General features: G+C 36.4%; 4 protein-coding genes and 1 long non-coding RNA gene across 7 annotated transcripts in view; 3 read left to right on the plus strand and 2 right to left on the minus strand.

Annotated features, from left to right (window-relative positions):
• The window catches only part of LOC142351866 (guanine nucleotide-binding protein subunit beta-1-like), a 63,051-nt gene extending 39,813 nt beyond the window's left edge, over window positions 1-23,238 (minus strand). Inside the window, exon 1 of the mRNA XM_075404105.1 lies at window positions 23,202-23,238. The gene's annotated coding sequence lies outside the window, so the exon portion shown is untranslated. The remainder of the gene's footprint in view (window positions 1-23,201) is intronic.
• Window positions 23,239-32,786: 9,548 nt separating this feature from the next.
• LOC142351587 (uncharacterized) lies at window positions 32,787-41,781 on the minus strand. Its single transcript, XR_012760967.1, has 3 exons — window positions 41,347-41,781; window positions 38,688-38,931; window positions 32,787-33,575 (listed from the first exon to the last, which is right to left on the minus strand). It is a non-coding gene; the product is annotated as an uncharacterized LOC142351587 (long non-coding RNA).
• A 2,401-nt stretch (window positions 41,782-44,182) lies between these two features.
• LOC142352255 (uncharacterized) lies at window positions 44,183-49,910 on the plus strand. The gene is made up of 3 exons (XM_075404731.1): window positions 44,183-44,666; window positions 46,490-46,672; window positions 48,967-49,910. The coding sequence occupies exons 1-3, from the start codon at window positions 44,218-44,220 to the stop codon at window positions 49,208-49,210; spliced, it is 876 nt and encodes a 291-aa protein (XP_075260846.1). The 5' UTR covers window positions 44,183-44,217; the 3' UTR covers window positions 49,211-49,910.
• Window positions 49,911-59,840: 9,930 nt separating this feature from the next.
• Window positions 59,841-106,566, plus strand: LOC142351463 (cyclin-dependent kinase 18-like). 3 transcript variants are annotated; one of them, XM_075403490.1, is made up of 12 exons: window positions 59,841-61,833; window positions 76,686-77,377; window positions 82,253-82,294; window positions 89,656-89,844; window positions 94,801-94,915; window positions 95,593-95,687; window positions 96,009-96,071; window positions 96,512-96,756; window positions 99,698-100,000; window positions 100,240-100,454; window positions 105,105-105,121; window positions 105,877-106,566. In XM_075403490.1, the coding sequence occupies exons 1-12, from the start codon at window positions 61,572-61,574 to the stop codon at window positions 105,904-105,906; spliced, it is 2,268 nt and encodes a 755-aa protein (XP_075259605.1). In that variant the 5' UTR covers window positions 59,841-61,571; the 3' UTR covers window positions 105,907-106,566. The 3 variants fall into 3 exon arrangements, with proteins under 3 accessions (XP_075259605.1, XP_075259604.1, XP_075259606.1); XM_075403489.1 differs by lacking the exon at window positions 105,105-105,121; XM_075403491.1 differs by lacking the exons at window positions 82,253-82,294; window positions 105,105-105,121.
• A 2,474-nt stretch (window positions 106,567-109,040) lies between these two features.
• LOC142351513 (dynein regulatory complex protein 8-like) lies at window positions 109,041-114,481 on the plus strand. Its single transcript, XM_075403574.1, has 5 exons — window positions 109,041-109,118; window positions 109,185-109,269; window positions 109,791-109,863; window positions 113,358-113,547; window positions 114,114-114,481. Exons 1-5 carry the CDS (start codon window positions 109,079-109,081, stop codon window positions 114,233-114,235), a joined length of 510 nt encoding a protein of 169 aa, XP_075259689.1. The 5' UTR covers window positions 109,041-109,078; the 3' UTR covers window positions 114,236-114,481.
• Window positions 114,482-121,042: the final 6,561 nt, after the last annotated feature.

Genomic DNA, 121,042 nt, shown 5'->3' on the forward strand with positions numbered 1-121,042 from the left:
AACCAGATTCGATGAATTTTGATATCTTCATACCAATTCAGAGAATGCGAGGCAACGTATAAAATATCCTGAACCCCATCCTCACTGTATTCAGAGAATCTTACGACATAAAGATCTACAACCAATCAGAGATGCAATTTTGACAAGTACGGCAGAATAAATCGAGCTTGAAAAACTATCAAAAATTAGTTGAAACTCGTTTATTTTGGCTTATTAAACTGAAGCACTTGCTGAGCAGCGAATTACTTGTTATCGTGTCTTGTTTCTGTAGAACATATTAGTGACTGCACAGTTTTAATTTACTTTAACTTGTTGAAAAATGAATTAACCTTGCTATTCTCAAAATTTTCTTGCTGATGAACAAAGTTCCAAAGTAGGATAAATTTTGTGCAAAGCACATAGTCAGTTGCTCTTACTGGTTTTTTTTTAACGAAGCCTAGAATAGTTTGAAATTGGTGTTATTGAGGCCAATTGAGAAACAGAAATTGTTCATTAAATTCGCTCAGAGTCTTCAAATCTGAGTTAAAAATTGTTGTTTTTTCTCGAAGACAGTTCCACCGATTCTGTTTATTTTTTTTTCATTTGATTATTTGTAGGACAGTGTTGTGCACTGCCAAGTTTGCTCAAACTTGAATCATTACTTACAGTGTTATTCAATATTGAACTTTTGGCCCCTGTATTAGGATTGGGTATAAAATATAAAATGTAGCCCCACGAAAGCAGTTTACCCAGCGTTGCTTATTTTTGCATCAGATAGTAGGCCTAACTAACTTTTATCATAATCTGACATTTATCTCACTAGCATTGCATTTGTGGTTGAGGAGATATTATTGAAAACCTTCCAATCTGAGACTAATTGGTTATTTGAAATTTTGGACTTTTGTTAAGTTGAAGCTAAGTTATTTGTTATTCAGCAAAACTGAACAAGTAGTTACTTGAAATTATTGAGTATTAAGTGTTGCAATGGCATTCAACAGTATAGCGGATAATACAGTTCACAAACATTAACTGCAAAATCACAATATCTGGAGAGATTTGAAACCGCTGGAACGAACTGGGCGGTGTAAAGATTTCCTTGGCTTTGATGCGAGAGCAGCCGTTACATTTGGTCCAATCTGATGAAAAGAATGCCGAAGGCAGCCCCCAAACAGAATCGAACAAATCAACAGCACAAAGCCAGTGAGCCGGAGCAAAAGGTGCAAGTGCAATTCACAAAAGTCATTGAAGAGCTAACCTCGCTTAAAAGGAATAATCAAAGCAAAAGCAAACAGCAACTAAGCAATTCAAGCACAACAAGCAGACAGGAGCTACAATCAACAGATCAAAGGTACGACAAGAAGTTCCAAGACTTAGTGGAAGAGGTTAACACTAAAACGTGGATTGGCTACAAAATAATTGAAGATTAAGATCGACGCAACAAACTAAAGGTCCTCTACCAACAGACTGTTTGCCTTCTAGAGGAAGAAATGCCCGAGCAACTGAAGTGTCAAAACAAGCTTGTGCCCTATCAAATTAATTTCGATAAAGAACATCTGAAAGAAGCAATGAAGTGCAAAGCAAGTTTGGACTATCATTGGCTTGAATATATAAACAAAGGGACGCAAGAGGCAATAAACGCAGAGCAAAGCAACACAAATCAAGCAGCGAACGACAACAAGAGCAACAACAAATACCCAATGGACAACCCAGTTGCTCACAAATTGCAAAATGGAACAACAGCATGCGGCCAAGAGACAGAGAATGTTTCAGAAACATCTTCAGCAAAGCAAAGACGTGAGGAGAGGATGAAGAAATTCGATCATCGAATTTGAAACCAAGATGCAACTGGAACAAGCACGGTTCGAGCGGAGGAGGCTAGAACTGGAAAGGCAAATGAAGGAACTGGAAACCAAGCATAATCTATTAGAGGAAGAGCGTGAACTAGAGCGCAAAGTGAAGAGAACAGCGTTAGAGAAGGCAGCCCCCAAACAGAATCGAACAAATCAACAGCACAAAGCCAGTGAGCCGGAGCAAAAGGTGCAAGTGCAATTCACAAAAGTCATTGAAGAGCTAACCTCGCTTAAAAGGAATAATCAAAGCAAAAGCAAACAGCAACTAAGCAATTCAAGCACAACAAGCAGACAGGAGCTACAATCAACAGATCAAAGGTACGACAAGAAGTTCCAAGACTTAGTGGAAGAGGTTAACACTAAAACGTGGATTGGCTACAAAATAATTGAAGATTAAGATCGACGCAACAAACTAAAGGTCCTCTACCAACAGACTGTTTGCCTTCTAGAGGAAGAAATGCCCGAGCAACTGAAGTGTCAAAACAAGCTTGTGCCCTATCAAATTAATTTCGATAAAGAACATCTGAAAGAAGCAATGAAGTGCAAAGCAAGTTTGGACTATCATTGGCTTGAATATATAAACAAAGGGACGCAAGAGGCAATAAACGCAGAGCAAAGCAACACAAATCAAGCAGCGAACGACAACAAGAGCAACAACAAATACCCAACGGACAACCCAGTTGCTCACAAATTGCAAAATGGAACAACAGCATGCGGCCAAGAGACAGAGAATGTTTCAGAAACATCTTCAGCAAAGCAAAGACGTGAGGAGAGGATGAAGAAATTCGATCATCGAATTTGAAACCAAGATGCAACTGGAACAAGCACGGTTCGAGCGGAGGAGGCTAGAACTGGAAAGGCAAATGAAGGAACTGGAAACCAAGCATAATCTATTAGAGGAAGAGCGTGAACTAGAGCGCAAAGTGAAGAGAACAGCGTTAGAGAAGGCAGCCCCCAAACAGAATCGAACAAATCAACAGCACAAAGCCAGTGAGCCGGAGCGAAAGGTGCAAGTGCAATTCACAAAAGTCATTGAAGAGCTAACCTCGCTTGAAAGGAATAATCAAAGCAAAAGCAAACAGCAACTAAGCAATTCAAGCACAACAAGCAGAAAGGAGCTACAATCAACAGATCAAAGGTACGACAAGAAGTTCCAAGACTTAGTGGAAGAGGTTAACACTAAAACGTGGATTGGCTACAAAATAATTGAAGATTAAGATCGACGCAACAAACTAAAGGTCCTCTACCAACAGAATGTTTGCCTTCTAGAGGAAGAAACGCCCGAGCAACTGAAGTGTCGAAACAAGCTTGTGCCCTATCAAATTAATTTCGTTAAAGAACATCTGAAAGAAGCAATGAAGTGCAAAGCAAGTTTGGACTATCATTGGCTTGAATATATAAACAAAGGGACGCAAGAGGCAATAAACGCAGAGCAAAGCAACACAAATCAAGCAGCGAACGACAACAAGAGCAACAACAAATACCCAACGGACAACCCAGTTGCTCACAAATTGCAAAATGGAACAACAGCATGCGGCCAAGAGACAGAGAATGTTTCAGAAACATCTTCAGCAAAGCAAAGACGTGAGGAGAGGATGAAGAAATTCGATCATCGAATTTGAAACCAAGATGCAACTGGAACAAGCACGGTTCGAGCGGAGGAGGCTAGAACTGGAAAGGCAAATGAAGGAACTGGAAACCAAGCATAATCTATTAGAGGAAGAGCGTGAACTAGAGCGCAAAGTGAAGAGAACAGCGTTAGAGAAGGCAGCCCCCAAACAGAATCGAACAAATCAACAGCACAAAGCCAGTGAGCCGGAGCGAAAGGTGCAAGTGCAATTCACAAAAGTCATTGAAGAGCTAACCTCGCTTGAAAGGAATAATCAAAGCAAAAGCAAACAGCAACTAAGCAATTCAAGCACAACAAGCAGAAAGGGGCTACAATCAACAGATCAAAGGTACGACAAGAAGTTCCAAGACTTAGTGGAAGAGGTTAGCACTAAAACGTGGATTGGCTACAAAATAATTGAAGATTAAGATCGACGCAACAAACTAAAGGTCCTCTACCAACAGAATGTTTGCCTTCTAGAGGAAGAAACGCCCGAGCAACTGAAGTGTCGAAACAAGCTTGTGCCCTATCAAATTAATTTCGTTAAAGAACATCTGAAAGAAGCAATGAAGTGCAAAGCAAGTTTGGACTATCATTGGCTTGAATATATAAACAAAGGGACGCAAGAGGCAATAAACGCAGAGCAAAGCAACACAAATCAAGCAGCGAACGACAACAAGAGCAACAAAAAATACCCAACGGACAAACCAGTTGCTCACAAATTGCAAAATGGAACAACAGCATGCGGCCAAGAGACAGAGAATGTTTCAGAAACATCTTCAGCAAAGCAAAGACGTGAGGAGAGGATGAAGAAATTCGATCATCGAATTTGAAACCAAGATGCAACTGGAACAAGCACGGTTCGAGCGGAGGAGGCTAGAACTGGAAAGGCAAATGAAGGAACTGGAAACCAAGCATAATCTATTAGAGGAAGAGCGTGAACTAGAGTGCAAAGTGAAGAGAACAGCGTTAGAGAATGATGATATGCTTTCCCAATCAACTAGTGCTCGAGACAAATTACCCTTAAAATGTACCCCAAAAAAGAGAGAGGTCTCAGAGTGGGCCAGCAGAATCGACAACCTTCTAACACCAGATCGATCAACAGCTCGCTTCGAAGCAGCACCTGAAGTGAACAGGCACAGCCACTTTTCACGATATCGCAGTTGACGAGACCGTTCCTCAAGTGATGGAGACTGAGACGTTTCCCCCAGAGCTGGTCTATGATACAACACTGGTTATTCAGGTAGCAGTAACCTACCAAAGCTGAAGTTGAACAACTTCGACGGAAAACCTCTCGAATGGCCGGAGTGGTCTAGTATGTTCATTGCTACAGTGGATCATCGACCGATACCAGACTCAGAGAAGATGAGCCATCTAAAGATTTTACTGACTGGCAAGGCAAGGTCAGCAATCTATGGAATGGGCTAATCAAGACATTTCTATGGTGCTGTATGGAGCATTCTAGAGAGGAAATTTGGAAGGCCTCATGTGATCATTGATGCACAACTGGAGAGTCTTCGCAAAGCAAGTCAAGTGAAACGTCATAACTCAACGGGTCTAATCAGTTTCTCAGTTATTGTTTCGAACTTTGTGAATGTGCTCAAAGAGCAAAAGCGGATTGGTGATCTGCAATCAAGCTCGACACTGTATATAGCAGTAGATAAACTACCTCAAATTCTCAAAGAGGAGTGGTGGTTCTATGTTGATGATAAAGATAAAGATTGACCTGATCAGATTATTTTTGAAAAATGGCTATCTAAGAGAGCATTCGTGCACGAGGGGTTATCAGCTTTCAAGGGAGAGCGAAGAGAAGAAGACTAAAGAAGCACAGATAGAGACAAACGGTTCTCGAAAAAATTGAAATTCAGTGCTAGTTCGAACGTGAAAGAAACGAAGCAAATGCAAATTGATCAGTGCCCAATAGCTGATGGCACTCAAAAATTTGGAATTGTCCACTATTCAAGAACATGAGTGTGTTTGATCGGTACGCAGCAGTGAGGAAGCAATGCTTATGTTACGGATGTCTAAGCAAAGGATATGCAATCAAAGATTGTAAAGCCATGCGTGCGGTATCAACGGACGCATCAAGAAGCACAACCGATTGCTACACTGAGAAAACCAAATGGACGGGGGCAATCACGCAGTCAACGTAAGCGCGGCAACAATCAACCAGACCAACGAAGTTACAAGCTTTCTTCAGATAGTTCCTGTCTCAATACAAAGCGGTGACAACAGGCTGAACACATATGCTTTTCTCGATAGTGGATCAACGAATTAAATCCTAAATCAAAGTGTGCAAGAGAAGTTACGAGCCCAAGGCACCGATGTGACGCTCAACATAGCTGTTAACACGGAACAAAGGACCTGAAGACAGAAATGGTTCCTCTAAAAATAAAGGGACTACATTCAAAAGTGCATTCAATCGAAGCTTTTGCACACCCTGCGAAATCCTTGGGAAACAAAAACTACAACTACAGCAAGCTGAAACAAAGCATCAATCACCTGAGTGTTCTACCCAAAAACATCAACTTGATGGAAGTTGGCATTATCCTTGGTCAAGATGCATGTGCTACAACGCCCATTGGACTACAAGATAGGAACACGAAGTAAACTTTTCGCCGTTCTAATGGAGCTAGCATGGGCAGTCAGTGGACCCCTGACGGTCAAAAGAAGACAAAATGTTTGTCATTTCGCATTCACAAAGGATGCAAAAGTGGCGGAGAATATCCAAATATGGTGGGACATAGAAACCTGTGCTTCCAAAATCAATGTCGTCAGTCAGTCAAAGAAGGGACTGCAGGCACAAACGATGCTAATAAGTACGAGAAAAATCACAGGCGAGCGTTACGAAGTGGGAATGCTGTGGACTGAACCAGAGCCAAAACTACCGGACAACTACATCTCAGCCTTTGATCAGCTTTACCCACTGGAGCGAAGATTCCTAAAGGACCCACACCCGAAGAGTTTGTGTCAACAATCAGTAGACACAAATGTAGAAAACAAATTCGTAAAGATATTGAACGGGTCTGAAATGAAAGGCACTTTCGGGAAGGAATGGTGTTTGCCACACCATCTAGTGCTAAACCCGAAAAAGCCTGACAGAGAGAGACGTATTTGCAAGGCTGCATCAAGAAGTAAGCCTAAATGACAAGCTACCAGCAGGGGTTGATTTGCTACATGAGTTAGAGTGGAACAATTTTCAGATTTTGTCAAAGACCAATAGCCCTAACAGCTGACATCGAATCGATGTTTCTACAAGTGCAAGTTCCCGAACAGGATAGAAGTTGCTTGAGTTTTATATGCCCCCAAGGACTAATGAACCCGTTCAGATGTACGCATATCAGCGTCACGTATTTGGAGCTAAGAGTTCTACAACTTTTGCAAACTATTCTCTCAAGCGAGTGGGACTGGACAATGAAAAGGAGTATCCAATTGAATCAAAGCAATACAAAACAACTTCCACATGGACGATTTCATCAAATCGGTAGGAAACCCTGAAGAAGCCAGTGAGGTTTTCAATCAACTACAACATCTTCTCTCACAACATGGATTTGAACTGAAGAAGTGGATAAGCAACAACGATGCAGTTACCGGAGCAATCTCAGAAGACTTGAAGTCAGTCAGCAACACGAAACAAGTCGATGTGGAATCCAATACGGAGGGATCCTCTGTGCTACGACTGCAATGGATCGTTACTGATGACAGTCTTCAAGTGTGCAGAGGTATGAACAAGGAAGTTGAAACACCTAAAACTCAGAGGTAGATTCTAGATCTTGTATCTTCAGTTTTCGACCCCATCAGATTGTTTGCTCCGTTCAGTGTTTACATGAGACGTTTTCTGAAAGGTATCTGGACTATGAATGGACAACATTGGGACAGCTAAGTGGAGACTGGCGAAGAAGAAGAATACCTGAGATGGAACAACAACTTCCAATAGTGGCTGAACCAAGCATCGATAGAAAGTACTTCAACAGACGATAAGGACAGAACCGAACTTCATGTGTTTGCTGACGCATCTGAAAACACGATGTGTTCAGTAGCCTATCTACGCTCACAACCAAAAAAACACTCAGCTGACTTAGCGTTTTTTTTAGAAAATGCAGAGTGGCACCAATGAGGCATCTATTAATACCCCGACTTGAATTACAAGCGGCAGTCATGGCAGTGAGGTTGAAGGAACAGATAGTCAAGGAACATGAAATGAAGATAAATAGTTGCAGTTTTTGTTCAGACTCAACTACGGTATTGCAAGGGATACAAAGCTCCCATCGTAAACAACAAGTGTTTGTGACCAATCGATTGGCTGAGATACTACATACAACTGATGTTTCATTGTGGAAACATGTGAGCGGTATCAACAACCCAGCGGACATTGGCATCAGAATGATCAGCATTGAAAAGCTCAAGAGAAGTGAGTGGCTCACTGGGCCGGCCTGATTGAAACGACCAGAAAGGGAGTGGCCAGAGCAGGTGAACCTAATCTTTGCATCAGATGTAGAGAATATACACTCATCAGTCTTCATGATACAGGCTGAAGAGAAGAAAGCTGTTATTCAGTGGGAACGATTCAGTAACTTCAACAGACTAGTGATCACAATGGCATACGTACAGCAAGCATTGAACAAACACAAGCCAATAACACTCGTAGCCAGCATTAAAGAAAGAAAAAAGGCTAAGGCAACAATCTTCAAGTTACTACTGCGAGAACAGTTTGGCGAAGAGACAAAATCTCTGAATTCTGAAAACGAAATCTCAAATGGCGGCCGATTCCTACAAATTTCACCATTTTTAGATGAAGAAGGACTTTCTTCGCGCCGGAGGCGGAATAGGCAAATGTCAATTGGACTTCAATGCAAAGCATCCAATGTTGCTACATTGGAAACATCCTGCGGTTGAATTATTCTTGCAAAATAAGCACAAGGACAATCAACAAGAAGGCACTGAGCCCGTTAGAAACACTGTTCAACGGAAGTTGTGGATCCTAGGCATACAAAACGCTTTAAGATCAATCAAGAACAATTGTTGTAACTGCAGAAAAAGTAGAGCACAAACGATAACACCAGTATTGGCCGATCTACCCTGAGGGCGGTTAGATGCTTCAAAAGCCTTTACAAATGTTGTAGTTGATCACTTTGGCCCTCTCATTGTGAAGATTGGGCGCAGAAACAAAAACAACGTTGTTATCTCCTTACTTGTCTAACCATGAGACCGTTGCATATAGAAGTGGTACCCAAGTTGAACACAGATAGTTGTCTCAATGCAATAATGAGCTTTACTGCTCGAAGAGGCAAACCGAACAAGATCATTAGCGACAACGAGACAAAATTTATTGGAGCTGAAAGAAAGTTTGCTGAGTACGTTCCTGCATGGAATAGAGAAGTGATCGAAGAACATCTAATTCTGCGAGGAATCAGATGAAGTTCAACCCACCAGCAGCACCCCAGTTTAGAGGAGTATGGGATCAGTTGGTGAGAATTTGCAATAAAGCAATGTATGCAGTGATGGGGAACAGATCAGTCACAGAGGACGCTCTTTCAACAACCATGTGTATTGTTGAGCAGACATTGAACGCAAGCCCTCTGTCTCTAGTCAGTTCAGATATTAATGACTTGGAAGCTTTGACGCCCAATCACTTCCTGCTTGGCAACAAGGACGTTTGCTTGCCCTACCCACCATGCGCAGAAATATTTGTGCATCATCGAAAGCTCTTTCGACAAACTCAAGCCTATGCGAATCTCGGATGTGACAGCGTTCGTAAAGAACATCTGCCAACTCTGAATAATTGACAAAAATGGGCATCTACGGTTAATGAAAACCTTAAAGAAGATAATCTAGTTTGGTTGATCGAAGACAGCAATAAGCGTGGACATTACAATCGGGGTCGATTTACGGAGACCATGGATGGGTCTGACGGTGTGATTCGATTAGCGGTAGTTCAAATAAACGACGGAGTGTACAAGAGACCAGTAGTGAAGCTTGCACCAGTACCAATTCGAAAAGATGTTTTCGCGATGGAAAACAGGGCCGACAATTTGACGGCTGAGCTTACTAACTCAATAAAAAAATTGAAATGCGCTTCAAGGCCTTTTCAAGCGTTGAAGCTAAAAAGCATGAAGAGCAAAATTTATTGCTATTTTCTACTGAAGTCATTCGGATTTGTTCACTTGTTCAACATTTATATTTAGCAACTATTATTAGTGCACAATCGTCATATATGAAGTTAAACTGAAACTCAAACTCGAACTACGCTTTTGTTGCCACGTATTCAAATGTTCACAATCATACGAATTTAGCTCAAATGGAGCAAGGCATACCCAAATTGGTAAACCAGATTCGATGAATTTTGCAATCTTCATGCCAATTCAGAGAAGGTATCCCGAACCCCAACCTCACTGTATCCAGAGAATCTTACGACATAATGATCTACAACCAATCAGAGATGCAATTTTGACAAGTACGGCAGTATAAAGCGAGCTTGAAAAACTACCAAAAATCAGTTGAAACTCGTTTTTTTTGTCTTATTAAACTGAAGCAGTTGCTGAGCAGCGAATTACTTGTTATCGTGTCTTGTTTCTGTAGATCATATTAGTGATTGCACAGTTTTAATTTACTTTAACTTGTTGAAAAAAGAATTAACTTTGCTATTCTCAAAACTTTCTTGCTGAGGAACAAAGTTCCAAAGTAGGAGAAATTTTTTGCAAAGCACATAGTCAGTTGCTCTTACTGGTTTTAACGAAGCCTAGCATAGTTTGAAATTGGTGTTATTGAGGCCAATTGAGAAACAAACATTGTTCATTAAATTAGCTCAGAGTATTCAAATGTGAGGTAAAAATTGTTGTTTTTTCTCGAAGACAATTCCACCGATTCTGTTATTTTTTTTCGTTTGATTACTTGTATGACAGTGTTGTGCACTGCCAAGTTTGCTCAAATTTGAATCTTTACTTACAGTGTTATTCAACATTGAACTTTTCGCCCCTGTATTAAGATTGGGTACAAAATTTAAAAGGTAGCCCCAACAAAGCAGATTTTGCATCGTTACTTTTTTTAATCAGATAGTAGGCCTACCTAACGTTCATCTTCCTGTAATATTTTATTTCACTAGCATTTGTGGTTAAGGAGATATCATCGAAAAACTTCCAATTTGAGACTAATTGGTTACTTGAAATTTTGGACTTTTGTTGAAGCAAAGTTATTTGATATTCAGCAAAGCCTTGAATTGTACTACCAGTTTCCGGAAGGTCAAAGAGAGTTGTTTGTATGAGTGACAACCAATGTAACGAAAGGTCATCTGACACCAAAACTGATACATTTTGTTCTAATAATTTTTTAGGGTGTAGTCTATGAGAGTCATCGTGTTCTAGGATCCATGATGGATCAGTTGAAGTCTGACCAGTTCACGAAACGAATGTCAATCATTTCGGTGTTGGTGTGTTTTAATAGGGGTATCAAAATGCCATGATACCAGCTCCCAATGGTTAACTTACGTTCTAGGAGATTTTAACCTACGGGGATTTCACCGGGAAAGATTTTGTTTTTGGCAGTTTCTTTTTATAAAGAACAAAACAAACAAAAACATTGTTCTTCTGCTTCCCGCGAGTAGTATAAAACTTAGGTTTCACTCAGTGCTTTTCTCCGATCATCATTCAATTTATTGTGACCTGAAAGTCTATCACCAGCCAATTTTTTGTCACTTGAATTTTGACTGATGTTTATCAATAAATTGTTTCCGTGTATTGCGGAATTTGGGTTTCGGAAACCATATTCCTTCCACTATGTACCAGAATTAACAAGAGGGGAGCTTGGAAGGAAGTGTTCCAATTGGAATTAATTGGTGCTTTGGATCCGTATTTAGGCAAAAGGTTAATTATGTCACGAAAGTAATACAAGTACAGTGATGCTGGGTAGGTATGATGAGAAGAACTCGATGAAATTGGATCATGTACCTTCAATTGTTTTTCGCAGTTCATCCTCAGCTCTTGCCCCGGTTGTCTGACCTATTCAAGTATATCTTAGCTGATCAAACATGACTTTGCACATAGCTTGGCCGCGATCCTAAATAGAAAATTTTTATACTAATTAGGGATCTATTCTGTTCCCCCCCCCGTGTTTTTTACGCCCCCCAGTTACAAATTATATGTTGTTATATAGCACGTTACTATGTAAAAAAAATAGCACGTGCGCCGGGGGGTGTAAAAAATATAAGCGAACTAAGCTGGGGGCCCAAAACAGAATAGATCCCTAATTAGCATCCTATGCCAACTGTCACTTATCCGCATCATTTTGGATTTCGTTCCTCCCTATGCCAGAAAACACCAGAAAAGAACATGTTCCGGGCTTTCATGGATTCATGGAAGCCCAGAACACCGTCAGGCAATTGATTACTTGCCTCGATATTGTTTGTTTGCGCACTGGCTTCAGACGTGTCACGCCTTTTTCGTTTATATCGATGTGCGAAAAGCTTCTGATTCTGTCTTTCATCTTTTGCTCTTATCAAAACTCGTAGCTTTTGGCTTCTTTCCTGGTTTGATATACATTTTGGTTTGCTAGAAACGATCTGCTTTTTACTAAGGAATTTGAACCCTTGGTGCATTAATGTGGACCGATGTGACTTGAAATCTAGATTGTCGCCTCAGGGTCTCGTTGCGGTACCGAAAGCGAACAAAATTAGCTCGGCACGTAACTTCTCTATGAGGTGCACTAGAACTGCAAATGAGCTATTTCGCCTTAGAGTGCGCAATTTTACGCTTCAAAGGGCTCTATATCTTAGAGCGCCTTAAAGTGTCTATACCAAGAATCTGTCAAACACCTGTGATTTTAGCATCACCAATTCCGGTTCGCTATACCTTAAATGCTACTAAGTTTATGTCAATCTTAACTCTATTTCTTTTGTCATGTAACGGTCACTCTACTCACTTGGAATTATGTCTTTTACTTTTACTACTACATCCGTTCTCATTGCTCGGAAGATTTCTAAATTTCTGTAAATGATGAAAGAAAAGAAAGAAGGAATTTATTTCTCACGAGTATTAAATATAAATCAATTAAATATAATTTATAAAGAGACTCGGAGGGGAGGGGCAACGGGACTATATTTCCTCATAATCCTGCCCTTCGTAGGTGAACTTACCTGTGCAATAGTTGCTGAATAGTAAAAGAAAAACAAAACAATGAAAAGTTAAAAAAAAATTTTTGAAATTTTTTCATGACTTCTGGTCTTTCAATGGAACATTAACCAAGTGCTTAACAATGGACGACTAATAACTGCTTATGGTTGTAGACGAGCCTAAATTGAGGTTCCAAGAATTTTTTTAACAAGTTCACAATTTTTCAATTTGCACCAGAATTGCAAAATTTTTCAAAAAATGGCCATATCTGAAATATTGGTCCTAGAGGGGTCATTCTTTTTCACGAGAAAGCGAACTAATTTTGGGTACTCCTGTAGCATGCAGGCAAGGGGTATGGATTTTTTGGGTACCTATAGGGAAAAATGTTTTTGAACAATTCGTCATTATTGAAAATATAGAAATCTTGCAGTTTATGATAAATTACTCAACTCTTTTGAATTTAGGTTTTCAGCAGTATTTTTTCTTAATAAAACAAAACTTTATTTAAGAAATTTTCTTAATGTAGGCCATGAATAGAATGAAGAAAAAACTTGAGCAGCTCATAAATATGTAATTCATACACTGTTAGAATCTTATGCTTGACAAATATATCTTCAGAATGATCAGAGCGCCTACGAAAATAAATAAATTTTAATATTTTTTCTGAAGTAGATAATTTTTTTTTCAAATTTGACGAATTTGAGCAACCGTAAAATAGTAAACCATATTGAACTATTGGATTTATGTTACTTTTATAATATCTTAAAAGTAAATTCCGCTGTACATAATGTCTAAACTTCACACACTGTTCTCCTAGTTTTTTTCACATAATTAATATGAGCAACCAAAGATAATTTGGAATCTAATCTTAAACCGAGATACTTATATAATTGTTTAGGAGCAACTGGACATTAATTCATAGTATATGATGGAATGGAAGCACTTGTGTTTATATTCATTTGTACAGTTTTTCTAAGTTAAGAGAACTTGTTTGCTACAAGCCAACAACTCATCTCTTGCAGATCTGATTCAATTTGATTCCTATTAGAACCTATTGCGGAAATATTTGGTCATCGGCGAAAAGAATTATATCAGTATGTTTGAAACACTCAGGTAAGTCATTAATATATATTATGAACAACAAAGCCCCAGTGGAACTCCACAGTTCACTTTTCTCCAATGCGATAAATGACCGTTTATTTCAATCAGGTATGATTGAAACACTTTAAAGAATTGCCACGAATACCATATCTTTCTAATTTCCAGAGCAAAATTTGATGATTTATTGTATCGAATGCCTTTTTGAGGTCAAGGAAGAAATTTAAAACTGGCAAATCTTTACAATTTCTAATTTTTTAAAATAAATTTTACGAGGGCATCAATTGTACTATGCTTAAGACGATAGCCAAATTGTTTGCATGAGAGTAGTAATTTTTTTTTCAAAGAAATAGTACACTCTGTTGTACATAACTCGCTCAAAAATTTTGCTGCAGACACTTAACAAAGATATAGGTCGATAGTTTTTTTCGTCAGTTTTTTCACCCTCTTTATGAAGTGGAATAACTTTAGCTTCAGCGAGAATCTTTGGAAACACACCTTCCCTAGATGACATGTTATTTAGATCACAGAGAAATGGAGCGGCGGTAATATCCGAACTGATCTTTATCAAGATATTACTCAAATTATTTAGACCAGATGATGATTTATTGTCAAGTTCACTCATTGTGCGTAAGATTTCCTCATCGATGGTTTTATATAAGAACATGGATTTATTATTACACTTGATTGATTTCAATGGTGCATCTGGTGTTTTCGAGGCAATCTTCTTACCAATGTCTGCAAAATAGTCATTAAAAGAGTTAGCAATCTCATCATTTGTCACGTTTTAACCAGTACTTGATTTGAGAAATGGTATATTCTTACTCACTTGATTTTACCGGAAAGATCATTAAGTAATGTTTATGTTAGTCTTGAGTGTCCTATGCAAGATTCAAAACGATTTGCGTAAAAATCCTATTTGGCAACTATGACTGAATTTTCAAACTTGGCAGGTAATCTCCTTTAAATGATTGATGTTTCTTGTGCTTTTTCATTTACGATGGGCCTTGTTTTTATGCGTTCTTAGATTTTTAATCTCTTTGGACACCCATTTTGGTTTCTTGTTTGATTCATTTTGAGCGTTCTGAAAGCAGCGAATTCATCTGTTATCTGAAGGAAAAATTTTTGAAATTGATTAAAAGCTGCATCAGGATTAACCGCATTCAGTATTGTTGTCTTATAGGCATCCAAATGATTTTTCAATTCCGATTTGTATCGACATATCTTTTACATTTTTTGGGAAAGACGTATTACGGTATATGAAGGTTGGACGAACATCGCAACCTTTTGGTCGTTTAGTTAAGACTGGATAATGACCCGAGAAACTTTGATGTTCAAGTACAAGGCTTTCGGGTGATGTAATATTTTGGTGTATTATATGATCTATACAAGTTTTTTGTCAGGCGTTTTTCACTCTCCATTGCTGGAGATAACTGCGTTCTTTTTCGTTTCACACTCTGGATAACGGTGCTCATGGTTTTTCGGGTCGGATTAGGAATTTGTATGGGCGTGTAATGTTAAATTTACCATTTTCAAGTCCCGGTTTGGGTAGTGTAGACTTGTTAGGTTATTTTTAGACTTTTGTGTACTCCTGTAGCATGCAGGAAAGGGGTATGGATTTTTTGAGTACATACAGGGAAAAATTTGTTTGAGCAATTTGTCATTATTGAGAATATAGAAATCTTTCAATTTATGATATAAATTACTCAACTCTTTTGAATTTAGGTTTTCAACAGTATTTTTTCTTATTAAAACAAAACTTTATTTAAGAAATTTTCTTAATGTAGGCCATGAATAGAATGAAGAACAAACTTGAGCAGCTCATAAATATGTAATTCATACACTGTTAGAATCTTATGCTTGACAAATATATCTTCAGAATGATCAGAGCGCCTACGAAAATAAATAAATTTTAATATTTTTTCTGAAGTAGATATTTTTTTTTTCAAATTTGACGAATTTGAGCAACCGTAAAATAGTACACCATATTAAACTATTGGATTTCTGTTACTTTTATAATATCTTAAAAGTAAATCCCGCTGTACATAATGTCTAAGCTTCGAGATAATCACACACTGTTTTCCTAGTCTTTTTCACATAGTCAATATGAGCAACCAAAGATATTTTGGAATCTATTCTTAAACCAAGATAATCACATATTTGTTTAAGAGCAACTGGACATTAATTCATAGTATATGATGGAATGGAAGCACTTGTGTTTATATTCATTTGTACAGTTTTTCTAAGTTAAGAGAACTTGTTTGCTACAAGCCAACAACTCATCTCTTGCAGATCTGATTCAATTTGATTCCTATTAGAACCTATTGCGGAAATATTTGGTCATCGGCGAAAAGAATTATATCAGTATGTTTGAAACACTCAGGTAAGTCATTAATATATATTAAGAACAACAAAGCCCCAGTGGAACTCCACAGTTCACTTTTCTCCAATGCGATAAATGACCGTTTTATTTCAATCAGGTATGATTGAAACACTTTAAAGAATTGCCACGAATACCATATCTTTCTAATTTCCAGAGCAAAATTTGGTGATTTATTGTATCGAATGCCTATTTGAGGTCAAGGAAGAAATTTAAAACTGGCAAATCTTTACAATTTCTAATTTTTTAAAATAAATTTTACGAGGGCATCAATTGTACTATGCTTAAGACGATAGCCAAATTGTTTGCATGAGAGTAGTAATTTTTTTTCAAAGAAATAGTACACTCTGTTGTACATAACTCGCTCAAAAATTTTGCTGCAGACACTTAACAAAGATATAGGTCGATAGTTTTTTTCGTCAGTTTTTTCACCCTCTTTATGAAGTGGAATAACTTTAGCTTCAGCGAGAATCTTTGGAAACACACCTTCCCTAGATGACATGTTATTTAGATCACAGAGAAATGGAGCGTTGGTAATATCCGAACTGATCTTTATCAAGATATTACTCAAATTATTTAGACCAGATGATGATTTATTGTCAAGTTCACTCATTGTGCGTAAGATTTCCTCATCGATGGTTTTATATAAGAACATGGATTTATTATTACACTTGATTGATTTCAATGGTGCATCTGGTGTTTTCGAGGCAATCTTCTTACCAATGTCTGCAAAATAGTCATTAAAAGAGCTAGCAATCTCATCATTTGTCACGTTTAAACCAGTACTTGATTTGAGAAATGGTATATTCTTACTCACTTGATTTTACCGGAAAGATCATTAAGTAATGTTTGTTAGTCTTGAGTGTCCTATGCAAGATTCAAAACGATTTGCGTAAAAATTCTATTTGGCAACTATGACTGAATTTTCAAACTTGGCAGGTAATCTCCTTTAAATGATTGATGTTTCTTGTGCTTTTTCATTTACGATGGGCCTTGTTTTTATGCGTTCTTAGATTTTTAATCTCTTTGGACACCCATTTTGGTTTCTTGTTTGATTCATTTTGAGCGTTCTGAAAGCAGCGAATTCATCTGTTATCTGAAGGAAAAATTTTTGAAATTGATTAAAAGCTGCATCAGCATTAACCGCATTCAGTATTGTTGTCTTATAGGCATCCAAATGATTTTTCAATTCCGATTTGTATCGACATATCTTTTACATTTTTTGGGAAAGACGTATTACGGTATATGAATGTTGGACGAACATCGCAACCTTTTGGTCGTTTAGTTAAGACTGGATAATGACCCGAGAAACTTTGATGTTCAAGTACAAGGCTTTCGGGTGATGTAATATTTTGGTGTATTATATGATCTATACAAGTTTTTTGTCAGGCGTTTTTTCACTCTCTATTGCTGGAGATAACTGCGTTCTTTTTCGTTTCACACTTTGCATAACGGTGCTCATGGTTTTTCGGGTCGGATTAGGAATTTGTATGGGCGTGTAATGTTAAATTTACCATTTTCAAGTCCCGGTTTGGGTAGTGTAGACTTGTTAGGTTATTTTTAGACTTTTGTGTACTCCTGTAGCATGCAGGAAAGGGGTATGGATTTTTTGAGTACATACAGGGAAAAATTTGTTTGAGCAATTTGTCATTATTGAGAATATAGAAATCTTTCAATTTATGATATAAATTACTCAACTCTTTTGAATTTAGGTTTTCAACAGTATTTTTTCTTATTAAAACAAAACTTTATTTAAATTTTCTGAATGTAGGCCATGAATAGAATGGAGAACAAACTTGAGCAGCTGATAAATATGTAGTTCATACACTGTTAGAATCTTATGCTTGACAAATATATCTTCAGAATGATCAGAGCGCCTACGAAAATAAATAAATTTTAATTTTTTTTCTGAAGTAGATAATTTTTTTTCAAATTTGACGAATTCGAGCAACCGTAAAATAGTAAACCATATTGAACTATTGGATTTATGTTACTTTTATAATATCTTAAAAGTAAATTCCGCTGTACATAATGTCTAAACTTCACACACTGTTCTCCTAGTTTTTTTCACATAATTAATATGAGCAACCAAAGATAATTTGGAATCTAATCTTAAACCGAGATACTTATATAATTGTTTAGGAGCAACTGGACAATTATTCATAGTAAATGATGGAAGGGAAGCACTTGTGTTTATATTCATTTGTACAGTTATTTAAGTTGAGATAACTTGTTTGCTACAAGCCAACAACTTATCTCTTGCAGATCTGATTCAATTTGATTCCTATTACAACCTATTGCGGAAATATTTGGGTCATCGGCGAAAAGAATTATATCAGTATGTTTGAAACACTCAGGTTAGTCATTAATATATATTATGAACAACGAAGGTCCAAGTATTGATCCCAGTGGAACTCCACAATTCACTTTTCTCCAATTCGATAAATGACTGTTTATTTCAATCAGGTATGATTGAAACCACTTTAAAGAATTGCCACGAATACCATATCTTTCTAATTTCCAGAGCAAAATTTGATGATTTATTGTTTCGAATGCCTTATTGAGGTCAAGGAAAAAATTTAAAACTGGCAATTCTTCACAATTTCTAATTTTTTAAAATAAATTTTGCGAGGGCATCAATTGTACTATGCTTAAGACGATAGCCAAATTGTTTGCATGAGAATAGTAATTTCTTTTCAAAGAAATGGTATACTCTCTTGTACATTACTCGCTCAAAAATTTTGCTGCAGACACTTAACAAAGATATAGGTGGACATTTTTTTTCGTCAGTTTTATCACCCTTTTTATGAAGTGGAATAACTTTAGCTTCAGCGAGAATCTTTGGAAACACAGCTTCCCTAAATGACATGTTAATTAGATCACAAAGTAATGGAGCGTTAATATCCGAACTGATCTTTATCAAGATATTACTCAAATTATCTAGACCAGATGATAATTTATTGTCAAGTGCACTCATTGTGCTTAAGATTTCCTCATCGATGGTTTTATATAAGAACATGGATTTATTATTACACTTGATTGATTTCAATGGTGCATCTGGTGTTTTCGAGGCAATCTTCTTAACAATATCTGCAAAATAGTCATTAAAAGAGTTAGCAATCTCATCATTTGTCACGTTTGAACCAGTACTTGATTTGAGAAATGGTATATTCTTACTCACTTGATTTTTACCGGAAAGATCATTAAGTAATGTTTTTGTTAGTCTTGAGTGTCCTATGCAAGGTTCGAAACGATTTGCGTAAAAATCTTATTTGGCAACTTTGACTGAATTTTCAAACTTGGCACGTAATCTCTTGAAGTTATATAAATGACTGATGTTTCTTGTGCTTTTCCATTTACGATGAGCCTTGTTTTTTTTACGTTCTTAGATTTTTAATCTCTTTGGACACCCATTTTGGTTTCTTGTTTGATTCATTTTTGAGCGTTCTGAAAGGAGCGAATTCATCTGTTATCTGAAGGAAAAATTTTTTAAATTGATTAAAAGCTGCATCAGCATTAACCGCATTCAGTATTGTTGTCTTATAGGCATCCAAATGATTTTTCAATTCCGATTTGTATCGACATATCTTTTACATTTTTTGGGAAAGATGTATTACGGTATATGAATGTTGGACGAACATCGCAACCTTTTGGCCGTTTAATTAAGACTGGATAATGACCCGAGAAACTTTGATGTTCAAGTACAAGGCTTTCGGGTGATGTAATATTTTGGTGTTTTATATGATCTATACAAGTTATGGATGATCTGGTAACTTTGGTTGGGGCGGGTTCAAATAAATCAAATCCTTTTGAAACTATTCTGTTTTTGTAATTTTTTGCTAGTTGATTTTCTTTGAAATATCGATTTTGAAATCACCAAATTATGAATGGAACCTTAGTTGATGAAAAGCTTTCTATTAATATATCAATTTTCTCAATGAATTCGGTTTTGTTATTCCTTGTTGGATTATAAATAACTAGTGCTCTAAACATTTTATCACCCTTAATTACATCAGCCATTAGTGCTTCTTCCAAATTAGTACTTATTTCTTTCATGTAATCATTTTTCATTTGAAGCATTACACCACCGCCCTTAGAGATACGGGTTTGAACTATTAATTGATTATAGCCATGAACTAAGTAACATTTCGGATCATCATTTTCTGTTAACCAAGTTTTGCTTAGACATAAAACAGAAGGGGAGACTCAAGACATAGTATGTGCTTCCAAATTGTCCAGGTTCAGTTTAAGGAACGTACATTATTATGCATATTAGTTAATTTATTAAGTTCCTGTTTCGGCATTCCGAAACTTAGTACTTTTATCAGTTGCATTAATTTCTAAATCAGTTTTAACATTATTAGTAACTGTTTCCTTCAACATTATCAAACGAGGCCTCCAAAATTCTCAGGAGATTGAATGAACGGAGCACCTTACCCAAGGAAATGTTTTGGCGAGATTCCCATGCATCTACTAATACAGAGAAAGCAAATCTGTTAAACAATTATTTTCAATCAGTTTTCATCGAGTCAATTTGTTCAGCTGGCATGTTACCGCAAATGGCAAATCCTGTGGCAGTTCTGTCAGAAGTTACCTTTTCAGTGAACCAAATAACTAAGCTCCTCGAGATTGTGCCTTCTAGCACAAATGTGGCTTGTGATGGTATACCATCGTTTGTTTGGAACAGCTGTCCCAGTACTCTGGCCGGGTATGTATGCTCTCTTCTCATATATTATTAATACCAATGATTGGCCGAACTTTTGGAAGTGCGTTACTCCGATTTTTAAAAAAGGCTCCAAAACGATGTAGAAAACTATAGACCGATCTCTATCCTGCCACGACTTTCTCTTGTATTGGAAAAAATCATTTTTGATTACTTATATTGCGTTCTTCGCTCACAGCTGAGCGCTCGGCAGCACGGGTTTCGTAGTGGGCATTCAACTATCACACAACTTCTAGTATGCCTCCACGATATCTATGAGAATTTTGATAGTAATTCCGAGCAAATAATAGTTTACCTTGACTTCTCTAAGGCGGTCGATACTGTGAATCATAACATATTACTTTGCAAATTGGCATACTTTGGACTAGACAAAAATTTTTAAAAGTTGATGGAAACTTATCTCACTGACAGAACTCAAAGAGTTCAGATCGATGGGTGTCTGTCTGACTGCGAGTCTATCTCAAGCGGTGTTCCCCAAGGGAGTGTTCTTGGCCCTCTCCTCTTTTTAATCTATATAGATGACATGCTGGCTTTGCCTTCTTTTTCAACTTGTTTTTGTTACGCCGACGATTTGAAGTTGATATGCTCCTCTGAAAATATCTTTTTTAATTTGCAAGAAGATCTTGAGCGTCTCTCACAGTGGTGCAGAGACAATAGCATGATGTTCAATTTAAACAAATGCGTCTTTTTACATCTCTCAGAGAAGACAACTGGCAGTCTTTTTATTGACGATTACCAGCTCCAGAGAGTTGATTCAATATGCGATCTTGGATTACAGGTATCAAAAACACTCAAATGGGAAGCTCTTATACGTGGTAAACTCCTTAAAGCGCGACAGAATTTTATTTATCTCCGACACTCTGTGCCCTATTGCCTACCTTCTAAAGTAAAATTCAACCTGTTCTCCGCGTGCGTGATGTCTTCGCTTCTCTACGCTTCTCCAGCCTGGCATTTTGACGCTACCCATTTGCGACTCTTGGAGAAATTCTATTGGAAGGGACTATGCTGGTGTTTTGGTTATAGTGAGTATAATTCTATTTTGTCTCTCTCAGAGCCTCCCTATTGCCTATCAATTTATTGATCGTGATTTGAAGCTCTTCATCAGCATTGTTCAAGGCAAAAGTTGTATTCCCTTCAGTCAGCATTTCAGTCGTGCACGATCTAACAGATGTCTCCGCAGCAGTCAAACAGTTCATCTCGTTGTCAATGCATGCGCCAAGAAGCTGACCGCCATGTCGTACTTTAACCGCATTCAAACTGTTGTAAATGATTTTAATGATGTGGGTGATTTCGATTTACTCTACCCTCCATTAGATTACAAAAGTCGTTCGCAAAAATTCTTTAGTGATCTGCGAGACTGCAAATTTGAATTCAAGCAAACCTGTACGTGGTCAATAAAGTGTCGATGTCCTGTATATGTATCTTAGTATCCCTTCTTTTGTACAGCTTTTTTCTACTCGGCTTTATGTACATATCTTAATTTGTTATTGTTAAAATTCCATCAGTTTGGTAAATTGAAGTCTTTGACTACTAATACTACTACTTAGTGACTCCTTCAAAGCCAGCACTAGCGCAGGAACAAGGTTTTTCACAATGTCATTCACCAAGTTGGGATTGTCAGGCGTTTTTTCACTCTCCATTGCTGGAGATAACTGCATTCTTTTTCGTTTCACACTTTGCATAACGGTGCTCATGGGTTTTCGGGTCAGATTAGTGATTTGTATGGGCGTAATGTTAAATTTACCAATTTGAAATACCGGTTTGGGTATTGTAGACTTGTTGGAAACGCTAGGGGCAACAAAATCACGGAGCTCCTTAGTTGATTTTACGTGAGTAGCATCAGCATTGGGCAAGTTCTGTTTAGGCATAGACATCTTGTTTCCTTGTAAAAGTTAGTGCCATTTGTTTTGCTTCAGTTCTTACTTCCCTGTCTCTCGGAGCTAGACATTCTTCAACCTGTACGGGTAGTCCTAAGAATTGCTTATGCCCTTGAGCCAGGTTCTTCTTCGCCATTTTAAATCACGGTCCTGGTGATCTATAAACTTTACGATCGGGCGTTCGGGCTTTGGTTTAATGGGTGACTCGCTGGTGGGGTTGAAATTTAGTTTCAAAATCTGTTTGAAGAGAAACATAATGCTTGATAGTGCGTCGCCTTTGCATTCGACATTGTAGAAAATTAAGCACAGTTTTCTGGAGTACTTTTCTAGTTCAACATTTCGCTCATCCAGTTTGTGTATATCATTTGTTTTGATGTTCGCCATATCTTTCATGTGTCCTTGACCGTTTTGAGCCTCCTCGATTCACCGTCCTGCTTTATTATCAGTCGCATCATTTTTCGCATAAGATCTTTCATCGCCGAACCCACATCATCATCATCTAGTTTTTCTACTTCGTCCGCAATAGAGTCAACTTCAAAGCATTCTTCAAGATCATCAAATTCCATGTCCATTCTCTGAAACTATTTAATAAGTTTATCACAACAATTAGGCTAAATTGAACTCTGACTCCTAAATTTGAAATTTGACTACTGCCAGAATTTATACATGTATTTAGGAGTTGAGATGCCCCGAGTCAACCAACCACCCTTCTTGGGAGAAGAGTTTTCTTTTAATTGACATTTTTTCAACAGCTGTGAATTTCAGACTTAATGGGCTACTTGGAGCCAAAAGAGTGGGAAAAATTGGTCGCTGAACCCAAAGAAACAGGACTACGGAGTGTATACAAAACTTTATTCCCAGACTTTTCTGTCAAACGTCCTCCTGGCTTGCCATCGCCGAGATCTTTCAATGAAATTCAAGCAGAAAAAAGAGCCAGGTTTTCTTTCTTGAAAAATGAATTTGCCAGACGTCAGCTCAGAAAAGGACTGTTCGAACATCCTATATACGGTGAAGCCATGTTATACGATCCTGCACACGAACGCTGGATATACATGCAAGCCAAACATGCTGAAATGTTTGGTCGCATGACGAGGAAATCGGCAGCAGCTATTGCGCTCATGCTGTTGCCTATACCAGTTCTAGGTTACCAGGTGTACAAGAATACGAAAGCCAGATTCATTAGATACGACTGTGGATATCGGACAGATCTAAATGTATACAGGTTTCATGACATGTATGTTGGGTGTTAAAATGAACATTCGAAGATTTCTTAGAGACAAGTGTATCGATTAATAAGAAAGAGAATTTTTTCAAGTAATGGGCTAAATTATTGATTTTGCTTCTACAGGATATGAGAAAATTCTCAGTAGCTAACTGTAACTGACAAAACTTTCTAAATTTTTCTAATACTCGCTTAATAAAACTCTAAATTGACGTCGTTTTATTTTGTATCTTCGCAAGTGGAATCTTTAGTAAAAAAAATTGGGACGTAAATTATTGCTCGCGAACTCGTTCGAAGGAATTATTGTCTTCTTATTATTAGCCGCAAAGCGATGGCTGTGCTTATTATTGGCCTTTTGTTGAGGAATATTTGTATTACACAGGTTTATTTTTACAACTCGAAGAGGAGTGTTTATTCGACAGGTTTTTATGACTCGATGAGTATTTGTATTACACAGGTTTGTTTTTACGACTCGAAGAAGAGTGTTGGCATTCTGCAGGTTTTTCTACTGAAAGAGAAGTATTGGTATTTATTTATTTTTTTTTGCTGAACAAGTCTGTTTTTTTGAATTGAACTTTGAATTATTTGTTTTCGGACACTGACTTCTATTTCTGTACCTCGGAATTAAACAGAAGCTTAGTTTCTAATATAAAGTAATTAGGAACCGCTCGTAATTTTCAGGGGTTAAAGGTCATTTTTAGTTTAGAACTTCTAGCTGCCCTCCCCTACCTTACCCCCTGGCTACCTACCTACCACCCCTCACACAAACGCCCCTCCACCACATCAATACGCCTCCCCCGACGACCTCCCCCCTCCCCAAAAAAATCTACGTACCAAACCTAAAACCTACCTACACCCCCACACCATGCCTCTAACTCCGCACCCCCACTGATGCCATGAACTGCCAGAGCCATAAACTAAATAAACTAAAAATTTTGTCTACTCGTTAAAAAGATCTATAGTTTTGATAGTATTCAGTTTTTTTCATTATTTCTATTTGACAAAAAAGTTAAGGTGAGGTTAGTGATAATATTGCATGAGTCTTCAAGTTTGCTACAGTATTCTAGTGGCTATCTTTTTCGAACACTGATGTTTGTATAAGCACGTCGACTTTTTTTCTCTTTTTTTCGAACAGTGACTTGTTTGAGAACGTCGGCTTCGTTTTCGAATGGATTATAACAGAAATTTAACTGAACACAATATTTGGCAAATGCTGGTGTCATTAACAAATTCCTAATCCAAATTTGATATGAATTACACTTTTCTATTGGGTGAAAATTTGATATTTGGAAATGGAATGTGATTGGTTTATTAGATTGACTTACTAAAATAGTTGAAGTTGCATGAAAGAGCTGGAAGAGATAGAAAAATAGAATAAAGTTGCAAAGAGTTGTCCTGAGTTGTCCATTTTTCACTGCAGCTACTGTTGTAAATTTTTTCAAAATACGTATAACCATGCCTAATGATGGGACAGACGGTCATGCATCACAGTTTATCATTGAATCCGATTTTATAGCAGTTTTTCTACTCGAGAAATGTCGTTACTTTCACAAGATGAAGCCAATAGATGTGTCTGGTCAAATAGCTTTTCCGTGTGCTTAAACTGTTTCTCTCTAGAAACAGCTCAAGATACACGGCTCGCATCACTATTGATAAACCATCGCCTTACTGCTGTATAAAAGTGTGAAATCTAAACTGTAAAGCTGCCATTAAAAAAGCGAGAACTTTGAGGAATGGGAAATAGTTAATAACATCAGCATCATCGAATTTTAAACTTATTTGAGCCAAATAATGAACCATAATCCATTAGAAAGAACACTTTTACCAGGATGCCAAGTCTGTATTACTGAACTTTAAGTTGAAATGGAAGCCACCTTCCTAGAAATTCGAGTAGACATGTTTTCATGCCATAACACATCGCTTCAGAAACTGGATTTTAAACTGACTGATCCTTTCAAACATCGAAAGTTCCGGCAATTGACAATTTACCACACTTTGCGACCACTCCTCAACCGAGACAACAGTTCCTTGAGGAAATACATATTCAGATGTCAGAAATTCCTGACCAACGAAGACCATCGTTAAGTAAATTAATTGAAATTGTTCAACCAATTTTAATGGAATTGCAGAGAGTTCGACCTAATTTAAAGAATCCTTTCACGCAAAGTGACACAATTTTTCTGTCATAATTTGCACAATCTGCTATAATCTCAACGATATCGCACGCTCTCATGAATTACTTTTGTCAAAAGTATAGCTGACGGTATTCAAAAATGCGAAAGTTTGTGTTGTTCATTCACAACATATCCTTGTGGTAACAGAAGATGAAAGGCAGACACCTATGCTACAAATTGGAAACTGACTTACAGCAAAAAACATTGTCATCACGGACAAATAATTGTCAAAGCTTATTGGACCTACAACTCCACAACGAGAGCAACTCCAAGTAATGCAACCAGCCTACGACCTCGACCTATTTTGCCAGCGTTTTCCCACTGATCTTAAATCAGCCTAAGGGAAACATAAGTACATGACAAATAATTCATGTAGCTACATCAAGTAAAGGTTGCTGCAAGGTGCTTTATAATATTAACCTAAATCTTACACAAGAGGCTGAGTGTTCTTTGAGAGGCAAATTACACTTTTCTATTGGTTAAAAATGTGATATTTAGAAATGGATTGTGATTGGTTTATTAGATTGACTTACTAAAATAGTTGAAGAAGTTGAGTGAAAGAGTTGGAAGAGATAGAAAAATAGAATAAAGTTGCAAAGAGTTGTCTTGAAATTGAGAGAAATTAGAGTGAATCTGCTCAGAACCTGCATCTGAAAATAGAAAAGATAGAATTAATAGTGTTTTGATAAAAGTTTTGATCGCTTTACACTCGCCAGCCCACCCTCTTCCTCCATCGCTTTCCCATCGCGTTGAAATTGAATTTTTTAAATAATGACTTCTTGTTTTTGCTGACATTTTTCGGAACATCGAACCTAAACAGTAGCCTTATTTCTAATATATAGTAATTGGAATATGCTGGTAGTCTTCGAGTCCGAATGATCTTTTTGAGAAGTTCGCTGCAACAACAGTCCTATTAAAAGTAATAATGCAACCAAAGCTATATACCAAGTAACAACCCCCTCCCCCCTCACGTAGCTGCTTACCCCCCCCCCCCCAGAACCTACGTACCATACCTCAACCCACCACCTACATTACCCAACACCCACCTACCTGCCCTCTCTGCTACCTATTCCGTCTCCTACCTACGCCCACCCTATGCCCCAATCCTTACCAAATCCACCACCCTCCAGCTACCCACATACCGTAAAAGAAAAGTATGTGAAATTTCAAACTTTTTTCCAGTTGTATTAGGCAATTATTTCTTTAAAATTTCTGAGATAGGTAACATTTGTTTAAAGATTTTATCGCACGACTCTTCGGGTCATACAGTTGTTTACGGGTTCTGTTTTTATTTTAGAAAATTGTGCGAGATTGTTTGACTTCTACGTACTTAATTTCAGGCCTTCTGCGTGAGCTACCTTGTTCTTGAAGCATCGTAGTAAAAGTTTTCCGGCTAGTGGTATTTTTTTTTTCGTTTGTTATGGTAGTTCGTGGGCTCGGCCATTGAAAGGAAACTTAAGGCCTTAATACTACCAAACCAATCGCAAAGTTAACCATAACAATTCTTGCGCCAAAATGTGTATTTCTGCTTAGTATACACAGTCGGAGCAAGCTATCCTTTTTTCGCACATGACACCAGATGGAAAATTTATGCTTTTTGACATCGAGAAATCAACTAACTCAGCCATAAACTAACTCTAACGCCAGCTGGAGTGCAGGATCACCCGCTGCAAAAATTATTTGCTGCGTTCCTTTTAGAATCTGCGAGAAGTGGAACAAAACTGGCCGGCGCAGAGATGTTGGCTAGGACGGAGCTAGCCCTTCTGCGCAGATGTTTCTTTTTTCCTGAGGGGCTGCGAGTCGCTCAAAATGTGAGAATTTTGAAAAATCGTCAGAGATTGCTCAACTAGGTCGACTGTCTTTTCTAGTATAATCTGTTCCTTCGAATATGTCTGATGCTCAAACGTAAAACTCATGATGATTGATGATAGAGACTTTCTCAAATTAATCATTCATTTTCGTTGGTTTTAACGTTTCCAAATAAGTAACAGCCCGTGAAAGCGGGAGTTTTGATTCAGAAGGAATCTATTTAGCTGGAGTGGGCGCCAAAACTGGAGATCATTTAAGAAGTTCATGAAACGAGGCATGCCCTGAGAGCTTTTAAGAACAGAAAAGAGTTTGTCTGTTTCCTCCCCAGTCCTATCTTTGTTCCAAATGAAAAAAAAATACTGAGATCAGTGAATGAACTCAAGGGATTAAACGCATTTTTAAAGTGACTGAAAAGATAATAATTACAATCGACAACAATAGTAATTTTAAACAACCTAGTTAACATGAATGTAACGATTCAAACCTAAGTTGAGTAATTACTTGACTCGTGGGGAGAAACGAGATCCAGACACACACAGTATACAGAGAAACAAGATTCCCAAATAACTACTTCTCAATGTAATGACAAACTGTTTAATAAGTTTTTCATCAATTGGTACTTATCTTTTTTAAGTTCTTTAAGGCACATGAGGATAGAGCATGGGCTCAGATGGAATTTTATCATTTCAAAAGGAAACCTCACTCAACCGCCTCCCCGACCATCCCCCCAAAAAAATCTACGTACTAAACCTAAAACCAACTTACACCCCCACGCCATGCCTCCAGCAACACCCCATCCCCACTGATGCCCGCAAGTGACAGATCCATAAACTAAATGAAGTAAAAATGTCTGCATTAAAGAAGTCTAGTTTGATAGTCTATTCAGTTTTTTTTTCATTTTTCTTTGATAATAAAATTAAGGTCAGGTTTGTGATTATATTGCACGAGTCTTCGAGTTTGCTGCAGTTTTCTAGAGGCTATCTTTTTCGAACAGTGACTTTTGTATCAAAACGTCGACTTGTTTTCTCTTTTGTTTTCGAACAGTGACTTGTTTCAGAAGGTCGACTGCTTCTCGAACAATGGATTTTAACAGAAACTTAAATAAACGTAATAATTGGGAACTGCTGGTTCTGTTCGAGGGCGAGAAGTCAAATTTTTGATACCATAACAGCCCCCACCTACCCTCTCCCTCCATCGCTTTCCCATCGCATTGAAATTGAACTTTTTTCCAACATTGACTTCTTGTTTTTGCTGACATGTTTTGGAATATCGGACTTTAACAGTAGCGTTAATTCGAATATATAGCAATTGGGAACTGCTGGTAGTCTTCAAAGCCAAATAATAATTTTGAGAAGTTTGCTGCGACAACAGTCTTAAAATGAATCATGCAATCCCCCCAAGCTACATACCACCCAACTAGCAACCCTCTCCCCACGTAACTTCTAAACCCCCCCCCGAACCTACGTACCATACATCACACCAGCACCTACCTTACCCAACACCCACCTACCTGCCTTCCCTACCTATTGCCTCCTACATGCCCGGCGCTACCTACGCCCACCCTATGCCCAATCCTTACCAAATCCAACGCCCTCCAGCTACCCACTTACCGTAAGGGAAAAGTATTTGAAATTTCAAACTTTTTCTCCAGTTGTATTAGGCAATTATTTCTTTACAATTTCTGGGATAGGTAAAATTTGTTTAAAGATTTTATCGCACGACTCTTTGGGTCATTGAGTTGTTCACGGGTTCTGTTTTTATTTTGGAAAATTTTGCGAGATTGTTTCACTTCTACGTACTTAATTTCTGGGATAGGTAACATTCGTTTAAAGATTTTATCGCACGACTCTTCGGGTCATTCAGTTGTTTACGGGCTCTGTTTTTATTTTGGAAAATTTTGCGAGATTGTTCGATTTCTTCGTACTTAATTTCAGGCCTTCTGCGTGAGCTACCTTTTTCTTGAAGCATCGTAGTAAAAGTTTTCCGGCTAGTGGTATTTTTTTTCATTTGTTATGGTAGTTCGTGGGCTCGGCCATTGAAAGGAAACTTAAGGCCTTAATACTACCAAACCAATCGCAAAGTTAACCATAACAATTCTTGCGCCAAATTGTGTATTTCTGCTTAGTTTTTTATAGTCGGAGCAAGCTATCCTTTTTTTCGCACACACCAGATGGAACATTTATGCTTCTTTCTGACATCGAGCAATCAACTAACTCAGTCATAAAGTAACTCTAACGCCAACTAGGGTGGAGACAGCACTTCTGCGCTGCTGTTTCTTTGTCCTGAGGGGCTGCAAGTCGCTCAAAAATGTGAGAAGTTTGAAAAATCGTCATCACGGATTGTTCAACTAGGTCGACTGTCTTTTTTTTAATATAATCTGTTCCTTCAAAAATGTCAGATACTCAAACGTAAAACTCATGATGATTGATGATAGATACTGTTTTTCAACTTAATCGTTATTTTTAATATTGCCATATAAGTAACAGATCGTGAAAGCTGGAGTTTTGATGCAGAAGGAATTCCACTTAGCTGGAGTGGAGGTCCAAAACAGTAGATCCCAGGAGTTTATTGAAGGAAAATATGAAACCCTCGATTTCGTGGCTGAACTTCGAAGAGAAGTTGTTATTCCAATTGAAATCAGCAAATAGGGGGACAGATAGTGAGACTACTTAGGTTTTCTATTTCAAACAGCCCAGCACGTCAGTTAATCTCTATCTTTCTTTCATTTTTAGTGGTGGTCTAAATGAGATCTAATACCTTTATTTGAAGCAGATTGATGCTACTGGCGGGCGGCTTTAGTTGGTCACAATTGATTCCCGCTTGTGATTTGAGACCAATTCGACTGTTGGTAGTTGGTTACGTTCATGCTTTACAACGTACTGCAATTTATAATTAAATATCCTCGAAAGAAATTCGTAGCAATTATTGTAAGTGTTTTTATGCAAATTTTTTGCTTGACCCTTTTTTGCGCTTTTCTAGAACATTCTTCGATTTCTCAAGTTATTTTTTCACGCTTACGGTCTTCATTTTTGAGTGATCTCTATTATTCTCACTCTAAAGTGAAGCTTGTTGCTACTATAAAATCGATTGCAGTATAGGAAAAAGAAGGGACTGATAGCCGAGTGTGCAGCGCTTCTGGTGAGGATCTGGTGGTCCATGGTTCGAATCCCGGCGTGGTCAACTATTTTTGGACCATAAAGAAAAATTAATCTAGGCTACAGCCCCTGAATTAAATTGCCTCGCCTGTCGCTCGAGAGCAATTCTTTCGACATCAGTCGGTTTATGAATAGAGCTGTTGGTTACATAAGCCTAATATGTGAAACAGGTGACGCTATTAGCAGACCTATCAAACCATAGACATTTTGTTACTGCCTAATCAGAATTGGGAAAATGTATTTTTTTTCTGATAAAATTGGATATACATATTAACTATGAAATGCTCAGGAATCAGACCGAGCCAAACCAGATAATACTTTTTTAGGTAACTAATATTACTGTCGGTTGTGATAGATTAACATGAAACCCCGTGGGCCACGCGGAATTCGAATTTTAGTTTTTGTCACACCTTAAAAGTTCTGAACCAATCAGATTTCATTGAGGGGATCGGAACAGCGAGGATCAGTAGTGATCATTAGCACCTTTGTTCCAACCTGTCGAATTCCTATCATTTTATATAAATTTTATCACATTGTGTATGCAAAAGTTTTTCTGGACCCTTTTTGTCTTGGCTGTTTTGTGTGACCTTTATTGCTCTTTCCTTCGCGTGCTCTAAAAGCACATCTCAATTAGCTGCAGTGTAGCATACTGAACGTCAAATGTAGGTTAATGTCCCCTAGTTTTAAGAAGTAAATTTTGTGTTTTTTATGAGCCCCATTTACAAATTATATGTTGTTATATAGCACGTTACTATGTAAGAAAATAGCACTTGCGCCTGGGGGTCATAAGAGATTTATGCTCACTAGGCTGGGGGGGGGGGGCAAAACAGAATAGATCCTAAATTTTTTATTCAACTTGTTTGAATTGGCCTCAAACATTAGAGAGATAGAGATACCCAAAGACTAAGCTTGAATGAGTTATGATTTTGTGACGTTTTTTTTTACTGTGAAACTTAGATGAAGTTTGTCAACTTTACATTGGGGTATCTGTTCAAAGAATTTGAATTGTATTGGGGCGCTGTCTTTTTTTAAAGATCTGTTCACACATTTTCATGATTTTTGAAGTCAAATTGGAGTAGTGATTTTGGTCACGCCGAAACAGGAAATTGAGCGAAAAAGCGAGTGGTTTTGCGGCGTGAAATTTTTTCGCTCCAAATTTAAAGTGGAGTGAGAAAACGGTGTTTGAACAAAATTTCGCTTTCTCGCTAGTGGGTTTTTGTTCACATGCGGCTATTTCTGACATTAATTTTCAGTTTTTTTTTATTTTTTGATCTGATTTTTTTTAAAATGGTTTTCCCAATCCATTCATGGTCCGTTCTAGGTCTAGTTTTCTGTTTAGTCAATGAAAATTCTTTGAATTGTACGTCAGGACTTGTGCTGCTATATTTTTTAATTCGTCGTCATGATTTTTGTTACGACCATATGACGTCACAGTCACTTTTTGTTCATTCGTTCATGCAATTTCAACTAAATTGCATGTGTGACGTCATTTTTCGCTCTTAGTGGAGCGAGTTTTTTTTTGTTCATGCGCGTGATTAAATTTTTGGTCATACTTGACTTACCTCACTCTCAAAAATGACTTCCTCAATTTGAAATTGACTTTTATTTACTTTAATTCAAAGAGATAAGGTCAAATGGGTGTGTGTCACTCTAAATGAAGGTTATTTGAGATCAGCTAATAGAGGCAGCAATAACTTATACAGATTTTTAATCAAAATATAACAGATCAGCCTTCAATGAAAAGACCAATTTTTTTGTCTGTCTTTTTAACTGTTTTTTAGACTGCCGATCTACGAATCTATTGCGGCTATTTTCTGGCAATCTGCCAGCTATGTTAATATATTTTGAAGCCTCTTGCTAAAATTATTGCCTCGCCTTCTGGAATGCGGAAAAACTTGAAAACGTAATGAGTCAATTTATCCATGCTAAAAATTAAGCTGACTTCAGTTATCGGTCCAGTTTTTGTGGAGGTTGTATATGCCAAAAGTAACTCGACAGAATATCCGGGCTAGCATAAAGTTCGCATCTCCTTTATAAATTTAGGGAGTAAAGAATATTTTGGATTAGGATGATTATGAGCTTCGTGATAATTGGGGTATCTGGAGTATTCATTTTGGTTCATACTCATTTATGAGCTTTCTGAGCACGCTAGTTCAGGTCTCAAATTGTATTGACGTGCAAGTCAGTAAAACAAGGATTTTTGCGAATATAGTTGACAAATCAAAATAACATATAAAAGTTGATTTTGCCGTGTAAATGTTGATTTTGTTCCATGAATTCCGCAGGGGAGTGTATTGATTGTCTGCAAAACCATTGAAGCATATTTTCAGAGATTGAAGTCCATGTTTTGGTTTCTTCATACTCGTCATTGGTTGCTACAAAGGGAAGCTCAGGATTTGTTTTTTTTTATATTTGAGAATGTTTGTTAATTTTCTACATCAGTTAAAAACTCGGTAATTGATCTCAGAATTTCATCAGTAGAGAACTGCTCGTCAAATTGGTGCTCAGGGTGGTCGAGTAGTATCTTGTCAGCATTTGAGATGACTATAACGCCTCCCATGCTTGCATGTAGTGACATCGACTCGCCCCGAAAACCTAAAATGACTCAATGTAGAAATATCTGTTACTTTTATCTTACACGAAGAATTAATCGCCAAAAATACAGCGCCGATAGTAGTATAGTGTCCGCTGTAGAAATTGAACATTTTAAAGGGCACTGTTTCAGAAACAAGATTAAAATAAACAGTATTTTGAAAATTCTTGAGTTTTCAATTCCACACTGTAGGTTGTCCTGCTGAGTTTTGTCTTTCAATATCTCGAAAAACGAAAAAAAAAATTATTAAAGAATTATTAAAGTAAAGCAATTGATGGGAAAATTTTACTATTTGGGTGATTCTCGAAGGGCGAAGTTAGTCCAAATTTTCTTCTCGCGTATCATTTTTGAGCGCCTAGATGGGAGATAAGAACGCTTTCAAATCGAAATCAGTTGAATGGAAAATTTTTGTCGTGCGAAACTATATCCGAAGAATGGCTTCTCTGACCCCCGTTTATAAAGTGAAAGGGTGATCGTGTAGCTTAACTTTTTTAACAACTTGTTTTTATCGTTTCATCTGCCACTATGTAATGTCACTGCATTTCAAGAAAGCTTTCTGTCATGGGACAATCGGTTTAGCAAACTCCACCTAGCTCAATGCCATTTTTATGCTGTAGGTTTTTCAGATACTCCAGTTTTTCAGGATGCAGATAATGCTTGAAATATTTGCATAACGTGCTCCAGCATTACTGGTCGTGCCATCAATATTAGCTGCTGCAGCAATGGCACCAGGTTTGTGGGAAAGAACGTAGTTCATTGGACCTCTATTATTCATCCCGCCTGCAATATTTTAAGCAGCACAGAGGCAACATTAGAAGATTGGTCGAAGTGGGAGGATGGTGGTACGTAATCTTGAGGATCTTTAATATCGTTAGACTTTAGCATTGCATTTTTGGCGTTGGTGTGGAAATGGTGACAGCGCAAGCTGGAGAGGGCGTAGTTTATTTCAATGACTAAATGTATTTAGTTATATTAAAATTGTAATAGTAAGTTTTTTTTAATATGGACTCTGACTACGCACTCTTAGTGTTGATATTAGTATACTTGACTACCTCTTCTATATGTTGCTTTATTAGTAGCCGCCGTCAGGCTCTCCACGGCTTTTATTTAGGCGCTCTCTCTTTTTAATTCGATTTACCTTTTGATCACGTTTTTCGTTTTATATACGTCACGGTTTTCACTTTGACTTCTGACTTATTTCACTCACTGTTTCAACTGAATGGATTTCATCTTCTTTCACGTATAGAATTATGTAATGGAGTGAATACCGTCAATGTCAAATAAGCAAAATCAAAAGAACGGGATAAACCGATAAAGCCCGGCCATTAAGTCATAGAGCATTAGGTTATCAAGTTCATTAGAGCGCTTGCTAGCTGATATTAAGCTTAATAGCTTTCAGCTTAGGATTTGAATTATCTGCTCATTTGATCTGCTGGTCAGATACATCAGTTTTTGGTTTGTCATTCAATTCCTTGGATTGTATTCCAAGAATTGTCCTGCTTTTTTCGAATTTCGCTTTATCTTTTGATCATGTTTTTCGTTTAATATAAGTCACGATTTTCACGCTTGACTTACTTCACTCACTGTTTCAAGTTAATGGATTTTCAATTTTTTCTTGCATTGAATTATGCATTGTGGTGAATACGGTCGATGTCAAAAGAGCAAAATCAGAAGAGACAGAATAAACCGATAAAGCCCGGTCATTAAGTCGTAGATAATTAGGTTATCAAAGTTCATTAGTGTTTGGTAGCCGACATTGGTATTAAGCTTATTAGGTCTCAGTATAGAAGCTGAATTAAGTACAGTTTTAGAATCTAAGTGAAATTGCACTCCGAATTAGAACACTTTTTGACACTGGAAAAAAACAAGAAAAAAATTCGGTCATTTTGTCACTTTTTTTCTCTTCCAATCCCGATGTTCAAGCGCGTCAACGGCGGCTATTTTACGGTTTTCTGTCGGCTCTCGGTTTTATTACTTAGTATGGTGCCAATTATAGTGCCTTATATATAGTAAGTAATATATAATAACTCGTGTTTTTGTTAGTGTACAGGACATAAGTATGGGATAAGAAGCGAGTTAGTTTGTAATAGCGATTAAGAATACCAATAAAAGGAAGAATGGTTCGTTCACAGCTTGGTTCTGTTGTCTGTAGCATTATGTTTTTATTTCGTTTTGCATGTTTCATTTTTAGCTTTTGCTTGCTTGGATAGTGTTTTCGAGTATTGGGTTGAAGTTTTCCTACTTTCAGAGATTTGATGAATGGATGGTGCTCTGCTAATTTTGCCTCAGGCTGAATGGATGTGTCCATTGTTTTATAAGTCTGTCGATGCTCGGAAAGCTTATCGTGCTGGGACAGAGTTGATGCGCCGGGGAACAAAGCACTTGGGGGCTTCGGAGCTCGTTGTCAATCGTGAGTTTTTGATATATTAGGTTGAAGTCAAAGTTGGTGGTTTGATGCATGTGCAGGAAAAGGACTCCGACGCAGTTGATCACTAAATCAGTCTCAGATTGATCGACTAAAAGCTGCTGGTTTCTTTCACGATCGCTTTAAGGGCGCAATACGTGCTGCTGTTGAGTGGTAAATATTAATATAGTCATGCTAGTATATATTATTTATTAAGCAGGTTTTTTAGAGTTGTATTCAGTTTTACATATGTAAATTATATTTTGGTCCAATCGTGAGTGTGTGTCTTGTTTCGCAAGGAGCATGATGAATGCAGAGATACAGTGCATTTTCGGGCCAATCTTGGCGAAAATTTTTTCTGAGCCGGGTTATGAGTTTTGAATTGTTTACGCTACTAGTGTGGACGTCGTCATTCAAAATTTTGAAGCTGCTAGGAATGGCTGGTGTGAAGGGCGAAGTTGGGAGGAGTCTCAGTCAACTATTGTTAACGTGTGATTTCACTTCTCTACTGAATTTTTCAAATTTGACATCTTGATTTTTGCGTACCTAAAGTGCCCCTATTCAGAAATTCTGTTGCTAAAACATAAGCGATTGAAAGATAAGAGAATACAAGGTCCTGGTAGCCGAGAGTTTGAAGTTGACTATATTGCGCCCGAGGTCGGGGTTGCGAACTTCTACCTGGACGAATTTTTTGCAACCATGGCTAGGCTACAGCGACCTCTTGAATTAAATCGCCCCAGTCGACGTTCGAGAACAATTTGTCCGATGTTAATCGAAAACTTTTCAAGTTGGCAATAAATTTCTTTGTCTTGCGTATTTTCGACATCTCTTCAATATTTGTCCTTTTTCCAGTTCTTACTTTTTTCTAATAATACATCAGTGCACTCCTAATTGTTGCCCTCGCTTTGTTTTGTTTTAAGGTAATTGAGAAAGCAAACTGCGGAATAAAAAAGACAATAGTCTGACTCCTTTTGATGTTTGATTTTTTGTGACTGTATTATATTTTCAAAGTTAGTTTCGCTTTTAAAATAATTGTGCATCCGAGAAAACGCCTAAACGAAAAACTTAAAATGATCTGCTTCTTATGCTTAATGGATTTTGCATTTTTGATGCAATAAAAGTTAAATTTTAAAATTGACTTCTCATTTTTTTCTTCCCAAACGTTGCTATTGGCTCCAATTAAGACGACTAAGGATCATTGTTTACTAATTTCAGTTGATATTTTAATTTCTGCAATGCTGGTTATTTTAATGTTAATCTTTTCGTCGGTTGTTTCAATTTTCTGTTGTTTCTAGTTTCAAGTTTTGTCTGCCTAGCCATTCCATCACAACTTGGAGATAAATTTGGCGGATGCGTTGTCCCTCTAAGAATCGCTATGAGCGATGTTTTCCAGTGTTTGTGTTTTGAGTTACTTTTTTGGGTTAGTGCTCATGCCATGTTATTGCTTATTTTTAGTTTTCAACCGCTTCATACGTAAAATTTAATGCAAGTTTTCATCGTAATTTCTTACTTTCAGCCAACTAATGACTGAATATGAAATGAGTGTTTGTGGCAAAAAGTCATTTCGAGCTTCGAACATGTGAAGCGAGTTATTTTAAATTTTACGCTATGACGTGGCAAAACAGATAAGCTATTGTTTAGGATTTCAGATTTAGGCTTTGAATTTCTGGTCTGGGCGTTGTTTATAAGCTTCAGTTGTGAATTAGGCATTGGTTAGGGTGCATTCATATTTTGAAGAATGACGCAGTTTGTCTTTTTTGATGATTTATTTGAAATAATTTGTTCGAACAATTGGGCCATAGGTCCTCTCTCTCATGATGTTGGCTTAATGGAATAAACGGAAGCATGGATTAAGTTTTTTGCCTTGAGTTCAGTACGCCTTCTCAGAAATCTCTGCATGGGCTCAAATGTGAGGTTGAAGATACAAGTTTTAAATGACCCTGTAATGTCTAGACATGTATTTGTTTGCATACACTGCTTATTCTCAATTGAGCTGCTCTGTTCCAAAGGTTGTCAGCTTTGTAATCTATCCAGAAGCCCTGGAATGCATAACGTCAGAATTAATTTTACCTGCTGAGAGAGCAATGGAACTAATTCCTAATGGAAAAGACAGAAATAGTTACTTTGTTTGAATGGCTGGAGTATATCTGATGAACTTGCTTGCCTTTTCCTTGTTCCTGTTTATAACCAGAAAACATCACTAAACTTTGTTGGCTTCTAATACGAATATAAAGCGACGGAGTAAATGTTTATGATGCCAACTTATATGAGGAAAATTACGTAAGCTGAGCTAATTGTAGAAATAGCTCCCTTCGAGAAGGTCGAAGCGGCATAAAAGTTTTCTTCATTTTTTAATTTAAAAAAGGAACTCTGCATTTCTACTAATATCTGTAACATTTCAGGCATTGCAAAAAAATTAAGAGATAGGCAGGGTGGAAAACTAATTAACTATAAACTAAGACAACAGTTATATTTAAGGCCTTCATATATACCAATAAAGAAATTGGGATGGACTTTAAGAGCAGTCGGTTATAAAGGATTTGATTATTGAAACTTGATTGTTTTACGCATAGCCATTAAGCCTTCGCTGTGTAATTTTGGCTTCTAAAAACGTTTGTGGGCTTGAATTTTTTCAGATGTTTCAGAGATTCTACACAGAATGTTTTTCGGCAAAAGTCGGTAGCTACATTTATTTCAGTAATGTACTTACTTGACAATCCATTTGCCTGTTTGCGAGACTGCCATATTTTTCTGAGAACCGATGGTCGCAAGATTCCCAGTTTACATCGAGTAGTGCGGCCATAGAATGCTTGAATTGAGTCGAAATATACAGGGTACGGCTTGAATATGGTAGATTGAAAATCACTCCATCCATCTTTGGTGCTGACAATCGCAGCAAGGTCAAATCCTTTGCTTTCCAGCAGTGAACCGATTGATACTAGTTGGAGCGCGTTCTGAAAAAGATGAGCTTTCTTTATTACAATTCCTATTCGAAAATATGGGTGAAGCTGGAAACTATTAAAATGTATTTGAATAAGACTAATAAAACTTCTATTACCAGTCGCCCCTTTCATTAGTTCTTTATCGATTCCGACATCACTTATAGTGCACAGAAGTAATTTTTAGGGTTCGCAAAACGAAGAAGTGAAACCCTTATTGGCGGCATAATGGCGTTTTGCAGTCAAAATTCTTGTTAACTTGTGACCCTTGAAAAGTGCTTCTGCACAATATAAGAAGTGATGTGGGAATCAATAAAGAATTAATAAAGGGAGCGACTAGTGATAACTCCTTGGTCTTATTAATAGCCGCGAAGCGATAGCTGGGGCTCTTATCGACTTTCTCTTTGTTTCTCTTTGATACCTAACGCCGCCAGGATGGACCGAGACGTAGACTACTTGAATATAAACACGAGTTGTCATTTCGTCAGATGAGCAAATTTCCGCCAAATGAATTAAAATTCATTTGTCACAGCATCAAACGACAGGGGCATGAATTTATTTTCCTATATAAAAGATATTTGAAAAATTAATTCGTGGAACGAAAAAATTTTCGGCTACTGTGTTTTTATACATATAAGTGCGAAACTTAAAAATTGTCCCCTGTGGAGTTACTGAAGAATTTGAAGAAATATTTAAGTTTCTAAACTGCTATTTATTTTCCCGATATTTTGTGTCTGCATAACCTGTGATCCGGTGTGCTAACTGTTCGAAAATTTATTATCAACGTTTGTTTTGCAAAATTTGAAAACTACAACTTAGAAATTGTGAAAACAACCTATTTTGACCAATGTTCAAAAATTAGTTATCACTGGTTCCCAATTAAAAAAAGTAAAAATTTAAGTTTTAAAACTTTTGCTGAAATTTTTTTTACCTAACATCAAGAAGTTGTTTATGTAGTTTGACTAGTGAATATCAAACTAATTTTGCCAGATTAACCTTTAGACTTTTAAGGTAACTTTTTTGGCCATAAGACCTTTCAGTTTATTGATCCGACTGTCCATTATTTTGTGGCAATTTCTTCATCAACAACTACTCTATTATTTACGCTCGAGAAAATCAAATGGAGCAAAAAGAACAAGCCTTGCTTGAAAGTTGTCTATAACTGTCTATAATAAGCGCTAACATTATTTTAAGCCCCGTACTGGCTTTATACCTGACTTTATACCTTGGCTGAAGTAAGACGCAAATGACCCTCGAGTGTCGTTTAAGAGCAATTCAGTCAACCGTAGTCGGCCAATTTGTTGAGTTTTTTGTTTCATGCTCTAAAGTGATGCGTTTAATTTACTGATTAATAGTAACTCTCTACAGATGAAATCACTAAGTAGAACTTCTAAAGTACACTATGGTGCCAAAAAGCTACGTACACCTGAAGATTTTTTAAAGAATTATAAACATCAATTCATACAACATTTTGAGTTCAAATTTGTTCTCTAAGAACGCGTAATTACACCTTTAGCTTTTTTTTAACGTCTAGCAGACGGTTTGTTTAGTCTTCATACAGGTTTCTAATGACATCTGGGTTAATTTCGTTCTAAATTTCTGAAACTTTTTCTTCCTAATTTTTCGTTAAAACTATCAGTTTTTGTATTAGGTGCTTCGAAATCGCCCATAAATTTTCCATTGGATTAAGATTTGGACTATATTCTGGCTATTCCAGTACCTTCCACTCCTTCAAATTTTTTGTGTTTTTTTTCAAGAAATCTCGTCCGTTTCTTTGCAAAACTATTTCGTCGCTGGAGATTCGCACCATTGTTTCATCAGTAAAAACAACATTCTGTCAGAAGGAGAAAGGCTTCTTGAGCATATTGATACACCATTTTGAACAATAACACTTGCTTTTCTTCTTCAAACTGACTTTTTTTGTAGCATTTCTTGAAAAAACGCCCTATTTTTGAGAATTCGTCTTACTGTGCCTCTGGAAGTTGTATCGTAGCAAGAGAAAGCGTTATGAGTCACCGTAATGCGCTCCAGTGAGGTTTTAGGATCTTTCAAAACAGCGGTAACTAACTTTATTTTTTTGAAAATTTTTGGGGTCTTCTGCTCGATTTTTGGGCCTCTGTGCACTGGATCTTGATTTCAGGTTGAGTTATTTTTGTATTTTCGTCCATGAAAATTCGTCATTTCGTAGCGTAACAACTTGGCAAACATTGAAATATCAAAGCGGTTTAACCATCTTTTCTGTTTAAGCGGAGAAACTAAGAATGAAATTTCTTAAAACTTCTAAATTTCACGCCTTATGAAGCACGAATCATGCTTTAAAAACATAAATCATGCTGTACGTAGCTTTTTGGTATCATATTGTAACTAGAATCATTTTTGCCTGATTAAATTAACACGGGATCAGGTTTTTATTGAATTGTTTCAACTCACGTTTCTGCATAGGGGTCAGTCAGGCCGCCGCACAACGAATATAACAGCACCGTTTTTGTCGTTAACTGAGCGCTGTTCACTCATTGAATTTTTTCCAACAATTTGTCTCCATAAGTGCTCAGCTGGTCTTCTGTCTCCCGACATTGTTTCTAACGGTGCTCCTATTAGTCTGGACACCGTATGATTGGTGTCGATCTCTCTTTCGGCCATTCTTCTGCTAACTTAGAGTCAATTTCTACGTATTTTTACCTTTCTAATTTTGAGTTTTGCAACAATGGTGATTATATGTCCTTGCTTTTATAGGACTATGTATCCAAAATCATAAGCAATACAGTAAACCGTTTTAGTTGCAACAGAGCTTTTGAAATTTTGTTTTTAGAAGCTGCCTGTTTTGATTAGAAAATGTTTATTTTTAATTAAAAATTGTTTGTTAAAGCCTAGCAACAGCAAACTTGACTGGCAAATAGAGTTCATATATACCACTTTAAGGGTTTAAACTGAGATAGTCATTTGTTAATGGACGCCGTCCAGCTCTCAAGTCTTTCAAGTGCCTGGAGTGCCGAAGCTGCTAGGAAGGCCTAAGTTTGAGGTGAGATGAGTTTTGACCCCCCACTGATGCATTTTTTCACGTTTTTTGCCACTGTTTAAGGTTTTTTCTTTAATTAGTCTTTAATGACGTTAGTCAAAGCTGATAAGGTTCTTTTGCAAGACATAATTTTGTCCTTTTTGGGAGCTATATTAGCTAATACAAACTTAAATGCGCAAATCATTTTTTTTGCATTTTCGGTTTTTTTGATCTTCTGAGGCCAATAGAATTTCCCTGGGACTTGATATAGAATACTGCATAGCTAATAGTGCCAATGGAATGGGTTTCAAGATATTAATATTACGAATTTCAGTAACTTTTCAAAAAATTTCTGAATTTTATTTAAATTTTTGATTAATGTCATTTTTCAGGTTTTTCGGTCTTCAGGTGACCTCCAACTCAAATGGGGTGTGATAATAGGTTGTTGCATAGTTTCTAGTTGCAATGGATGGGTTTTATGGTTATTAATGTGACGAATTTTAGCAACTATTCATTAACATTTGCACTTCTTTTAAGTTTTTTTTTTAAATTTTGATCATTTTTCAAGTTTTCAACGTTTAGGGACCGGTGAACTTTTTAAGGGCTTGACGATGAGTTTCTGTTTAGTCTTCCTTTTAACAAGTTGGTTTTTAAGATAATAATTATTATTAAGATTGTTAGCGGATTTCTGAAAAAAACTGCAATTTTCAAATTGTGTCATTTTTTCGAGGTTTTCGATCTCTATGGGCGAACAAAACTTTCAGAGCTTATGCGTGAGATAATGCCTAATTTTCGTTGGCGTAATTTTTATGTTTTGAGAACAATAGCATCAAGAACTTTCCTCTATTTTTTGCTTATTTTTTCAAATTTCCTCAACTTTTTCCAGTTCTTGCTGTATATCGATTAAAAGTGCAGCCTGATTTCTGTCAATCTGCATGTTTGTTGTTCTTTAGATTTTGGCAAGAAAAATGGCTCTGATGGCATAAGTATACATGGTTAGACGAATTCGCGATGAACTCCGTTTTAAGTTTTCGGAATGTTCTGTCCTTTCCAATTTTCAAGCTCAAACTGTCGATAAAAGCTTTTATGAGTTCTGTGCTGCGTTTGTGCGCAAATTTAAACATTCAAATTTGGTTTTGAAGATACTAATGCCAAGAAATTGTGACGAATCTTTAGTTTTTTTCTAATTTCTTGTTTTTTATTCTGCCTGTCATTCTCCGTTCATTGTGCCGCCTGTCTCTGATTGTCTGTTAAATTTCAAGGAAGTTTTTTTTGTATTTGCCAATTTTTCTGCTCTTTTTGTGAACTTGTTATTAATCAGGCTGACTCTAAAAGTATATACAGTTTGAATTATGATGTTGTTTTCCCCTTGTAATTCGTTTTTCTCTGTTTATTGTATTTTGTGAAAGCAAATTTGTCAATTTGGCAGGTATTGCTCGATTGGTCTTCAGGTCAGGTACAGCAGTTTTTAGTTTTCATTCATTTCATTGGGTTGTTTTTCAGGACTTTTTCTACCATGTTTTTTAATTCGCTTTACTTTTTGATCACGTAAGTTTCACATAAGTCACGTTTCACTTAAGTCACGATTTTAACCTTTGACTCGAACGAAACGGGATAAACCAATAAAGCCTGGTCATTTAAGTCATTGTGCATTAGATTATCAAAGTTCGTTTGAGCGATTACTAGCTGAAGTTAGTATTAGTCCTGATGATTTTTAGTTTAGAAGCTGAATTAGTAGTGAAATAGAAGCTGAAATGTAGTGAATACGGTCAATGTTAAAAGAGCGAAATCAAAAGAAACGGGATAAACCAATAAAGCACGGTCATTTAGTTATTGTGCATTAGCTAATCAAAGTTCATTTGAGCTAGCTGAAATTAGTATTGGTCTTAATGATTTGCAGTTTAGAAGCTGAATTAAGTGTAGTTTTAGAATCTAATAATTTGCGTACCACATTAGAACCTTTCTTGACACTGTTTCAATCCCGATGTTTTTGTTTCAATCCCGATGTGCGTCAACGGCAGCTATTTTCTGACAACTTGCCGGCTATGTTTTTCAATGCAAAGAGTTCTCAAAACGAGTTATGACAATTTTCCAAACAAAATTTGTATTCGGTCGGAAAATTCTCAAATGTTATTAACAAAGCAATAAATAATTGATAAAAATTAGAGGACAGTAAATTATCAGAAGGAATAGAGATCTCACTAAGGGTTCTTTGTGCGGAAAAAGCGTTGTCTTGCTATTTTTATGTTCACAAAGCTATTTGTATTTGTAACTATTTCATGCTCTCGGCGATGTTTCAGATGTAGATGAACGTGGAAGAGTTTATTTACTCGCCCCTTCCGGCGGCCATTTTGGGCAATGTCTTTTATCCATACAGACATCTGAAAACAAACATTATGCTTGGAAAAGAGCTCGCGCCTCTTACATGTGTGGGCGCCTATTGGAAAGTTCCAAGTTTTTGGGACCATTGTGTTTATATAACTAAAAGTCGGCCGTTTTATTCTTTATGGGATGGTTATACTCCGACAGTTTTATCGGATGTTGCGTATTTGTTCACGTACAGTATGTCTGCAATGTATTTGTTCAAACGGAAGCGCCGTAAGAGTGAACACTTTTTCAAATCTATGGAATCGAATCGATTGGCGATGGAGGAATGCGTGCTAAGTGTGTTGTCCAATACAGTAACGATGCCTCTTAGATCTATAGCTCTGAGGGCTATGGCTCAGCTTACGGCGAACAGTTCTTTTGATTATCGGTGAGTGAATTATTAAAGCATTTTTGTTGGATAAATAGATTCGTACAAATTAAGAAGAATGTTTGACAGAATTCGGTATTGTCTGTGGCTAACGGTTTTTTTTGCATATTGCGATGAAGATAACAAGCCTATGAGAGCTAATAAATGCATGTTTGTATGAGAAAAAATAAGGGTTTGTGAAAAGCTTCTTCACTTTTGATTTGTGCGTTTGGTAGTAGTTGTCAAACAACCCGAGTTAAATCCAAGTCATTTTTTGATAAAGAGTTCATGTAATAATTATGGTAAGTCAGGCTTTCAGGCGACTCTGTTTTCCCTGAGGTATCATCAAAGTTTTCCCGATGGTCTAAAAGAACCACAGCTACGCTGTACTGTCCGCAAGCACGAGACAGTTTTCGCGTAATTTTGCTTGAAGAAGTCGCAGTATAAGTCGAAGTTTTCTTGGATGGAATAGGGTTTTCTAATATTGTTTATCTCTTTAAAATTATCTGTTGATCTTTGCTTTCAGTATGTTTTCAACTTTATTTTGTCTCATGATTTTTGCCTGGCGATAGCGAGATCTGCGTTTCTCCATATCCATTTGATCCGATTTTAATCTGTAGATGCAATGCGTCAATTGTTTCATACTATCCATCAAGTGTTTCGGTGCACTCAATAATGCTTTGGAAATTTTTCGCGCACACACGCTTAAATCAATGTCATCCAACTTCACAAGGTGGTCGTTCACAAAAACTGGAAGAGCAGGGCACGCAATTACCATCCCTGTCAAACACCACTTGAGACGTTTTGCAAGCTTAATGTTTATCTGTCAAATCGAGCTAACTGTTGGCGTTTAGTGATATAGGATATAGGACATGATTGGACACTAATCTTGATAGAAATTTCTGTTGTCAAGATATTTGTGGATTTCGCTAAAGTGCCTGTTGCAAAAAATCTGGGCATGGATTTCTTTAATTAAAATTATGCTGCTGCCTTTTTCTTTTCAAAGTTAACAAGTCTTTAGATCAATGACAGCATTGCCAATCTGATCTTTTTTTTCTTTGTCATCTGGTTTTTGATCATGCGATGCTGAACAGCTGATCCGTGGTTGTTGTACTGCGCGATTTCTTGTGACTTTTTAGACCAATTCTTATAGAATATTTGTCACCCATTCGTACCAGCCCGCGAATTGGACGTGTCGGTTTTTTTTCGTAATCCAGCCGTGTTTCAGCTTTGGAATAAACTGGCAAATTGTCCGATGAACCAGAAGATCGTGAGAGTTGACAATAATTCTGGAAATACTGATAATAGTTCTGGTCTGTTACATAATTGTCCCATTAATCTGAACGTGCAGGTTCTAACATCAAATGTCTGCCGTACCAGATTTTACAATGTTGGAATGTCCTATATATATACAAAATATATATAAACAATGAACTGTTAAGCATAGTTTACGTGACTCTGCTTAAATTGACTGGAATTTTTGTCGTGTATCGAGAACCGCGAAGTGCTTTTGAGATGTTAAGCCAGATTTCAGCAGTCACGTAAGCTTGCTTTAAATAAGCATCTTTTAAAATGCTCAAGAATCATGGCATTCAATCTTTTCGCTTTTTAAGGCGCTTCTGACATTTTAACTTGTGGTACTGCAGACATTGAGCATTTCGAAACTTCGGCAGAAGCGACTTAGAAATTCTGGCTAACATCTTTAACTGCTACGCTTATCTCGATCAATGCTAAAGTTCTCAATGACTAAATCAGAGTCAGTATTTATTGTTTGTCTAAACAACCGAGGCCTCCGATCCGGGCTTTCCAACTATCCTTTAAAAATAATAAGCGAACTATTTTAGACGCGACATTCTGAAGAGTGTGTTGCATGTGGTGAAAACTGAGGGGATCTATGGTCTCTATCGTGGACTTGGCCCCCTGATCCTTTCGGACTTCTTAAGGATTGTGATCACGCGGTCCCTGTTTGAATTGTTGCTCCAGTTTGCCCATAAATACAGAACCATCAGGAACAAGTATGCGCGTAGGTTGGTATCAATTTATATGAACTCTTTAGAGGACAAATTTTGGATCTACTGTCTCCCTAGCTTAGTGAGCGTATAACTTTAACGCCCCCCCCCCCCACCCCCAGGCGCACGTGCTATTTTAACAAAGTAACGTGGTCTATACAACAATACATAAATTGTAATTGGGGCATAAAAAACAAGGGGGGAGTAGAAATAGCAGCTTAAAAACTATTCATATTATTACGCCGTAAAAGATATTAGCCACTTAAATTTAGCAAAAGTTAGTTTACTACTATCAATTTTTGCTGATTAATCATTTCACCTGTATAATAGGAGCTGATTTATAATAGTACCTGTTTCTTAGCTGCTGATAGATCAGGTACTCTGCTTCTTCACAGCTTTCAAGTTTTTTCACTTTTTGGCTGAAGTTTGGATAATGAGATGGTCACAAACAAGTTTGTTTTTTAAAAAGATTACAGCAACTGATAAAACTGATAGAGTGATTGACACAAATCAGCAAAAATCAGTCTATCTAAATTATTTAGCCAGTTAATTAGATTTTTCTTGATTTGAAAAAAAAGTATGCTGTAAGCAATACGCCTACTGTAATCAAAATTTGAAAAGCTTCAAAGTAATGAACTCTTTAATTAATTTTTATTACTGGTGGGCAATCTCAACCAGTATTTTACCTATCTGGTCTGCGTTGATAATACCCTTCGTTTATTTGTTTTGACCAAAATTTAACCAGGTAATTCAACGTACATGTAAGCAAAATCAAGGTCAGCGTCAAATTTTAGCAGCGTTAAAATTCATATATTTTGCTTCCTTCCTAAAATTAAAACCTTCGAAGGCTCTAAATTATTTAGATTTCGTTTTTAGACTATTTTGATGATCAATTGTTCCCGGAACCGCATGTTCATTACTCTCCGTTGCTTTGTACATGTTGGCGCAAACAGGAGTTCACTAAATTTACTTTGATCAGTTAGTAGAAGCCAGTTTTAAAATTTTAATACATGAGCGAGAGTGGTTCAAAAAGGGTTTACCTTTCGCTTTAATTATTGCAGCGATTGAGCAATTTTTATCATTTAAAGGAAATGAGAGTATTGCCCGTATGTAGGTGAAATCCAAGTGCTGAGGGAACTAAGGCATTTTGGATCTCTTTAATTGTTCTCGAACGAAGTTTTAAGCAGTTATTGTAAACGTGTGTGTTTTTAAATGAAAGTTTTTGCTTGACCATTTTTTTCTAAAACATTTGTTCAATTTAAATTCTCGAGTGACTTTTTCAAGCATGACTTCTTGATTTTGCTTGAGCTAAATGGGTCTTATTCAGAAATTGTCTCTTGATAAAATAAAAGCGACTGTAAGATAAGCGAACATAAGGGTATAATAGGCGCGAGGTTAATGTTTCAGTTTATTCCGCCGGAGGCTGTGGGTCGGAACCCCTCCTTGGACGGACAGAATTTTTTGCGCGCATAAAAATTTATCCACGCTACAGCCCTCTCTGAATTAAATTGCACCGCCTGTCGTTCGAGAGCAATTTGTCCCGACGTTGGTCGGTTTATGCTCTAGTATTGCCCCACCCCTCCAGCGTTCATTTGCACCTCCCAATTATGCATAAACGGCCTTTAGAGTTTAATGATGCAGCAAAATTTCAAAATTTATCCAATAATTAAACTTTGCTTTTAATGTAACCAGACAAAAAAGAATGCATGTTTTACTGTTTTTGCGCTTATTTTTCTTAGGATTAGCTTAACGACAAAATTTTGTTGACAACTGGTAAAAAAAATCCGTCCAAGCGTCTACCGGTAACGGCAATTTTTTATTACTACAATAAGGAATCTCTAGGGACAAAAAAGGACTTCTTTGGGAGAGAAAAACTGTCTGGTTATATAGGGCAAGATAAAATTATTTTAGTTTTTATTTTATGGTTCTACTTCTTTTCACCCCGCATATTTTAACCCTATATCATTTGACACCTCTATCATTTAACCTCTATATCATGTCACCGCTCTATCATTTCCAAATAGCAGTCGAAATTAAAAGCATGTTGTCATAATTCAGTGGATAACTTAATCACATTTTCGGTTGTGAAAGTTTCACATCAATTCCCACGGGCCGCTTAGTCATGGCCATGACCCGCGAGGCATGTCAAACGATTAGATTACTAATTTATTAGTCCTTATTATATAAAAAGATTACAATCAATTGGAAATGATAGAGGGGGTGTTAAATGATAGAGGGTTGAATAAATCTGAGCCAAATGATAGGGGGTTAAATACACAAGGTCTAAAAAAGCGGGAAACCATATTTTATAGATCTAAAGAGGAAACGCGTGCTCTGGGCAAATTCGAAAATGCCTTCTCATTTGTGATGCGATGTCTATTCCACCCCTTATCCCTCATCACAATTCTGATGACCTTGAATAAGTCAGATGTGGCGCCTGGCATCAACTACGCAAGCACTCTTCACTGTCTCCGGGATCTCTACTCGACCTCGGCTTTCTATCGAGGATTCCTCTTTTACGTGCCTTGGTACATTCCTGTTAATGCTCAATTTTGAGTCAAACATTTTGGGTTCTATTCTGTCTTGTTGCTCATTTGAATTTTTTTAAAAAAAGAAAAATTAAGAAACACTCGAGTTGCTAATGGATAAGTTATGGCAGTTATACCAGTAGTTTATTGGTATCTAATAGCGATAGTTTTAAATTTCTTATGGTTTGTCTACATCCTCTTAAAGACTGCATAAATCACCATTATATTATATAGCTCTTAATAGTTGGTACCTCGCAGACTTAAGAAGAAATTAGTAGTTCACTCGTAGGGGGAAAGGTGAGTGAGCAGCGAAAATGTGACCCCGTGGCGTTTATGACCCCCGAATTGCTCATTTTGACAAGAAGCAAGTAGTTCCACTTTTATTTCCTTGATTAATGACAGTTACGAAGTCAAGCAAGAGATGAACACATAGTGCGTAATAAACAAATATCAGAAAAATGAAGTTTATCTTATTATCAAACGGGGGAGGGGGTGAAAGACATATTAACGAACATAGCGACAAAACAATAGATCCCATTTGATGCGCTTTTTTTCTGTTGCTCAAGTAATGGTTTTACGTTTGACAAATCTAACCTCATATTCTGAGACGCTTTATCATTTCTCAGTTATGAAGCAAAAATGAAAATTGTCATTGTACTTATTGTATATGAAAGAAATTTAACCCAATGCGAATGATGAATTGATGAATTAAATGTTTTGACAATTAATTCAAGTTAGCTCTCCAACTTCATGTCAATCTATTTGGGAACCTCTGTGAAGTTACAAACCAATACTCCATTCAAACTTCTGGCAACGAAGTGAAGCTTAATTCTGTGCTTGACGTTCTTGCTTTGGCATTCTGTTATTAACGTTCTTGTTTTGGCACTTGCGGCTAGCATGAGATAATCAGAGTTTCGAATCAAATAATGAGTGTGAACGTTTTCAGAGCAGATTGACATTCAGACAATCAAACGTCATAAAACAAAAAAAAAACAACGTTCAATAAAATGAGCAAAACTTTCAGATAGAATTCGAGGTTTGAAAACTCAATTTTATTATAGCTACCAAGTTGCATTTGCACTACAAATAATTTGGGTTAGTTTATTTTACAGGAGAGCGTGCAAAAACTGGAAATTTGGGGACTGACTGAAGTTTAAAAAAGCTTTTGGCGAACACATTTGAAGAGTGAACAAAAGAGATAGATAGTGGCTATTTTGTCCATAATTTTTTGAAGCAGACCGCCATATATCGTTTGCAAAAAACCTTTGCTAAGCAATCGAATCTTTTTTCCACTTGGGCGTATTTCAAATCAGTATTTTTTGATTATTCTTGTCGGCGAAGATGGTATACAGGCATTATTAAGATTGAATCTTGTCATTTTTCGCGTTTCCATGTTTTTTACTTGTTTTTTTCTATTGTGTGTGCAGAGACAGGAACTGCAGAACAGAGATTTGACTGATTGTAGTATTTGTAGCGGTAGCTTATGATGAATGTTGAAAGGTAAATATAATGTATTCCCCGTTTTTCTCATTCATTTTCAGGTCGCAGTTTGGCATTCAAATTGCCGTTGGTTACTTTCAATAGGATGCTCTCAAATGAAACAGCTCATTTAAACGGGAAAATTTCTTCATTTCAGCACATTTTTTTTGACATTTGTTTTCAACAAAATCTTTAATAAGCTATTTTCCATATAAAACAGTTTTGGTCTGCCTTTTTTGACGGTCGATGTTACATGACAACTACTGAGTGCCAGTTGTCATTTTACGCAAATGATGAAGTTAAGCTTTGAGATCGATGTGACAGACGAAGTTTTTCACTCCGTCAATCTCTTCAGAGGCTGTTTGGTGGTGTCAGTCAACAATGAAATGACAAAAGTTTCGTGTTTACATTTTTAAAAAATCTCTTCAGACGTTCTTCCTGTTAACCAAAATTTTTCACCAATTTATGATTGGGTCCACAAAGACGTTAGTGGAACCAAATATACTACTGGTATCTAACGTATATATTACTGTAAGACAATTTCTACGAGTTTCTTCATGATCATAGAAAAGTATCACCATGTACGCTTGATTTTATTTACGGTTGTGATGGTTCACCCTACAAGTAAACGTCTTTTGTTTATTTTGCCTGGCGTGTTCGTTCTTCAACAAATTGAAACGTTATATCCGAGCTTGTTAATTTAGCGACCTGAGTTCCATCAGATCGGAATTTTTTCAATTTTTGAGACGGCAGATTTACCAGATGTCTGTCAGTGTGCGTATAAACCTAATGTTCAACTGTGAAGATTGTTCTTGTTAGGGAGACGTTCAGTTATGTTCAATAGCGGCCTCAGCTTCTCAGTCGGCTATTATAGCGCTCCTAATTTTTTTACATTCCAATGATTTATAATTGTATTGGGGCGCTGTCTATTTTAAGAGCTGTTCACACATTTTCATAATTTTGAAGTCAAATTGGAGTAGTGATTTTGGTCACGCCGAAATAGGAAGTGGAGCGAAAAAGCGAGTGCTTTTGCGGCGTGAATTTTTTTTGCTCTAATTTTAAAGTAGATTGAGAAAACAGTGTTTGAACAAAAATTTGCTTTCTCGCTAGTGGTTTTTGTTCGCATGCGGCCATTTCACTTTGATTTTTTAATATTTCAATTTTTGGATCGGATTTTTTCCAAATGGTTTTCCCAATCCATTCATAGTTCATTCTAGGCCTAGTTTTTTGTTTGAACCAAATTTCCATTTCTCGCTAGTGGTTTTTCTGTTCATATGCGACATTTTGACATGATTTTCTGTTTTTTTTTGTTTTTTTATCTGATATTTTTTAGAAATGGTTTTTCCAAATCACTCTTAGTCCGTTCTGGGCCCAGTTTTTTGTTTGAACCAAATTTACATTTCTCGCTAGTGGTTTTTTGTTCGCATGCATCTTTTTGACTTCGATTTTCTGTTGTTTTTAAATTTTTTATCTGATTTTTTTTTTAGAAATTGTACTTCCAATCCATTCATAGTCCGTTTTAGGTCTAGTTGTTTGTGTTGTAAATGAAAATTCATTTGAATGAATTGTACGTCAGGACTTGTGCTGCTATGTTTTTTTACTTCCTCGAATAAAAGGTTTTCGCTTTATCTTAGTTCACAGCTTGTTCAACATTTTGCGTGAAATCTTTTTGACTTCTCTCGGCTAGTTTCACTCTTCTCTCATTCTGCTAAAACTGTTTTTAGACAGCAGTCGCTCGGCAAAGCAATTCAAAATGAACAGAGTCAAAAACGATATCAGAAATAGAAACGAAATAAACCCATAAAGCCTGGTTTTAGATGCCCGTTACTGGAACTTTGTTCTTAGTTGCCTTTTTGTGCTTATTGGTATTGCTGCTAGCCCCTTTGTGGTCTCACTACGAACGGGAGTTTGATCAGCTTAAAAATGACAGCAAAATATTTCGCACTTGAAAATTGTTTTAACGAAAATTATTTTTCACTAGTTTTTTTCTCTTCTTTCAATCCCAATATTTGTGATGGGATTCAACGGCGGCAATTTTCCGGCAATCCGCCTGGTATGTTTTTTCAGTTATATGAGTTGAATTGGCTGACTTTAGAATTGAAGTTGATACTTGGAAGCGGTTTCCGACTTTTTCCTTTTTAACGATAATTTTTCTGTTTATTATCAATGCAAAACGCTTGTAAAAATGGTTCTTTCATTAGTTCTCTGTTTGCCTCTTTAAGATTTCGAAAGTTTTTTATGAATAAATGGTTTTCTAATTGCGCCGCACATGTGTGCGCGTGCTTTATGGCTTAAATGATTAGATTGTAAATTGCTGCCGAACGAAGTTTGAAGCAATTATTGTAAACGTGTGTCTTTGCAAGACCTGTAAACATGTGACTTTTTGCTCGACCGCTTTTGCGCTTTTGTTCTAGAACGTTCGTGGTCGGTTTATTAGACCGATGTTGGTCGGTTTATGTTTATTCAGGTCAATCTGAGAAAGATGTTCTAAGAACTGTTCATTTTCTTAACAATTTAGAATTTCCTGTAGTTTGTATTCGTTGATTTTAATTTTTTTGTCGTCTAATATTAACTTTTCGTTGAATTTAAACCCAAGAAAATAAAGCTACTAAATTTATCTTGGTTGAAAAATTAACGAAATATAAAGTTAACTAAATTTAGCTCGACCGAAAATTGAAAGAAATTGAAAGTACTTTTTGCTCTATTGTTTTTGTTGAGTGATGCCATGGTCCGCTTAGGTTAATTTATGAAAGTACCGTAGGGACGTTGTGTTGAATCGTAGCTTTTATTTCTACAGGGAAGAACACAGAGCAAGGGAAAGGTCTAAATTAATAAGAGGTCAGTTGAATTGTAATACTAGCCTTTTTTCATTGGTTATTTTTCGTAATTTGATCTTGAATCAATTATTGAAACTGTCCACCGCCCCCTCATTTCGTATAAAGCTCTCACTCCTGGTGAAACGCCTTAGCGGTCAGCCCGTTTTACACTTGTGACAAGCTTCGCAAATTTTATGCATTTGAATCAAATGAGGGGGGAGGGGAGAGAGTCTTAAAAGGGGGAAAATGGGGAATGGGGTGTAAGTTGGTATGTGTGTGTTGCCTTGAGGGTTTCAAATTGACTTTGAGCAAACTTCCTGTGCCTCTAAATTCTCGCTTTCATTCAAATTTATCCCACCGCTTCGATCTCTTTTTGTGTTATTGGGAGCTGCGAATTGTTAATTTTTCCTGGGGCGCATGTAAACAACTTGCAGCAACCAAAGTAAACAATATATGTTTGCGTGAGAAACAACACCGTTTCCCCCTTTTCGGTGTTAAACTTGGAAAAAGAGAGCTTGTTTCTCTACACTTGAACAATTTGCTTGATTTTGTGATTTTAACTTGACAAATTAGGCAATGGTTCCGTTCACCTCCATTTTTGGAAGTTTGGATTCTCGGACAAATTGCTCCTCGACCTTGCAAATATGTGAAGCTATTGGTCATTCTAATTTAGCGGTGCCAGGGATTTTGCTTTTTATATAGAGTGATTAGTAGACCGACATATGAGAATGTAATCTTGTTAGCGAGGTAATTTATCATTTATCCAATTTCGCTGAATTTTAATCTTCCACCGAACCTGTACGTTAACCTGAGGTAATGTCTGACTGTGCGACAGTTCTTTCTAAAGGCAGCAATGTTATCTACCTACCTGTGGGTTGGCGTGTTGCTAAACTGATCAATGTTGCTCTGCCTTGCTTTCCGGTCTTTTTCTTTTCACACCCTTAGCGGCTCCTTTCTCTCTATATCCTTTTTTGTTCACGTTTTTCTACATGAGACCCCTAGTGCGTATCCCAATCAATGAACTTGCTTTTATTCCCCTGTTTTCATTTTTCTAATAATACCTTGCCTACTCGTTCTTTCTAAGGCTATAGAAGCAAGCTCAATGCTAATGTTTTTTCGTTCCTTTTTTATCAACCCGTCTGGGTCTGCTAACCCCGTTTTGTCTTTTGTTTCTACCCTTCTGTTGCTCATTAATGTACCCACAAAGTCTCCTACCCTAATATTTATACTGTGCCCTCAACTTTGTTGTGGTTAACGGCCCCTTTTTGTTATTCCTGGGCAAATTCTACTAGTGATGTTACTTAGGTTCAAGTTAGTTCGATAGTGATTATAACGGTAGTTTATGATTATGGGTCCCATAAGTTGCGCATTAGTAAGATATATGTTTTTGTGTAGTCCCAAAAGTTTCCTGTAATTTATCAAAACTTCGACTTTTGATTGAAGTTTAGTTTGTAGACTTTTATGGCGAACTTGCGTTAACGTTATCGTTCTAGTAAGCTGCCATCCAATGGTAAGTTTGACGGCCTCTTTTTTCTTTTTTCACATCGCATCCATATTTATATCCGGGACCATTATACTTGCAAAGGGGGGGGGGGTAATTATGGATGTCTTCCAAAAAATCTGCATCAATCATTTTTCCGCTTGCTAGATATCTTATCTGCCTTCGGAGATACAGGGTACAGAAGCCTCGGAATACGTCACGCATGAAAGCTCACTTCAGCATTAAGTTCGAAAGAAATGCAGTGAATCAAGATTTACGATACCTGAATTGTCAATGTTTCGGATTTTAAGCACCAGCCGTTCCAGCATTTAATTCATCTTAAAGGAACTGTGTACGAATTATTTGGGTCCTGCTGGTCCTTTTATGCAATTTTTTGTGTTCTCGAATGTCGTCTGATCGATTTTTGGCGGTGATTTTTCTGTGCCATTCACAATTTTAAGCCGCCGAACTCAATAATTAGCGGAATTTTACTACTGAAAGTTGAAAGTCAAGTCAAAAGTGAGACGGAAGCACTTCTTTCACTTTGTCATAGCTGTTGCCTATAAAAAAGCTCTATAAATAACATCGTTTTACCGCACAAAATTAGGCCTGTGGAGTAAAACAGGCTACACTGGATAACGCCGTTTGTCGGTGGAAGGGAATTCGTTAGGCTTTAGTTGCTTATGTTTTAATGGTATTGATAGTCTACCAAAAGGCACGTAGTCATGAGAATTTTTTTTTGAATCAAACACCCGCTTTTTGTGGAAAATATTGCTTTGCGTATTTTTTATTTGTAGATTTTACAACATGCAACGCATGTTTAATATTAATAGTCGCCATGAGACGATTGAGGCTATTTTTATTTGAAGTCACTGGTTTAGTAGGTTGTCATATTAATAATTAAAAGGACAGAACAAAGATTTGTCGAAAGGCATTGCTATTAATTGGAGCCTGTCAAAACTCAAAATTTACTTGTCATTTTAGAGATAATGGGTAATTTGCTCTTGGAAACGTAGACATTTTGACTTTTATTTTGGCGTTCTAAAAATGATTTCCTCCCATGATAAAAACCACCCCTCAAAATGTATTATACGCAAAATGCAATTGTTTTTTTCTTTCGACTGTATCATGAGAGGTCAGAAGAGTTGTGAAATATACCTATGTCTTTTTTGGGCATGAATGAAAACGCACAGTTTTCTTTCGTGTCAAATATTTTGAGAACTTTTCCTCTGTGTAACTGATTGTTTGCTTCAAATCATCAGAGTATTAATTTTCCAAAGTTTTGATCTTACATCGACTGGTTTATAATTGCCCTCAGACGAAGCTTATAGCAATTGTATTAGTCCTGTGATCCTTTTATGCAATTTTTTGCTTGAACGATTTTTCGTCGGACCGTTGTAACTTTTCGTCCTCAAAAACGGGATAAACATGTAAAGCCGGAGGGCATTATGTTGTCTTAGAGCCTTAAGCCTTACAAGTCTCTAAGCATGCGATTCCCCGAAACTATTTTGATGAGACAATTTCATGGTGCGAAGGGCGGTTATTGATCTTGAAATTTTGACCCCGCCCTCTCGTTCACCCCCACTCTCTCCAGTGCACCATCCTCCACCTGCCGATTTCGACCTCACAGCCCTACCCCATCCCCCCGCTCGGCGCATCCCCCTAATGCTAATATTCCTACGCTCCAGCTGGCTACTAAAGTAAACCGATTGCTGGTTATTTCAGAGCAATTCGCCTGACGTTTGTCGGTTATATTTAATATAAATCTCTCCCGTTTCGTATTCTGTTCTAGATGGCCCATGTTTATTTGTTGTATCCCTTGCAGATTAATTACTGCTGATTTAATAGACGGCGTAAGAGAAAGTCAAAAGATGTTTATTTGTTTGAAATGCTTGTAATTTCTCATTATCCACGACGAGATCTTATTTCTGATTGCTCTTAAACAAATTTTCTGAAACTATTGAATATTTTTTTGTAGTTATGGGCTTTTCCTATGCAAAAGTTTTTTGATTCATTATAAAATTTTGACGAAAGTGTTCCCTCATCCATAATTTTAAGCAGCTAAACATAATTGGTGGCTTACTAGAACTAAAAGTGAAACTAGCAGTGAGCTGAAATTGGTTTGTTTTTTTCTTTTCAAGTTTCAAATGTTATTGAACGAAGGTTGAAGTAATTGTTGTGGTCGTTCTTTTTTTCTATGCAAACTTTGCGTCACTGATCTAGCTTTTGGAGTATCTTTTATCACGCTTGACTTCTTGATTTCAACAGGATCTGAATTGTTCTTTCGTTCACTATTTTAATCCCCCTCCTCCGAACGAAAGAGACTACAAAAGGTTCGAGCCTGTTGCCAGTCTTTCAAAAAGCATTTCGTCCGTCTGTGGTCGGAGGGTAATAATTTGTCTTAGAGCCTTACACCTTACAAGTCTCTAAGCATGCCATGCCATTCCCCGAAACTTTTTGTGGAGACGTATGGTGTGAAGGGCGGTTCTTAATCTTAAAATGTTTGACCTCCAAAGTCAACCGCTCGCCTGTTGGTTTAAAGCGATTCGCCCGGCTTTAGTCGGTTAGGTTTTCTATATTTGACAAATCTTAATTTTAAGGGCATTCAATGCATTCGAAGGCAGGAAGAACAGGTTTGTAAACCAGGTCCGAATTTTAAAGTCACCCACGTTTTAACATTTTGTAAGATGTTGCCGAAGATGTTGACAAATTTATATTTGTTCTTTATGTATTCAGTTTATGCATTGTCCGTGAACCACGCGTTGTTTCAACTTTTTTTTTGTTAATCTTAAGTTTTATGCTGTTAAACTGAAAAGCTAAATGTGCAGCAGTTTCTAACACGGATAGGCTGCATTTAATTACATTTATGTAGCGAAAATTTAAAAGTGTTTGAATATTGTTTTTTTAACTAATAGAAAGTTCGAATTTTTCGTGAATTAGCCAAAAAATGTTCATAAATGGGGAAGATTAATTAAAATTGTATAGACTAACTTCATCTACTTTTATATTGAGTCCTGATTTTCGATTTTGTTCTCATTTCAAAAGACAAGAAAAGGAATTTATTCTTCCGCTTTTCTAATGAATTCGAAACTTTTTGCCTATATGAATTACGCTAAAAAATAGGAACTGTGTATTTAAATTTATGCAGCTTTATTTTTTTAAAAAGTTAGATTAGTAGTTTCTTCCCAGACTTGTGTTATGTTCGGTTTCTTCCGTAATCAGTTTAAAAAAATTGTGACAAATTTTCTACGGAAGGTCATTTTTTTAAACTTTTTTAAATTGAAAAGATAATTAGTAGTTGCGCCCATTTTGTGGTTGTTTGTCTACTGTTTCAATAAATTCAACCAACAATCTTAACACATCTTAGTTGTATTATGCAAGAAACGAATGATAGAAATTCTCTTTACCTGGTAATACATTGCTTAAAAATTTTAACCAACAAACGAAAGGAAAATCGTATTTGAGTTGCTTTCTCGCATGTATTAACAACGATTTTAGTTAAATTATCGAGCTGTTTTTGGAGTTGCTTCAGGTGTGGAGACTTGAGCTGAATTGGTTCGCGTATTTTTTGAATTTGATTTTTGCTATTGGAGCATCTTGAATAGTTTTCGGCAATCAATGTTGTAGATTACAGTTTTTGGTATTTTCATGACAGAAATCTATGCTTATAGTGTCTTGAGAATTTTAAAAAATACTGTAATGTAGTGTTTTGAAGTCCCTAGTTTGTAACTTGAATTGTAGATTATAGTTGTCGGAACGTTATGACAGAGGCCATTGCTGAGATACTTGTTTGATTTAGGATCAGGTGATAAAATGCTCCCTGTAAGATCTTGGAAGCAGCTATCTATCCAGCAGATAATCATCACAAAACAGACTTGGACGAACTCGAATTGATGGTTAAGGCTGTCTCCTTTTTTATCTTGGCTGAACAGACAAATTCAGTCTCTTCTTTTTTTAAGTAGTCTTTGAAGACTTAGCTTTCAAAAAGATGCGATTTCATGTAATTCATTCTGATCCAATATTTATCCATGTTGAGTGCTTACAGGGAAACGTGCAAACAGACTAGTGTCCTCAATTGGCCCGGAGGGCACTTCTTTGTGAACTCGTGCTCCCCCTCCTCCTACCCCCTCCCCCACTTTCCACGTGCTCCCACCCGGCGTGAATAAAGGAAAGCTTTCAATTGGACAAAGAAATTGATTATTTTCCGCCTGTCTTTCCTCTCTATTGATCTCTGTCCAATTATCTCAGACGTGTTTTTCCTCCTAGAAAATTGGGCTCTTTTATATTCTCACTTTTCAATTTCTCTTATTACCAATAGAATAAAACTGCAAGGTAATTGCTTGCCTCTCTTATACCTATCTATTGAATTTACCCACAGGTTTTAATTTAAATATGCGCTCCACATGGTAAGGAGGACTTGTCCGTAAGGAGGGTTGCTAGTATTTCGAACAAAATATCAATTATCGTTTTTCGTTCTTTATCAATTTTTAACTGATAGTCCAAAAAAATCGAAAGTCGTTATTCCTTATTTGGGGTTTTAAATCTAAAATGTGTTCTAATTGGTTCAATCTTGTCCGTTAAAAGGGATCGTTACATTTCGGAAAAAAATCTCAATTATTGCCCTTCCTGCTTTGAGAATTCTTAATTGAATGTCCAAAAAGAGGAATCGAAATTTGTTTATAGGTCTTTGTAGGTCATTTGAACCTGGTAATAGATACTGATGCTCTTTCTTAATACCATTAAGCAGAAACATAAACAGTCATACTCTTCGGTTTTCATAAATATCCAGCTTGTAATCGGATTAAAGTTAGAATTGATTGAACTATTGTGTGTTACTGTACATTCATAGTAAGGTTCATAATACATGTATGGGATCTTTTCAGGTTAGACAATGAATCAAGGGGCGACATCATATCCGCTGCTGGTTATAAATGATTATAATTAATGGTCATCTCCATCTTTTCATCTAGTTATTAGTCATTGGCGGACAGTTTAATCAATGTCATATTGGTTTGCTCAAACTTTTGTTCATCACTTTGACATGATTACCCGAATTTATATGAATCATTTATGATACGAACATCATTCTTGTTCGTCTATCATCAATTTCTAACATTCTATTTCGATTGGACGTCAGTTTGCTGATTTGTATTTCAATTTCAATGACGAAACCATAAAATTTACCCCCAGAAAAAAACAGAAATTTGCTTTCTAGTTTCTTGAAAGCTTGAAGTCACGATTCAATTATTTCCCGACGCTCTAAATTTATGGAATAATTTCTTCGGACAATTCAAAAAGTCAATTTAGCGGTGCATGTGAACTAAAATCGAAATGATATTTTGGTTCTTTATTAGCTAGAGGAGACTATACTCTTCTTTCATTTCGCCCTCTATTTTGAACAAAATAGTCGAACGAAACTCATAATCCTCCCTTTCTTTCTCTTGGCTAGGCTAAAAATTGTAAATAATTGCCAAAATTTCGTGCCGTTATTTACCCCAATGCGCTAATTTTGAGCATTGCGATTGTTAATTTCCTTCCTGTTATTGGAACTGTTAGAAAGTCACTAAGGCGTGCAATACATTTTTCGTAGACGTTTATCCTTCTAGTATTTTTTTGTAATTTCCTCAACAAAATTGAAACAAAAATCCTTTAAAAGTGGAACCACAGAAAGCTATTCGTACATAGTGGTGTTTGTGACGTTATTTGACATTTATTTCGTTATTATTCTTGACATTTTTTACGGTTTGAAAGTCAAACTTATTAAACTTGTATATATTGATATGTACGCATGTTTTCTGCTTGTTTGAGTACTTATATGTCCTTACAGGCTACTAAAAATCCACTTGTCTTTATCTCCAAATTGGAATGTTATTTGACAGTCACACTATTGCAAATTTTACTCCTTTAAATGAACAAACACGGATAAAATGCCAATGCCAAAAATTTGTATCCTTCAAATATCCTCGCCGATCGTTTTGACTCTGAAACGTGCAAAGGCTGCTCTTGAAATATCATCTTCTCGCTCCATGTGGTATTGTCGTGAATAATCGAGATGACTTCAGTGTTAGTTTGTCAATAGCCGGACAAACAAAACCTCGTCATAGCCAATCGAGAGTTTGTTTTCTATACCTTACAGGCTTGTTGACACTCGATTTATTAATTCTTTCGACCTCTGTCAAATTGCAGTCATCAACTGACACCGTTTGAACTCATCACACCCTCAACGAATTGTTACTGTTATTGTCCTTCGAAGAATAATTTGTGATTCGAATTTCGAAACAGATATAGAAAATTCCAGTTACAATCCGGTCAGCTGTTTCACGGAGATCAATTTTCATCGGCACCAACTTTGATGAAGTTCAATAAAGTTTAATTTTGTTCCGATTACTGAAACCAAATTACTCAATAACGTCTGCAACTTTTTTGCAAACATTGTCTCTAATAAATCATTTCCTGTATTTTGGATTCCAGTCAAGTCTGATTTGGTTGAGGTTTTATCTCAACCAGAATTGAAACTCTAAAATCAACTTATCGATAAGATTGATTCTGGTCAATTATTGCTCGATATATCAAAAATTATTTTAAATACCATTTTTAATTTGTGAAATTACAAGATGGCGGCCTTAGAGAACTTTGCCAAGAAGTTTAAACGTCGTTTGTCTTTGACCTTTCATTCTAAAGATGATCCCAACTTGACCTCTATCGCTGAGAACTGGACTACAATCGGTGATGCTGATGGAACGTGCTATCAATTGGACACTTCAAGTGACCGGTATCCGGACCAGGGATCTCTGTCAGAAAATGGACCTCCAGAGTTCTATGCTCAAAAGTCTGCTTCCAGTTTTCACGGGCCAATACACGTTGTCAACGATGGGGGTTAGAAAAGTTTTACGATATATTTTGCCATGAATTATGTATTTTTTGCGTTTAATGACAAACGTATTTGACAAACGTTTAATGACAACGGTATCGTACTGATAAGGTATCTATTTCCCGGATTAACAATCATACAACGTTCGTAAATAATTATACAGGTCAAATATGATTCGTATGAACTTCTGATTGTCATACATTGAGTGTTGAGATGAATTATTGTGTGTTGAGTCAATTTATTGTGTTGCGAATTATTAGGTATACCAAACATCGTTTTTATGCCGGTTTAGAACATAATTTTTTCAAAGGTAAATATAAAAATTTTATTATTATAAATTGGTTTCAAAAATGCAGAACATGGTTTAATTAAACATCATTTATTTCCTGGTATCTTCATAAGATGTACTGACATTCATCAGTTTACATTTTTAGGAATGCTATTTTACTTGCTGTCATGTTACTAATTTTGTATATCAGAAAATTCAGGCAAAATGTGTGTGTGTGTGTTTGTGTGTGTGTGTGTGTGTGTGTGTGTCTGTCTGTGTGTGTGTGTGTGTGTGTGTGTGTGAGAGAGAGAGAGAGAGAGAGAGAGAGAGAGCGAGTTAATTCCTCTGAGTTTAAATAATCATCAAAATATTGCACATGACAAAAATTCTTACTCGTAGAGTTTAAGAGCAGAAAGCGTCGAGTTATCTTTTCATTATACATAAATCTGTTGTACACTCAGAGAGGACAATTAAAGGATCCGACTGGATCACTGTCTTTTAATGTTTTACAATTGGATATGAATGTTCCAAAAAAATTTTCTCTTGTGAAAGATAATGAATGAAATTTGCAATTTATTTGACGGAGTTTTCAATTTTTTACAAAATTTTCTAACCCATTAAAGAGCCTGACCACAGAAAAAAGTAGCATTCTGTGATGTTTTTCAGTTAACTTTGAAAAAAATTTCCCTGGATAGGTGCACACAAAGTAGCAATTAGGAGAAGATTTTGTTAATTCATTTTTCGATGAAATGTAGATGTCCCTGATCTTGTGCACCAGGCTGACAAACGAACAATCAGACAGCTCCTTAAAGTGTGATGGTAACACATTGTTTTTGATAATAAGATGAATTCTTTTCGAATTTTCGTTTACACTTTGGGGTTTTCAATAGCCGTTTCAAAGATCTTCTTGTTAAATTATTTGATCGGAATTCAAAAGAAATAACTCACTAAGATATGTATCTGGGTGAAATTTATTTATTGACTTTATTACAAACTTAAGAAGTTCGTAAATATGCAAGACCTTGCATTTCTCAGAAAATAGGTTATATTTTTTATGTATTTCCGGCGGCACTGCATTGATAACTTTTTCTTCACTTCCTCAATGTGCTCTGTGAATTTCATTTTTATCAAAACCCACTTCAAGATACTTGCAGTTTTTTGACTCAGGTATATTAACAAAATTTATGTAATTAAAACCTATTGAGATTAGAGGCCTTGTTTCCTATTTTAGTATTCATTTGACAACTTTTTTCAGGATTAAGGGAAAGCCTGTTGGCATTAAGCCATTTCTCTACCTTTATCAAATCCTTTTGTATTGATTTAAATTCACTATTGTCTGCTGTTAATTTGGTATCATCTACGAAGAGAAAAGTTCTGAAGACTTGGCACGCGTCTAGAAGGTCATTTTTGTATATCAAAAAATTAGTGGGCCGAGAATCGAGCCTTGTGGAACACCAGTCTGGCTTCAGCCAGTTGGAGTTGCAATTATTGTTTGAAACGCATTGTTGTCATTCAGATGAATAATCAATAATCCACCTTTGTCAAACCCCTCTTATACAATATAAGTTCAAGCTTTCGTAATAGGATGTGGTGGTCAATCGTATCAAGAGCTTTTAAGTCAATGAAAAATGTGGCTACCTGAAAATTGCGGCTACCTGAAAATTGCGGCTGTCACGAACTGTTTCCGTTAACTTTACTATTGCATCAGTTTTGCTATGTTTTTTTTTCGAAAACCAAATAGGGCATGATGGAAATTTTACTCCACACAATGAGTAGCAAAATTGGTCAGTAACTATTTATCTCGTCTTTTGCCTCTACTATCTGCAGCACAGGTATAATTTTAGTTTAATTTAGAATACTCCAAAAATTACCGTCTTTAAATGATTTGTTTTCAAAATGAGCAAGATGCTTGCATGTTAATGAACGTGTTTTCTTAATTAAAATCATCCTAATTTCATTAAGACCCGAAGATGATTTCTCTTTGAAATTATCAATTATTTGCAACATTTCGTTGCAATGTTGTTCATAAAGCCACATACTCTGCAATTTATTAACCTGAGGACTAACAAAGACCTCATTCGGGATTTCTTCTTTTTGTCCTTAAAGTGTTGAGCTTGTTTGCAACATCTTGGTTTTCATCAATTCTACCATCTTTTATTAGGTAGGGAACGGTGCTTTTGAATAGTAACACCACACCCTTAAGCTAATTTAAATATTTTTAAACATGTTTTGAGTCTCTGATGCATTTTGCTTTGCCTAAATTTGTGTAATTTTTCGGTGTTTTGACGGTCCATTTTTCATGAGTTGTATAATTGGTTTCTCTAGCAAATCATTTTTTTAATCAAACCATTTAGGTTTTTTCATTGTATTCTCGCGTGACCTGCGATAAGGTGCAAACATTGCTACTACTTCTTTAAAAGTTTTTCAAATCTGTCAAATAAACAGTTTATTCTTTCCGTTTCCTGGTATCTTATTTTAGCTAGTGATTTAGAGGTTTTCAAGAAAAGAAGCCACTTTATTCAACTATTTTAAAAAAAACTGGTGTCACGAAAGCCAATTTCTGATAAACAACTTTTGTTGCAGGGTCAGAGTTATAGTGATGATGCATTTATGTATCTCTTGACAAACCGAGGGACTTACACCAGTACGAGGGCTTGTTACAGGAGCCAAAATGGCAAGGATTTATGCTTAGAGATTTTTGTTTAACTTAATTGAGAACTATATGGAAACATAAATCAAGTTTGGCCCAGTATTTGACATTTTGATTACCTCTGCATGAGATCTTGAATGTTTTTTAAGATGAGTTTATGCAAACGACACTGCAGTCCCACTCTATACACTATTTCTCATTGTTTAATATCACATTTTAAGGCATCATTTTTAAGGTGATCTATCCCTTGCCACAGTTTTTGATCACAAATGTTGTTAGGGCCGCGAAATTAGAGAACAGAAACTCTATAGAATACTGATCGCATCTATGAAACTATAGATGCAAAGCACTCAATAGATTACTAATTGATATCGAGTTATGTAACAATGTTTTTGGATCGAAATTTCAATTTTGAATGTTTATCCGTCATTATCTCATTTCTAATTGCTCTCCAGCGAATTTTGTAGAAATTCTTTAGGTCTTAATAATCTTCTTTAGCTGCGAAGCTAAGCGGTGCTATGATGCAGTGCTCTTGTTTTTTTGTTGTCTGACGCTCTTTTTCGTTTTACATTTGTGCTAGAACATTCTGTCGCTTCACTTCGGTTGCTTTTTCACGCTTGATTCTTTCTTTTTGCGTGACCTAAATTTGAAATACGTGCATTCATAAATCGTGTCTGTTGCTAAAACAAAATAGAATGCAAGATGAGCTGTAACAAGGAGACTGGTAGTCGAGTGGTTAATGCTTCTGATTCTAACGCCGATTATTGGGGTCGGAACCTCTGCGCTGTCAATACTTTTTGCACCCAAAAATGTTCTCAATGTTAGAATTAGGCAGTCTGCCGGCTGTGTTATACGATTGTCGGCTTGATCGTTTTTTTGTACGGCCATTTGATTTTACAATGCTTGACCTCTTCATTTTTGCCTTCCAATATTTGGAATTTCAGTAGCTGCACTCAATTGGTGGCTGTTTACGAATGTAAGTCAAATAAAAAGCCCCATTTGTTTCGTTTCTCATTTTAAGTTATCTAAGATAGTATTATCTGACAAGTAGGCACTAGAATCTGGAGGCATTTTACCTAAGTCGATTAGTTTGTATTCAACTCACATAAGAAAGAACGCGTACTTGTTGAAAATATGCTTTTACCTAGTTTTTTTCTAAGTTTTTCTTTTAACTAAACTTCTTGCCATGCTTAGTTGCCCTCCTAAGACTCAGTTTGTCAGCTACCTTGTCCTGGTTGCTCGCCTTACTTGCTCACCCTGAGAGAGACTCACTTTTTGCTCTTTCTTGACTGTTTACAAAAGACTTCTAATGTTTAACCGCATGATTCTATGATTCTCTAAATAAGTTGGAACGTAAATCCTAGCCCCCTTCGGGACGTGTACCTAGCACTCGACGCAACTGCTCGCGTATTCGGGGCAATTAGGAATTAGGGCACCTAACGTTTCTTCTAAAGATGCCTACAATAAGTTTTAACACATTTTAACATTAATACATTTAACACATTCAATAACACTAACTACCCCTGCGCTGTTTGAATTTCGTTTGCCGTGCATTTTGGCGACATAGTTTCTTGGTCCGTTCTTCAAACTTATCGCAAAACGTAACGGTTACCTGAGCAAAATTTAGCAAAAATGAGGGTATAATATGAAGTAGGAATGGAGCGTATGTGATAATTTTTTTATCCCCTAGTATTTTCTCCACAAATTATGTTGAGCGACTCAGCAATTTTTTGGATCTTTTCCGTTTGTGCCCCAGTACGTTATGCGCCCCCCCCCCCCCCCCAGTTACACAAGACGTGCAATTACATAGTAAATCATTAAGTTAAAATATAGAACGTGCGTCGGGGGGGGGGGGGGGGTACAACAACTAGAAGAAACGTGTTTCAAATGCAACCATTTTCGCTGATGTTCAATGAAATTGTATTTTGGACGAGTGTGTAAGTGTAATATCTAATGGTCTCATTGTTCGAAATTCGACGTGAACCGTTTTCGATGGTTCTTCTGAATTTTTGTCAGATCTTTGGTTCTCTCTGGCGCATTTTTGAAGAGCCCGTCTGCTCAACTGGGGTCATTGTTGAGTTGATTGTGAAGTAACTGTTTATCAGCACTTAAGGGTTAAGAAAGTAGAGCAGAAATTCAATTTAGATAATGATCAAAAAACCATTTTTTCAATGGGTACAGTCGATGAGCTGAGATGTTTTTGAACCTCTCTTGGTTTTTTGTTACTACGACGCTTATCGCAAATCAGCTATTTATGAATTTTCTTGATAGCCTTGCGTCCGTGACGTCATTTGTATATTTATTGAACAAATTTTTAATTAGCTTGAAATTTTTTTGGTCGCTTGTAGTTTTCTTCTCTCAAATTGTCTTTTGTTCGCTCTCAACTTGACTTTTGCTTGAAACAATGGGGGTGATTTGAAGTGAAATAGGGATAATCTAATTGGCAGTTGTTTGAAGGCAACTAGTCAGTACATAGGTCTACAAGCACTACAGACATATAATTTGTAGCAAAAGTGTTTTTTTCGAAGCTATTAGGTCTTATGGTTTCTATTGATTTTTTTTGAGACTAAAGGTCTACGAATCTATCCCAATTCTTTTCCGGCAACCTTACAGCTGTGTTTTATTTGACAAGAGTTTTTTAACCGTTACCTCTAGTGTTTTCGATATAGTCCAGGTTGCTCGCCATACGAGCATTAAGAGAAACTCACTTTTTGCTCTTTCTTGGCTGTTTACAAAAGACGTCTAACGTTTTACCGCATGATTATCTAAATAAGTTGGAACTTAAATCCTAGCCTCCTCGGACCGTGTATCCAGCACTCGACGCAAGTGCTTGCGTATTCGGGGCGATTAGGCATTAGGTCGCCTAACGTTTCTGCTGACAAATGTTTAAATTATCTTATAACACATTCAACACTAACTACCCCTGCGCTGTTTGTGAATTTCGTTTGCCGTGCATTTTGGCGACATAGTTTATTGGTTTGATCTTCAAACTTATCGCAGAACGTAACGTTTGTCTGACCAAAGGATCAAAGTTTATCAATAATGAGGGTATAATATGACGTAGGAATAGAGCGTATAAGTGATAATTTTTTATCCCCTGGTATTTTCTCCACATTATGTTGAACGACTCAGCAATATTGTGTTAGCAATTACAAGCAATGTAAAAGTTGATAAAATTTTTTGAATCTTTTTTGTCTGTGCCGCCAGTACCTTATGACCCCACCCCCTTCCCCTTACTTACACGTGACGTGCCATTACATAGTAGATCTTTATGTTCAAATATAGCACGTGCATGGCGGGGTACACAGTATGCTTGGGGCGCACAAACGGAAAAGATCAAATTTTTTAATGTTCAATTTCCCAGCACTAACTAGAAGAAACCTATTTTAAATGCAACCATATTTGCTGATATTCAATCAAATTGCATTTCGGATGAGTGTGTAAGTGTAATATCTAATGGTCTCATTGTTTGAAATTTGACTTGAACCGTTTTTGATGGTTATTCGGAATTTTTGTCAGATCTTTCGTTCTCTCTGGAGCTTTTTTAAGAGCCCGTTTGCTCAATTATGCTCTTGATTGTTTATCAGCACTTAAGGGTTGAAAAAATAGAGCAGAATTTCAGTTTTTGATAATAAGGAAAAATCATTTTTCAATGGGTACAATAGATGAGCTGAGATCTCTTTGAACCTCTCCTGGTTTTTGTTACTACGACGCTCATCGCAAATCAGCTATTTGTGAAATTTGTTGGCAGCATTGCGTCCGTGACGTTGTTTTTACACTTATTGAACGAATTTTTAATTTGCGTGAATTTTTTTGGTCGCTTGTAGTTTTCTGCTCTCAAATTGTCTTATGTTCGCTCTCAACTAGACTTTTGCTTGATACAATAGGATCATTTAAAGTTAAATGGATAATCTAATTTGCGGTTGTTTGAAGTCAACTATTCAGTTCATAGGTCTAAAAAAAACTACAGACATCACATTTGTCGCAAAGTTGTTTTTTTTTCTATGTTTTTATATCTGATGGTTTTTTGAGACTACAGGTCTAGGAATCTATCGCAGCTCTTTTCTGTCAATCTTCCAGCTGTGTTTTATTTGACAAGAAATTTTTACCTGTTGCATCTGGTGTTCGCGATGTGTCAGCTTGGCAGTCATCACAATATCTAATTTCTAATGGTTTTTTCTGTGGACATTTTGAAAAAACAATAGTTACTGCTTAGAATAATCCCTACATCAGACGGTTGGAGCTCAGAGGGCTATTTTTAAATTTACCTCTTTCGATGACAATTGCGATCTTTTTGCTTCTTCATCTTTCAACGAGTTTACTCATTGGTTTTGTGCGCGTTAAGCTCTTTAATCAACTCTCGTTGCTATAACAAAAGTTGCATAAGTTACAGCATAGATAGCACGTTAACAACGAATTAACACTACGAAATCTGCTTTGTGATTAGACTATGATTTTATCACATTCGTTTATCACCGCTGTTACTTTATAAACAGTGGCGATTAAAGCGTGTGATAAACTCGTAGTCTAATAACGACAATTTGGAGTTGACTATTGGATTTGCAACGAGAGTTCTTGAAAAACTTTGCCATATTATTTTTATCGTCCTCTGGAAGGTATTCAACAAATTTATTTTTCCTCGGTGTTGGTTAACTTTTCGATGGCGATAATAACCGTGTGGTAACATTCATTGTTGCTTGCTTTTGCAGCAGCTTTTTATTCATTTCACTTGAAAAGTCGAAAAATTAACAATGCTTTGTTTTGGCGAGAGTGGTTTTGCTTCATGTAACTTAAAAATTACATTTCGAATCTAACCCTTAGAATTTAAGAGAATAACGATCTGTTAACTTATCTGTCTTTTGTCTGTTTCGTTTCCAATGGAAGTCAATGAGGCTGTTTTCCGTCAAAATGTAGACCTATGGTTTTAATTGAACGGGAAATGTAATTACTTGAGTTTGTTTTTTTAAAAAAATTATTTGAAATTTGGTAGACAATATCGAAATTGCTGGGGAAAAAATAGTTTGGTTGAGAAAAACTTGTAGAGAGCGAAAAAATTGTATTTGTCATATATTTCATATAATCATTGTTTTGCACTCAATTTCAGTTTTTATCTGATGTTTTAATTTTTTTGCAATGGTTGCTTTGACAGTAGCTTGTCAAATTGAAGTAATATCCTCTATTTGATCCTTTGAACTTTTTGCCGTACGCGCTTTCAAGATGTTGTGTTTTCAGTTGCAGCATTTTGAATAAATGTAAATCGTTTCTCCTCCTTTCTGAACTCATTATACATCTGTTTTCACATTTTTTGCTTTTTCTTAAAGTTCTCAAAATGCATTTGGAAGAAAGTGCTCCGAAAAGCTCTATAATGTAAATGTAATGAAAAATTTAGCAACGAAATCGAAAATCGAAGACCGCATAAACCGACAAAACCAGGTAATTGATGTCCATTGATTTGACGCTCGCATCTAACCATTATTTGGTAGGTCATTAATAGCCGCTTTCAGCCTCTCAGAAGCTATTATTTAGGCGCTCTCCTTTTCAAAAAAAAACGTTGTACCTGTTATCGTTTTTCGTTTTACTTAAGTCACGATTTTCAAGGTTTGACTCCTCACTTACCTCGCTCACTATTTCAACTGAATGGGTTTTAATTCTCTCACGCATTGAATTACGCAACGCAGTGAATACGGTCAATGTCAAAAGAGCAAAATCAAAAGAAACGGGATAAATCGATAAAGCCCGGTCATTAAGTCATAGTGCATTAGGTTATCAAAGGTCATTAGAGCGATTGCTAGCTGATATTAGTATTAAGCTTAATAGCTCTCATTTTAAAAGCTGAATTAATTATAGTTATAGAATCGTACTGAAACTGCCCACCGAATTAGAACTCTTTGAAAATTGAAAAAACGACTGTCGATTGTATCTTTTCTTTTTCTGTTTCAATCCCAATGTGCGTCAACGGCGACTATTTGCGGGCAATCTGCCGGCTTTGTTTCAGATTAAAATTAGATGCAAGCTTTTTTAACTAGTAAATTCTCGTAAAATCATAAAATATTAAATTTAGGAGTCACATCCAATCACTCTTTATTATTAAGACTTTTTTCTGCCTTAATATTGATTTCTGTAGTTTGTGTAGTTCATTTTCAGCATCGTGCTAATCAGATTTAAATTGAAAGTGACCAATCGGAGCTTTTTCTGTTCTGCCGGATAATTCGAAATCAAAATTCGAAGTGTTATCAAGTGCGTAATTTAAAATTTCTATCAGGAGTCGCTAATTCTAGTTGTGGAGATGAAGTTTTTCACCTTGATCAGTTTATGCAATTTTTATAGCGGTGTTAGCGAGCTATTGTTGGCCTTCTCCTGAGTTTTTGTTGGCAATAAGAAGTCAAATTAGAATTGTGATTAATAGCCGCCCTCATCTTCTCAGCAGGCCATTATAGCGCTCCTAATTTTTTTACAATTCAAAGAATTTGAATTGTATTGGGGCGCTGTCTTTTTTTTAAGATCTGTTCACACATTTTCATGATTTTTGAAGTCAAATTGGAGTAGTGATTTTGGTCACGCCGAAACAGGAAGTGGAGCGAAAAAGCGAGTGGTCTTGCTGCGTGAAATTTTTTCGCTCTAAATTTAAAGGAGAGTGAGAAAACGGTGTTTGAACAAAAATTCGCTTTCTCGCTAGTGATTTTTTGTTCACATGCGGCAATTTCACTTTGATTTTTACTGTTTTTTTTCGATTTTTTGGATCGGATTTTTTTTTCTAAATGGTTTTCCCAATCCATTCATAGTCCGTTCTTGGTCTAATTTTCTGTTTAGTCAATGAAAATTTTTTGAATTGTACGTCAGGACTTGTCCTGCTATGTTTTTTTACTTCGTCGAACTTTTTTTCGCTTTACCCATTTTGCCGCTTTTTCGACATTTTGCATGAAATCTTTTTGACTTCTCCTAGCTAGTTTCACTCTCTTGTCATTCTGCTCAAAGTTCTTTAAACAGCAGCTGCTCGGCAAAGAAATACAAAATGAAGAGAGTCAGTATAAAACAAATCAAAGTCAGAAATAGAAACGGGATAAACCCATAAAGCCCATTTTTAGATGCCTGGTACTTGAACTTTGTTCTCATATGTTTTAGTTACTATCTATAATGCTTATCGGTATTGATACTAGACCCTGTCGCCTCTCACTGAGAGACAGGCGTATGTTCAATTACGAAATGACATCAAAATAAATCGCACTTAAAATATTTTTATACAAAATTCAATTGTTTTTTTATATTTCCTTTTCTTTCAATCCCAATAGAGTTATGGTAATCAACGGCGGCTATTTTCCGGCAATCTGCCGGGTATGTGTCAAGTTACGCTGCAGTAGTAGAGGAGCGAAAAGTTGGTTCCTTTCTAACTTCTTTCGAGAACCTTAGAGATGTGATTTTGTCCGATAATTTTCTAACTTCTTTCTAAAAGCTAGAACTTTCGAGAAGCTGTGAGAAAAGTTGTTTGAACAAATTTTCGGTTTTTGTTAGACTTTCTTTTCCCTTGCATCAATTTGACTGCTGTTCAACTCCGAGAAATCGGAATTGTTTTAATAACTGCGATAGCAAGCTATTATTGGCCTTCATTTGGTGTTTTTTTTTGATGTGCTGTCAAGATTTTTATTATGACCATATAACGTCATAAGCGGCTTTTCGTTCGTTCATGCAATTTCCACTGATTTGCGTGCGTGAGGTCATTTTTTGCTCTTAGTTTGAGATTGTTGCAATTAAGTTTTTGGTCAGACATGACTGCTCACAAGAGACTACCCTCGCTCGTCACTTTCAATATTAATTTTTCCAATCCTTTAATTCAAGGGGATAAGATCAATTGAGTGTATGCTAATTCAGTTTAAAGCAGGTTGTAGAAGCAGCAATAAGTTATACAGATTCCTAATCAATATATAACATATCAGCAATTAATAAAAAAAAGTAAAAATTATTTTTTGCGGTTTAATTTTTTATATAAATTTTTGAGACTCTGATCTAAGCGGTCGCAGCTAGTTTCTGACAATCTGCCACTTAAGCTATTTCTTTTTCTGCACGATGAATGTTCAGAGGCAGTACCGAAATTAAACTTTTCTTGCAGTAATTCAAGTTAACTAACATTTGAACTGCTATGAAGCGCGTAGTTTAGATTTTCTATTGCGAGCAACTGATTGTAGTTGTGAAGATAATTTTTCCATCTTGATTATTTTCTACAGTTGTTTTTGATTAGCTGCGTCAGCAAGCCATTATTGATCTTGTGGCGGTTTCATTTTCATTTCTGATTATTTTATTTGTATTGGCAGGTTGTCTTTGTGTATGACTCGATGAGGACTAATGAGGCGTATTTTTTTAACAAAATTTAGCTGAAGTGAAATTGACACAGGAATTGAAACGCATGAGAACTATGTTTTTTACTGACCTACTTTGACCGGTGGAGCCAAACATATTGATTATTTGTTTATATCGCTAGTTTCGAAAAATGGGCGAAATTTTGAGCTGTAAAAAAATTTCTCTAAGCGAGCTAAGTCTTTGGTTCATGTTCGGCTTTTTTCAAGCAGGTTGTTTTGTTTTGTTTTTATCTGTTAATTTATGCTTTAGAGATTTGAATAGACTGTATACATCGTCGAAACGTCAAAGATTTATTGTACATTATTAGGGGTGCTCTGACAGCGTTTTGACGTTTTGTGGTTAATTGTTCATCAAATTTGGAGTTTCTTCGGCTATTTTCCAGATTAGGCGTTGTTAGGGTTAGAAACCAATTGATTTCTGTATAAAGCAATAATTTAATTTAAAAAATGACATGAAATTTAGACAATCGTAACTATTTTTTGTCAGTATCTCGCAGTTTTTTTTTTCATTTTTTAGGTTAGAGAAGTTCCCTAGTTTCTTATGAGCTGCCTGTTAATTTTTTGACTTTGAACGATACTACGTTCACCAAAGTACTTTTTCAGATTTTATATGCACTATTATTGTATAAGAAGGTAATCAATTTTTTTTCTTTGTTTGTGTTGGGCTGTTTTTCTATTATTTGACTTCCGGTTGATATAGTTGTCTGCAGTTGTTCTGGATATTTATCTTATTTCAGTGTCTAGTTGTGTGGGAATGAAGGGTCTTTGAGTGGTATGCAAAATTCTTCGACTTTTTTCATCGGTGACTTCCCTTTTTTTCCAAGAGGTAAAGTAATGCCGCACGCCCAACCAGTGGTATAATATTTTTCGAGAGATATCGAGATAAGTAGGGATGAATTACTTATTGCTAAGGGGGCTAATTTTATCGCGTAGGGCATTCTTAGTTTTGACTCTTACATTTCATCCCAAATGGGTTTTCCCGCAAATGTTGGCACATGATTGTACGCTTTGGACCGTTTTCGATCATTTTAAAGATCTATTGAACATATCGAATTTTGACCTATTTGATATCGTTTTGCCATTTTGGACGTTTTTGGCTTTTTTGTATTTTTTTAGTTTCGTAAAGTCTATTGAGTTTTGTGGCCTATTGAGTTTTCTATGAACCATTTTTTTGTATTGTTTCTGAATTTCCTAAAGTCTATTGAGTTTTGCGGTAGCAGTTAGTCTCTCTGATTGTTTTTATTGCTAAATATTTTCAGAAGTGTTTTACTAAAAAGAAAATTAAATGCTTGACAGACCACACCTTTTTGATAAGTATTTATTTTTTCTTCATGGATTTTCGGGTCTTTCCCATTATAGCCCCCCCCCCCCACTCATAACCCCCACTGCGGTATATTTCCGTTTTTCGGTGCAAACGGAAAAGTCCGAATTTTCTTCTAAATGCTTTTCCAAATTAACTCTAATTCTTTATCATTTTCAGGTCTAGTTTTATGATGTCAATGAAATTGTTTTGAATTCTAGTCCCGAACTTGTCCTGCAGTGTCTTCTATTTCGTCAAGATTTTTGTTACCAGCATATGTCGTCACGCTCCCTTCAAATCTGCTTTTTGTTCAGTCATTCATGCAATTTTGACTGAATTGCGCGCTTGACGTCATGTTTCATCCACTTTAGAGTTATTTTTTGTTCATCCGAGCGATAAAGTTTTAGTCACACGTGACTTAACTTACTTTCAAAATGACTTTTTTGCTCTCTCAAATTGTTATTTGCGAACTTTAGTTAGAGGAGTTGAGGACAACTGTGTAGATTATGTCACACTAAATGGGCAGCCAATAGAAAGCACACGTAGGTTACATTCTTAGTGAAAATATGACATCCCTCCAATTAGTCAAAAAGAAAAGTTTTTCAGGCTACAGGGCTTCGAAGAAATCTTATTTTTCTGGCAGTATACCGCTTGTCTTTGTTGTTAATTGCTCTTGAACGAAGTTCATAGCAATTATTGTAAACGTGTGTGTCTTTTTTATGCAAAATTTTTGCTTGATAATTTTGACTTTTACGCCCTTGACTTTTTGCGTTTCGCGTGATCTAAAATTCTCTCTGAATCACAATTTCAAGCTGCTGAATTCAATTGGCGGCAATTTAATACTAAAAGTCAAATCAAAAGTGCGCCAAAACGTGTCATTTTTTTACTTTAATTCTTAATAGTGGTATATGTTAACCTCTAATGTGGTTATTTGAAGCCCACTATTGAACTTCTTAGTTCCGTTTAGGCTCCCCCTCCCTCCCTCGCTCCCTCCCCCCACCCGGCTGAAGCAGGCTACAATTGATTAGAGCTCCCACTAGTCGTTCGAGAGCAATTCTTCCGACATTTGTCGGTTTGTTTATTTTTTTAATTTTCTATCTAGCTGATCGAAAGTATTAATGGGATGGCTGTTTTGACGATGTTGCTCCATTGATATAAACGAGTCGAATGTTAATTATTAAATGCATTTAAACGACGGTTATAGCAATTATTTTAGCCCTGTTGTTTTTTTGCAAGTATGCTGTTCACCGAAACTGCGCGGAGACAAATTCATGGTGTGTGTGATTAGAGTTTGACCACTCTATATTGACCACCGGTATAAACTTCGCTTATTTTGAATTTCTAAATTTTTCTAATTGTTTATTGATTTTTGGTAGACTTTTTGTTCTCATTTGGCACTGTAAAGCAGTGTTTTTTTCAAATAAAAATTGTCGAGCGTAATATGCGTACGGACCTTCCTGTGTCTATTTGTTTCCACAATATTTTAAATCTTTCGTCTTTTAAGACACACTTTATTCCGAACATTTAAGAACAATATGGGCATATTATTATTTCGGTGGTTAGGAAGCACCATGTTACTCATGTTACCTAATTGGGTTCTAACGCTTACATAATTGGTAGCTTTTGTATTTTGTGTTTGAGCATTACTACTGCGTAACGAACAACTTCAAACAGATGCCTTTGAATGTAACATTTGATTTTGAGAACCAGTTTGCCTGTATCATGACTCTCATCAGTGAAGACTAAATGAGAAATGTAGTGAAATTAAACCTTTTACGATCACTGTCTAAAACCATATCCTGTTATCTCTAAATTGTGGTCACATATGTAAACATGTCTTTGTCAATTGTTTACTGCGCTGTCAGAATAAAATAAATAACGTTTGTTGTTTGGCGCCATGTATATTAGGATCTCTCGAAGAATCATGTTAGATTACAGTTGTTGATGGCAACTTTCAGGTCATTATTTTATTTCATCAACTTTGAGCTCTGTGGCGAGAATGTGTTTCAAACTTAATTCGACAGATCAAAGACGATGAGATCATTTGACAGATCGATTTGTCACCTTGGGCAAATTATTTGGGTAACTTCATTTGTGTATCATAGGAACTAGGTTGCTAGTCTTGTAAACAGTTAATTGCCTTTCAACTCTTAGACCTGGAAATTTTGACCAGTTCTTTCAACTGAATTTGTCTGAAGCTTAGAGTTAAATCGCTTGAGTTGAAATGGACCATTTTTGTTGTGCTTATATTTATATGCTGAGGGATTTTATGGCCCCGATTGTTTCAGAATATCACAGACAAAGCAGAGACTTTTTCTCCACTTCTCACAAGCTGCATGCAAAATCAGGAACTCGCTCTAAGTCGTTTAACAGTTCGAACCTAAACGAACCCCAAATAGAGTTTGGAAGGCTGTCTGTACAGAAACAAACAAACAAGGCTAACATTGCGACTCCAAATCAAGTTTCAGCTATTGAGACTGTCAGAATACATCATCAACATCATCACACCGCCGAAACAGACCAACGGCAGAGCCACACAGGTGGAAAAATTGGCGGTCCAGACTGCCAAAATTCCAGCAACAGGGATACGCATTCTCCAACAGTTAAAGTTACCTTTGTTGATTCGCCTCTTGAGAATTCGGGAGGTTCAAACGACAGTCGGCACTCGAGTTCCGCGGCCTCGTCTGGATACGGATCTAGCGAAGGTTGTCCCAACTCGGGACTAAACCCAAAAGACACAAGCAACACCTGCTCTCATGCTACGATGGCGGTTGTGGTCGCTGCTCCAGACCATAATGACAACTGTCATGCACCTATGAGAGAGCTGACACCTTCAAGTAGAACCTACTCTTTGAGGATTAGTGACTTGGACCAACAACACCACCACGGGACACCCTGCAGCAGTTCACAGCACTCGGTGGAACAGAACTATTCACCTGTCAGGCTCCGCAAAAAGGGCAGCGCTAATTTGCTGCGAGAGGTGAGTTTCACTTTTTTTTAAAAAAAATTAGACACTAAATTCATTGCACTTCCATATAATTCAATTGCCATGGAACCTTAAATCTGTCTCTGTAATTTAATTGACTTTTTTTCATTTAGAAGCAAATCAACCGTTTTTAATGGCATGTTTAACTATACCATCCATTGGTCTTTAAATCTAACTCTGCAAGTTTTGTCAGCTTTAGTTCCGTAAAATATTTCTTTGGTGCTGTTTGTTTTTGATGGTCAAAAAGGTTTTTGTTAGTAAGACTCATTTTTCAAGGTTTTTCAAAGTTTTAAAAGATAGAAAGTTCTCATTTTTTCGATTTATAAGCTTTTTGCTGTTAAGAATCAAAAGCTTGCTTTCTGCTTTTTCACAGTTACTTATATCTTTGTTTGCTGCAAATTGTTTAAACCCCCCCACCCCTGAGCCAGCACCCAGCTCTCCTCCGTGGCTTTACCTCCTTGAGACCCCTCTAATGCTAGCATCCCTAAGAACTAACATCCCTAACTGAACTGCTCGCTGGTCCTGAGAGCAATTCGCCTGACGTTGGAACTCGTAATTGAACTCGGCAACTCAGCAAAACTCATTTTAAGCCCTCTAGAAGAAGCTGTAAATCATCAGTTATTAATAGCCGCCTCAGCTTCTCAGCCTAATTTTTTTACAATTCAAAGAATTTGAATTGTATTTGTGCGCTGTCTTTTTCTAAGATCTGTTCACGCTTTTTTCGGCCTTTTCACGTCAGTGAGAAGGCAAATTAGAGTTGTGATTTTGGTCACTGAAAGAGTAAAAGGAAGCGAAAACTTGTAGGTTTGATGCGTGACCTTTTTTTCGAAATGCCTTTAAAGTGGAGTCAGAAACTGGTGTTTCAACAATTTGACGGTTTTTGAGATGGATTTTTTTCAGGTGCGTCAATTTGACTTCTGTTTAATAGCCGCACAGCGATAGCTGGGGCTATTGTTGGCCTTCTCTTGGTTTTTTTTCGTCGTCAAGATTTTTGTTACGACCATATGACGTCACGACCACTTCAAATCTGCTTTTTGTTCATTCGTTCATGCAGTTTTAACTGAAGTGCGTGAGTGACGTCATTTTTCGCTCTTAGTCAAATTGACTTTTATTTACTTTAATTCAAAGAGATAAGGTCAACTGGGTGTGTCACTCTAAATGAAGGTTATTTGAGCAGCTAATATAGGCAGCAAAAACTTAACAGATTTTTAATCAAAATATAACATATCAGCCTTGAAAGACGAAATTTTTGGTCTGTCTTTTTACTGTTTTTCTGAGACTGCAGATCTACGAAACTATTGCGGCTATTTTCTGGCAATCTGACAGCTATGTTTTTTGTTGTTTCTTCTTTCAAGTTTTGTCTGCCTAGCCATTCCATCAGAACTTTTAGATAAATTTGGCAGATGAGTTGTCCCTGTAAGAATCGCTATAAATGTTTGTGTTTTGATTTAATTTTTTGTTGTAAGTGCTCATGTCAAGTTATTGCTTATTTTTAGTTTTCAACCGCTTTATACGTAAAGTTTTATGCAAGTTTTCATCGTAATTTCTTACTTTCCTCTCCTTCAGTGCTTTTAAGACTGTGTATTTGTGTTCTAATTGTCCCTATTTGCCTTTACTTGAATTCATTAAGGGACCTCTAAAACTTTTTATGACTTTGCTTCTATTTGTTGTCATAAAGTATTAGTGAATTTTAGATTTTGCCTCCGTTTTTTCAAAAAAAAGATCTGTTGTCTTTTCACTTAATATCATTAATGAAAGATTTGATAGGTTGCTAATGAGGCATAAGTGAACCTAATTAAAAACTCGAGTTGATGGCTAGTGGTTGTCATGACTTTGACACTACTTCTTCTCAAAAAATTTGATTGAATTTTCTGCAAGTATTTATTGTCTGCGAGTTTTTCTTTTCAACTTTTTCGTCCTAACCCTTGGTCTCATTTTTGACAGGTCTCATAGTTTTTGACAGGTCTGTTTTTTAGTTTTGCTAGTGTTTGTTTTACTTCTTGCTGTCTTATCACTTAATCTCATTGGTGACAGGTCTAAACGGTGATCATTGAGGACTCAATTGATTAATGTAATTGTAACCTTCAGTAGCTGTTGCGTTCTGTGACCTTTTTACTAAGCGTTTTCAAAAAGTTTAAGCGAGTTTTATTGCGATTTTTGGTTATTTTTAGCTTATCATTTAATATTATTAGGGAGACGACTCATCGACATTTAATGGCAGGTTTCTAATCAGAGATAGAGGAATATAGTGGACAAATTGAGTTCATAGCAGTTGTTTTTTGATGTTGATCTTGTTCAAACATTAAAAGTTGAATTTTTAGTCTTGCTTGTTTTTATTGTTCTTGTGTTGTTTAATTGCTTAGTGTTATTACTAACAGCTCTCATTTGCCTTTCAAAGTAGAGAAAATTATTATCACGCCATAAATTAATACATTTCTTTGATTTTTTCTGGACTTATGTTTTTTTTTACTTGTCGAATAGAAGATTTTCGCTTTACATTTGTTCAACATTTTGCGTGAAATATTTTTGAGTTCTCTAGGCTAGTTTCACTCTTCTCTCATTCTGATAAATTTTATTTAGACAGCAGTTGCTCGGCAAAGAAATTCAAAATGAAAAGAGTCAGTATCAAGAAAACGAAATCAGAAATAGAAACGGGATAAACCCATAATGCCCAATTTTGGATGCCCGTTACTCAAATTTTTGCTCTTAGTTACCATCTCTAATGCTTATGGGTATTGATACTAGCCCTTTTCATTACGAAACAGGAGTGTGTTCAGCTCCGAAATGACATCAATATAGTTCGCAATTTAAAATTGTTGGTACAAAAATTATTTTTTTCTTATGTTTTTTTTTGTCTTTCAATCCAAATCTTGGTTACGTGAATCAAAAGCGGCTATTTTCTGGTAATATACCGGGTATGTTTAGAGTAGCAAGTTTGCTTTATGTTCTAGGGCTCAATCTATATAGCCAGATAACTAATTGAATTATTCAGTTTAATTTTGAGGCAGAAATGGCTGTTTTCGATAAATGTTCTTTTTGCAACTGCCCTAGTTAATAGCTAAATTGCAGTATTGTGTCATTCTAATGGCGACAATGGAATTGTCTAATCTAGCCGATGCCAAAACAGATTTTACAAAGCTAAGCAATTTTTATGCACGACAATTTTTAATTGCTCTCAAACGAAGTTTGTAGCAACTCTATTAGTCCTGTGGTCTTTTTATGTAGTTTTTTGCTTGATCGTTTGTTCGTCAATTTGTCTTTTCGACCTCAGTAAAGCGATAAACAGGTAACGCCCGGAGGGCATTAAGTTCTCTTAGAGCCTTGCCCCTAACAAGTTTCTAAGAATGCGATTCACCAAAACTTTTGAGGAGACACTTCAAACTGAGGGGTTGGAACCCCTCCCCGTTCAGTTCTCTACTCTACCGCAACTCTACCCCCTCTCCGTTTAGTTCTCTACTCTACCGCAACTCTACCCCCCCCCCCCCCCCCCCCAACCAATGCTTGCATCTCTGAGCCCCAGCTGGGTACTATCGAAGGCAACAACCACTCGCCGGTCGGTCATTTGAGAGCAATTCGACCGACGTTAGTCGGTTGTTTTTTACATTCCGAGTTTTGCTCAGCAAATACAAATAAAAGTGGTTTTAACGAGGTATATGCGTATAGGTTGTCGATTAGTATGAACCTCCAGATGTGTCCTTCGGCATTATTTTTTGGTAGACTGATGTTGCGATCCTTTGGTCATGACTCAAAAGCTCAACAAAGCGGCCAATAAGTTTACCTCTCTAGAGTCGAGTTTCTAGATTTTGGTCTTCTTTGGCAGTTGTTTTTAATGCTAATATATCGTATCTGCGTGACCTTCTGAGTAGTTCAAATTTCCAATAAATGTGAACTTTTGTCTGATTTGAGTAAAAATTTGTGAGCTTATCATCTAATGTCTGTCCTCTGCCTTTTTGTGACCTAAGCTACACCATTCACCTCTACGTGGTTCATTTGTATATGCTGTAAAAGTATAAATAGCTTTTATTGCCGTGCAAGTGTTCCAATTTCAATAGTTGTTTTCCGATTAGTTTTTGCTCGCCATCCGTTTCATTTTATTGGGTTTGTTGTCTTTAATGAACTCCAATTATGCACTGCTCCAATTAGGAGGAATTGAAAATTGGAGCGATTGCATTAAGCTATCAATAGATGCACTGAAAAATGAGCACAATAAATAAACAGTTGTCAAGCTTTATCTTGTACTTTATGTGCCGTAAGTTTTGTCTGAAAATTACGATGATGGAATACTTGTCCTGCTTATTTTGAAAGGTGATGTGAATTTTGTGGGGCTTTTTATCATATATTAATAAGCAACCGTTTGTCTTCCGTGTTTCTGCGCATTTGTGAAATTAGTAGCTGTAATACAGACAATAAGCTTTTTGTCTCTACTGTCACTTTTGGTCCCAAAATTGGTTACAACATTTGTTTCAGCCAACGTGAAATAATAAGTATTGAGTTGAACATTTTAATGTTGTTATCCGTTCGTCTTATTTCAGCTTGACACACTACTTTAATGGCCTTATTTGAAGCTTTTTACAATTTCCGTTAGAAAATAAAATGTCACAGTTGTCTATTCATAGATGCAGAACGCATTTTTTTACATATACTCACTAGGAAACGCCAAAATTTGCCGAATGGCATAGAATTGACTTTGAACATTGATAAAATGTTTTTGCTGTAAGACTATCAGTGTGTATTGTGTGTGTGCATATGTTATGGGGGGTGGAAATTTGAAATTGCGCTAGATGTGTTGAATTTTAATGGATGATAGAAAATTGCTACATATTCATTGTTGATACTATTCAATTCAGTTCTTTTCGTTGTTTTTCAAAGCCGTCCGATGGCGGAAATTTGCTGAGCCCGCCCACCGATGTGGTATGTATTTATGAGTAGTACTATGATTAACTCTATGCATTAATGCCCGTTTGCTTATTAGAACACCTTTGCTTCGATTGATGTATGTATACTAGCAGTAGTCCAACTACTACTACTACTACCCTAGTTTTACTACCCCACTTTTCATTGGCATAGATAGTTCTTTGTATTAGTAGTGGTTATAGTGGCTATAAAGAGTTACATTATCTATAGAGCACATGTTAATAGCCCCCACTCCCCCCGCGACCCACCAGGCCACCCCACTCCAACTGGGTGTTCTATGCTTCCCTGCATTTATCCCGTTTGCAACACCTTTAAATGTCAGTTGAGTTGCACAACAACCAAACCATCCATTTTTAAATATTGAAAATTTCTATTAGCTGCAAGTGATGGCGTTTGTGCCAGACGGCCTGTCTATGTATAATGCACTCTGATAGCTCTGGTTGTTATTATTATCGCACCTAGTTTGTTTATTTTGTTTGTTTCTCCAGAAACTCATTATTTTTCCACTGAATTGGTGATAATCGAAATGGCGAATGCTTAAAGCGCCTGAATTATTTAATAACGCCAAAAATAAATGCTGATGTTTGTCTGTGTAGATAAAATCGTTACTTTCGACATTTTCGTTTTTGTGAAGTTGTTTAAAATTAGTCTGCAAATCGATACGCATGGCTAATTGTCGGTGAAATATAGTTGAAAAATTTTTGCTACTGTTTATATCTTTTCTACTTCTTACCTGTTGTCTGTTCCCATGCCTTACTTTTTCTCCACTTTTGAACTTATTTCAAGTGGTGACAATATTTACTGAGTTAGTGCATATTATTCCCAAGTAAGACTGCAAGGGTTGCCCCCCCCCCCGTTGTGGGAGAGCTTTTGTGGGAATAGACGTACGTTAAATTTGCGTACGGTCACAAAGAAGTGAAAGAGCAAATGGTGTACGTGTGTGTGGACTGCAATCGATATAGCTATTCTGTGCAGTAGCGAAAAGAGAGGCTGTAGTTCAAAGTGCAAACCAGCTATGGATCAGTTAGAAAAGCCGAGCCATCCGGTACTATTTTTCCACTTCAAAACACATCAAAGTCTCAACCGCCCGCCCCAATTACAACCCACCAACTTTTCCACCTGTGTTTGATTACTATGGGAAACCTTTTAGCCGACGTGAATTTTTAGCACATTTTGAAGCGTTTTAAGTATTTGGGTATTTAAGTATGTAGGTTTTAAGCATTTAAAGTCCTTTTAAATATGGGTTTTTCTCGGCATTTTGGAAAATGAGTTCACTTTTTAATGAATGTATATGCAAATGCGAGTGACCGACTTGTGTAAAAGTGTTTTCTTTAAAGCATGGATGAGATGGTATCAACGGGGGGGGGGGGGGGGGGGTGGGAGTATTCTTTGGGGAATAATTCACAAAGTAACTGAGCTATTGGTTTGTTAGTGAACGACCATCGTGAAAGCCGAAGTTTGATATTTTTATTTATCTTAATAATAAAATATTTTTGTTAATCTTAAGATTTTACTGCGTCAATACAATTATTCTATAGATAAAGCTTATTGAATTTAAGTTTTGTGGCAATTTTCCTGTTTGCGAGGGTTGATCAGTAGCCATTGAATTTGTCGGTTATGGCTTCAAAGGACACAAGATACGACCCCTCCCTCCTACCTCCCCCGCCCCCACCTGTTGAAATATCATCTTAATTAACAGCTTTCTAAAATTGTAATGGGTATATTCTCACCTCTTAATTAGGCTATGCAGGCTATTATAGTGCAAAATCACTAATTAGTTTTTCGCACTATCTTAAGGAAAAATGAAAAAAAAAAAATGTGCATGGAGAAAAAGAAAAATTTTCCGACTAAGAATTTTTAAAAATTACTATTCTATGTTAATTTGTTCCTCGTTCATAAACCTTTTCGTTTCCAAAATGTAAAGTACTTAAAAATTCATTTGTTTGAATGTATAATTTTTCGGTTATTTGAGATTTCGTCTAAAAGGTAGAATAAGTTCATTACTTATGTTTCAACCTGTCTGAGGGTAATTTTAATTGTTTCAGTTCACTTTTTTCAACTGATACCCACTATCAAATATCAGAGCTCCCTCATTTGTTTCTGGAAATCTATTTTTCCTTTGAATTATTCAGACGTGAACACATCTCACTTTGAGAGATAATTACTTAAGATAACTAGCTACTTTAGAAAATTGCTTGCATACTTTTTGTTGAGTTAGCTGAAAGGAAGGAAATCAATTAAAGCATACACTCGGCTCGCTTATTTATAACAGAAAAAAGTTAATTTCTAATTATTTTCATGACATTTACAAAATTTAGTTCTGTACATGTTAGCTGCTCTATTTTAGCTATTTACACTAGTGCAGTTTGCAAAATTTCCACCCTCAGAAATGTCACTTTTTCAAACTGATTCCACTTTGTTTGTTTGAAAACGGAACTGTAAACAAAAGGGGGCTTTCTGATTGGATAGGTAATGCGTTATTTTGACTGTCTGTCTATCTGTATGAGAAAGTGTGGACTGCCTGATTGTTTCCTGTTTTCATCATAATTTGCGGCATATGGTCGCACTTCTATCAAAATTAAAAGTCTATCAACCAACTGATGATTCCAAACAGTCTTTGTTACAAAATCCCACTTTGCTTCAGTCTAAAAAAGAAGTCGCTCTAAGTCGACCTCTTTTTTGTCTTTTATTTTGATTTGCTCACTCAATTGCTTTTAGTCTTACCGCGATTTGGTCTTATTCAGTTTTTAATTTTCGTTTATTTTAAATGTTACCTGTGCTCGGTTATCGCAACCTATCGTTCTGTCATAAAAAGTCATCTGAGGTAAGTTGCCATTTTTGGTTAATAATCCTAATTTGGGTTCATGAATTCCTCTCGGGCAAAGTCAGTATAAATTTTTATCGCGTGCGCCTCGAAAGTTTTTGCTCGACTGTTTTTGATTTTTCAATTGATTTTTCAATCAATAATTTGAGCGACTCGACTTAATTGGCAAAATTTTTATCACTGAAAGTCACCTGAAAAGTTCACTGAGATTAGTTGTGCATTTGTTAAACTTAAAATTCTAATTTAGAACCTTTAATGACTTTATTTGCACAACTTAGTAAACATCTTCCACTCTCTGACTGAAATAGGCTACACATGAATTGAGCGTCCGCTAGTCGTTCGATGGCAATTCTTCAGACATTAATTGATAATTGATTGCCGATACCGTACTGAACAGCAAAAGTAAGATAGCACCCCCTATTTTCACGAAGTAAAAACTCAATTTTTGAGTCAGTATGACTCAATCTTAAATTCACATTTTGAAAAGTTTTTCCACAATTGGTTCACTACACTGATCATTTCTCCTACCTACGAAATTCAGATAAAACGCAACGTTCACTGACAAATCCCACAGTTTATTTGATGAACTCCATCCCAGTTTGAGGGTAACAAAAGATGTGATAGGTGTAATAGCCGCCCTCGGCTTCTCAGCTGGCTATTTTAGCGCTCCTTTTTTTTACAATCCAAAGGATTTGGATTGTATTTGTGTGCTGTCTTTTTAAGATGTTTTCACACATTTTTTCTGATGACTTTCATGTTTCAAAACGGGATAAACAGGTAGCGCCTAGTGGGTATTGAATTTCAATAGAGACCCCTTAGCTGACTTTTGTGGTCTTTTAAGTGCTTGGAGTGCTGAAGTTGCTGGAAACGTCTAAATTCAAGGTGAAAAATTTTTGACCACAAAATTGTTTTTTTCTGTTTGTCCATTTTTTGAGTTTTTTTTTCTTAAAAAGGACTTCAAGTGACATTTGCTTGAGCTTCTAATTTTCTGAAAGCTTGGAATGCTTCATAACTGTTTTTAGGTACATGTTTTGGTACCTCAAACGTAATTACAGAATGATATTTTAGCAGTTTTTTGGTTTTTTTGTTTATTAAAATTTATGAGCCAGGTAAGCTTTTTTAGGCTTGGAATTAAATTGACTGTATGGTTTCTGGAGACAATGAATTGGTTCTGAAAGTCTTAGTATCTCGGAAATATTAATTTTACAATGAATTTTTAGGTCTTGCAGATGGGCTACTGGACAGATTCAACAAAAATGGATAATTGCTCTAAAACTAAGTTTGAGCAATTATATTAGTCTGTAAGTCTTTTTCATGCGATTTTTTGTCTGACCAACTTGAGTTTTGGTCCTCAAAACGAGATGAACAGGTAGCGCCCATTGGGAATTAAGTGCTCTTAGAGCCATTCAGCCCACTAGTCTCCAAGTACGCTATTCATAGAAACTGTTTTGGAGACTTATATTTATGGTATGAAGAGCTCTTGTTAGAGGTTGAACCCCGCATACCCCAACAACACCCCCTCCCCCCGACAGCCCCCATAACCCCCTGTCACTTCACACCGAAATATCCGTCCCTGAACATCGTTCAGGCCGTAAGGGCCCCGTGTAGCCAAAAAATCGCCCTCCCACCGTTGCCCCCCTCCCACCGTTGCCCCCCTCCCCCCCACTACCCACAACTACTGCCCCAACCCCACTGTTGCTGCGCCATCCTCCACTACCACCCGCTGTTGCACCCCCCCCCCCCCCCGCAACGCTCACCTCACGGCTAAAGCTAGCCTCACTAAACCGTGGCTAGCTACTGACGGTCGTTTGAGAGCAATTCGGCCGATGTTTATCAGTTATTTACGCTATTAATCGGTTTTTGTATTTAGTAATATTGCAAAACTTACAGACTTTTTCAACAAATGAACATGTAATCAATACCTTTTAAACCAATTAACACCTTTCAAGGTTTGTGCTTAGTTTGAGGCGTGTTTTAAATAGATACAAATTGGCCTGCATGGTAAAATGATCAAGATTTTTAGCAATGATTTTTGTTTATTTTGTCTTAATATTTAAGCTGCTCTGATCTTTTGAGACTGTATTTTTGGCTGGCTTTTCTCAATTGATTTGCTGGTCAAATGAAGTAGTTGTAATGTTTTTATTCAGTTCTTTGGATTATATTTCAGGACTTGTCCTTCGCGATTTTACTTCGTCGAATAAAAATTTGTTTACCTTAGTTCAGCTTGTTGAACATTTTGCATGAAATCTTTCAGACTTCTCTGCTAATTTATTCTTCAATCATTTTGCTCAAAGAAAACTTAAACAGCAGTTGATCAGCAAAACAATAGAAAGTAAACAGAAATAGAATCGGACAACGAAATCGAAATGATGAAAGGATAAACCAATAAAGCCCGATTTTAGATGCCCGCTACTTGAATTTGGTTCTTTTTAAGTCTTTGTTAGCATCTCCAATACGTTTTGGCTTTCATTCTAGCCCCTGAATCCTCTGTTTAGGAAACATAAATATGGATGACTAAAAAATCTAATAGCCAATAGAAATAATGGTATTCTAATGATCTTTTTGTACAACAATCAGTTTTAACTGCTCTCAAAACAAAGTTTGCAGCAATTATATTAGTCCTGTCAGTCTTTTTTAATGCGATTTTTCGCTTGACCGATATTTCTTGTGACCCATTTGACTTTTCGTCCTCAAAAACGGGATAAACAGGTAACGTTCAGCAGGCATTACGTGCTCTTAGAGCCTTTCAGCTCACCAGTCTCACAAGTATGCGTTTCACAGACACTTTTTTGGAGACTTAAACTTATGGTGTGAAAGGCGGTTGTTAGAGGTTGACCCCCACCTCCACCCACAACACCCCCCGCCCCTCCACACCCCCTCCCCCCACCCCAACACACACACACACATCAGCCCCCTCTCACTTCAACCTTCAATCCTTCACATCGTTCAGGCCATAAGGTCCCCGTGCGGCCAAAAACCTTCTCCCAACGTTGCCTCTCCCCCTCCATCAGAACCCCCTGTGCTCCCTCTCCCGCTGCGCTCACCTCGCGCCCCTTCAATTAAGCGAAAGCTAGCCTCACTTAACCGTGGTTAGCTACTGACAAAGCCCGACGTTAGTCGGTTGTTTATCCTTGTTTTTCTGTTCCGTCAATGCCAATCGGTTTTATGGGAATCATTGGCGGCTTTTTGGCGCGCAGTATGTCGAGTATGTATTCAGGTTTGTTCAACTATGGCTATTTTTGCACGTGCGTTAAATATTAAAGAGAGAAAAGATGTGAACAAATTGTGATCTTGTATCAACTTTCTTTTTACTGAGAATTATGAACGGAGTTCATCAACTTAAGAATGAGATTTCTGGTGAGTGAACGTTGCGTGTTATCCAAATTTCATAGGCATTCGAGATGATTAGTGTAGAGGATCAATGGTGTAAAATTTATTTTCAAAATGTGATTTCAAGATGGAGTAATATTCGTCATAAAATGAATTTTTACTTCGTGGAAATAGGGAGTGCTAACTTACTTTTGCTTTTCAGTATATAACTGATCTCTTATTTCATTCAGTGTGTGATAACAACCGTCAACCGTATCGTATTATTCATTAATCAACTCTCGTTGCGAGAACAGCAGTTGCGTAATTCATCGATTAGACTATTGTAATTAGGCTATTATTCGCTATTGTTGCTATATGAGAAATGGTCCAAAAATTAGTCTAATCAGCTTAACGGGGTAAGTTATGTTAATGTTGTAATTACAACGAGAGTTCATTAAAAACATTCTTATACGGTTGTTTTTTCACCTTGCTGAAAAAGATAACCTCTCGGAAAAACTCGGTTTTACCTCAGACGTTGGCAACTTTTGGAACCGTGTGTGGTGGTTTTATAGTAACTCTAGTTATTATCGCTGAAGCGAGGACTTAAAATTATCTGTAATATTAGCTCGAAGAAACGGAAAATGTTACTGGTTCTAGCATAAGGTCTTTCAAAATCGAGATCATATCAATCGAGATTTGTTGATTTGGTTGCTCGTTCAATGAACTTCAATGAACGCCTGCCATTCAAGTAGTTACAAATGCGTTTATAGAATTTGAACAGTGCTAATTCCGTTGTATTGCATTGTGGTGTACGTTGTAGCGTTCACGTGAAGGTACAGTTATTCGTAATGGATTTTGATAGAGCTTCCAGCTATTATACCCTATTGAAGTTATCGCTGAACGCTAGTTCCTGCTGCTTAACTTGACGCTGTTGGTTTAATGCGCCTAAACTTATTTTTAACTTCACCTTTAGGCAAGAGTAAACATTTAATAACTTGGCGTATATTTAGAAATACAGCCCAAACTTAACCCAACTTGTTCAACTTAGAATAAATTTATCTTGGCAGAGATTCAAACTGAAGCTGTTAGTATTTCATGAAATGTTGGAACAGAAACACAGCATGCTAACATAGAGTTTTGCAAGTAGAGTAGAAATGACAAAGTGAACAAGTAGATCTTGGTGACCTCGTTTTGTTTGCAAAATACGATAATGTTTGTTCTCTAGAACCTCAACAAGCGTCTGTCGCTGCCCGCTACAATGCAGCTGAGTCCGGAAGTTGTCAAACAAATGTCTGTCCGGAACACCCAGCTCTTCTCCAACCAGCCGATCAGTCGACAGTCCAGACGCGAGTCGCTGCACGAGTTGGGCTTCGGCAGAATCACAAGTTACGAGAAGTTGGAGAAACTTGGAGAGGTAATAATTTAAAAAGCATTGAGATCTGTACTGTAACTGTACGCTGCTGCGCATTCCAAGAATTTGATGCAAAAAAGTTTCTGAAAAATTTGGTTCTTCCGTTTAAAAAAAGATGGCGCACCCTTCTTATTGAAAAATTGAATTTTTTCCAAACAATTTAACGGTTTTCAAACAATTTAACCGTTTTCAAACAATGAGATTTCCTTAAAAAAATTGATGCGACTTCTGGAAAATAGCTAAACATTCGTCTTCTTCGGTACATCAACCGATTTTCAAACTAATATGTTTATTTAATGACTTAGTGCTACTGTTAGTGGCTAGTAGAGGAACAGCAAAATGTTGTTGAGTTTAATGATGTTTAATTGCTCTCAAACAAAGTTTGTTGCAATTATAATAGTCATATGGTCTTTTTAATAGCCGCACAGCGATAGCTGGGGCTATTATTGGCCTTCTCTTGGTTTTTTACGACTCGAAGAGGAGTATTGGTTTTCTCTCGGTCTTTTTACGACTCGAAGAGGAGTAATGAGATTCTACAGGTTTTTTTTACAGGAAGTAGATTTGTTCACGTGGCATTGTGACCTAAAAGCGAAAGTGAGAAAAGCTGTCTTGGTGAACAGATTTTCGCTAAGCGAGAGAAGTTTTTTGAATGACGCTGCGTTTAGTGAATGACTTTTTGACTTTGAAAAGTAGTTTTTGACTGAATGCAACATATAGATAACCGTTTTAGCCGTTTTTATTCGATACTGAATTGAAATATCAACCTCGGAAATTGATGCCACAGTGTTTTGCAGAGCCTGAAAATGCGTTTCAAGTTGAAAATTGGCACATATTTCTTGATTTTTTAGTTATTTTTTTGGTTTTTATTCTATCAATTTCTTTTTTTTGATCTTTTAACCGTATTTTTGTCAAATATCAGTTAATATGGCAACTTCCCTTTGATAATTTGTTTTACTGAACGCCTCTTTCTTCCTCGATGTAATTTTGTTTTATAAAATTGTACATATGCTAATCCAATTTTGGTAGTTTTTTTTGCGATTTTTGTCATTTTTTTATTTGTATTTTGGTTGTAATTGCTAGAAATAGTCTTTTTGTGCAACATGAGGGACTTTATTGTCGTTTTAAAAAATTCAATCTTTTTGCGTTCGGTTTTTGAAAAACAGTTTTTTAAAACTTTTTCATAAATGCAGTCTTAAAAGTTTTTACCCTTTTTTTGCAAAATGTTTCGATGTTTCGTATTTATGGATTCTGCTTTTCCCTCTCTTTTATTTCTCTTCGGGGTGATAGATCTTTGTATCGGATGAGTAGTTATCTTTCCTATGTCTTGAATGCTGAAAAATGAAATGTACTCGTTTTTCTTGATCTTTTTTAATTTTGATTTTTAACTTTCAAAAATCAAGAATGTCTTTTTGTTGCGGTGTTCCTTACATTGTGCCCATATTCTTCAGATTATAGTTAGTATCATACTAGCTTTGTCCTCCTGCCTGCTTTTATTTTCTATAAATGGATTTTTTCAGTTGTTAAAGAATGAATGATTTCAGCTTTTTCTTAGATTTTGGTCATTTCTTTGGTTTGAAATTGATTTCTTTCAACATATGGCAGTACTGAGAGTTTGCTAGCAAGACTTTTCGAAAATTTCCACTTTCTATTTAATCTTTACTTTTATTATTTACTGCAACTTTGTTCCTTTGAGCTTTCTTTTTTGCAACTTTCAGCTTTCTTTTCTGAAAATATTTACGAGATTTTTATCTACCGTTTGCTTTCGCGATTTTTTGAGATTAGAATGATGAATTATTTGAGGGCAATTGATAGGTTTGTCCAGTTTTTCAATCTATCAGTTTTTTGACCATCTTAATCATTTCGGATTTTTTAACGTAACCAAAGTTTTTTTAATAACATAAATTTTTGCTTTTTGTTTCTCCTGGTGACATTGGTTTATGTTTCACCAGTTTTTAGAGCAGACCTAGGGAATTAATATATCAATGGTTTAATGCAAAAGGTAACGGATTCTGCTGCAATTACGGTTTTGTTAGTGAAGTTTTGGCGCTTCGAGTCGCTTCCGGAATTCTTCCGGCTATGTTTTTTTTTAAATTCGTCGTCATGATTTTTGTTACGACCATATGACGTCACAGCCACTTTTTGTTCATTCGTTCATGCAATTGCAACTAAATTGCATGCGTGACGTCATTTTTCGCTCTTAGTGGAGCGAATTTTTTTGTTCATTCTCGTGATTAAATTTTTGGTCACACTTCACTTACCTCACTCTCAAAAACGACTTCCTCACTTTAAATTGACTTTTATTTACCTTAAATCAAAGAGAAGGTCAAATGGGTCTGTGTCACTCTAAATGAACGTTATTTGAGATCAGCTAATAGAGGCAGCAATAACTTATACAGATTTTTAATCAAAATTTAACAGATCAGCCTTCAATGAAAAGACAAATTTTTTTGGTCTGTCTTTTTTACTGTTTTTTTTTTTAAACTGCGGATCTACGAATCTATTGCGGCTATTTTCTGGCAATCTGCCAGCTATGTTTTGCGATTTTTCATCTGACCTGTTTGACTTTTCGTCCTCGAGATAAACAGGTAGCGCTCGGAGGGCATTAAATTCTCTGAGAGCCCTAAGCTATTCTGTACTCCAAGAATTCGATTCACCATAAAACCGTTTCGAGGAGTAAGGGTGGTTCTTAATGTGTTAAAAGTTTGACCCCGCAGTCACCCCCCCCCTCCCTCGCCATCAACCCCCCTCTCCCCCTCAACACCCAGTGTCCACCCTCCTCCACCTCTCGATTTGACCACCCTCATCTAGCCTTTGCAACCCTCCCCCCGCATCGCTTGCCCCCCCAACGCTTGACCGCCTCCCCCCACGCATGCACACACGCTTCACTCTGGTCACACCCTTATGCTCTCGTCCCTAAGCACCTGCTGGCTACTTCCTAATCCAACCGCTCGACGGTCGTTTGAGAGCAATTCTCCGGAAGTTAGTCGGTTATGTTATGTGAAGGCGAAATGCAACTACGTTTTTTCAGGAAATTTTATGGATAAGCAAAGTGTTGCCGAAACTCGTCTGCAAAATTCGCTGAAAATTTTGTCACTTAACGAATGCTGTTGGTTTCCAGGCCTCCCATGATAAAGAAATTTAGCGAGAGGAACAGTCATATAAAATGTGCTGCAATGATTATTGCCATTTCTGTTTACGTCAGCGAAAGTACTAGCTCGTTTTTGATCTCGTTGTGGGTCATGTTTTTCTTGTAATGCATTTTGCCTCAGCTATTCATTTTTTCGTGCTCGTCCTCTGGTAATGCCCTAGGACATTGATTCCGAATGTAGCACTTAGAGCTTTAGTAAGCTGTAAGTGGGCGATTTTTTGCTGAAAGTCCTCATAAGGCTAAATTCATAAGATTAGGCACTCATGTCAGGTACCAATGTCTAGCCTTCGAAGTCACGGCTAATTTTTCCGCATTGGCTTGTTTAATTTCTCTCGAACGAAGTTTGAAGCAATTATTGTAAACGTGTTGGTCTTTGATGCAAAATTTTTGACTGACCAATTTGATTTTTCGAGTGACTTTTACGCCCTTTACTTTTCGCCCTTTACTCTTCGTTTTGCGTGATTTAAATTTTGATCTCAATTAGAAGTGTCTGGGTTTAAACTCAAGTGACGGCATTTCACTACTAAAAGTCAAATCAAAAGGGGGACGGAATTGGTGTCACTATTTTCACTTCAAATTTTACTAGTGGTTAATGGTATATAATAACCTCTAAAGACGTAATTTGAAGCCCTCTCAGCGATTTTAGTCACCCCACTGACTGATACATGCTGCAATAGATTAGAGCTCCCGCTAGTCGTTTGAGAGCAATTCTTCCAACGTTAGTCGGTTATGTTCTTTTGTTCTAAATCTTAAGCACTGGGTCATCAGTGGGGTAGTAAATCAAAGTCGACAGGAAGATGGAAGGAGCCATTTTAAAAACGGTGAGTTTCTTTACACGTTCTATAATGAAGGATTTGGCAAAGCTGGTCTTTTTTTTTCTTTTTTGTTTATGGATTTTTGCTTTTCTTTTGCTTTTCTTTTTGATTTTCGTTTGAAAGTTAAAAATTGGGAAAATACTAGAATTGCCTAAAGCATCAAGTTTATATTAAGTTCATTTGTAATTTCTGACGAAAACTGAGATCTTTAATAAGTGCCATTATCTATATGATATGTTGGTTCTTATAATGCAACCTCTTATATATGAGGATGATCTGATCTTCCTTTAATACACAGAGAGGTAGTCAAACTACTATTGCTTATGTACTCTTCGTTTGACGACTTGCACAGCAGTTTTGGTATTTAACTAGTTTTTAAGACTCGAAGAGGAGTATCGGTTTTCTACAGGGCTTTTTAGATAAAGCAAGTTTGTTCATGACTTGAATTTTGAATTTTCTATTTGTCCTTTTACCTCATTTTTGAACTGCAACAGATTCCAGCAACTAATTTTTACACTTTCCAATAATTTGATTGAATTTTTGGTGGGGGAAAGTTACATTTAAGGGGGTTAACCAATAGAATTGCAACATCATTTTGGACATTTTTGATTGTTTTCGAACATTGGACCTTGTTTTCAAACTTTGTTTTCGAACGTTGTTTTCGAACCTTGGACTTTAACAGTAGCTTATTTTGTAATATATAGTTATTGAAAACTGCTGGTAATGCTCAAGGGGAAGAGGTCATTTTGAGAATTTTGATCCCATATAAGCCCCTTCTTATCAAAACTATAACTACCCCCCCCCCCCCCCCCCCACCCACCTACCTACCAAACCCCCTACCTCCGACTTCTCCCCCTGCCTACCTATCCCCTCCCCCCACATTTTATGAACACCGTGAGGAATCCATCGTTTTTTTAAACTGTAAGGCTTTGTTACGGTTGTTAAAGGTTTGTTTTTCGTTCTGTCGCTTCTCGCTAATTTTCACTTTGTGTTTAGGGAACATATGCGACAGTGTTCAAGGGTCGCTCCCTCTTGACAGAGAACTTGGTGGCGTTGAAAGAGATCAGATTAGAACACGAGGAAGGTGCACCATGCACTGCTATCAGGGAAGGTGAGTCATTTTCATACTCTATCATTGATAATCTCAAATTTGCTCATCTCAACGCTGTACAGTTTTGTAATGTTGATTTTATTTCTATTTCTGATAAATTATTGCTTTTATTTAGATATTTTTTTTTGTTTTCTATCTAGTATCTTGGCTGCAAAACCTGGGTTCAAAGTCCCTTTTATTCCAACGAGTTATTTTCACACTGTAAGTTTTAGTGGGAAGAAAAGGTACATTTAAGAGGATTAACCAATAGAACTGCAACATCAAAACTATTATTGTTACATTTATGTCCGATCATTGACCATCAATTAAATTTCTCAGATTTAATTTTTTTTGAAAATCCTAAGCAATTGCACAATTGAACTGGTTTAATCTAATCAGAATGGAAACTTGAAAACTCATAAAAAGGTTTAAAAGCTTCCTGGTAGCGGTCGATTTTCGCAAATCGTTTGTATAAATGGATTTTTAGCTTTTGATTGTTTTACCTATATTAAATTATTTATAGGTAAACAATTTGATATACTTTTTCAAGCTTTCAAATCAGTATTGAAAACATCTTTCCTGTATTACTGGGTTGATAAAACTGTTGCTTCTTTATTTATGAATGAATTTCTCAGATTGGCTGCATAGTATGCTTTAGAATTCTAAATGAGATGTTTGAAATATTGTGGTCTTTTCAGTGTCGCTGTTGAAGAATCTGAAACATGCCAACATCGTGACACTGCATGACATCATACACACGGGAGAAGTACTCACTCTCGTGTTCGAGTACCTGGTTAGTTCTCTTTTCTTCAGATACCAAATTGAAGCTTCATTGAAACATTCACGCGCAAGATATATAAAATGCCAGATATATATGTAGTGCCAGATTTTAAAACTTTGAAATTTAGCCTGTTCCAAGCAAGAGGTTACGTAATTCTGCTTAAGTTACTTCAAAATTCTGGCTTACATACGAAACCGCTGATTGTTTCTCGACTAATGCCAGATTTTCTCAGTGACTTGATCAGATTTACGTAACCTACGCATCCTGAATAGCCATCGGTTCATTGCAAGAAAGGAGCTTTTGCTTTATGGCTGTGACTGGTGTATGTTTCAGGATCGGGACTTGAAACAATACATGGACCAGTGCAAAAACATCATCAGTGCCGACAACATTCGGGTAATGTACGAATTGGATCTACTAAAGCTAAGGTTTAAGAAAGTAGCGGCCTCTTTTTGAATAAAAAAGAGTGCTGAAAAGAGTGCTTGTTCGTTCAGAAAAGACGTGTGAATCTTGCCAAAGTATTGGGAATCTTTTAAAATGAATTATATTGACAAAAAGGATTTTGGGATAAATAAATCGGTTAATCTGACCATTGGTATCAAAAACAACGAGTATAAGATTTTATCTATAAAATGTATAAAGTACCATTTCATTTATACAATAACTTTTATGCAATAAAGATATCTCATTGGCATTGACGTGCATTGTCTAATTACGGAGATTAATCATTCATCAATAAGTTGATTGATATGTACATAATTTAACTCCTGTCGTAAACAAGGTTCAACAATCGCTAATGCAAACCGATATGTTGAATCGTGCTTGATTTGTTTCAGCTTTTCCTAGTGCAATTCCTGCGAGGCCTCGCTTTCTGTCACCAGAGGCGAATTCTCCACAGAGACTTGAAGCCCCAGAACCTCCTCATCAACGACAGAGGGGAACTCAAACTGGCAGACTTCGGACTGGCCAGAGCCAAAAGTGTGCCCACAAAGACATACAGTAATGAAGTGGTCACTCTGTGGTATCGACCCCCAGATGTTCTCCTCGGATCGACCCATTATGATGCCTCCATTGACATGTGGTATGTTTTATTTTTTTTAAAAAAAACTTCAATTTCTCTTTTCAGTTATTAGTGAAACAACTTAAATAGGCAGTGTAATAACCAAATAGTTAAGAGATAACTTTGTCATACAAATTCAGGGATCTGCCTGAAAGATGTCGTTTCATTTAAAATAGAGTTCAAAAGCAGTCTCGCAAATATGAAGCGGAGTTTTCTTGGATTTGCAAGTTATGGCGCATCCCTTGAAACATAGTAGGTATACTATTCTTAATTCTTTTCACAAAACGGACGAATAGTTGTTTGGATTCAATCTCATCCATGGTAGGATTGTAATTGCTTAAATGACAGAGCTCGGGATATTAAGAAGCCCTAATCAATAGATGTGTCAGAAGAATATAGCTAGCCATATATAATAACAAGACGTCTCGTCGAGTTTGTGCTTGGCACAGAATGTTGCAACATTCCTCTCAAGCTTGCCATGTAATTTTTATCGAATTTCAGACAAAAGTTCTGTATTAAATCATCTAAGCTGATTTTAGCCCTAATGGTACCTAAATTAATCGGTATTCCAACTTTGCCTATTAAACGCGCAAAAATAAAAACCAATATTTTGTTTTCTCTCTGTTTTTAATTCATTCGTTCATACAATCGTCATTTTTGAATCAATTTTTGTTTCAACAATTATGAAAATTTAGAAACATAAAATAAACATCTAATAGCCCAAGTAATTTTCAGGAAAAAATCAAACACATTATCCAAGATTAATTTGAAATCATAGTTTTCGCTTGTAACTACAATTTTTCAAAATTACAATTTCGATGCGCACGACGAATAAAGGTTGTGACTCGCAAAAAAACAGGCACATTTTTTTTGCTAATTTTCATTTGTTATAGAAATCATAGAAATTTAGAAATCATCACAGAAATTTTTTTCCGTTTCAACCTTTTGAGAGTTTAGTATGGATGGAAAAAATGTTAAATTATATTAGTAATTTATCAAAAGACGGAGTTAATTCAACGACTGAAGATACGCCAAACAAAAGAAAAGATGAGTTTCACTCCGTCTTTCTGAAAACTTTGTATATTGAAATGTTTTGTTCACGTCATCAATTTTTCGCTATCTGAGATTTCAATTAGAAGAAATTTGAATATACCGGACAACCGTCAAAAAGTGCTGTTCCAGATTTAGGAGAGAAACAGAAACACTTTGATAATTTTAATTGTTTCGTCCAAAAACTTTGTTTTCATTCAGAAAGCTCGTTTTTGATTTGTGAAGCCTGTTTAATTGCCGCCGTCAGCCTCTCAAACGGCTATTATTTAGGCGCTCTCCTTTTTTTTAACTCGCTTTACCTTTTGATCAAGTTTTTCGTTTTACATATGTCACGATTTTCACGTTTGACTTCTGACTTGCCTCACTCAGTGTTTCAACTGAATGAATTCTAAATTCTTTCACGCATTGAATTAAGCAATGTAGTGAATACGGTCATTGCCAAAAGAGCAAAATCAAAAGAAACGGGATTAATCGATAAAGCCCGGTCATTAAGTCATAGTGCATTAGGTTATCAAAGGTCATTAGAACGATTGCTAGCTGATATTAGTATTAAGCTTAATACCCTTCAGTTTAGAAGCTGAAGTAAGTGTAAGTTTAGAATCTAACTGAAACTGTACATTGAATTAGAACAAGTTTTGAAACTTAGGAAAAAATTTTGTCAATTTCTATTTTCGTCTCTGTTTCAATCCCGATGTGCGTCTAGCGCGTCAACGGCGGATATTTTGCGGCAATCTGCAGGCTATGTTCCGAGTTAAGTTTTCGCTGTTTCAATCGTTTCGAACTCTAAATAGGTTTTTTTGATCGGAATGAAAATATAGAAATATAGACACAAGATTTCTTCTTTAGCAAGATTGTGTTTGCTTTCTTTTATTCTCTAACTTGCATGTCCACTGATTTTTGAGTTATTAAGTTGAAGCAAGTTTCTACAATTTTCAGGACTTTAATCTCAAAATAGGTTAAAAGTGCAAGAGAGCCGAGTTAGAAAAATTGAATATTCGATTTTCTTTAAGTTTTTGTCTTCCTGCATTTTTCATTCTGAAGCATGTTAAGTTTTGGAAAAACATAGATATTCAAAAAGTTACCTTAACGTATAATTTGGCGACCCATCTCTTCCTTGTCGTGGTTTGCTTCCAAAGTTCAATGTGTCATCGTTTTCAGATGTCAACAAAATTGAGTATTTAATTGCTCTCAAACGAAGGTTGTAGCATTTATATTAGTCCTGTGGTCTTTTAATGCAATTTTTAGCTTGACCGCTTTTTCATCTGAGCCATTTGACTTTTCGTCCTCAAAAACTGCATAAACAGGTAACGCCCAGAGGGCATTAAGTTCTCTTATAGGCTTTTAGCTCACTAATCTCCAGGTATGCGATTCACAGAAACTGTTTTTGGAAAAGTGTACTCATGGTGTTAAGGGCTGTTCTTCCCCTCCCACTTCACCGCCCTCTTTGACCCTCCCACTTGACCCCCCTCCCCACCCCCTTCACCCCTCTCACAGTAGCCCCCACCCGTGCACATCGTTCAGGTCGTGAGGACATGGCCCCATGCAGCCAAAAAACCCTCACCGTTGCGCCCGTCAATCCCCCACCGCCTCTGCACCTCTCCCCCCCCCCCCGCCCCGCTGCCTTCACATCGCGGCCCTTCAATTAAGCTAAAACTAGATTCACTAAAAGGTAGCTAGCTACTGACGAAGCCAACCGCTCGCCCGTCGTTTGAGAGCAATTCGCCCGACCTTAGTCGGTTATGTTTTAATTTATAAATTAAAAATAGGACTTCAGGAGCTGCAGAATGGTGTTTCTCTTCTCTTTTTTCTCTACAATGCGTGAGCAAAAAAATTGACTGAAGACAAGAAAGCCAGCCTCGATATCATTGTTCCAACATTTTTTTCAACATATAGCCAGATCGTTCTTTTCCAGGGGTGTCGGCTGTATTCTGTACGAAATGTGCACTGGTCGGCCTCTATTTGCGGGCAACAGTGCCAAGGAGCAGTTGGAACTCATTTTTGAGAAGATGGGTGTTCCTACTCCTGAAGTTGTTGATGAGCTCCTATGTCGAGGGGCGGGCATATCGGCAACTGTGACGTCACAGGCCCAGCTGGACGAGATGAGAGCATCGTTGGATATTAGCAGCTACACACAACAGCAGCAGAGAAAGTCATCCTCTGCCAGCAATTCTCAACCCCATCAGCCGGCTTTTGAGTTGCGTCATCAGCTCCAAAGGCAAGATATAGAAATCTGGATCTTCTCGTTTGTGCCCCCCCCCCCCCCCCCCCCCAAGATTACTAGGTGGATATAATTTGCAACCCCCAAGCTCTCGTGCCAAATTTTTGGAAAGGAATGGATCAATGTAAATGACTTGAAATGACATGGAAATGAATGCAATAAATTTTTTAATTTTCACCTAAGTGGTCAAATATATTGAGGTTATCTGATGTCATTTATCCTAAGTTGTGTTGTAGACTTGACCAGAATGGCTTCTCCCTCTTACTACAGTTCCTGGACCATGACCCCAAACAGCGCATATCCGCCTCAGAAGCCCTCTGCTCCCCCTACTTCTCCTGCCTTGGCGGGGCTGCCGCAATCGCCCAACTCCGCAAGGAACAGAGCATATTTGCACTTGGACCCCGCGTCACCTTCAAGAGGGACTCGGGTGTCAGAAATTGTCACGCTGTCAGTAAGTGAAATCCAATAAAAAATTTAAAAAGATGCTTGGCGGTTTTGATTGCACAATTGCCAGCACGAGCACATAGGCAACACTTTTGAGCACATTGTTGTTACTTCCTGTAAATGAAATGTTAATTGCTCTCAAATGAAGTTTGCAGCAATTATGTTAGTCCTGCTGTAATTTTTTGTACTACAAAATTTTGTACTTTTTGTACTTAAACAGCTAAATTCTGAGGGCATTAAGATCTCTATGGGTCTTAGAGCTCATTAGTCTCTCATGGTGTGAGGGGTCGTTTTTAAGACTTTGACCACCTCTCACTTAAACCCCACTAACGCCCTATCCTTCACTTAACCCGCCGCTTAAAAGAGCAGCTAGCTACTGACGAAGCCAACCATTTGTTCGAGAGCAATTCGTCCGACGCTAGTCAGTTATTAATAGCCGCACAGCGATAGCTGGGGCTATTATTGGCCTTCTCTTCGTTTTTTTACAATTCAAAGAATTTGAATTGTATTGGGGCGCTGTCTTTTTTTTAAGATCTGTTCACACATTTTCATGACTTTTGAAGTCAAATTGGAGTGGTGATTTTGGTCACGCCGAAACAGGAAATGGAGCGAAAAAGCGAGGGGTTTTGCGGCGTGAAATTTTCTCGCTCCAAATTTAAAGTAGAGTGAGAAAACGGTGTTTGAACAAAAATTCGCTTTCTCGCTAGTGGTTTTTTGTTCACATGCGGCAATTTCACTTTGATTTTTACTATTTTTTTCAATTTTTTAGATCGGATTTTTTTTCTAAATGGTTTTTCCAATCCATTCATAGTCCGTTCTAGGTCTAGTTTTCTGTTTAGTCAATGAAAATTCTTTGAATTGTACGTCAGGACTTGTCCTGCTATGTTTTTTTTAAGATCTGTTCACACATTTTCATGATTTTTGAAGTCAAATTGGAGTGGTGATTTTGGTCACGCCGAAACAGGAAGTGGAGCGCAAAAGCGAGTGGTTTTGCTGCGTGAAATTTTTTCGCTCTAAATTTAAAGGAGAGTGAGAAAACGGTGTTTGAACAAAAATTCGCTTTCTCGCTAGTGGTTTTTTGTTCACATGCGGCAATTTCACTTTGATTTTTACTGTTTTTTTCAATTTTTTAGATCGGATTTTTTTCTAAATGGTTTTTCCAATCCATTCATAGTCCGTTCTAGGTCTAGTTTTCTGTTTAGTCAATGAAAATTCTTTGAATTGTACGTCAGGACTTGTCCTGCTATGTTTTTTTATTTCGTCGTCATGATTTTTGTTACGACCATATGACGTCACAGCCACTTTTTGTTCATTCGTTCATGCAATTTCAACTGAATTGCATGCGTGACGTCATTTTTCGCTCTTAGTGGAGCGAGTTTTTTGTTCATTCGCGTGATTAAATTTTTGGTCACACTTGACTTACCTCACTCTCAAAAATGACTTCCTCACTTTGAAATTGACTTTTATTTACTTTAATTCAAAGAGATAAGGTCAAATGGGTGTGTGTCACTCTAAATGAAGGTTATTTGAGATCAGCTATTAGAGGCAGCAATAACTTATACAGATTTTTAATCAAAATATAACAGATAAGCTTTCAATCAAAAGACAATTTTTTTGATCTGTCTTTTTTACTGTTTTTTAGACTGCCGATCTACGAATATATTGCGGCTATTTTCTGGCAATCTGCCAGCTAAGTTGTTTCCATAGTTGCTATTTGAGAATATTTGATCTTTTTCTTCTTAGAATTTTATCAATTATATCTTTTAACTATGTACTTATTTTTTGACAATCCAATGAGTTTGGTTTGTATCGATGCTCTGGCTTGAATACAAGCCAAGGTGAGCTTGCCAACCGAATGGCAGTTATGGTGATCGGTTTTTTAATCTCAAATGCTGTTGAAATATGTTATGCCGCACGTGAAAAAATTGCTTTTTATGGGGAAGAACTAAAGAACAGAAAATAAGTTTTGCTAGCTGCGATGGCTGAGCGGAGCTGTTATTGACCCTCTGGTTTTTACTTATTATAGCTGCGAAGCTGTAAGCTGAGCGTAGCTATATTGCGGTGCTCTTGGTTTTTTACGACTCGAAGAGGAGTATTGGTTTTCTTGAGGTTTTTTTTTTACCGGAAGTACTATTCGTTCAGACGATGTTTTGACCTAAAAGCGAAAGCGAGTAAAATTGCAGTTTGAACTAATTTTTTCTGAGCGAGAGAAGTTTTCTGATCATGCGCTGCGTTTAGTGAATGACTTTTTGACATTGAAAAGTATTTTTTGACTGAATAGCACATATAGATAACCGTTTTTAGCCGTTTTTTCGTCTAAGTGGCCTAGTTTTTTTGCTTGTAATTTGGTTTTTTGTAGAAATAATTTTAAATCGATGCTATGTTGAAATGTAAACCCCGGAAATTGATAGCGCAGTATTTTGCATAGCCTGAAAATGCGTTTCAAATGCGAAATTGGCACATATTTCTTGATTTTTTAGTTAGTTTTTGGCTTTTTTTCTATTAATTTCTTCATTTTTGGATCTTTTAGCTGTTTGTCAAAAATCATTTAATATGGAAACTTCCCTTTGATAATTAATATACTCAATGCCTCTTTCTACCTCGATGTATTTTTGTTTCATAAAATTGTACATTTTCTAATCCGATTTTCGTAGTTTTTTGCCAATTTTTTTCAGTTTTTTGTTTTTTGCTTTTAATCACTAGAAATAGTATTTTGGGGAACACGAGGGACTTTAATTTTGTTTCAATAAAAATTCAATCATTTTTTGGTGTTAAGTTTTTGAAAAAACAGATAAATTTTTTTCATAAATGCAGTCTTAAATATTTTTTGTCCACTTTTTTGCAAAATGTTTCATTGTTTCGTATGTCTGAATTCTGCTTTTTCTTGTTTTATTCTGTTCAGCAAGTTGGATTTTTGTCTCGAATGACTCGTTGTCTTTTCTATCTTTTCTATGTCTCGAATGCTGATCAGTGAAATGTACTCGTTTTTCTTTATTTTTTTAAATTTGATTTTTAACTTTCAAAAATCAAGAATTGGTCTTTTTGTTACGGTGTTGCTAACATTGTGTCCATATTCTTCACATTCTCGTTTGTATCATTCTAGTTTTGTCCTGGCAGCTACTTTTAATTGTCGGTATATTGATTTTTTCAGTTGTTAAAAATGAATGATTTCGGCTTTTTCTTAGATCTTGGTTTCTTCGTTTTGCAATTGATTTAATTCAAAATAAGGCAGTACTGGGAGTTTGCTAGAAAGTCTTTTCAAACATTTCGACTTACTATTCATTGCAATTTTCTTCCGGGCTTGGTATTGTTTTTAGACGATTGTTTGTCTTTGAATATTATTCTGTTGCTTTTGTTTTTCTATGATTAATTTAATTTTTGAATTAGTATGAAATCATGTTGTCTAGCATATATACAACAAAGAAGAATCATGTATTATTTTTTGTCTTAATTGCCGTGATTAGAAATCTAATTGTAGTGGTTCTCTGATTCGTAATTTCTCTTGAGCACTCTTTTTTGAATAATTTTGACTTTCCTGTCTTTTTTGAAAAGTTTTTATCTGCCGTTTGCTTTCGCGATCTTTTTGAGATTGGAATCATTAATTATCTGAGGGCAATTGATGGCCCTGTCAGCTCTGTCAGGCTATCAGTTTTTTGACCATCCTAAAAATTTCAGACTTTTTTAACGTTACCAAACGTTTTCAATAATAAAATTTGCTGCATGTTCTTTCTCTTGGTGACAGTGGTTTAAATTTCACCAATTTTTAGATCAGACCCGCGGAGGTAATGAGTTAATGGTTTAATACAAAAGGTATTGGCTTCAGCTTTTTGTGAAGTTTTGGTGCTTCGAGTCGCTTCCGGAATTCTTCCGGCTATGTTTTTTGTTTCGTCGTCTGACGCTTTATTTTCGTTTTACATTTGTTCTAGAACATTGTCTCGTCACTGCTTAAATGGCTTTTTCGCGCTTGATTTCACGCTTTCTGCGTCACCTAAATTGTGGTTATTCAGAAACAGAATCTGTTCCTAAAACAAAGTTGATTGTAAGAAAACAGATTGTATGGTCCGACAGCCGAGTGGTTAAGGCGACTGGCTGTTAATCCGGAGATCGCCGGTTCGAGACGCGACAGGGAAAATTTTTTTGCACCCAAAAACAACCTCCTTTGAAATAAACTTGTAAGTTTTATAGGCGGCGGCGATAACTATTATCAACTCACTTCTGTATCTTTTTCCATCTGTATTTTACGGCACGCCTATCTGTATTGCCGGCTATGTTTGAGTTTTTACGACTTCTCACTTTGTACGACATCCAACTATAATTTTTGGGTTACTTTTAAACGTCAATATAATGATATTACTTTTAAACGTCAATGATATAAGAAAGATCGTTCCCTATATAATGAAGGCTGTTGATAATAAAGCATCGCGACCAAAAAATCAACAGCTAAAATTGCAGTAATCATAAAATTAGCAGTGAAAAATGCAAACATTTGATTTTTTGGTTACTATCTATATTCTACAGCAGCCAAGTCTAATTCGGCAATCTGCCGGCTATGTTTTGTTACCGCTGTGGGAAATGTTTTGCGACTCTTGCAGGAATTCTGGAGATCTGGAAAGGGTAAAATTATCTTTGTTTTGCAGCTAAACTGTTTCATTTTAAGGTTTCCAAAACCTACCGGTGGGTATCATCAAAGCGTCATGATTTGAATTTGTCAAGTGGAGTCCTTTTAGTTTCTGTGATCAACCTGTTAAGTCGCTTCAGTGTATAATGGTCCTTCAAAGTTGCTTTAAGTGTGTTATCTATCGAATTTCGACACAAAATTTAATAAATTGCCTACCCTTTGGCGTTCGAATCGACAGGTTGATATACTATAGTCGGCTTTGTTTTCATCCATCATTTGTTAAGCTTTTGTAGATTCCGTTATGGCTAATAAAATTAACCCTCACTGTTTGCCTCATTGGTCCTTAAGCGGTAGTCGCCATGAAAGAACTGTATAGTGTCTGGAATAATGCTAATGCGTATGTTCTGATTTCAACCGGAACCTTCTGAGTAAAAATATGACTAAAAATATCATCCTAGGAGCATGGAATTTGCTAACAAGTTATTGAAAGTGGTGCACAATTTAGGTTATGTGACTTTGAAGACGGTTATGTAAGTTTTTTTTTCAGCTGTCTGGCGTATGTCTATTTAAGATACATCATTACTACGACTTGAGGATTTCTCATACTGTTATACGCTTCTATTTTTAAAATAAAACAACTATAGGTCTGCTACTTTTATAACTCAATACAGAGCTTCTAATTTTTGATACTTGAAAGATCGAGTTGCTTAGAAATGACTCCAACAAGGTCACATAACCTATATATTAATCGTTGACTTCTTGCAATTGATATACTTGTTAACGGAATTTGTGATTATTGATCATGTTTCAGACCAATATCACCATAAGCCCCGCAAGCTGAGCTTACAACAATGCTGAGCATCACGACACCGATATGGTCGGCTGGACTCAACAGCGACCTCTACCTCAATTAGAGTGCTCTATTTGTTCAATGATTCAAACTGGACTTGAGTTAATGTGTCTTGACAAATCCCCGATTGTCGCTCTATCAAAATTGAGGAAATGGGCAACAGTGTGCCGAACGTTGAATTGATGATTCAACATCTCTAGAATTTTAAGTGAAAGTTATATTTTAATTGAAGCAAGTCAAAAAGGATGATTTGTGATTAATTGTTGGCAAACTAAAGTTAAACTGGAAAATGCTTTTTTGAAACAAATTTCATTTACCTTACTTGGTGCTAATTGATGATGATATTTAGGTTGTTATTTGAGAGCTACATTATCGTATAGATTGAGAAAAAATGATCAAATAGTAGCCTCCCCCGCTCTTAACTTCCTAACTTTTTCAGTTAACTGAGGATAAGCTCGTAAGCTCTACTTTGAAAATGGTCCTATTTATGTACTAGATTGTTAGAAGAAATATTAATGTGTTAGCTCAGCTATTGTCCCCGTTCGTTCAAATTAACAGATTATGTTCCTATTCTGTGAGTGTCCTGTTACAAGTAGCACTATCAAATAGATATTTATAACAAAGTGGGAATTTGTAAATTTATAACACAAACTGTTTTGAGAACTTCTGAGAAAGAGAGAGAAGTTGCAGGTTTTTCTTGGGCGAAGAAAGTGTGCTTTTGATTTTGAAGTTTTGGTTCAAATCAGGACTTCACTGGCGTGAACAGAAACTCAACGATTCCTGCTGAGGGAAATTTGTGTTGGAATTTTGCTCAAATTCAGACCAGTGGAGAATCTCTGCTTTCATTTAGGAATCTGATAGAGCTAGAGTAGAACAGCATTAATATTTTCTATAGACTTGGAGATGACCCCGGATGTATAGGTCCTTTTTTTGAGCGATTTTGAAAATTTCGTCGAAAGAAATGGGACAAAGCCCGAGGACATCAAGTTGCTGTGATGCTCTTTTAGCGCCTTGTTTGGCTCTATGTGTACATTACGAGTGTCTACCGGTACCAAAAAAGTTGCAAAGAGTGTGGCTGAAACTTCCCACCGTCTTTTGACGCCCAATGTGGAAAGCACGCTTAAATTTCGTTTAATTGTCCACCGAGTACAACCGTCTTATATCACAAAAATTGCTCCATGATCTGTTTTGAATGGTGTCCCGCTTTTTCACCCCTATTCATTTAACCCCCTATCGTTTAACCCCGATTTATTCATCCCTGTTTTGAATTACTTCAATTAATTCAATTGGAGTTTAATTAAGTGTGCAGCATTGATTGCCACTTTTGTGAACATTAATTACTAAAATGATCAACTATACTGCAATTAATCATATCTTGTGGATTATGCGTCTATTGTTCGTCAATTACTTTTGGTGCTACTTTGTGAACTCTAGTAATATTTCGAGCCAATTCTTTTAAATGACAATTCGGCTCTTTTTAAAAAGTGATTTTTGCTTCCAGTCCTTGGAATTGCAATATGGGCAAGTTAAGTTAAATCTATTCACGGTAAATTTGCAGAGTGCGCTTCCGCAAAACGAACTTGCGGCGGAAAGTTTGTTCCACTTCTCAACTTCAGTAAAATTTGAAAACGCTGACTGAGATTTCCATATAGGGCATCGCCTTTTCATCCGCCAAGTTTTTAGGTAGGTTTCTTTCGTACTATATATTCAGGTAGGAAAAGTGAAATCTGGTTACAAAAAGGAGTAAGTTTACTCAAAAGTTTGGTACCGGTAGACGCTCATAATGAACGGTCTGCCAAAGCTGCCAAAATGAAAATTTTGAAGTTTAATAGGTTTGCCCCACCCCCCCCCCCCCCCCCCCCACTCACACACGAACACGCCAACGCCAACACCTATATTCTGCACGCACTCCACTTTTGAGCCCGATTAACTAGTGCGGCTGAGCTTAAGCTGGATAAAAACCAAAGCCAAACTCTAACCTGTTTTTGAGAGAAATTCGTCTGAAGAAAGTCAGTTACGTTCTGCGTTGTTACCAACTTTCAGTGAGTGTTGGCTTTTCGCTGAATTTCTAAATATTTGAGTAATTTATCTCGTTTCTTGATTTCTTCCGGCTGTTTTTGTTTCCATTAATTAAGCTTTTGACCTACAAGTGGAAAAAGTTAGTTTCATCTAGCTTAACTAAAGTGACTTTTTGTCAAAGTTCATTCTTATTGAAAGTCAGTTGAGCCGAGCTATAAAAATTATATAATTTTCGGGGCCTAATTGTAAATAAAGATTGCTATGCTCCAAGATAACAGTTGTAAGCATTTTGTAATAGTTAATATCAGTCCTAGATTTCCCAAAGAATTGTTGCTTTTCTGAAGAGCAAGGTTTCTTTAATATTTTTAGATATTAGGAATTGTTGGTTTGTTTTTCGGCTGTTTCCTTATATAACGCTTGGATGTCGTTTTGAAAGCTATATTTGTTTTTTGTTTCGGAATCATTCGACCCGCTTGTAAAAACAGTGTGAAAGACCTGTGAAAACTGTAAAAGAAAATGATGTGAAATTTATCTCTGCAATTGGAAAGAAAATTTTCAGAGTGAAGTGAAAGTTCTTTAACTAAATCAATATTCACATAAATAAAAATAATCATCGACTGAAGTTCCGAAAAAGCTTTTTACGCATATGATCTGGGAAAATAAGTCTTGCGGGAATCTTGCGTTTCATGAAACAGGAGTGACTGAGAGTACATCAATTTCAGCATTCGCAATTTTTACTTCATTTGTCTAATACAGATCACACCTTGAAACAAGGACGTGCAGGTATTAAAATGCCGGATTTTGCTATATACAGCACCAAACTTGCACGTTCGTACTTCGAGCACGATTACGTGACTCTGATCAAGTTACTTCGATTATCTCGCTTGCGTCTCGAACCGTTGCGCGGTTCTCGGTAAATGCCAGACTTTTCAGAGTCTCGTAACCTATACATCGGGTGGTTTGGATAATAGTTCATTGCAATGTCTGAAACTGATATTGTTATTGCTATGAGCAAAAGAAGTTTTTTGGACTTGAAACATGAGCAAAGTTTGGTGCTGTAACATTAAGGTTGAATGTTGTACGTTCGTTCGATTCGGATCTTAATTAAGCATGCTGAAATTTTTCAGATAGTATTGTTGTCAAAATGGAAGGGAACAACATGGATTCAGCCAAAGACTCTGGAGGTGAATTGGATCCAGTATTAATTCGATAATAATCAAATAGTTAAAAATAATATGATGTGTGTTAAGATGCGGTGTTGATGGATATACAGAAGCGGATTAGAGCAGCCTTTGAAATATTCGACCATGAGAACAATCAGACTATTGACAACAGGTTAATATCTCACTTTTTTCTGAATGGCGTTCTATTCTGATGTTATTGGTAGGATTTTAGTAAAATTTTGTGGGTTTGAATGCATAAAATTGATCTACAGTTCTAAGTGATTTGTGTCCGAAATAACGTAACATTCAGTGAAGCGTTAGCTGGTGTACATTGACGTATTAGATTACTCAGATTATTTAGTATACGATTATCATATCAAGTAGAAATATTTCAATCGGCCGCAATGTGGCGGTCGCCAAAAAAGGGAGCTTAGACGTTGATAAAAAAAAAACAAGAATTTAAGCCGACAACACGATCCTATACCAATTGTAATGGATGGACAAACTAGTGATATTTTAACCAAACCGATTTGTTTACCAATCAGCAATAAGCTGTCGGCTAAATTTCCCAGTTTTTCTTTGTCGGGTAAACGCCCTGTCTGTCAATATTCTTAGCATCATTATGCATTGGACTGAAACGTGGAGAGCTATGAACAATGTTAGCTATGAATGTTTGTTTGTTTGTTTGTTTAGGGAGCTGGGAACTGTGATCAGATCTTTAGACTGCTGTCCCACAGAAGGAGAACTGCATGACATGCTTACTGAGGTCAGTGCTAAAATTTTGTCATTTAACTGTCTTTTTAGTACCCATCTTTACTTTCCATGTCCCTCTGGCACTACTCAAAATCATGTCTATCAATCGATTTGTTAACGCATGCTCGTTTAGAACATTGTATGTTTTTATTAGACTTTTAAATTGAATTTAAGATTATTAATAGCGGCTATTATTTAGGCGCTCTCCTTTTTTACGACTCGAAGAGGAGTATTGGTGGAGTGTCTTTTTTTATCGGTAATTTTGTTCGAGTGTATTTGAAACAGGAAGTGAAATGCGTGAAAAGAAAGTGTTTAGGTCAAATTGCTGAGTGAAAAGAGAGTGGTTTTCTGTTCATGCTATATTTTTGAGAGAGAGAGAGAGAGCGAGAAAAGTAGGTGTAAAAAAAATTTTCGTTAAGCGAGCAATTTTTTTGATAACGTGCGGCATTTTCAAGGCGTTTTTTGGTTTCTGCATTTTTTCTGTCAAACTCCTTTTTTTCTGTCAAAGATGTTTAAATCGTTTACCCGTTTATTAATAGTGCGTTCAAAAGCTTTTTCGATCGTCTGAATCAAACAATGATGTTTTAATTCAATTTTGAGCAATTTTTACCATTTTGGCATGTTAAACGCTTTTTTAAAGCAGTTTTTGTATTTCTCTTCAATGTTTTAAAATAATATTTAGGGAGTCCTGTGGTTCAAATAGGCTGTTTTAGTGGTTTTGGTTGATTTTCGATATAATTGTTAATGATTTAGAGTTGTTTTTTTCAAAAGATAACTGAGCAATCTTGTTTGGTCTTTCGTTTTCTGCTATTTTATAGGTTTTGTTCCTAGAAGGTGCCCTTGAAGTCAGAAAGGGCGTTTTTCACTGAAACAAAAATACATATTTCTCAAGTTTACCGGGTTCTTTTTCGTTCTTTGCATTTTTCGTTGTTTAATAAATTTTGCCAGGTGCTGGGTGAGTAAGTGTCTGAACAGAAGCAGTAATAAAATTTTTGGCCAGTCATTTGATGGGAAATAGCTTTCTATGGATAATTTTGCTTAATTGTTGAAAATATTTTTGTCGCTTTACCTTTTGATCACGTTTTTCGTTTAACATAAGTCACGATTTTCGCGCTTGACTTCTGACTTACTTCATTTACTGTTTCAACTGAATGGACTTTAAATTTTTTCACGTTTTGAATTAAGTAATGTGGTGGATACGTTCAAAGGTCATTAAGTCATAGTACATTAGGGTATCAAAGTTCATTAAAGCGATTGGTAGCTGTCATTAGTATTAAAGTCAAGGCCTTTATTTTAGAAGCTGAGTTTGGTGTAATTTTAGAAGCTAACCGAATATGGAGAGTCTACACACCAAATAAGAAAACTTTGGCACTTAGAAAAATTCTGTGAATTTCTATCTCTTAATTTTTTTCTTTTTCTATTTCAATCCCAATGTGCGTCAAGTGGTTCAACGGCGGCTTTTTGCCGGCTATGTTTGTCATTTTGCCTTCTTTGCTACGCTTTATCGGTCTTGTTGCGGTTTTTAATTTGTCTGTTTGTTTGCTATTTTTTGGTCGCAGTTAGTTTTGATGAACTTTTGATTCAACTATTTTTTTATGTTTGTCTCAAAGGAACTACTGCAGTAAATTTATCTTCTGAAATTCGGTCAGTTGGTGGTCAGGCATCGAATTCCTTTGGGTGCAAGAGTACCTTTCTTAAGTCCTTACGGCACATGTCTTTTGCTGCTAATTTTTTCCATACTATGGGGAAAATTTGCAACGTCTAAACCGACAAATTCATTGGGGACTAAAAGTAGTCTTCTGAGAAAAAGTACGATAGGGCATGAGATCTTCTCATCGAGATAAAGCTAGTTCCTGTGTAGCTTTTTATAACACAGATGTTCTCGATAAAATTTTTCCATGATATATTTCCGCCGGACAATTACGTAAAAGTTCACGGATTTCTAAGCGTTCATCATAACTCTCGAACTAAACAGATTAAAATTTGACAGAATAGCAGAACGAGGTTTGGCATGAACTCAATTGTCAGTGTATACAAAATAGGAGGGGAACTAGATGCCACTAGATTTTCGGCTAGCAAGAAACGATCAATCTTATAGGGGAAAAACTAAACGGTTTTTCGGTTCTTCAGAATGAAAAATTCAAGCAGTAGGATGGTAGCTTTAAAAAGCTATTTATTTTTTGGCGGAAAACGTAGAAGTTAATGCTATAAAATTTATGGCTCCAAATTAAAAAGAATGAAATTTAATAAATTTATATGATTTATGGTAAGAAGTTAGTGATTTGTTTTATTTTGTTACAAGTATATACTGAATTCGATTGTTTCATTAAAAAAATAAGGGATTTGCTTTCGTTTTTTTGGCACAATAATTTTTCTCAATTGCTGTTGTATAACTATTTTCTGAGCTTTTTTTACGGAGGGGAGATGCTTATGTTTGATGGGCTGATCTCGAATGAAACGTTCTGATCTGTTCTACATGTTTTTTGCCTTTCTTGTTTCTAGTGTGTGTCTTCTGCTGTGTGGGTAGTTAATGATTGAACATAAGCGTTGGCATACATTTTCGAAGTTTTCTGGCTATTTATTTAAAATTTATTGTCGCCCTCGACCTCTGAGAGTCTCTTTACATCAAGTTTTTCGTTTTGCATAAGTCACCATTTTCACGTTTGATTTCTGATTTATTTTACTCCCTGTTTCCACGGTCTGGAACTTTGATTCGGCACATTTAAGCGAATACTTTTTAGGTCAAAAAGCGAAATCAATAATTGAATAAACCAATATAGCCCGTGCACTATGGCCTAATGTTTAAGACAATGCATTAAGTTAGCGAAGGTGTTCAGAGTGTTCTGCTAATTGGTAATAGTCCTCCAATCTAGAGGCTGAGTTCACCACATTTATCAAACTTAATGAAACTGCGGACCAAATTACACTTGTCAATTAGGAAAATATTTGGTTGTCCTCAATTTTTTCTCCACCTGTTTCAATCCCAATGTTATGTTTATCGGTGGGGTCAACGGTGGTTATTTTTGGCATTTTTTCGTCTTCTGTCGATTTTTGGCTCGCATTTTTTCACGATGCACACTTCTGTTACTTCTGTTTTACTGCTGTGTCCTAGCAATTAACATCAGGGCCAAATTAAAATTACTAATTCAAATTTTTTTGAAAAAAATTGAATTTTATGTAGGTATTATTGATTGCATCGACAACTCTCAATTATGTGTTTGTGGCTCTATATTCTACAGCACGTGAGTCCAATTGGCAGCTATTTTGACAATCTGCCGGGCTAAGCTGTATTTGTCGGGGGAAAATACTAGACGGTGCGAGTCTTTTTTGCATAAAAATGTGTTTTGATTCTGATGTGTTTTGATCTACCCTGTCCTTAAGTGACATTCGTTTAAATTCTATGCAAGGTTTGGGTTTAGAAAGACTGCTTTGCAAGTGGCACGTTGCTTCGACGTGTCTCTGTTTCAATTTTTTGTTTCTTATTAAATATTTAATGGCGTGTTTCAGTGTGAAGAAGAGGAACCAACTGGTTACATTAAGTTGGACAGGTTTGAGACAATGATGACTAGAGTGCTGATGGAGAGGAAATACAGACCATGTGTGGAGGAGAAGATCCTGAGAGCACTGGAGATACTAGACACTGATAGGAAAGGATACCTCACAGTGGAGGAGATATCCAACTACGTCACTAAAGAAGGTTAATTGGATTTGTTTTTTTCTGATATGATCACCTGTGTTGGAGCATAGTTAAACGCTTGCTTGTGCCATATATTTAAATTACATTGTGAACATAAGGTGCAAATTGGTCACGTTTACGAGATTATGTCAAATAGCAGTCATTGCAATTATATGAGCATAATGATGATGAATTTCAATCTGCCTTCATTTGACTTTCAACGGAAATGACCCTAGATCAATGGAACCCTGGAACCAAAGTGAAATAGGGAAATTCTGTTATTGTTTTCTAATCTCCAATTTGTTGTTTTTTAGTATATCGAAGTTATTTAGCTTTGAATTTCTTGCTTTTTTTACTTTGCGCTCGCGTTCATTTGCACTCATAGATGTGAATATGCATTTTGTTGATTTGTATTTGTTTCTCTGCTGCTATCTAATAAAGCGTTATGCGTTTCTACATCAGCTCAAAAACTGCCAGTAAAACCTCATGAATCAACTAGTAAGTCAAAAATTTATAAAGAAACGGACTCGAATAGTGCAAAATTGTTTGGAATGTGACTTGTGAAAATAATAGTGATTGTGTAACAGGAGAGCCCTTCAGCCAAGAGGAACTAGACGAGATGCTGAATGGAGCAGTGGACTCTGAAAAGGGTGTGATCAACTACAAGGACTACGCCATGAAACTAGCCGTGGACGACACTGAGTCTTAGCAACCGCATAGCCTCAACCATACTGCCACCCACAACCATGGCAATAAATTGACTGGCGAAAGTTGACAAACGAAAAGGCAAATTAATATCAATTGATGTATCGAAAGCAATGGAAAACAGATAATATGGATTTAATGCTCAGGTAGAAATTTGAAAGCATTGTAAATTGTTTAAGTTGTATAAATTAGACAACCAGCTTCGTCTGTTGCAGCTGTAAATTGTTAATTGTATATTTTAATAAATTCGCTTTGTTTTTACCATTGCTCGAAAGCACGTTAATAGTTGTAGTTAAGTCAGTCTGAAATATGGCCGAGTTGATTACTATACAAAGTGGCATCGCCAAAAGCAGTCGAAGTGTGCTTTGGTCTAATAAAACAAGTTCTAAGAAAGCATGGCCGACTAACATCGGATAATTGCTTTCGAACGACTAAGAGGAGCTCAACTCTATTGCAGGTTACTTCAGTTGGGGATGTGGGTAACTAAATTTATTAAGTGAAAAAAATTACACCAATCTCGGCGCACTTGGAATTGGCTTTTGGAATTGACTTGGAATTAGTGAACTGAATGACTGTAGTAGTGAAATTTGATTCAGCTGCTGACTCTTGTGAAAAAGAAAGAAATTTAGATCACTCAAAGCGAAAGTCAAGGGCGTAAAAGTCACTCGAAAAGTCAAAACGTTCCAATACAAATTTTCCACGAAAAAACCAACACCTGTACAATATTTGCTTTAAACTTCGTTCGAGAGCAATTAATAACATACATAAAGAGCATGCATTCATTAAACGTTTGAAAATCACCTGATCTAAACAATGTAAGATCAACCCATCGAAGATGAAAACAATCTACGAGTTAATTTAAGTAAAATGCGCCTATATCTCAACGTATGAAGTGGAATTTAAGGTAAAACCATGTCGGGAACCATGGAATCCTAAAGCTGAGGGCTCTTTCCTGTGCAAGTAGTTCTCCATTTTTGAGTACTCTTGTCGCCATTTTTGGAGATTTTATATTGTGGAATCTGTAGAGGTCACTAGAAAACAGCAACTAACAAATTAAATTATCGAAGAAGCCATCTAAGGGATCCGAGCTCCTTTGTCCTTTGCTGACTTTACTCGTAATGGGGGAGCAAACTAAGCATGCACCCTACTTTCAGAGTTGGAAGTGCATAATTACGCAACAAGGGGTTTCCTGGTGTTTGGGGTGACTGTAGAATCCGTACAAAGAAAGCAGTAGCTACGGACTGAAAAATATTTCAAATAAATAAATCCCGTTTTGCAACCGATGAGACTTGTCAATAATGAGATTAATTAATAACAAAGCAAAAGATACAATACATACACAAAAATCAAAAAAACTCGAAATTTAAATTTTTTAAACACCAGCATGTTAAATAAGGCATTTTAACAAATAATTCTGCTAAATTACGCATCCTTAACAACGAATTTGACCTGGCAAATATGATGAAGTATTTTGAATATAATTAGTGTCAAAGAAAGCGTTAGTTTTGAACTGAAATAATTAAATCAAAACAATCCCTATTATCAACCTATGGGACCTTTTACTAATGGGATTATCTAAGAATAACAACAAACAAGAACTTAACCGACTAAACGTCAGAAATATAGCTCTCTTACGACAAGTAAGAGCTCTAATCAATTGCATCCTGCTTCAGTCGGGGGAGTGGAGCCTGAATGGGACTAGAAATTATATAGTGGGCTTCAAATAACCACTAGAGGATAATATATACCACTATTAGGAGTTAAAGTGAAAAATGGCACCAGTTTCGGGGCACTTGATTTGACTTTTGGTATCAAATTGCAGTCAATTGAGTTCAATTGCCTGAAATTGTGATTGAGGGATTTTTAGATCACGCAAAACGCAAAAAATCAAGAGCTTAAAAGTCACTCGAAAAGTCAAAACGGTCAAGCGAAAACCTTGCATAGAAAACACACACGTATAAAATAAATGCTTCTCTACGAGAGCATCTAAAAACAAATACTAGCAAAATTCAAAATCATCACAAATTTTAAAAAAAACAGTTACCGAGTCCTGAGAACTATTAGCCATATTCTGGAATCCTTAATTAGGATTCGTCATGCCTCATTAGGAGTGAGACTGTAATTTTTAATACAAAAACTGCTGTGGATCGATGGAACAGAGCACAAGAATTGAACTGGATGGCAAGATGTTGAATATCATCAACGCTGTAGAGAACCAGAAGACGAGAGATGCCATCATGGAACTGGCAGTAAGATTTAATCCAAAATCGGAATTAGACGAAAAAAGGTCTGCTAATTTCGAAAATCTAACGCGGGACATAAATCTTAAACTCCGGGAACAAGAACGGTATTCAAGCAAAGACTCCGTGATAATAAAAAAAATCGTCATATTGATGCACGCGATTCGACCAATCTTTTTGTAAATATTAAAAAAACTTTTGAGGAATTTTTGAATTTTGATGTTTATGAGTCGGAGCTAAAAGCCTATCATATTCTTCCCTCTCGCAGTGAGTTGCCTGATAAATTGATGCATCCAGTCATTATCAAGTTTATCAAATTTGCGCAAATTGACCTTGTTTATAATTAACGCAAACTTCTCCGTTCTGATGCAAAAAATAAATTTTATCCAAAAAACCGCTTGAATGGCAAACTTATATACATTAACGAAAGACTGCCACCAGTAGAGACATTGATAAAAAGTCTATGTGAAGAAATGAGCTATATAACTGCGTCATATAGGTGCAATATTTCTGTACTGTGTTGTGATAACAGGCATCCAACGGAAAAAAAACATTTGTACCAGTGAGAAATCTTGACGATATTTACATGTTGCAGAAGCCGTCATCAGAAACGGCTTTATGATAATGTTGAACCACAAAATGCTGTATCAACTAGTGCTAACTATTCAAACGCAATTATGAAGTTGCTAGCATGTCTTCGGAAAACCAGATTGATAAAATTATGCCATTGTCTGCAAATAAATCCGATAAGTAATAAAAAGCAATCTTATACGCTGCCGTTACGTAAGCGATGCCTAATCTAGTGCTAAGTTTTTGTTCGTGACTGATTTGATGAATTTAAATAAAGAAACTTTTTTGTTTGAAATCTTTTATGAGTTTTTTCCAAAAACCCTAAAAATTTTAATCACCATATGACAAAACTAGAGACAGTAGTGCAATTGGATGTGATTTTACGCAGAAGGTTGTTCGATTACTTAGATCTAATTTTTTCCTACCTCCTGGTTTTTCCCTCATAAGTTTCGTTACTAAAAATCTTTTTGGTTTCTCTCAAAAAAGTTTACAAAACCGATTTAGCCGGAAGTGACTGTTCTCGGTCAAATAGATTTTTAAAATTTTCGACTTCAGTTTTGAAAAAATTCTTTTACAACTGGAAGCGATTCTACGCTGAAAAATGAAAACATAGGAAGAAAGGAAATTAAGTGTGTCATTATTATTATATGGTAACTCCACTGCACAATAATCAGTAACAAAAACCGATTCGAATTTAATGTTCTATAATTGGAATGTTGGCTGGATGTGATTCTACACAGAAGGCCGAAATGTCAATTTAATACCGCTTTCAAATTTTCTATTTTCGAAAAACATTAACTGGACTCTTTGCTTATTACACAGTGACTTCAACTTCACTTTTCGACGTTGTTTTAGGAATGTTCTTTAAAAATATTATTTCTTTTTCTTCATCAATGTTGATAAGGAAAAATTGGTTTGCCAAAACAGATTATCCTTAAAAATAAAGAAGTTAGGTCAAATAAACGTGAAATGGAGGAATTGTTAAACTTGCAAAACAATCGCTCATTAGGAACAATTTTTGATGAAGTCAATGCTGAGCTTGAAATTTTAATAATTAAGCCAAGATTCCTAATTGCAAAAGAAACATGACTTCGTGAGTATTCAGACCTCAATATTTTCATCCAAGGCAGGTGGAAATCTATTGATACATATGGTGTCGCAGTCCTTTGTACTGAACAACACTATGTTACTCTTATAAAAAAACTAGTCGTCAAAGTTTACACATTTTAACTATTAAAACAAATATCCCAAATTGGATAAAACTTCTGATTACTGTAATATAAAATGCACCAAAAATGAACGCTTTTGAATTTGTTGACATTTTTATATACCATTTTTTTGGAATTGGAGAACAAAGCAAAACTAATCACATTGTTTGTGGTGATTTAAACAGAGACATTGCGGTAGAGTCAGATCGAGAGCAAAAACTTATGCAAAATCTACTTGCCTTAAAAGTCGAGCTTGCGAACAAACCTAAAGATTTTACGAGAGTTTCACAATCAAACCAGTTTACATTTCACATAGTTTTTTTAAAACATTATTGTACAATTTCATGTTCATAACTCATCAGCGAGTAATCATTTTAGTGTCATCATAGATTCAAAAACAGTCAACACAAAAGAAGACAGTGAAAAAAGCAGTTTCTTTTCCCGAATTTGGAAAAAAAACTAGAAAAATTAGAAAGAAAACTCCTGGTATATAACAAAATTCATGAAAAATTCGATAACAAGTCGTTCCCAAAAATTATACCCACTAGCTTGGAGAATATTTGAAAAAGTACTCGACGAAATAACATCCCAAAAAATATCAAACCACAAAGTGAAGGGAAGAGATGGATAACTAATGAAATACCAGTGAAATACCAGTGCTCTAAGAAGAACAAGGTTTGGAAAAATTGTTTAGATGATAAATTTGAAGGGGCCAAAGAAAAATTCAAACGGCAGCGCAACAATTGTAAATAATTAGTTCGTAGATCAAAGAAAGAGTTTTACTAATAAATTTTCTGTAAAAAAAATGACAGAAACAACAAAAACTATTCCAGTTTATAAAAAACTTGACGATTGAAACGAACAAAGGCCTTAACCATGGTCCGTCGAACGATATATCCACAACATTGCTCAGTGATTTTTTTGTTGAAGTAGGACCAATTTTGAAGTATCTAGCATACCACGGAATGAAAAATCTGTGTTTCTAAGAAAACAGACAAACAAGAAGTTTTTATTGAATTCAAACATTTGCACAACAAAAAAGTCTAGATACTTTTGGACTACCAAAATTTTGTCTCAAATTTGTGTCAACAACAATTCCAGAACAACTTAGTCAAATATACAACAAATGCATGGAGGAAAAATAATTTCCAATTTTAATTAAAACTAGTTGAATGGTACCCATTCATAAGGAATGACCAAAGAATGAAGCCGGAAATTACCATCTTACTACCAGCAGCAGGCAAACTTTTTTTAGAAACTTTTGCAGAAGATTTAGATTTTCTCATAAAGCATAAGGTATTGTCAAGGAGGCAGTTGGGTCTTCTAAGTAAGCGTTCAACGTGTACACATGGTGTACCCCAGGGATCCTATACACATGGTGTATCCCAGGGATCCGTTCTAGGACCAGTTCTTTTTCTTTTGCACATCAATGAGCTTCCAGCGCTTGCCATAAATGGTGAAATAGCCTTATTTGCAGACGAAACAAAGATTTTTGGAGACTATAATGAATACAGTTATCTAAAGGAGCTAAATAAAATTTCAGAGTGGATGAAAAGTAACAAACACTGAACGATGCTAAAACACAGTTCAGGTTGGTTGGAAAAAAAGATGAACAATCGGACTCTTTCAAATGGAATAACGCTGAAATTCATGCCAAAACAGTTGGGAAATATCTTGGAGTCTTCATTGACTATCAATTTGACTTCAGAGAATCTGGAAAATTAATTGAAAAACAACGCGCAAAAATCATAACTATTTTATATCAAACGCGTCATTTTCTAGACAAAAACCTTCTAGTAAAACTTTTTAAACAATATGTTCAATATCGTGATCAATATGGAGTATTAATTTATGAAACAAAAACCAATTCGATCTTAACAAAGTTTAAAATACATCATTTTTTTCTCAGAATAGTTTGTTTTTCGATTGTAGAAATCGGACAAGGTTCGCACGACAAGAATAAAGCACGCAAAAGCTTCAATTTTTGAACTGCTCTTTTATGAAGTATTTAAGTTACTGGTTTCAATCTTGCGCAGAACCCATCTACATGAATCAGTCAACAGATTCCTAGAAATAAAGGTAGTTGAAAAATCATTAAATGATATAAAAAGACTGAAAAGTTTACCTACCATTTCATGAACTTACTAAGCAAAACAGAAAGCGGTTATCAGTCAGAGTTCGCATATTATATAACGCACTGGCAAATTTTGCGGAAAGAATAATAAGAAAAGCATTTGACTCTCAGCAGCAAAACTTGAATGATTTTCCTCATCAAGTTAGGCACAACTACATTTCAGACTCCGAAGTTTTTAATATTCTTTTTTGGTAATTGATCCATTTAAATCTTTTCAGTGATGTGTTTCGCTGGCATTAGAACAAGTCTTTACAATTGACTACTCTTTTGAAAAAAATGTAACAGCAAAGGAAAACTTATGGAAAAAGAAGCTCTAAAGCGGCCCCTCACACAGTCTTTCAGCCTTTTGGTGCTCGCGGTATACACGAATGATGATTGTATTCTTTGTATTAAGATATAAGACAGCAGAAAACAAAAAAAGGCAAGAAATAATTACGCACAAATTATTTGAAAACAGTTTTTTTAAAAGCATTTGCTGCCCATTGAAACTCTCAAAAATAAAAAAAGGCTCATTTAGAAATCATATGGCGTCATTAGCACCCAAAAGAAAAGAAACACTTAAAACAGAAGACAAATTGCCGGATAAAAAACTCGCTTTATAACTAAATATGTGTTCCATTAAAAGCAAAAACGAATCATGCTTCAAACCTACTCATTTT

The sequence above is a fragment of the Convolutriloba macropyga genome, chromosome 13 (assembly GCF_964194025.1).
Source record: "Convolutriloba macropyga chromosome 13, txConMacr16.3, whole genome shotgun sequence".
Classification (NCBI taxonomy): Eukaryota; Metazoa; Xenacoelomorpha; order Acoela; family Convolutidae; genus Convolutriloba; species Convolutriloba macropyga.

Excerpts from the sequence above, each read along its gene's own strand:
- LOC142352255 (XM_075404731.1), top strand. The coding sequence starts at position 44,218 with ATGAACGTGGAAGAGTTTATTTACTCGCCCCTTCCGGCGGCCATTTTG. Across the intron at positions 44,667-46,489 it reads AACAGTTCTTTTGATTATCG|ACGCGACATTCTGAAGAGTG; the intron begins GTGAGTGAATTA and ends GAACTATTTTAG. Across the intron at positions 46,673-48,966 it reads AGGAACAAGTATGCGCGTAG|ATCTAAAGAGGAAACGCGTG; the intron begins GTTGGTATCAAT and ends CATATTTTATAG.
- LOC142351463 (XM_075403490.1), top strand. The coding sequence starts at position 61,572 with ATGGCGGCCTTAGAGAACTTTGCCAAGAAGTTTAAACGTCGTTTGTCT. Across the intron at positions 89,845-94,800 it reads AGTTGGAGAAACTTGGAGAG|GGAACATATGCGACAGTGTT; the intron begins GTAATAATTTAA and ends CTTTGTGTTTAG. Across the intron at positions 96,757-99,697 it reads GATGCCTCCATTGACATGTG|GGGTGTCGGCTGTATTCTGT; the intron begins GTATGTTTTATT and ends GTTCTTTTCCAG.
- LOC142351513 (XM_075403574.1), top strand. The coding sequence starts at position 109,079 with ATGGAAGGGAACAACATGGATTCAGCCAAAGACTCTGGAG. Across the intron at positions 109,270-109,790 it reads AATCAGACTATTGACAACAG|GGAGCTGGGAACTGTGATCA; the intron begins GTTAATATCTCA and ends TTGTTTGTTTAG. Across the intron at positions 109,864-113,357 it reads TGCATGACATGCTTACTGAG|TGTGAAGAAGAGGAACCAAC; the intron begins GTCAGTGCTAAA and ends GGCGTGTTTCAG.